General features: G+C 40.1%; 2 long non-coding RNA genes across 2 annotated transcripts; both read left to right on the top strand.

The window, feature by feature from the left end:
• The first annotated feature begins 9,467 nt into the window (after positions 1–9,467).
• Positions 9,468–27,678, top strand: LOC124282579. The gene is made up of 3 exons (XR_006900195.1): positions 9,468–9,578; positions 15,389–15,391; positions 27,668–27,678. It is a non-coding gene; the product is annotated as an uncharacterized LOC124282579 (long non-coding RNA).
• A 5,193-nt stretch (positions 27,679–32,871) lies between these two features.
• LOC124282578 lies at positions 32,872–106,610 on the top strand. The gene is made up of 2 exons (XR_006900194.1): positions 32,872–32,956; positions 106,334–106,610. It is a non-coding gene; the product is annotated as an uncharacterized LOC124282578 (long non-coding RNA).
• The last annotated feature ends 37,569 nt before the right edge of the window (positions 106,611–144,179 follow it).

The raw sequence follows: 144,179 nt of genomic DNA, 5'->3' as shown, positions 1-144,179 counted from the left end.
TAGCGATGCGGTCAATATATTTAGATACGTTGCCACGCATTCCATTCTTGCAATTGCATGAGCGTATCCAGAAACAACGTGTAAAGCGAACTGAAATGCTTCCAATGGGACAGTATGCTTTGATTTTAGAATACACGCCCACTTAAGTGATGTGCAAATTGGCTTGTGACAGTGATGTAAGGCAATGTTTTCGGAATGTGGCCGGAAAGTACTTTAGTCAGGCCTAATCACATCTGGATATCAGTCTTAGATCAAAAATAAGAAAGTAACTTTTTATTAATTCTCTCTCGTAAAATAACGTGTTTATCTTATGTCATGGCTTGAAAGTTGACGTTTTCAGCCATGACTGTGTGATTCATGAATATATTTACTTTGTCCCATCGCCGGAAGAGACAGTGTAGAATATTATGTTCGTGTCACGTTACATGTATATCTCATCGAGAAACCTGACTATTCATATTGGCATGTCACGATATTTTATTACTGTTTTCAGATGATGTGACCACAGAAATCTCGGACACGCCCTAGTCTATTTGCTGGACCCCACCCACGCTCGTGCTGTTACTGTGTATATACATGCTTGCCCGTAGCTTCAAAATCAGATTAGGAGTTACCACAATGTTTGTTTTGATGTTTTCACAAAATGTTTAAAATTTTCACATGAACATTTGTTCCATTTTCCCTCATATTTGTAGTTCAGTTCACTGAAAATCAGGTGGGCTGAAGTAGTGGTGCCTTGCCCGTCCTGTAACCTACGTCATCCACGTCGACGTGCACGTCAGAGGTAACTTCGCCATCTTCTCTGACACTACACGGCCTTAGAATGATACATGCTATGGTGGCGCTTGAAAGCAATCGCACAGCATGAAAAACACTCCAAGAATTCCGATCTGCTTTCATACATCGTCTCATCCACAATATTGAAAATGAATACATTAAGATATGTCAAATGGTCAAATGTAACATTTGGAAATGTCACTTTCTACAGATACCAGTACTTCGTGGCGGCTGAAGATAATAAGTACTATGGTGCTTCTTGTTTTGGGGTTTTCTTACGTTACTTACACGCAAAGGGCGGAAGTTAAATCTCACAAAAAAGCGATGTTAAGTGTCCCTGTAAACCTTATTTTAGACTTGTAAACACATTTGTGATCATCCTTTGTGAAGATTGTATACCTTTTCAAAACTGTAATGTTGGACCTACATTAAACATTTAATATATAATGTGAACGATAAATCGGATTTTGAGCATATAATGCACGGTGCAGCATGTGTAGTTTCAAAACTGGAGGAATACCTTCGTGGCTGTAGTCAGACGTGTGCCGTGACAACGTGGTTGTGATCGTCGTAGTCCTGCTGTAACGTCTTGGTTGTAATCGTTTTGCAGTGACATCGTTGTATTATTTCAATATATTGATCTTTTATGGTTTAACGCAACTTGCAAGGTCATCGGTTTTTACTCAGTGTGCATGACATGCTTTAATCATTCTACCTTATTAAAAGCGACAAAAAGCTTTATATTTGGTTGTACGAGACCTCCTTTTGTCCTGAAAGTTTATTAAATGACCATTGAAACTCTCGTGAAAATGAAGTGTGCACCTCCTCGTTCTCAAAAAGGTGTATCCGCCCCTGCTGGACCATGTGATTTCTCTGACTCCTTTGTGACCGACAGTGCCTTCGTGGTATTTGTTTCATATCCTTTTGTAATAAAGATGTTGTGAGATACAATACGGTCTTGGCTTGTTCAGTGGTGAAGGATGTTGTTGGTTGGTTGTTGTTTAACGCCGCACTCAGCAATATTCCAGCTATATCGAGTCTGGACCAGACAATCCAGTGATCAACATCATGAGCATCGATCTACGAAATAGGGATGGGATGACGTGTCAACCAAGTATATTCACTCCTGGACTCTGTGGAGAGACATACGTGGGCTGAGGGCATACCTGAAGAATATCCACTATTCCATTCTCTTGTGAAATCGTGCTTTGACAGCGGACACAACGTGGACCTGGTCAAGTTGATTATAAATTGATTCCAACATACTGCTAATGCTTCTTTGTTTCTGTTTTGTTTGCCTGTTAATCGTCGAATCTCGATCAGACAAACCAATGATGGATAAAATGAGCAACGTTGCACGCCGTCAGGGTACCCGCAGATTGCCAAATAGCCAGTAGAGTGTTTAGTCCAGGAGGAGGCAGCTGAAAAATTTCAAATCGTAGCCTCCCCAGTACTGATTTTGTTGACACTATTTTCAGTTAGTATGATGTCTTGGCCTCATGAAAAGGCCTGTAATACTCTTAGATTGTGGTATCAGGTTTTTACAGGCCATTATATGTGGTGGGGTCTGCGAGCATTTTCGTCACATTTGGTTTGCTGCCCGACGACACCTCAAAGTTTATCATTAATAGTTTTTTGACTATCAATCTGATCACTTACATTTTGACTTCTATGTACTGCTAAAGGATGTAGAAATTATTTGACATAATTTTGTTTTGAAAAAAAAATCAAAATGGCCGCCATTTTGGCCGCCATTTTGTTTTGTCGTGTTTTGCCTTCTCAGCACTTAAATTTACATACAAATGAACACCGAATGTTTCCATTTACATCCAAAGTTGATACTTTTGATGCTTTTTGACACTTGTTTCTCCTAGAGTGATGTCTTGGGCACACAACAAGTCATTTTGTATGGTCATATCGTAGTAAGTAAATGTTTTACAGCTTATTCTTTGAGACAGGGGTATTTTACCGATTCTCCGACTTTTCATGGAAATGTGTGAGGGTGATTTATTAATTGGCAGTTAACATTATTTTTGTTACTAAAACAAGTTGTTTTTGTTTTCTCTTTACTTCTAGAGTGACGGCATGTTATTAGGAATGTTTACATATTACCCAGAATTAAAATGGCCGCCAAAATGGCCGCCATTGTAGTTTAACTACATATACTTAGTGGAGGACTAAATTTGTACTGATATGAAATCCAAACAACTCATTTGGTGTCTAATGTTTAATACAGTATAGGAATAGAGCTAAATTTCAATGATATGGTCAATCAAAGCTTCACACTCCTAAAATATTTGATGAAATAACATTATCCAGAAGTGTTTGAAAAACTATGCTTCATGGCCGATAACTACTTCTAAGGTTTGGTTGTAGGTATTCAAATTGTTCTATCAGATAACTCTTAATCACATTTGATACATCCATAAGCTTGCAATTAACACTCATTTTCATTTTCTTTCATTTCATATGTTACTTCATGTCAGAATCGGACCTGTAAAGATCCGGGTTAGAATTGATCTTCAATAACCCATGCTTGTCGTAAGAAGCGACTAAGGGGATCTGGTTGTCAGGCTCGCCGACTGGGTTGACACATGTCATCGTATCCAAATTGCGCAGATTGATGTTCATGCTGTTGATCCCTGGATTGTCTGGTCCAGACACGATTATTTACAGACTGCCGCCATATTGCTGGAATATTACCGAGTGCGTAAAACTAAACTCACTCATGTCAGAATCGGAGTCATCTACTGGCAACAAGTCAAAGGTGTTTGGGCAACAATCATCTGCCATACAAATAGACATGCCTCTGTACACACCATAACATTCTTTCTGCTGGCATGCTGACTTTTTGCATTTACACAATGTCAGTTCAACCAATCCACGGGGAGCAGGATCTCTCGACATCATAATAGGGATAAGCAGACTATCACAAATGCTCCAAGCATGGTCAACTGGTGAAGGATAGTTCATGGTTGGTTGCAGAGACTGTTTCCAAACATGGACTTGGTAGTTTACTCGTTCAATGTGATGTTTTAGACTGTTGGATGTTGGTGGGAGGTTTTCATTCATTATTTTGTGTCATCTACAGACATCACTGGATTATTTGGTACATACATAGAACTCACAAACTGGCCACAAGATGTAATGAGTCTTTCTTGAACATCTAGATTGCCAATGTTTGTTGGTGATTTTCAGAGGACTTCTGTTAATTCCCCATGTGGAACGTTCTACACGTTTTAAAATGGGACGGAGTAATAACGTACTTAAAATGAGATTGCCATACTAAGAATGGAATTGCCATACTATGAACGGAATCGCGGCGCTTCAATCTTACTGGGTACGTGTGCGGACGTAGTGGTCCGGCATCAATTGCAATACGTTTGTACACAGTTTCCAACTGGTCCATTGGTTTGCAGAACTCTACTGAACTCTAGTTAGTCGCTATTCCATCAATTATGTTCAAAACAAAATGAATTGTTCTGAAGAAGCTTGTAGTACAATTTTTAACAGTTTGCAATGGGTTCTCATTACGTTCTACTCGTAGTACATATGTTTATGTAGTTCTCATGCAGTTCTTACTTTGTCAACTCTGTGTGCATTACGATATGACAAGGTAGGGTCTATATACATGCGTTTTAACATGGTCGTCATTTGGGATGGAGTTTCTATGAACAAGTTTGCAGCTGTCAAAATATTGAATGCTGGTTTCCTGCAATTTTATCGCAAGCAGGGCAAGAGTACAATGAGTTGGTAGAGCAAGAAAAAGGAAAAACAAGAACTTGTTTGGTGAGGAACTGGCTTAAACCTGAGAGGTAAATAGCTGTGGGACATTATCATCAACTGACGGAGGAGCTCCGCCTTGATGATCATGAGTCCTACAATTTCTTGAGAATCACCCCACCCATGTTTGATGAACTTCTTGAACGCATTAACCCTTTAAAATTAGATGTCCACCCTTCTTCTTCCTTGGAGGCATGGTGATGTCAATGTTTCCAGCTTGAAACTGAGAACGGAATAAGAATGGGCAGGGTTTTATACAAATCGAACCAGGAAGTGATTGCACGCACTAGAAACGGAGTGAGAAAGTAGTGAGAACGGGAAGAAGTGCCTGAAAATGAGTTGGTTTAGTTAAGAATGAGTTAGAACGGGGTTGTGCGTATTAAGAACGAGAGATAGTCACTTTATATCCGTTCTGAACAAGACCTAAGGACAGGACTGGACTGCTTGAAAACGTTGTCCACACGGGGTGAACAGGCAATTTTTACCCACTCTAAACGTAACACCAACTGTCTGGGGATGGGGTAAAGAGGAAACAGACGTATTGAGAACTGTTTATGATCAAACTAGCATTGTAATTTATACAAAAGTTACACGTTCTATCCAGTTCGAGCTCACTTTACAATTATTGTTTGGAAGAGTCAGGACATCCTAAGAACTACCTTGGTGTGACTACCAACAGGTAGCATGGCTGGATCAACAGAACACCATCGTTCGTTCATAAATGCTACAAGACTAGACTTGTTGACAGGACTGCTGATGTGTTTGTCCCATTGTCTTGGCAGTGGTTTGTTTTTGCCAACAATCTTGACTTCTAGCGCCGTTGGCGATCCTCTTTTGATTTGCTCCCCTGCTTTGATTGACTCTCGTCTGGCATACCTGTCCCAAACAACATCAACTCTAATGTAGTCAGTTTGATTCAGAATTGAAGTGAAGTTGTCCCAATGCATATCAGCCAAGTCTCCAAATGTGGAAGCAGTTCCCTTTCTGAACATTTGCAATTTTGCCATTCCATCAACTATATGAACTGGCAACATTCTCTCTTCTGCTAGTATAAGCAGCGAAGGACCAAAAACTTCCTTTTAAAGTTCATTTAACAAACCGCTTTTGATGTTCTTTCTTAATGTTCCATCTGAATGAGCCATTGTAAAATGAACACTAGAAATGTCCGTGTTCACATCAAGGTTGATTACAAATCCATTCAATTTTCCAATAGAATGATGTCTGCATCTTGTGAACATTGAAAGTGGAGTTGTTGTCCCAAAGGATATGATTCACAGCCTCTTGCATGTTAAACAGATTGGGGCAGAGCAAAGGGATAACTTCATAAGTAGTCGATTGAACTCTTCCAGGACAAACTTGTGGTCACCTTTACATCGACTGAACCTGAAAACCTTTTCTACATTGATTCCCAAAAAGGCTGTAAAGCCCAGGGATGAGAAGCTTCACGCAACAAATGGATGACAAGTTGGATATTCAAGAAACACTCATTACATCTTGTGGCCAGATTGTGAGTTCTATGTATGTACCAAATAATCCAGTGATGTCTGTAGATGACACAAGATATTGAATAAAAACCTCCCACCAACATCCAACAGTCTAAAACATCACATTGAACGAGTAAACTACCAAGTCCATGTTTGGAAACAGTCTCTGCAACCAATCATGAACATTCCTTCACCAGTTGACCATGGTTGGAGCATTTGTGATGGTCAGCTTATCCCTATTCTGATGTCGAGAGATCCTGCTCCCCGTGGATTGGTTGAACTGACATTGTGTAAATGCAAAAGGTATGCATGCCAGCAGAAAGAATGATATAGTGTGTACAGAGGCATGTCTTTTTGTATGGCAGATGATTGTTGCCCAAACACCTTTGACTTGTTGCCAGTAGATGACTCCGATTCTGACATGAGTGAGTGAGTGAGTTTAGTTTTACGCACTCGGTAATATTCCAGCTATATGGCGGCAGTCTGTAAATAATCGTGTCTGGACCAGACAATCCAGGGATCAACAGCATGAACATCAATCTGCGCAATTTGGATACGATGACATGTGTCAACCCAGTCGGCGAGCCTGACAACCAGATCCCCTTAGTCGCCTCTTACGACAAGCATGGGTTATTGAAGATCAATTTTACAGGTCCGATTCTGACATGAAGTAACATATGAAATGAAAGAAAATGAAAATGAGTGTTAATTGCAAGCTTATGGATGTATCAAATGTGATTAAGAGTTATCTGATAGAACAATTTGAATACCTACAACCAAACCTTAGACGTAGTTATCGGCCATGAAGCATAGTTTTTCAAACACTTCTGGATAATGTTATTTCATCAAATATTTTAGGAGTGTGAAGCTTTGATTGACCATATCATTGAAATTTAGCTCTATTCCTATACTGTATTAAACATTAGACACCAAATGAGTTGTTTGGATTTCATATCAGTACAAATTTAGTCCTCCACTAAGTATATGTAGTTAAACTACAATGGCGGCCATTTTTAATTCTGGGTAATATATAAAAATTCCTAATAATATGCCGTCACTCAAGAAGTAAAGAGAAAACAAAAACAACTTGTGTTAGTAACAAAAATATGTTAACTGCCATTAAATAAATCACCCTCACACATTTCCATGAAAAGTCGGAGAATCGGTAAAATACCCCTGTCTCAAAGAATAAGCTGTAAAACATTAACTTACTACGATATGACCATACAAAATGACTTGTTGTGTGCCCAAGACTTCACTCTAGGAGAAACAAGTGTCAAAAAACATCAAAAGTATCAACTTTGGATGTAAATGGAAACATTCGGTGTTCATTTGTATGTAAATTTAAGTGCTGAGAAGGCAAAACACGACAAAACAAAATGGCGGCCATTTTGATTTTTTTTTCAAAACAAAATTATGTCAAATAATTTCTACATCCTTTAGCAGTACATAGAAGTCAAAATGTAAGTGATCAGATTGATAGTCAAAAAACTATTAATGATAAACTTTGAGGTGTCGTCGGGCAGCAAACCAAATGTGACGAAAATGCTCGCAGACCCCCACCACATATAATGGCCTGTAAAAAAACCTGATACCACAATCTAAGAGTATTACAGGCTTTTTCATGAGGCCAAGACATCATACTAACTGAAAATAGTGTCAAACAAAATCAGTACTGGGGAGGCTACGAAATCCTATTTCTAGGCCCCTTTTGAGATTCTCCTCCTGAACTAGTTGGGGAGGTAGTCTAACTCGATGTTTGTGCCATCCTGTATTGGCGTCATAAATGATTTGAGAAAAGTTATAAAAGACCAACGCTACTAATTAACAAGTTTTATTTTGTTATTTAACGCTACACTCAGCAATATTCTTGCCACATGACAGCGGTCAGTAAATATTGAGTCAGGCCCAGTGTCTCGCATCATGAGCGTCAATACGATCGATAACGAGTGAAGTTAAAGAGCCCGACCACCCGATCCCGTTTGTCGCCTCTTACGACAAGCATGGGTTGCTGAAGATGAATCCTAACCCGTATCTTCAAGAGTATTGTTGAAACAATCTTTCAGATTGATATATATCTTTATTGATAATTTAAAACACTGTGACTATGCGGCGTAATAACTAATAAGTCTAACCATTCATCGCTAACCATTGGTTTCAATTCCTCCACCATGTCTGCAGAGTTCTGCCCTTTGGGTCCGCCAGAAATCTGTGATCATGATTTCGACCCCTGTTCGACCTCTTAGTAGGTTCATCAGCACCATTAACGTGTTTTAAAAATGAAATACACTTATTCCAAGACACCAGTGACTGAAGCTGGGATGCAGCTGCACGATCTCTTCTTATGTTCAGGACTTAACGTTGTCCACAACGATGACTGAATTGTAAATTGTCACAAGTTAGTCTGAACCTCTGGTTGGGTTTGTTATGTTTCCTAGTCAAACGTATTAATAGCGAATGTGACACTGCAGTACTCCGGAGCTCTAAATATACACGTGAGCAGTCATCAAGCACAACTCACTTTATATAAGTACGAACACGCTACATGGTTTATCATGGTTTATCATATTAAAATGGTAGAATTTACTAACAATCTGAGAGGATTAAACAAAAAAGTGATTATCAACAATGCCGGAAAGTATGGTTACCATGACAACGCTACCAATCTGATTGTATGAGCCACCATTGGTGACCACATGAGCCACTGGTGTAGTCACCCTTCGCACGTATAACATCTGCCAGTCTTATCCTTATGTTGTCAATCAAGCGTCGAATTCACAGCATATGAATCATCTGTCGTTCCTTTTGGAGTTCTTGCGTCAATTCATGCATCGAATTACTGCAACTTTTGGAACCGTAGTCCAATAAATCAATTTAAAAAACTGTATTGGACGTACCACCATTATAAAATTTATACCCCAATGTGCTTGGCGCCTTCGTGACAGGGACCAATTGACAGCTTTTGAAATACATGTATTGTGTGAAGCACGCGTTTGGTGGGATATTATCACATTTGCAGGCGCGTAGCAAGCCATTCTTTTTCGTGTAAGCCAGATAGGTTGCAAAGCTTTATATTTAGATAGTATTGAGGGCTTGCCCAACCTTTTTAGCAAAAATCATGTGTAAGCCTGGGCTTTTTTTATAGTGGTAGCTACACCCTTGACTTGGAGCAAAATGTATATCTTGGCCTTGTTTACAGGTGGTGCGCAATTAATGCCCACGTGTCTACTACATTGTATAGACGTACGTCATGTTTCTGTAATACATACATACGGAACACCGTACCACAGAGACCTTCAGGATTTACCTCCGTACAAAGGTTCTTGAAGCACCGGCCTTACTGTTGACGTGCCCGTCAATAATTCATATACCACACACATTGATCGCGAGAGGAGGAAACAAAGTTACCAGGATGTTGTTTATCTGGATGATAACAGTTACAGGCATGGTTCCTCACCAGATGATGGCTCTCACCGCGGTGGGTTATCTGGTTACGCTGCTGGTTTTGGTGCATGTACCACTAGTCGAAGGTAGGTATTCATTATATGACATATCTAGTTTCTTTATTTATCGGAGAGATTCGATTTAGACGTGAATTCACTTTAGCAAAATCCAAACTCATTTCCATTTTTTTTAACAGTCGATGAGGTAACGCGACGTTTTCTTGATGGTTTCTTATGTATGGTGTATAGAATTCAAAATATCTATCTATCGGTTGAATGTTTGAACCCATGTACCCGTGTAAAATATATTTCGGAGAAGAATTTATATGGGCTGATGCAGCCTGTTTGCAGACCCATTTTCTTTAACAGTCGATGAGGTAACGCGGCGTTTTCTTGATGGTTTCTTATGTATGGTGTATAGAATTCAAAATATCTATCTATCGGTTGAATGTTTAAGAAACCCATGTACCCGTGTAAAAATATATTTTGGAGAAAAGAATTTATATGGGCTGATGCAGCCCTGTTTGCAGACCCATTTTCTTTAACAGTCGATTAGGTAACGCGGCGTTTTTCTTGATGGTTTCTTATGTATGGTGTATAGAATTCAAAAATATCTATCTATCGGTTGAATGTTTAAACCCATGTACCCGTGTAAAATATATTTTTGGAGAAGAATTTATATGGGCTGATGCAGCCTGTTTGCAGACCCATTTTCTTTAACAGTCGATGAGGTAACGCGGCGTTTTACTTGATGGTTTCTTATGTATGGTGTATAGAATTCAAAATATCTATCTATCGGTTGAATGTTTAAACCCATGTACCCGTGTAAAATATATTTTGGAGAAGAGAATTTATATGGGCTGATGCAGCCTGTGTGCAGACCCATTTTCTTTAACAGTCGATGAGGTAACGCGGCGTTTTCTTGATGGTTTCTTATGTATGGTGTATAGAATTCAAAATATCTATCTATCGGTTGAATGTTTAAACCCATGTCGCCGTGTAAAATATATTTTGGAGAAGAATTTATATGGGCTGATGCAGCCTGTTTGCAGACCCATTTTCTTTAACAGTCGATGAGGTAACGCGGCGTTTTCTTGATGGTTTCTTATGTATGGTGTATAGAATTCAAAATATCTATCTATCTGTTGAATGTTTAAACCCATGTAAAATATAATCGAGATATGGTGCTTTTAGTGGACGTTGAAGTGTCTTGCAACAGCAGACTTGGACTCCCCTGCTTCCAAACGTTTAGTGGCTTTATTGTAGTTTAGTAGTACTCAATCTTGGCATATTATATCTTTGTTTACGTCGTAGTGAGCAATATTCCAGCAATATCACTTCGGGGGACACCAGAAATGGGCTTCACACATTATACCCATGTGGGGAATCGTACCCGGGTCTTCGGCGTGACGAGCGAACGCTTTAACCACTAGGCTACCCCACCGCCCCCGTTTACGTCGTAAATTTCATAATGAAATGAAGAATTTGGTTTGGCCTTTTATAGTCACTACTCATGGTTCCTACACATGGCGCGTGTATTCCGTGGAAAACTGTTTCTGCATGCACTATCCATGGATCGTTTTAAATCTCTTGTGACAAACGTTCACAAACCCATTTTGGGATGCGTACACAACAACCACGATATATTTAACGGGATTTAAACACAGGACTTGTCTTAATGACGACTGCTGTCAAAATATATCGAAATGAACTGCTTTTTGAAGAGGATATTGGCATGGTTCTGGGGTATTTCCGTCACCAGTTTTACTTTAGTTTGTCACAATAAACTATTTCCCGTCTGTAATACACCGTGAGTAAGGGGAAATCAATTCATTATCATGTAAATTAATGCGTTGCAAACAAAGGGTACATCTGTACGCCACTCCACTGCGATGCTACTGCGATGTTACCTAGTCTTCTGACAATAGCCGAGATTTCGATATGCATGGGCGCTGATTGTGTAACCAAGGCAATTGGTTTTTTTTCTTCTAGAAAACAATGAAATCACAAACGACGTTTTTGTGTGTAAGATCTTCTTTGTATGGCTATTTAACATGTTTTAAGACAATCACTTGAAGGTTTTCTTTCAAACCATTTCAATTTGCTATAAAAACTATATATTCATATGATATGAGTTCATCGTTTAAAGTACAGACACATCTGATGTTAGTATTGGCACATGTACGACTTCCACAGGGTATACGTTAACAGTAAAAGCAAAAGTTCCTACAAATGGTTCATTCAAGTAATATGGCTCAACCAAGTGTCCTGGTAATCGTGTTTAAGTTTAAGAACTTTGTTTGCCTTCACGGACTGAACGAAACACTTTCCTTGGCATTGTGAAGAGATAGTTCAACGCAACGCTCAGGTAAATGCGGTTTCTGGTTTGCTTTCATATCTACAACATTAATGACATTCGTGTGCTCAGCCTTTGTGAGCGTAGACTCAGGAACATCTAAAAGCTACAAGAAATTGAAGAAATCTTAACCAACTGGACGACGTGATGAGTATCCTTCCTGCCGAGTATACAGGATCACAGACAGGTTGTAAAACCATCAATCCCATCCTATTAAATTGATAATATATATCAACGTCACTGTACCGTATACACCACCAATCGGCCATGACATTCAGGGCCTATATTGAATATCACTGAATTATTCACTATTACTACGTACACGTGCTCTGTACATGTGCACAGCCACATTCATACATAGACATACACAAAGTAACATACAGTAACTAAACATGAGTATATACGTACAAATACACGTACACATTCTAAAGCATTAACACACACGCACGCACGCACACACACACAATATATATATATTGACGAACGTTGACCTTTATGACCCAACACTGCCGCTGTTACAGGTCATTGGCTCCCTCCCTCTGCAAGCATTCTGCGTTCTGCTGTTTATTTTGTTGACAGTTACATAGACAGATTCTTTAATGCAAATGCATAAAATCGGTGATTTACAATGTGATTAGGTTGTCTGACAAAACATCGACTTACACAGTTTGAGATCGATTGGGTCATTGGATGAAGAGATATTTACAAAAAACCGGGTCCACATGCATTTCATGCCAAACTATAGTTGATTATTAAATTTAAATTTAAATATATTTTGGCTTCTCGTGTACATATGGTGCAAGTATTCTCTACGTCGAAGTTTATACTTTTTCTAGAAAATTGCCTCTTTGGCAATTCTTATGTTTACATTAGGTTGTACATTGTCTGTCTTTTTGGGTATATCAACATATATTCTATCATGTCATAAACGTAATATAATCATCAGTCATATTTACTGACATTGGAAGACGAGACTGACGATCGTTGAGAATGATCACTTATGAAGTATCCTGCTTCTTTATATTTATCATGTGTGAGATTCATTCCTAAATATTTGAACATATTTTACACATTACTGCTCTAGAACAATGTCTACAAATTCTATTTGCTCAAGCAAAGCATGCAGCCATTAGGTCCCTTGTAGTTTTAAATAAATACCTGATTGATTTTTATGCATTTTATAGCTTTTTTGAAGAAGAACTGAGCATGCCGAGTGAAGTCCCCATTTATTTGCATCGTGGTTTGTCATTATGATGGCAAATAGTTTTGAATAAATCTCCTGGAGTGCATCCCACATCTAAGTGGCCAGTAATTATAGATACGTTGGGTGAGTTTGTATTGGAATAATGTGGTGTATTGATCACCATGGCTATCTGCCACGTCAACAACGACAAATACGACACATCCTCATCTACGTTGAAAGTGGTCGAGGTTTGCATAATCCGAGTATGTATTTTTGTGGGCCCATTACACTCCTTTCTTATACAAATACACTTACGACCGAAAAAGAAAGTTTGCCACTTTGCAAAGAAACTGCAAATATCTGGTTCAAACTAAATCAATGCAAAACACATCGTCCCATCACAACAATGTTCTATGCTGAAAATGATACACGTCCACAGAACGTTTCTATTTCTGCCGACTTCCGACAATGACGTCAGTAGTGACCCATGCCGCTGGGTATATGGCTAGTCGATAGACAATGGCTGGGCGACTCAGGCTCAAATAAAGTGAGGACCTACAGAGGGGATATAGGACTTATAGTGGACAGTTACTGACAGCACAACATCATCGTCAGAGATTGAGGTGGGCACCGGACAACACATCGTTGACAGCGACGTGACTGCCAGAGAGCCGTCTTTACTGATGAAAGTCTGTTTAGTCTGCTCCAGAGCTGATGGAAGACAGGGCCTTTACCCCGAAGATGAGAACGAGCGGTGGAATTTTGCGTTCAGGAGTCGTGTCGTATGATATAGGAGTGTGAGGTGTGAGGGTGGGGGTGGGGATGGGGTGGGGTGTTACTGTGCTTGTCTTACCAACTGACATACCATTTCTACCATAGCTGCCACGTGGTGTCCGTTATCAGCATGATAACAATTGACCCTTTACACGCTAAAATATGTCGTGTCATTGAACTTGAGCGAATGATAGATGTGTGCCTATTACCCATTAAGCCGAAACGTGTTTTGGTAACCCCTCCCAATTCGGGCAATTATCATGCCGATATCTGCTGATATATGACTGTCATTTTAAATGTTGGTTTCAATGCGTTTTTGATCTTTTCCAATACGACTTATACTAAATGCGTCTAACGTATGTGGCTTACGTAACTGGGGTAAAGTTTCTTTTGAGACGTCAGTTTATATGAATATTATTAACACTTGCAGGTTCGCGAATTCGTGTCTGGTATAAAAGATCAGGACCTACTTATGGAAGCGTAGTGAATTTTAGCAGTCGGAACAAAACAATATTCACGCTAAACGATATGGTTTCATCAAACATCGATGTTTGATGCGTCAGGATTATATATCATACATGAAAATACAGGAATAAATACCTACACAGATGTTGGTATCTTTCAGAAGTTGATGTAGGAGTACGATTAACGTTTCGGTGAGTATGATTTAAAGCCGATGAAGATATCTCATTTCGTGGATGTGAATTTCAAATGTGTAGATGGTGAAAGGTTTTTAGGGCATTGGTAGGAATAAGCACCCATACCTATGCCTATTTCACAACAAATCATCACGTTGAGGAAGTGCCCGTATGTTTCCGGGCTTTTTGAGGGAAGCAGGTTGGGGTAATGCTTGTAGCGTATTTTGTACTTGAAGCTTTAAGAAGAACTAAATTCATAATTGTCTTCCATTTTTTTAAGAAGTTTGGCGACAATGAAATTATTCATTTAGTTTGGATTAATCGCGTACCATGGTTTGATATATGTTTAAGTCATATTTTGTTGGATATATAGGTAGAATAAACTGATCCTCAAAGACTTGCGTGCGAGCGTAGGCGTCTAACACATGAAATGGCATGTCAGCTGTGACAACTTCGCTGTATACTGAAGAGTTCTTAAAGCTATGAATATTGTTACCTTGAGGAGTCAAATGTCTAACTGATTCGCTATATCCACCTGCGAAGTCAAATGTCTGACTGATTTGCTATAATCCACAGGTGAAAACCGAGTGCTCGGTGGGCGAGCGGTTTAAAGTGCTGGGCTAAAAATCAAGCCATCACGGCTGTACGCGGATCCAGTCCTCGCTTTTCTTTTTCAGAAACATTGTTTTTCTTCAAATTTTTATTCTGAGTAGTCGGTTACGTTTGTTGAGATAATCTTTCTTCTTGTCGTAAATAAGTTGACCTCGAACCACGTCCGCTCAGTGGGCTTTGCACAAAACATAATGGCATTTCACTCCAATACCGTATACCGAACACGTGTTGTTTACGAATCCCTTTCTGATAGAAATCATGTGTATTCCGCAGTACTCCGTCGTGTATTTCTTTGCCACAGGTCTCGGCTTTTCCAACGTAATTGCAAACATACGGAGTGGGTCTCATCTTTGTTATGTATGCACCTAGATATACATCAGTCTAATTGCTTATCTGTATGCACCTAGATTTTAGTTAGTCTTATTATTTGGCGATTAAGACTGTAGTGGCGAGGCCTAACACAATGAAGATCTGACTCAGGGAAAGTGCGTAATATTGCGATAGGTTGGGCTCAAACATAGGGGTTCCAATTGTTTTCCTGTAACAAAATAGTCGTGCATGGCATCGTTTAAGTCCATAAACGTTCTCATTGGACTTGGTCGTGAATAAAATCCATTCTTTGCATTCATTTTTTTAGCGGAGTCGGTTTGTGTGGCTTGTAATTTCTCCACGGCTAAATCATGACGCTTCCGTTCCGTTTCTATTTCGGCTGCATTGGATGTTCGTAATGTAGAAAAAAGGTAATTACTACCTGAAAAGGCAAGGGCGTTGACTACAGCCCCGCCGACCATCAAAGTAGTCATGGCCATTATATATTTTATAACGCTTATTACTTAAATATGTTTTCCGGAATGATGACTCGCTTGATGAGCGTATCTTTGGTGGCCATCGCTAGTCCCAAATCCAGGACCAGCATGCCCACCAGCATGCCCACGAAATTGTGTTTGGGAGTGGCTTGTTTGATGATAATTTTCCTTAATCGCGCACTGCTGATGGCTAAGCCAGTGACCACAAAGGAGTGATACGCGAACGCTTTTCCGTCAGTAGACTTGTTTATTACATAACGTGCAGGTTTACCTCTGATTGTTTTGTCGATGGTTCGACCACCACCATTGTCTTTTCATTTTGCTTCTTCGTTTTATATACCCATGCAGCCGCGGCGATACCCGTGAAAGTGGCTACCATGGTGTACGGGATCCATGGTCGGATCGGTTTATTATGATGCCTAGCTAACCTGCCTTTTTTTTTTCGGCGGCTACTTTTGTAGGTTTTTTTTGTTTCTTCGTGACAGTATCAGTATCGTCTGCCCCCGTGGTAACCGACGTCACGATGCATGTAAATTGTCATTTCCTCATACAGCCCACATTAAACTATTCCGTAGCACCCCAGTTCTTAGTTTGCAGTTGCTTCACTCGGCTAACATCACTGATGGAAACTTTGCCGAGTCTTGGTTCGAATCTCTTCTTTCATTCGGTGGTATTTTGCGATTTCCGACATCACCAACCGAAACTCTTCCTCAGAGATTTTGATATCGGTGATTGCTGTGGAAATATATGGAATCCTGGAAGGGACATTGTCGCGTTGTCGCACTGTCGCGTTGTCCCCTCTCAAATACAAGCAAAATGAGGCAAAATAAACCAAAACACGACATGGGACAACGCGACATTTCGCCCATTTGTCGCATTGTCGCTTTTTGAATAATTTTTTTTTTTTTATTCCTCCAAAGGGCGACACGTGACATAGCGACAATTTTCAAGGTCAAAATATGTCGTATTGTTGCCCTATGTAAAATGTGTAAAAACCGCCTAAACATTTACTAGAACTCGACACGCGACAATGCGACATTTTGATGAAATGTCGCGTTGTCGCATTGTCGCGCTTTGTTAAAATATTGAGTATATGTATTATAACATATGACTGAAACGCGACAATGCGACAAAATACATGTCGCATTGTTGTGTTGTCACCCTTTTCTATTACCGGCGCGCATGTGTACTAAGTCAATTAGTCTATGCATGCGCAGAAAATGTTATACTCTATTTCAGACTTCACTGGTCTTTTGTTACCTCCAATGGTTTTTACAATGAAGTAGTGCTTGTAATGGCAATGGAGGCTGCTTTTCTTGAACTTAATGGAAATCTTTCATTGTTGCCTTATTATTTTATATATTGTAAATGTGTTTAGCCAATCAAGTGTGTTTTAGCAGCCAGACAAATTATTAGCGCTACTATTCATTGTAATGACAGCACACGGTGGCCCTGTCATTCAAGGCGAGGCAATTTGCTATGCAGGGTTGTGTCTCTTAGTCACACTAGATAACTATGATCACAGGTTCGAATCCCAGGACCATACACATTCATCACTTTGAACATTTCACCCATATCAAGCTGACAGGTTGTGAAAAAAATGAAATATTGTTAGAATTCAGGCCACATCGGCATAAACATCAGGTGAAATCCTCGAATGGGTCACTATGTTCGACATAGTTCGGCTCCTGACAGAGTTTCTTGGTACAGTCCTGTCCGACGCTGATGAATTTGTCCGACATCTGCCTCTGTTCAGCCAGCAGTGGATGGATACCAGGTAGAATGAGATGGTAATATCACTTAACCAATCAGCACCTCAAAGACAGTTTATGTCGGCTTTGAACGTGATATTCTTCTTGGGAAAACATCATACAAATGGACTGTTATTATTATGATATTAGAAACGATGAAATTGCTTGGCAGAGTTGTGTACCCTTGGAGTGCCAAAAACCAACCCTCCCTCCCTTACTCACTCCTCTCGCTCCGCGCCTCTCCACTGCACTCCGCTCCGCCCCGCTCCGCTCTTCTCCACCCTGCTCCTAAACGCTCCACTCGTCTCCGCTCCTCTCCTCTCCACTCCACTCTTCACTCACTCACTCACTCATTCACTCAAGGTTTAGGGAACTTGGTAAATTAGCAAGGTATTTCATTACAATAATGTGTTGTGATGTCTGTTTTTCAATTCTGTTTGAATCCTATATTATTAATCCTGCACATGTCATGATTCACAATATATCGATTATTTTCTCATACGATACTATACCCAGCGAAATGGCCAGTTTCAATACATCCATTCCATTAACCAAGAACTTTTAACCCACAGACTTCACGGCCACATTTATTATTACTCATAGTTCAATCCCCGGGTATCTTAGCCCTTTAAAAACATCTAAACATAATCACCCTTGTAATAGTTTTGAAATTCCGTGGTAACTAATAAAATGGGACACATGACAATGCGACAACGCGACATTTTGATGAAATGTCGCGTTGTCGCATTGTCGCATGTCGTGCTTTGTTAAAATATTAATAATAATAATGTCCACTTGTATGGCGCCGTTTCCACACACTAGTGTATGCTCATGGCACCCCGTGTGTAAAGCTAAAAATCTGCAGCAATTGTACAAGTCAGTCATTCGTAATATTTCCTGAAAAGATTGGTCTTCAATGAAGATTTGAATAAGTCAAGAGATTTTGCTGTTTTGATGGTTATGGGAAGACTGTTCCACAGTGAAGGAGCAGCATAGCTGAATGATCTGTGACCATAGTTCTTGAGATTGACGGGGTGTTGTTAGGAGGAACTGTTGGTGTGATCTCAGCTGTCGTGGGGGTGTGTACACTGAGATGAGTTCAGAGAGGTACTGAGGCGTTAGGTCATGTAGACACTGGAACGACATATTGAGTATAGTATGTTTTATAACGTATTTGACTAAAATGCGACACGCAACAATGCGACAATGTGACATTTTGATGAAATGTCGCATTGTCGCACATCGCGCTTTGTTAAAATATTGAGTATAGTATGTATTATAACGTATTTGACTCAAACGTGACATGAGAAAACGCGACATTTTGTCGCATTGTCGCGTGTCGCGCTTTGTTAAAATATTGAGTATAGTATGTTTTATAACGTATTGATTGACTAAAACGCAACGACGCGATAATGCGACAACGCCGACATTTCATCAAAATGTCGTGTTGTCGCATTGTCGCGTGTCGCGCTTTGTTAAAATATTGACTATAGTATGTATTATAACCACAGGGGTTCGAATCACTGTTTGACCGCTCTTCGATAAACATCGACAGTTTCCGTGGATGTTTTAATGACTCAGAAACAGAAAACGGCTCAGCCTGGTTCCCAGGGTGTGCTGCCCTAATGCTTCGACGCTGAAAAAGCCATTTATTATCTAATTCTTTTCTAATGTATTATGAGGAAATAATTGATAAAGTTCAAACCATTGTTTTTTAACTGCGGGTGTGTTTGTAAAATTGTCGGCTCTCAGTAACATAATACAGAAAAATATATTCCTTATCTTGAGTTACTTTGGTACATATAATTTGTAATAAAATTAAACGGATCCATCCATGTACACACTTTTTTTTCCAAGAATGTTTTCTGAATCGGTTTTGCAAAACAACATGAAAAGGTTGTACCAATATTATTCAGAAATGTTTATGATCAAAATAAACATAGGGAATCAAATGATCTGTGCATAAAAACACACACAATTATACTGCTGAATACAATGAATTTGGCACACTATTTTACTAAAATGAATATATAAAAGTACACAGTATGATCAGTATGCTAATACACTACCATAAAAATACATACATTGCCTTGAAAGTACATATATTTGAAGTTTAACTTTTAAGACAGATGTACATTCTGCTATATGTGAGTTTTACCAATGAAACTTGTCCTGAGTACTGTAGTTTTTATGGCTTGAAGCCAGTATCAGTGTATACATTTGGTATACATGTATATTGATCATTTTGAGCATGATAACCCTGGTGATATTAGAATAGATCTGATACATGTTAATAATCATATAATTTGATATCAGCAATTATTCAGCAGTTAACCAGTTTGATTAAATTCTGCAATGGAGTCTTTTTGCATTACTTTATTATACTTTAGGGCTGTGCATACAAACATAGTTCAACAGTGATTTTACTTAGAATTTTGGAGAATGACAGTGCTCTGAATTTGTTAGCCAGTTCACTATTGATATTTAAAAAAAATTGAAATTGTATGGTTTGTATCTAGAAATTGTGTCTTTTTATAGAAATCTGGGTATTATGTTAACACCTAGACTTATTTGGACTAAAGCACTAACTACTCTTGGTGTAGAGATTGAAAAGGCTATTATGACATTGTACAGATATTAAAAGAAAGTTGGAAATATACCATGTCCAGATTTATTTAAGATATTTAGGGCTCCTTGCCTCTAGGCAGGAGACCTATTGTAATCATTCAGATTATTAGGGCTCCTTGCTGCAAAGCATGAGACCTATTATAATCGTTAATGTTTTTATTATTATTACTATTTATTATTCCGCCGTATTTTGCACCAGCCCTACAAAGAACACCAGTGGACAGAATCGCTTGAGAAAGGTCACCTAGATGCCCATCGAGGTGTAGATATTCCCCATTAAAATCTCAATGCCCTAGGCCCAATAGCAAAGGGCAGATAATTCAAAATAATTTTAAAATTTCGATTTCAAAAGCAAGTACAGTCAAATCCCGATGAGTCGAATCTCTGGGGACCAAGTAATAGATTCGACTTATCGATGTATTCGAGACATAGGTATGTCTATGAGGTAGAAAAAAAGATGATCCAGTCCTAATTCCTCCGCCTAAGCATTTGTTTACCTAATGATTTCCCTATCACTAATAGGGGCACCTTATCAGTTCCAGTCTGATTAGCACAGACAGTGATTTCCGTAAAATCACTAATCTGCCTTTTGAACCCCCCCGCCAAAGGCGGAAAGGTGTGAGCTGCGCTGGTTTGTTAATTGGATCAGTTTGCTACACCAATCAACTTCTCATTGACTGACTTCAGCTTATGTATACAAGATTGCTGTTGTTTGAATCTCATGGGACCAAATTTTCTTCTCGAGTCATCGTGTGTATTTATGAGTCGAATTCGAGTAACCGGTATTCAAATGATGACAATTATAACAGGGAATGGTCGGGACCGACAGGTACTTCGAGTTATGTGTAATATTCGAGACACCGGCATTCGACTCATCGGGATTTGACTGTATGTGCAAAACTACGGATCTAGTAAGTGCCAAAGTTCTTGAGCAGATGCGTAATCAAAATGCCTACAATTTTGCCTGGACAGGTCAAGTCGCTAAAATGTACCGTTCGGAAGTTATTTTTGTTTAACTGATGTCCAGTAACCATTGTGCAAATTCTGCACAAAAAGTGCCAGGATGATAGACGAAGTCTTGGTGCTTCCTGAACACTAATTGTTTTTACCGTAGACTGAAGAACAACTGAGATACCGCCTTTTAAAGAGGGAACTATTTCTTCTCAAGAACTTCTTAAAAGGAACATGACCCCCGCGACCCCGGCTGCATTTCAACGATTCGCTCCCGTGTCAAAAACGTGTTCTGGATGCGTTTGGGGCGATTTCTAGCCCTCAAATACAATTCAAACACCTGTAGCTCTGAAACCAACCGTCCGATTTCAACCAAAATGTACCTGTACAAGTGGGCTATTAGTGTCGATTGTAACTACCGATTGCAGTAATGTATCTACAAAAACAACAGAGGGACAAGTGAAATTATATTTTCCACATTTTAGTTGCTATCTTCATCGGTTCTCTAGAGAACACAATGAAAGTTAGCCGTATGTATCGCAAACGTTAACTGATCAGTTTCTGTTCTTCGGTGCATGTGAAAAGTATCACCATTTGGTACATATCTTCTTCATGATTGTTAGAGGTAATTAAGATAGCTGTTTGAACAAAGGGTTCTTCTGTTTTGAGTGATTACAGACACAATAGGCTAGATAGAACTAAAGCCAAGGAGCCTACATCGTTGCTTGCAACTATATTTGATGCTATGATTGTTCCTATGGTGTGTTATGGTGCAAAGGTATATGCGACAATGCATATTTCATCAAAATGTCGCATTGTCGCGTGTCGCATTTTAGTCAATACGGTATAATACATACTATACTGAATATTTTAACAAAGCGTGACGCGCGACAATGCGACAACGCCGACATTTCATCAAAATGTCGTGGTTGTCGCGATTGTCGCTGTCGCCAGATTAGTCAATACGCTATAATACTTACTATACTCAATATTTTAACAGAGCGCGACGCGTGACAACGCAACATTTCATCAAATGTCGCATTCTCGCGTGTCGCGTTTTAGTCAATACGTTATAATACATACCATAGTCAATATTTTAACAAAGCGCGACACGCGACAGCGCGACATTTCATCAAACTGTCGCGTTGTCGCATTGTCGTGTGTCGCATTTTATTAGTTACGGCGGTTTATGTAAACTATCACAAGCATGATTACTTTTTGATGTTTGGAGCAGAGTGAGTGAGCGGGGAGTGGAGTGGATTGGAGTGAGTGAGTGGAGTGAGGGAGGGAGCAAGCGAGTGAGGGTTGATTTCTGGCACTCCAAGGGTACGCAACTCTGCCAAGCGATTTCACCGGTTTTAATATCATATCCTGGCACCCTTAGGTAAAGAAGGGAAGGCATTCATCAGCGATTCATCGGCCTTTATAAGCAAGTTGAAAGAAGATCAACTTTCCGGTATCATGGTCAGCTATGATGTAGTTGACCTTTTCACTAACATCCCTTTGCAAGAAACCCTGAAAATTCTCCGGAACAAGCTCCAGACTCGAATCAAAGAACTTGATACCAGTCTCACGATATATAGCATCATTAACCTCGCTACAACCTGTTTTGATTTCTCTTATTTCACATTTAATGACAAGATATATAGACAGATACATGGCCTACCTATGGGCTCACCATTGTCACCGCTTATCACTGAAATATATATGACCTCCTTTGAAGAATCTGCTCTCTCCACAGCACCCTTTCAACCTTTGTGCTGGTATCGCAAAGTAGATGATACGTTCACAACCATAGACAAGCAAGATGATCCAGCAAAGCTACTGCAGCACCTCAACAACCAGCATCCGAGGATAAAGTTCACAATGGAGACTGAGCAGAACCGACAACTTCCTTTCGTAGATGTTGCCCTCCAATCTACAGACAAAGGTCTCGTCACTTCTGTGTACAGGAAGCCATCTCACACGGATCAGTATATCAATTACAACTCCTGTCACCACCCACAGATCAAACAAGCAATTATTGCTACTCTCACTAGAAGAGCCAAGTCGATGTGTCACCCAGATAATTTAAACAGTGAAATTGATTACCTCAAGAGAACCTTTACTGTCCTCAATGGCTACCCAGCCCGTCTTGTCTCCAGGACTATCACCAAAACGCTTGAATCATCAGAACTGCACCTCAAGCCTGAACCATCCCCAATCAGGATCACCATACCCTACGTGGGACCAGTCAGCCATCAGATAGCCCAACTAATCAAGAGCAAAGCGGGCTTTGATGTAACTTTCTCTCGCGGTACAACAATTAAGACACTCCTCCAGGCAAATGGAAAAGGATCTAGCAATGGAAACCCCAACCCTAGAGGATGTGTATACCAAATACCATGCAGCTGTGGCGATCAATATATTGGCGAGACTCTCAGGCCCATTAACACCCGGGTTGCTGAACACAAGTCGTCAGTATGCAAACAAAATGATAAGTCAGCTATATCGGAGCACAAGGCAAATAAGCCAAGTCATGTAATCATGTGGAATGACATCAGGGTGCTTTCGAGAAATAACAACGACTGGCGTCGGAGAAAACTCCAGGAGGCTGTGGAGATAAGGAGACATAAACCAACAATGAATCGTGATCAAGGTGTATACCTGCCAAGTGCATGGGACCTCTTGATTAACTTTTGATGAACTTTAGATAAAAGAAAAACAAGTCTACTATTCTTTTTGGAAAGCCTGCTATCAAGTAACTTTTGTGTAATTAGCAGTTGTTGTGTATTGACAATTCAACTTTCAACTCTATTATTTAGCATGAATTTTCATCATTATGTAATTAACTCTTCAAACTCACTTATACAGTACTCTCCCTAGTGTACTGTGATGTCACTTGCATTGTGACGTCAGAACTCAGTTATGACGTCATAGTGATGATGTCATAGTCCTAACTGCCAGTTCACCTGATGAAGGGACCTGGAATGGTCTCGAAAAGTCCTGAGAGAAATTAAAAAGAAGTTTAATCCATAAAAATATCTTGTTCAAAATTGCCTCTGTTCACCCAGCAGAAAATGGGTACCCAGTTGGATAAAGTCATGTGACTATAACTTTCTAGTGCCTAACGGGCAGCTTGGGTTATCTGGGGTAATAATAATCAGATTCTGACTACAGCATCCAGTGAACAACTAGTCAGATGGATACTAGGTGCTATATAAATGAAGTATTATTATTATGTTTTACAGATTAAGATAAAAATGCAGCAGAGAGGGTTCGGGTGATCCTGGCACAGTCAGGCTGGTAAGGCTCATCATCAGCTCAGGGCCCATACCCTCTCTACATGCAGCCCAGACAGCAAATGGGACTTCTCCCAGGAATCGCTGCCTAGTCGAACCCACCAAAAACTTTCCGGAGAATATGAAGACTCCCCAACACTGCAGCCTTTTGCATGACCCAAAGTGACAGAAGGGCTGTGCTCCCAGTGGAGAACCCGGGCACTCTCCAGATCTGTGCCAAGAGATCAGGAAGTACCAAACCAAGGGCACCTAGAACAATAGGGAGTCTGACGACAGTGTACTTAGGGTGCAAGCCACACATTTCCGCAGGTCCGCATATTTAGTATGCTTTTCCTGAATCTTGCCAATCACATTGCTGTCAAAAGGGACAGAAAATTCAATGATATAAATGAATTCATTGGCTTTATTAAAAAGGACAAGATCAGGTTTGTTGGCTGGAATTCTTCTCAGGCTGTATATGGGCCTATTCCACAGAAGTTTGAAAGCAACATTTTCCATCGATCTCATTGCATCCAATTCGTTTGGATGAATTAAAACTAGAATGCTGTAGTAGTAAATCCAAACTTACCACGAAGACCACTAAAAAGATGCAAACAGTGTGGACCGAGTGCCGTGTAACAGCAAGTGCATTAAATCAAGACGAGTTGAGAGATGTGCCTCAAGAAGCGTCGGATGGACTCAACGACGTGTTGTCCACGATCAACGATAGTGGATTAGAAATACCGGAGCTGAATTATGGCATTCGGGAACTGCGAGGGTTAGAGAAGGTTATGCAAACCATGCGCGGATCACTCATGAATAACATCACTAAAAAAAACAACACTCTCGACAATCGTATAGATTACGAGAAAACAAAACTCGAACAAGATCATCCGGCATCACATCGAAGAAAGATTACGTAACTTACAAGATGAAATATTGTCCTGATTAGAAGCGGCTTCCACCAACTGAGAAGCACTTCAATCCCAAATCAGTCGAGTGAGTTTTGAACAAAGACACCATGTTGGCCGAAATGCTTAAAACGTTATTCCGAGAACAGGGAATCACCATAGCTAGCATTTTAACTGTGCTGGGGTTCATCATATTGACTTTAACCGTTTCTCTTATGGGCGGTGGTGGTACCACTACGAGTCGAGCACCAAATGACAAGGGCGGTGTGAAAGAATGGATAAAACAACATTTAAAATCCCTGGGGAAGCCCTAGCAAAACTGTCCTGGAGAGCCCTGGAAGCCCTTCTGGGTATCCTTGGTAGCATCATTTCCTGGTTGTTAGGATTCTTATCAAAAACAGTCACGTGACTTAGTCAAAACTTGTGGGCATTCGTTGTCGCCGTGGCCGGTCTATTGTACGTCGCCGCTAAAGAATTTTTAACCAAATAAGACAAAATCAGACCACAATCCCGGGGTTATTCGAATCCATTAACGAATGGCGAATCCGTTCAACTGCTTCATGCAATGCTTCCGCGATATCATGTATTACCTGCAATGGTCGAATATCAATAGCAATAAAGACAACAACAGGTTATTCATCAAAGGAATATGCCACACGATATCCGACGGTTATTATATTATTGTTTGTATGTTGAATGACGAAATTTTAAAACCCATTGGAGCCTGTCTCAAACTAAACGAGTCTGATGGAATGCTGATATTAACCACTGGGGAAGATCCCATAAGATTCGGTAAGCCCTTCGCAAAAACTCTGGTTTATGCTGAATGAAATACAACCTCACTCCACCGTATCGGGGATTGAAATTACCGGACATCATTCTCAGTCTAATTCACCAGGCTGGTATAAATACCTTATGATGACCCGACCTGAAAGTTTCTGCTCATTGCCCCCGCATGGTGCAGATGATTCAGAAGTTCCGGATTTCATTTAAATGAAATCAAATGGTTTCTTACTGATTAATCTTGTCACTTCGTTATTTAATGCTGACACAACTGGGGATAAACGTGTCACCCATTCTGTCGATCATTTAAAGGTCACATGCAACGTAAAACACAACTTTGCAGATTCTGATACCTTTTCGGTATGGACTTACGGAAACAAATCATCAAAAATGCAAATTCAACTTGTAAAGTTGAAAAATAACTCGATGAAAAAACACCACACGAAATCTTAGTTCAAACGATTCATTAACTTTCCCCCAGAGCTTGGGGGAATTGAAGTAGTTTCAACAGCTGGGCTGCGCTCATAGCACATGTGCAGTGAAATAGGTTCGCAGAGCTTGGAAGCGGGTTGTCCGGTGAATATTTGGTGAAGGCTTTGGTGTGAGCTATTTTTCTAATGTTTTGTTGATATTTCACAGGTGCGATCTTTTTATATGTTATTACAGTAGATTACCGATTTAACTGTTTATATAATTTCATTTGTCTATTTCACCAAACGTTCTTCTTACCGAGTCACTTTCTCAGTTCGATACTTACAAGCAATGTCATTATTTAGCGTAGACAGAATTACTAACTGTGATATAGATATGTCGTTGTCACCGACAAAACTCAAAGTCTGTTTTATTGGCACCTATGTGTCTGCCTGCCCGTCTGCTAATGACAATATTCAATACACAATTTCAATCACTGACCACATGCAATTTGAACTTAACACCTATCAGGCTATACACCATAAACAAAACGCATTGAAACGATATAATTTTGTTTTTATGTTTTTTCATAACCAGCAATGTATATTATATGTCATGAATAAGTGATAATTGTGTTTTAATTATGTTTGATTTTTTGGTTGCATGTGACCTTTAACGGGCTTTACCATCTCCTGCCCACATAATACTGATATCCAAACAAGCAATGCTCGATTAAATCTCTTGACAATAGCTTGGCTACGATGAGTGCCCGCTATTCTGCGCCTGACATTGACCTTGTGCTTTGCAAGCAGCTGCGACACAGATCCCATGAACTCGCATCCAGGGTCGACATGTAATTCTTTGGGCCACTTCAAAGGACTTCATTTGTATATATGCGCCAGTGCATTAGCCACTGAAGTTGAATCTTTAGCCACATCCACTACGGACAAAGGATATTTATGCGTTTTACGTCTTACCTTATTGTGTGGAAGAAACAAGAGGTCGGCCTGATGTTCCTGATTAGTCGTTGAAATATCAAACTTCCCCCTGGGTATATATTGTGGAGCTGGTAAATATATTTGCCATATTGCTTGTTTCTTTAACCAATCCTTATAGCAGCATCTTCGGATACGTTAGCCACTGCAGCTAGCTTTTTGTATTACTCCTTTCCCTTTCCAATATCCCTGTGGGCTGTTGTAAATCTTATCCATGATTAATAAATAATAATATTTACCTTTAATACATCTTCATATTGGTGAGACATCAAATTATTTGATCTGTTTTTATGGGGACTATGGGAGCAAAATTGAGGAAAAAGGGCTTGATAATGGGGGTTGGTCTCATATCTCCATTGTGTATACTACTGGGTTAAATCTATGTGATATGATATGCCTAACACAGCTTTTCTAGCCTAAGAAACTGCACTTTGGGTATGCTTATCCCAAAAAATTAATACCCAAATACCTATAAGTATGGCTCACACTTGAGACATTTCCCTCCATAATGCCATTTTTCATTTCTCAAGAGAACCGCCGTATAGCTGGAATATTGCAGACTGTGGCGTAAATCTAAACTCACTCTCAAGGGAATACCCCTGTTCTTGAAAACAACCCCTTTAGTCTCATCCTAATTAACTGGTACTGCAATATGAATGTATATTCTTTTCTAAAATGCATATTCCTTTCTACGGACCAAAGATCAGATATCTTAATGACATCATTGGCAAACAATAATATAAACAGTCAGACATATCTGAATACATATTATTAGACTAACACATGAATATACTTGATTGTATATAGCTTGTACATTTTTGGAGAAAACCCTTTCCTCATCAAGACCATCCATAATTTCGACCTATTGACAAGATAAAAAGCTTTTGAAAAATCTAAAAATAGAGCATAAACCTTTCCCCTTTTCTTTGATAAATACTGTTGAATCACTAATTGTAAAATAAATATATTGTCAATGTCCGGGTATCCCTGAAAAAAATGGTCTGTGATTCCACAAGTTTATCATTGGCATTAGTCATGAATGTAAGATATCTCTTTAAAATGGACACATATATTTACTAAAAATGCTTAAAATTGTAAATCCTCAGAAATTATTAGGAGAATGAATATCCCCCTTTAATGCAAGGGAACAATAATTCCCACCAACCATGCTTTTGGGAAGTATGCAGAATCAAATATGGCATGGAATAATATTACCAAATAAGGCAGTAACAAATCAAAGGAACTGCAGAAGAACTCCACAATTAACTTGTCAATACCTACTGATTTTTACATTTCAAACCCTTAGCTGCATCTTCAACTTCATCTTCCATAATTGGAGAATCAAGGATAAACTGAGTCATATCATCAAAACCTTTGTCGATCTAATCTTTCATCGGAACTAAATCATCATTCGTGTTTAATATATTTAAAAAGTTATACCACTGTGTTATGGATATATTGGGTCAACTTGATGAACTTGTGAAAGTCTTTTGAAAACAGTCCAAAACATTTTACTTTTTTGTAAATTAACAAAGTGTCACAAGAACTAACATTATGGTTTAACTTCTGATCTCTCAACACTGATGTATACTTATTTCTTGCCTGTATGTATCTCTGGAATGAAACTGGATCCTTATGAGACCTGAAGACAGACAAGAGCCTATTTCTTTCACAGCTATAATATTCACATTCTTTATCAAACCAGACCTGCAATGTTTTCTGAAAAGTATTACTGGCTCGTTTCATACTGTTTGCAGCATTACAGATGGCATTAGTAAACTGTGACTGCTTTATCAATATCTGAAAGCATTAATTCTGAAAAGGAGTTGAAAATCCCAAACAATCGTCAGAAAGTAAGTTGCTTCTGAATAAGTCTCATTTGCTTACATCCCACACATAACGGTATTCACAAAGGTCATGTGCTTCATGAGACTCAGGGTCAGCTGGTCCAATGACTGTAATCAACACACAAGCGCAAGGTGGTTGGACTCTGACCTGCTTTCAATGTCAAAGCGTTGACAGAGTGAAATCAGCACTCCAGAGGACAACACATAGTCAATGGCACTTGCTCCAGAGGCACCAATAAAAGTAAAGTCACCAATTCTTGAGTCAGTACCACACCGGCCATTATCTATAGACAAGTTAAAAGCTGAGCAGAAATTAAGTAACTGGGTTCCTGTTTTGTTTAGTATTTTGTCACATGAGCAATGCTTCAGATTAAGCTTATCAAATAGATATCTAAAGTAATTCAAATCCAGTCTCTCTGCCATTTGTGCATTTAGGGCCTCAACATCTAACTTCAAAATTTGTTGTTCATATTTGATGACATCGATGTCCAGTCCAATTCCATTCACACATGAATACAGCTTATGGGTTGTCACATTTGATGTCCTTCATATCCTTTGACAGTTTGTTCTTTATTGTACGAAGTTCATTCTTGAACACATAAAATTCAGTTTAATCTAAACTTCTCGGCCCTGGATAAGTTTCTACATCTCCACAAAGTAAAAGTTGGTAGGTAGTTCTGCTTACACATACAATGCTTGATAAAACCAGTGTAGTGACCTCAAACCGGTAGCCCACATGCACTTGAGAGAACCATGTCATTTACTGGATGTAGGGACCAATATGGTTGACTTGACAAGTGCCTCATGGATGGCTAAATATACTAATTTGCATCCTCCAGAGAGCCAGCAAGATGCCAAGTTTACTGTGAGGATATTCACTATGCCTTAAGGAACCAATGTGAACACGTTTGGTATCTTCTGACTGCTTTTGTAATCCTTTCAAATAAAACTTTAGCAGAGCTTGCAGCAAGTCGACTGACCACAAATCCCGATAGGTGATGTTAATTGTATAGACACAGCAATTAACTTCATGTAACGGACAGTCCATAGAAAGTTTTAAAGAAATAGATTCATTAAGTAAATAATTTTCATTTTGGGGAAAGACTGTTTAGTTGTTGAACTGGCCACCATTTTTCTAAAGGTAAATCGCATATTTCCCCATAAATGAAAACAGGATTTTCAGAAAGATCAGAGGAAGAAGAAGAAATGGGTCTGCCTCTCTGCTCATGTAAAGGTTCCTGATGAGCTCCGGTTTTGCGTTCAACTGGCTCACAGTGCATGTGAATTTTAAGGTGACAGAGAACCCAGGCACTCTCCTGATCTGCATTAAGAGATCAGGAGGTACTACACCAAGGGTACTGAGAACAATGAGGTAACTGATGACTGTGTACTTGGGATGAAAGCAAGACGTTTCAGAGGCAAGGTCCGCATATTTAGCATACTTTTTCTGAATCTTACCAATCATACTGCTGTCAAAAGGGACAGAAGATTCAATGATATAAATAAATTAATTGGCATATTCAAAAAGGACAATATCAGGTTTGTTGGCAGGAATTCTTTTTAGGCTGTATATGGCCCTATTCCAAAGCAGTTTAAAAGCATGATGTTCCATGATACCCTGGACATGTTCAGGGTCATACCATGCATGGACCTCAGAGTCAAAGCCAATGGCATGGCGAAGACAGTAGTAGAAGCAATGAGCCATGCCATCATGTCTTTTAAGATATGCTGTTTCTGCCAAGGAAGGGGATCCACTGACAAAGTGATGGGCACAGTCTCTGTAAATTCATTGCAAAGTTGACATTTCATATTGATATTTTGTTTAAGAATCACATTTTGGCAGCAAAAAGGAAGCCCTCAGTTTCACATTTAAGACCGGCTGACTTCATCATCATATTATGTTTTACAGATTAAGATAAAAAAAGCAGAGAGGGTTCGGGTGATCCTGGCACAGTCTGGTAAGGCTCATGATCAGCTCAGGGCCCTTGCCCCCTCTACACGCAGCCCAGACAGCGAGTGGGACTTCTCCCAGGAAACGCTACCTAGTGAAACTCTTCAAGAACTTTCAGGAGAATGTGAAGGCTCCCCAACACTGCAACTTCTGCGTTACCCAGAGTGTCAGAAGGGCTGTGCTCCCGATGGAGAACCTGGGCACTCTCCTGATCTGCACCAAGAGATCAGGAGGTACCAAACCAAGGGCACCGAGAACAATAGGGAGCCTGATGACAGTGTATTGGGATGCAAGCGAGACATTTCAAAGGAGAGGTCCACATATTTAGTATGCTTTTCCTGAATCTTGCCAATCACGTTGCTGTCAAAAGGGACAGAAAATTCAATGATATAAATAAATTCATTGGCTTTATCAAAAAGGACAAGATCAGGTTTGTTGGCTGGAATTCTTCTCAGGCTGTATATGGCCCTATTCCACAGAAGTTTGAAAGCATGATTTTCCATGATGCCCTGGACATGTTCAGGGTCATACCATGGATGGACCTCGGAGTCAAAGCCGCAGGCAGTAGTAGACGGTAGTGGAAGCAACGAGCCATGCCATCATGTCTTTCAAGATATGCTGTTGGTGCCGCTGACAAGGTGTTGGACAGTCTCTGTAATGTCACTGCAAAGTCGACATTTCATATTATTAGTATAATTATTAGAGCTGTGCAGTATAACCGGTTTACCGGTATTTACCAGTTTAGATTTGAAAACGATACATATTGCGATACGCTGATTGGAACCGGTATTTTGACATGCAATCGGGAAAACTTCGTAACACTCAGAAATCTTAAAATATTTCCTTTTTTCACACTGGAAGTCAAGTTAAGTTCAGTTTCAAGTTGTGTTCTTAATTTATGTTCAAGTGTTTCGCAATGTTTTGAATCTGAATGTTTTAAATATTTACATATTTAATTAATGACTAGTGATATCTGACATGTCCTGTCTAAAATCTCAGGTCTTTTTTCGAGAGTGGAGAAACTAGTTCAAACTGATGTTCAATTGTTCTTTTCCTTGTTTCTCCCAATTGTGCAGATTGATGCTCATGATGTTGATAACTGGATTGTCTGGTCCAGACTCAATTATTTACAGACCGCCGCCATATAGCTGGAATATTGCTGAGTTCAGAGTAAATCTAAACTCACTCACTCACTCACTTTTCCTTGTTTCATTTGTGCCAAATATTATTTTCCTTTTTTATTTTGTCATGGTTAAAAGTTTTTATTAAAGATTAATCAAGCATAGTGATTTTATCGTGTTTTTACTTAATAAACCAAGCATTAACTTGATTATAAGTAAAAAAAATTTGTTAAAAAGAACTTCTTGCAATATATTGCAATACATATCTCAATATATGCTTTCGCATCGCAATATGACAGCAGAGAGGTCGGGTGGTTTATTATTATTATTATTATTATTATTATTCAGTATATGTATGCTCTCTTACTATGTACCATTTAATCCTTTCTATTTATCTATTTTTTGCAGATAGAACAGACAAAATACCTATGAATTCCATCAAAACTATAGTTTGTGAACCTTTAGATGGTCATGAAGAATATCACATGATGGTATGTATACTTCAAAGTGACAATATGTTCTTAAAATGGAGATCTTCGATCTATAAGTTGTCGTTCCACCATTATCCCCTGCTATGTTATACAGGGGATACAATAATCAATATGTCTCTCTGTCTGTTATCATTTTTTTTTTATGTTTACATAAACTGATTGGTATTCTTTTATCAAACTTTGCACACACAAAAAAACAGGTTGTCAGCTGGTACCTTATGTTATTTGAAAATTATTTTTTTTAATGTTTGATGGTAACAAATTTGACTTAGACTCTGGTCATAATAGGGTGTGTTTCCAGATCACATCTCTAAAACTAAGAGATATTCTTTCATGAAACTGTGAACACAAACCAGGTTGTCAGTATGCTGTTCAGGGATTTTTAGAATTTTTTTCTTTTCGTAGCACTAAGTTTGATTCAGTTCCTAGATATGTATTTTTCTGGAGCATATTATACTGTTCACACTTTGCTTAGGATCAAAACATGGATTCAACAGAAAACTGTATGTGGTGGTGTGGTCAGATTTGGTTTAAATATCTAAGCTTATTGTAAGCATGGATCCTAGGTTTCAGCTTGTCATTTCAACTTGTCTAACCTATACCTGCTATTCACAAGTGTTGTGTACTTGTCAATGACTCGTTCCATGATTTGCAAAATGGTTGATTGGTGCCATGAAAAACATTTTTATAGTTACTTGTGTATCAAGTTCATAAGGTTAGATAAAGTGAGTGTTTGCCTAAAGAAGGGTTACCATATTACTATTTATCCAGTTTTAAATGGATACAATTGCAAATTATAAATCTACGTTTAAGTAAAGTTGTGAATTTTTGTGATCGTTAGGTGAGGTGAGGTGAAATTGGCCCGGTGAATTAAGCCCGACAGCCACTTCACTACTCAACACCTGGAACCCCTTGCCGATCGCCCTGCTCGCTGTTGCGAAGCTAATTAGTGCTATTCACACCTGATTTCCCTGGCAGGTTTCGGGGATGACAGCAAACTGTCTAGTCGTACAAACAAGCTGTGATTGTTTAATTGTGTTGTAAAGATACAAGTTAAAAGAAAGCATGTGTGAGTATCCAAAGGGTTCCGACTAGCACCTTTACCTGACAGGTAGATGGAATTTACCTGCCAGTTATCCCACACCTGGGAGGGCGTTTCTTACCGGAACTACGGTATACCCTCGTACTTCGGTCCTGACGATAAGGGATGTGCGAGAGGTACCGTGTCAGTACCCGAGGGCCCTTTGGACCTTTACCGTAGTTCCTCCAGCAACCACAAGACGATAATCTTCGTTCCACAGTTTTATTAACACTGTGTTGCTGGTCCAACCTACTCTATTTGTCACATAATTAGAAGACTTCAGCTGGGAAGCTTCAGTCTCAGTCGAAATGCTGGTGCTTTGAGTTTGTTTCTTAGTACGAAAGTTAGTGACAGTGAGAGGAGAGCTGATGCGCCCTAGACCCCAGGCTTGGGGTTCCTAGGAGCACACTCGTTCTCGGCTTCAAGTCTCGCACCACTCTCCCGTCTCTGAGCTTTGCTCCAGCTTAAACCTGGGTTCCTACGTCACAGCCAACACCCTTTTTCATTTTTTCTATTGGTCAATAACCCATAACCTGACTATCTATTACTCTCCCCCACCTATATTTCGTACCCCCACTACCATATTTGCAAGACCGTGAGGTGTATTCCAGGAATATCAGAGTTTCTCTCCCCTAACCATATATGACTCGTATAGTACCAAGATCTGGTAGCAAGGTCCCGGACACGCCGCTCAATCTTGATAGTCTAACAAGTTTTCCCTACCTAAGCTATGAGTCACCTTGCCCCCATCAGCTTTAACGACCTACTTTCATGTTTATTACCTCCGCTACTGACTTCCTACCTTACAACGTTATTAATCACTTCACATCTTAAATATATTATTAAATCCTCTCATAATTTGTATCTTATCACCTCTTAATCACTGTTATTAATAATGTCAATTGTATATCTATTATTGCAGCAAGTACCATAATCTTATGCCTATAATATGAGTACATATCATGCATTGCAACGTTTTATGTAATTTTATTGCGAGTTTCTCATGTAGACCTTTGACGGCTTGTACATTTATATTTTATCAACATATGTATGCATTCTTTGTATATAAGAGATGAGACATACATAAACAAATTCTCTCTCCCATATCATTGTGTGAGGTTTAATTTTACAAAACATCTATGACAATGACATACTGTAATTTACTTACATGCTTTATGATCTTCTACAATATTAGCGTTTTTGCCGATACATTTCTAGTGTAAACTGTATATTTCAAGAAAAGTACTATTACGCTAGTCTCTGACTAACAAAGAGCACATTCATAACTTTGTTCCATCTAGATTTAATGCAAAAACATACGTTATCATACGAACATACATATAAAAATTGTATAATACAGATTCCTTGTATAGACATGAAACAAAGAGTCATGTGTTAGGGCGTCATCAAATTTCCCCAATAGAACGTGCGGTATCCCAATTGTTCAATATAGTGGCTGATCATTTGTTGTCTATGACCAATCGTATCATGAGATACCTGTCACAGAGGAAGGGACAGGTGATGGGGCGTGGGCGAAATTTCTGAAGACCACGTTTGGTCACTCAACAGCTGGATAGAGATTGATTTTTGGCTATGCTGTTGACCAGTCGATATGCTGGGTTTCGGCTTTATCAACTCAAGCTATCATGTAACAGTTTGTGTATTGTAAACAGACGTGTACATAATCGTAATGATCTATGAAATATACACATAAGACAAATAGGAGTAGATAGATCTGAGAGATCGAAAACACATTTTAATGTTTTTGATAAGTAAACAAAGTGATTGAAATCCAACCATTGAGTAGAGATAGTATTTATTTTCATATACATTTTGTGCACACAACTAGTACATAAAACATAATGGTTTGCTGTACATGTAAATATAATTTTCACCTTGATACGAATGAATTTCCAAATTAAAGTACACATATTATAGAATTTAAAAAGTGACACAATACTGAATTATTATAATGTATAAACTTGCAGTTTAATGCCCCCAAATATTTATGAAGATGGGTGTGCCTATATTTATACTGAATGTAAACGAGATTCATAAGATTACAGATGTGCTTGTATGCATAAACATTAGAGAGAGGGGCGTGACTCCATAAAGCAAGTTGTCCAATGATATAACATCGCATCTGTTTATTTTACACTTGTCACAGGACAAACCTTTCAACAAGGGCGTAACTACACATGCATTCTACCGGAGGCTGTTATTTCAAGGTCGAAAGAGGTGTTCGCTTATCTCATTACTGTGATCTGATTGAATGATTATGCGCGTGTATATAGTTACCGTAACTGATATACTATCCAGCTTTTATTGACGATGGATCAATAGAGACTGTGTTCATTGATACACGTGATAATTACACCGGATTTGATAATTACAGAGATCAAATACAAATGTTTTACACAATGCTCATGTAAATTGCATAGAAAACTGACAATTCAAATCAACATGTAACTTTCAACAGCGTGAACATAAATGCTTGAAATACCTTTGTATGGTTTACATGTAATAACTCACTCACTCACTTCTGGCTATGTATAAGAATCTTTTGATTTACCAACTTACTGTGTTTTGTAACAAACGTAGTAAAAGATTTCATTGTTGTAATAACACTGACATGTATATATATTCGATGCAAAGGCGCGACTTATCACTTTATATTAGGTAACATTATCAACTTTAGATTATGGAAAATAACTAGTTACAATTCAGTAAGCTTCAAATTAGTAAGTTAAATTATGTCTAATCTATTCGAGCTTGGATGTATAATTATTTGTGTTTATACATTATGTTTTATTATATGAAACATGACAACGTAATAATACCTGAAAAGTAAATTCAAACTATTCTATTGTGTTTGAATTCTTTGTATGTCCATGAAATTTCGTATATTGTTACCTATTTATTAGGAAGTTGAAGAAAATATAATCTTCAGTAACCTTTAAACCATTACATCTAATTCAATCAATGTGCAAAAGAAGTTTTTTAGTATCCATTATCAACGAAGAGTACCAGACACTTACCTCTGTAAAAACATCATAATCCCCTTTCTCGCCGACATGTGTTCATTTGCCAAGCGCTGTATAAGCCTAAGATAGTGATTAGCAATTGCTATCAAAACACTTTAAATACTTCTTCTGATTGACACTAAAGGTAGCATCTCTTGTAAGAAAAGCTAATATTTGCTCAGTACTACTAAATTGGTTAAAATAATAGGTACAGTGCGTCTCTCGCTGTGAGGAGCTGATTAATTTGCCCCATATATGCGGCTCTCGGCCTTAATGAGTTAACGTCGTGCTTGAGAATTTATATGCGTGTGTATGTGTATGTGCGGCTGCTTGTATGAGCCCAGACTGAAGCTGGTTTTATAGTGCTAGCCCACTGAGATACCATGCCGCAGTGAAGCATGAATACCCCACTCAGACACATTATACTGACTCCGAGCCGACCAGTCCTTGATGTACCCATTAATGCCGAGCCCCAGGCAGGGACCAACATGTACCATATTTTAACGAGTTTTGGTATGACGCCTTAGGGATTGAACCCACAACCTTCCGCTCTCGAGGCGGATGCTCTAACCACTACACCACGGAGGCGGGCTTGTGATCCTTAGCAAAGTGTGAGTAGTATAATATTTTCATGCACTACACACTCCCAAGGATGAAATTGCAAACTGTTGCTTTTATTTCTTGACAGAATTTAAATACTTCTCATGAATACACCCCTCAAACACTTGATTGTTTTATTCCTAAACCTTATTTCTGAGTCCACAAGTTTACAAATTAAAAATAAAATTAAAGTACGATTACAGTAATAACTGTTTGGAATGTGTTTATCTGTCAACCTTTGACTCTCTTTGTTCGAGATACCTGCCTTTTTTATCAAAAAGGTCAGGAGAAGAAAATGCAGAAACAATCTGAGGACACTATGGTGATATTTGACCTAATATCTCAACCTTAACTCAAGATAATGTGTTGGAAACCATGACTCTACACCTCAAGCAATGACACCATGGATCTGAAGTCACAGTCCAGGTGGCTGTCAGCCACCATAACTTTGCCTGAGGAGTATCCTGTGCATGCATGTTCTTCATAGAACAGAAGCAGCAAGGTTATTGGATGCTTTCTACACATTGCATGACCCACAGAGGCCCCAATGCAGACAAAAAAGGAATTTTAGAATACTCAAACTTTCTTCTATATTTCTTTGCCAATTTATGCTCGGTACATCAAGACAATCTCAACTTCAACCCAAGTACTTTCAGAAGAACATTCGGTCCATATTTATTACAACTTCAGGACAAGTTTGTCCACCACTGCTATCAGGATGTATGGACTCGGATCCTGGACTATCAGCACACTCCTCAAACTGTCATTGATTGGATGTCACTGGTAGGGGCCCTTACTTCAATGCAGGATCTAACATCAGGAGGTCGTCTGCACCTCAGATGTACCCAATCATCATCAAGAGACACAGCTGGACTCTACCTTCATGACAGTATTCAAACACCTGAGATGGAGCCTGTCCAACAGCATCATTCATGAGACTCCAATCCAGATGCAACATCCAGATCATCATCTCTTCACAGATACCTCCCTCACAGGATAAGGAGCCCATCAGGCGGACACAACCACTTCAGGAATTTAGATGCACCTGTGTACATGGACTTTCTGGAGATGAGAGCCGTCATACCTTACTCCTCATTGCTATGAACTCTACAGTTGTGGCCTATATCAACAGGCTTGGAGGATCACACTCTCAGGAACTGATGATGCTCATGAGACTTTGTGAAAAATATCCACAACCAGACACAATCCAGGGAAATTGCTTGCCCATGCTCAATCTCGTCAAGACAAGATTCTCAGGACAGAATAGATTCTTCATCCGGAAGCATTTGGTCTGATAGCTCTCCCCTGGCCCCTGGAACAGCCTCACATAGACTTGTTTGCTAAACTCAATAATCAGCTGCAAACATGTCAGTCCAATCCCGATCCTCATGCATTCGCAGTACATGCCATGTTATCTTCATTTGAAAACATGATAGCCAAACTTTTTCGACCAACAATGATAATCCCCCAGGTTCTGATGAAATCGAGGAATCACAGAATGACACTTGACCTAGTGGCACCAGCATGGCCCACAGGCCATGGTTTCCAGATCTACTGTCACTCCTGGTGGACCAACTGCTTTGACTGACCTTCAGGCCTAAGCTACCCTATGTAAATGCACAACTATACTAGATTTGACACTTTTTCTTGGATTTGATACCATTGGAGCGGAAAACTACCTGCACAAGCAGAGACACCTTTCAGTAACCTGAGATTGGTTGTAGTGAACTCATGTGTATGTCTCACTGCATAACTTGAGTTTAAGGCAACAAATTGTAGACTAAAGTTATTCTTGGTAATCAGATTAATCAAGGATAAATCCCGTTTTCATTGATGGATTGGAAGTTAGGTCATGATGACATCATGGTGATGTTATCAGATGTACTGTTAACAGGAATTGATGTAAGAAAACTACTATAATGTATATTTTTCCTTATCCTGACTCATGCTTAATTGCTTGTCTTCTTCCTCTTGCGAACTATAGTGGAACACTTGAATCCCCTTTTTGAAGCTCCCTTAAAAAAAATGGACGTAAAATCACTCACCCCAGTTGCCTCCCTTGCATCCATCTTTTGGCGCGAAAAGGTCACATGATTGGGCATGCTTGCCCACTCTCTCCTTCTTCGCCCTAGTAGACGGTTGTGAGAGCGGTTGGGTCCCCTATACGGCATATATCCTTTGAATCTTTAGGCTTTTATACTAAATTAGCTGTATAAGGGCTTTATCAAGGATTTACCAACAATATGGTTTGAAATTAATTCTAAATTTGTCCGTTTTTCACGTTGTTGACAACATGTCTCAACTTGTTTACATTCTATGAAGACTTGCATTTCTTGCAGGTTTCAATTGTCCGCTGCTGATCCGTATTTACTATGTCCTAACTGCACTTCTATATGTTCTTCCAGCCTCAGCTGTAATATTTGTCAGCATTTATCTCAAATTGAATTTTCTAATTATTTATATTCTGTTCATAGATGTGCCAAGGACAAATTGAGATGGCAGTTATTAGTCATGTCTCAACAGGGTGAATGCACTAATAACCGTGGGTTGTTGTCTGTTGAGGTACATCATTCCAGTGTGCTGCCGGGGACGTCTGCTGAGCAGAGAATTGAGAGTTCCGGCCTTAGGAAAAGATCATCTTCGACTCAACAATCCTCGTCGTAGTCTAAGAAAACCAGGACACAGTCTGCTGCGAAGACTAAGACGTCTTCAGACAAGTCTACAATCAAGTCGTCTATGGGGGCAGCGAAGAAGTCAAGATCCTTTGCCGCTGATATCAACCCATCGGATGAAGCAGACGTGTATGATGAGCCGCCGATCCTCATCCCTGAAGTACCGGCGCGGAAGAAGACTAGATCTTCTTCTACACTGACGTCTGCAACTATATCTACGCAGTCAGACGGCCTATCTGCGCAGACTGCAACTACCAGAGAGGACAGGCAGTCCTTAGATGACACCTCAACCTTATCAGATGCGGCGTTATCTGTACAGCAACAGCAGTTATCAGCGCAGAACTTCAACCCGGGCATCTTTATGCAGCAGTTTACCCAGCAGATGATGGACCTGATGGAACGTAGGTTCGCTCAGGAGAAGTCTACAGAGAAGCAGACGAATCTGCAAGGAGGACGAACATCGTCTACACCTCAACGGGATGAAGTATGCAACCTACTTGAAGATAACGTTCGTGAAGGGAACGCCCAGGAGGACAACAATGATCGTACGAATCTCGCGAAGGCATTCACAGGAGGACCACTGGTGAAGGCACTCTTGGAACCAACAACCAAGATAGAACATCTGCTACAGACGAGGAGTATTCGCAAAGGCATCGCAGATCATCTTCATCCTCGGACTCAGACAAACACCAGAGGTCTACGCGTTCACCACGCAGAAGAGATACGCCTTCACGAAGGCATTCAACAGAGACAGGTCACCATCGCGCAGGTCCTTGGCAAGATCTTCATGGTCATCACCACGCAGATATAGATCACCTAGTCAACTCCTATTAGGCATTCACGAATGCCTACACGCAGGCCTACACATAGATCTCCACCTAGAGATCAGGACCAACAGCAACGACCTTCGGGAACGAGACACATCGAAACCGGAGGATGATGGAGGAGTTATCTTCTCAGATACAGAGATCAAATCATGGATGGCTAATGGTCTGGAGCTTGCATCACCCTCTAACGGGAATAATGAAGCCTACACGTACATAATGTCTAACAACAATTGTGACACGCTAACGCTTCCACCCTTAGAGCCAGTACTAGAAGTCCCAGATAACCTCAGCTCAGCCTTCAGGAAGGCAACGAAGTATCAGAGTCAAAGCATTCCACCGTTTAATGCTAAGAGATTTTCACTACACAATATGGAACCCTTCATGAAGGCCCCAGAAGTAGATGAAAACTATAAACTCATCAATGACGCTCGCGTCAGGACTTATAAAGTGGAGGACAAGAAGCTAGCGCAACTAGACACTACCACTAGACGTACCTTCTTCGGACTAGCCAGGTCAAGGGCCATCAACGAAACACTAATTGCAAAGTTTGCAAACTCTACATCTGAAGAAGATCGGATGATCTACTCAGCTTTATTAACCCAAAAGAAAGACCAACAGTTCATGTCAGAACACCTACCATCTACATTGGCGGGATTAACACTGCTACGCAGACAAGGTCTACTATCAACTTGTAAATGGAGTGAGAAGTTTACCAAGCCACTATTCAGAGCTCCATGGGCAGCAACGAATATCTTCGCAGGAGAAACTGCGGACGTGGCTCAAGAAGTTACGAAGGAGTCCAGGGAAGTGATGATGATCAAGTCCATCGATACACTGGCCACCGTTATCAGACAGACGTCACAGCGCTACTCTGGCAAATCTAAGTTTGCAGGGATACAGAGAGCTAGAGACAAGAAATACGGCACTTCCAAAGGATACAAGGATTCCTTTTGTCGCCCCACCGGAGCTCCTAGAGGTAACCCCGGGAGAGGCAGAGGATTCAGAGGTGCCAGGAACTTTAGACATTGATGGACAGCGTTGGAACGACTGGAGTCTTCCACCCCCAACCGTTCCCATACAACCCTCACCAGTGGGTGGACGCCTTCAACTGTACTGGAAGAATTGGTGAATTCTACAAGACGATTATGTATCCCAGATACTGCACAGAGGTTACAAGATAGAACTGCAAGCAAGAACAAGAACTCCTCAGATGTACAACTATGCTACCGATCAGAAGGAGAAACTACTCGATGCCATTACGACTCTACTCGACAAGAAGGCAATCGAAGAAATACAAATCATCACACCAGGTTTCTACTCCCAGATTTTTCTGGTCCCAAAGAAAAACTCAAAAGAAAAGTTCCGACTGATTTACAACATGAAAAAGTTCAACCAGGATTATCTAAAAAGGCCCGCAAGATTCAAAATGGTACATCTTCCACAACTCAGGCAGATTATCCGTCCATCAGATTATCTAGCCAGCTTAGATCTGCAGGATGCATATCTTCACATCCCAATACATCAGGACTCAAGGAAGTACCTACGATTCCTGTTCAACGGACGCCACTACCAGTGGAAGGTACTACCGTTTGGAATATCGTCGGCCCTCTGGTTGTTTACTCAAGTGACAAAGCCCATCATCAGTTACCTACATCATCAAGGTCTACGCAGTGCGTTTTACCTCGACGACGGGATTCAAGCTCATCAAGATCCCAATCTACTCAGACGACAACTGACGTTTACGATCAAGCTACTAACTCAACTAGGATGGTTAGTAAATCATCTCAATTGGAATTAGAGCCTACACAGGATCTACAATTCCTAGGAATACGAATCGTCACTTCAACGAATCGTCTATTAGTCCCAGAGGATCGTTGGATCAAGATACAACAGATGATATCACAAATACTACTCTCTCCGTTACCACTACAAGATTGGCAGAGTCTACTCGGTCTCCTCACTAGTGGTGATCCGATTAATTGAAATAATCGAAGATTGGTCGCAGTGACTAAACGACCAAGCAATCGATCACATTTTCTCCTATTCGAACACAAACAATTCTGGAACACTTGTTTTCATCAACAATATTTTTCACAAGGTTGGTTTTGTCTGTTACATTTCATAAGCATTATAAGCTTGTTCCAAGTCATGATTGAATTTATCTTAAAGACACCAAGAAATTTATGTTCCTAACATACTAGTCATCCTTTAGAGATGTGAACTTTTGCCCAAACTCCCCAAAATAACTACATGTGTTTTTTCCTTATTTTTTTGTGCATTAACAAATTTCATAAATGACGCTAACCAATTATTTTCGATGATTGATCGGTGGTAATGAAGCAATCATCAATTATGAGATTTTAACCAATTCCCAACACTACTCCTCACGTCAGCGCAAGATATGACACGCAGAGGCAGATTACTCTTGCGCCCACTACAAGTGTTTGTCAACGATCATCTAGACAGTCTGGATCCAGTCGTCCTACCGAACGAGCTGAAACCATACCTATTATGGTGGACACAGAAGTCAAATGTCTGCGCAGGAACCTACTTAGCAGAGCCGGGATCCAACACACATCTCTACGCAGATGCGTCCCACCAAGGATGGGGAGCTCACTTAAACAACAAAGTGGCATCGGGAAAATGGTCGAATCAGGAGCAGAAGCTACACATCAACATGCTAGAGTTGAAAGCAGTCATAAACGCCTTACTACACTGGTCCAGCATACTAAGGAACGCTCAACTGATGATCCATACGGACAACTCCACAGTGGCGTTCTACATCAACAAACAAGGGTCAACAAGGTCAAGAAGCATGTTGGACCTCAGCTTTCAACTATTCAGCATAGTAGACAACCTGAACATCGACATAAAAGTGTCACACATTCCCGGAGCCAGAAATGTGATAGCAGACGCCCTATCCCGTCCTATGAAGCCGTCATCAACGGAATGGATGCTACACCCAGAGGCATTCAAGGACATCATTCGGACAATAGGATCCCCACTGGTAGATTTGTTTGCAACCAAGTTCAACAAACAACTACCAACATTCGTCTCTCTGGTCCCAGATCCTCAACCATGGGCAACGGACGCCTTGAGCATATTGTGGGAAGGACTAAACGCTTACGCGTTCCCTTCACCGGCACTAATACCGAAGGTATTACAGAAAATCAAAATGACGAACAAGTTACAACTGATTTTGGTCGCGCCTTACTGGCCAGCGAGAGAGTGGTTCCCCAACCTCATACAAGACATAGGAAAGCCATTCCTACAACTTTCAAAGTGGCCAAATCTACTGATTCATCCACACACCAAGCAAGCACACAGAAACCCAACAATGTTTCAACTACACGCATGGAGCGTATCACGACGTGCTTGAGGAAAAGAGGATATTCCACCAGAGCAGCCAAAGCAGTAACTTTAGCCCTACGCAGATCAACACGTAACTTGTATGACGACAAGTGGCAAAGTTTTGAGAAATACGCTCGGAATAAAGGCTTCACTGCAATCGAAGCAACACATCCTCAAGTGGCGGAATACCTTTGTCATCTTTGACAGACAAAACGATTGAAGGGATCTACACTCTCTACATACCTAGCGGCCTTGAGCTCAGTTATCACGATGAAGACGGGTATAAAACTGACAAAAGTACCAGAGATACTGGCACTACTACGCTCATTCAAGTTAGAAGACCAACAATAGAAAAATTCAAGGCGCCTGCTTGGGATCTCAACGTAGTTCTACAACATCTTACCAGCGAAGATTACGAACCACTAGAAAGGACATCATATGAGAAATTAACTCATAAAACGCTGTTCCTCGTAGCCTTAGCTACAGCGGCAAGGATGTCGGAAATTCATGCTCTAGACTTTGAACGAACAAGATTCGACACGCATCGTGACACAGTGCATCTGGGACTAAGATGGGATTTTATAGCAAAGAATCAACTGCCAGGTCAGACAATTCCATATCCCAGGACTTTCGTCGATATTAGGACCACAGGATATGCAAGACCTATCCTTATATCCAGTCAGAGCATTGAAAATATATCTACAGAGGTCTAAATTGAGGAGACGAAAATTCAAGCGCCTTTTCATCCCTCTATCTACGGAGACACCTACAGAAGTCTCACGTACGACCATATCAATATGGATGAGAGCCGTCATATTGAGAGCCTATAAAGCAGCAGGACTTGATCCTCCATGAGCCTCCAATCCTCACGAAGTCAGAGCACTGGCATCCACGCTAGCTCTGCACGGAAACTGCTCCATATCAACAATAACGGAGGGTTGCTACTGGAGGTCGGAGACAGTGTTTGCCAACCACTACCTCAGAGACATGGCTGCAGAGGACATCTCCGGCATGCACCAGTTTGGGCCACTTGTTGTAGCACAACAATTGACGGTACCTCAAAGGCGCTGAGATAAATCTCACCCTTTTGTCACGTGACTTGTAAAAGCCAACACTCAACAGAGTACGGTTTTACAGTCCATGCGCACGTCTAGGACAGGCTAGCATGAGTGATAGACCCGGTACTTGTAAGGACTTACTTGTACATGAAGCAGGGTCACTTCTCCAATTGATGCATGCATCAAGAGATGAAGTCGTATAAAATCCACACAAAATGTCAGGAGAAGATTCCAGGATAAATCTGACAAGCTGTGGTCCCCAACATTCATCAGAGGAAGCTGGAAGAAAGGACAAATGCCACTAGAAGTTCCCAAGGGGGTATAAGGACGTAAATCAGCAGAGAATCCAGAGTGGCTTGACCCACCACCATTTCCGACGGATTCTACAAGCAATTAAGCATGAGTCAGGATAAGGAAAAATATGTAATTTTCTGACTAAAATTGATATTTTATACTTATCCTAACTCATGAGGTTAGCCCTCCCAACCTCCCCTCATGGCACTCTGGATTTCCCTTCAAATCCAAGTGTCAGGGCTCGAAATAACGGAGAGAGTGAGCAAGTATGGCCGATCATGTGACCTTTTCGCGCCAAAAGATGGATGCAAGGGAGGCAACTGGGGTGAGTGATTTTACGTCCACTTTTTTGACGGGAGCTTCAAAAGGGGATTCAAGTGCTCCACTATAGTTCGCAAGAGGAAGAAGACAACCAAATAAGCATGAGTCAGGATAAGTATAAAATATCAATTTTAGTCAGAAAATTACATGTTATCAACAAGAAGAATTCAAAGTGTTGTCACAACATCTGAATGCAGGGATATTTGTCTTAACAGATGGCAGTCTCTTTTGTTTATGGTTGTCTTCCTTACTTGAGTTGAGAGCCCATCCAGCCATGTGGGATTTGGCAATCAAGTGTTGGAAGGATGTATTGAGAATTTGGTACTTTGTCAACAATGGTAATGATTCTTTGAATACTATCTCTAACACTTGAGGATTAGGCAAACACATCCATACCCCAATCCTGCAAAGATAGGTAACTCCTGTCGATAGCATTTGGGGGACCCCAAAGAAGAAAAAGTTTAATTATTTTTTTCCTTTGTAAACCTGTGGACTGAGAAACAAACTTCAGCCATATAAGGCAATCAAATGTTGGAGGTAGTATTCTTAGAATTATCATCATAGTTGGTAATGTACAATATTGTGTAACAGCCACTATTATATCTTTACTGGACCTGGATAATAATACAAACGTCTGAATCCCAATTTCATGATCATGTTTTGATAGCTCAATAACCACTCTTGGAAAGACATTTTAATTTTCTCAGCAAGTTTGACAGATCACTCCTCCAGGACTTATTCTATTTAAAGCATGATTAAACTTAATAAATATGATCTCCAGGGTGGGGATTTGATTGCAACATAACGTAAATCATGAAATTAATGACTTATGTAAATTCATTAATTCACAGTCAAACATACTTCACTAAATATGCTCTTTACAAAAAAGGACTTTACAAATTTCCAAAACATGATTATCCAGAAAGTGGGCTATTAAAGCTACTTGGTCAAAGTAAAATGTCAGTATCTGGTGTGACCACCATGAGCATTGATAACAGCTTGGCAGCGGTGACCCATAGAAGAAAGGAGATGCCGAATGCTGTCTTGAGGAATGTTTTGATACTCTTGCTGAAGTGTTGTGTGCAGTTCTTTTACTGTCTGAGGTGGTGGATTATGCTGGCACAAGCTTAGATCAAGAGTATCCCATAGATGTTCAGTGGGGGACAAAGGTAACACCTGAACACTGTTTTGTTGGAGGAAGTCCTGTCAAACATGTGCAACGTGAGGTCGAGCATTGTCATGCTCCAAAGATCAACCGTTGACGTTGATGAAGGGAATGACGTGACATTGAACTGGTCTTCTGGCAAAAGTCTGGCTTCCCATAGCCAATTGTGCACTGTCTGGTTGGAAATTCGGTGCAGTCCAGGGATTTGAATTGTTGTGGATGATGTGGCCGTTGTTTTGAACGAAGATGTCTGAACTGGATGTAGCAATCATTCATGTAGGGTATATTTTTGCGATTCACTACAGACATGAGAGTAACATTACATTTTTGTTCAACATTTCTTTTTTCAAACGTTTTGTCGTCAGCAACCATTCCCCCACATGTGTTGGTTTCAGCATGGATTGGTTTGTGTCAAATATTTTCCTAAACTTCTAATTTTTCCTATGTATAATTTCTGTGTTTTTTTTTTAGAGTATATATGTGAGACACCCTACTGAGTATTTGACATCTGACAGTGAATAGAATTCACAAGGAGTGCCCTCTTCAGTTCTTGTATTGTCATGTGCTTTTGTATGTTTTGTCTACTTAAACTAATTCAAAACTATTGTGTAAATGTTTTGTGTTTATTAAAAGTGTTTTCGGCATCGGGAAAATTAGTAATATCAAACAGAGTTTAGTGCATTTTGATGGCAAAAACACATATTAAACATGTAGCATTGTATTTATGTGAGCTACTAATAGTCACATATATACACCTGGAAAAAAGTATCGCAACACCAGAATCAACTGGCAAAATATAACATATTGTTACACAGACTGATGCACGGTTCATAGATATGATATTGTTGGTGTATATGGCTCATCCTACATGATTACAATGGATGTTCGTGCTGCAGCTGCATCCTGTTGAATATGTGCACTCTTGTTGTTCTGAAAAGCAAGTTTGCGCCATTAATCATTGCAACGTGTTATCATCACACCAAAGCACTGAAGCGGACAATAACTGGTGAAATGGGTCCCCCTCAGTTGTCAAGTGCTAAAAGATGGCAGATAATTGGCATGAGAAATGCTGGAATGTCTTTGAGACCGATTGCTATCCAAGTTGGTCATCATCCTTCCACAATCAGTAGGTTGGTACGAAAACATCAGCAAACAGCAAATGTTAGGGACAGGCACCGCTCAGTTAGACCCCGGTGCACATCTGTCAAGAGAAGATGCAGTTCGGATGAGAGATGTACGCCGTAATCCATTTGCTACAAGTACGGTGTTGAAAACTTTCCCACAGGACGGTCAGAAACTGGTTGAAAGCTGCGGGATATAGTGATAGACGACCAATAAGACTACTCCTGTTAACAGATGGACACAAAGACGCACGTTTAGCTTGGTGTAGAGCACGTCGTGGCTGGAACCTGGCATCCTGGAGGAAGGTTCACTGGTCTGATGAAAGTTGTTTTGTTCTGTACACGGTCGATGGCAGAGCATGTGTATGGCGTCGTAGAAACATGGATTACTTACACCAGAAAGCAATCATAAACGTTACCATGGCCAGCACGAAGTCCAGATCTCAATCCAATTGAGCATGTTTGGGACATTTTAGGACGCCGTGTGTGTGAGAGGGTTCCACCAGTACAGAATCTTGCAGACTTAGACTACCTCGAAGACAGATACAGCGTCTGGTGCATTCTGTGAGAGAGCGTCTTCAATCGGTCATCCTGGTGGGAGGTGGATACACTCGATACTGACATTATCACCTGTTTTGGTCAATTTCTTTCGTGTCCTAGGATGAGATATGCATTACACGTGTGTGAACCCACGTACTGTCTTACTAATCCCATACATTTCCAGTGTACGTTTTACCGGAATTTACACCAGTATTTGTAACAGTAATTAAATCATTGAAGTGACAATCAACTGGGCATTAATGTCGTCATTTTCTATTCAAATACACACTCTTTTAACAATGCATTACCATTTGCATCAATTTGTGGCATTGTGTTTCCTTACTATTCAGTGAAATGTCATTGTTCATGACAAAAGAAGCTGTTGCAATACTTTTTTCCAGGTGTATATTTAAAACTATAACTCACATTACCCACTTGTTTTTTATGCGCTCTTTACGCTAGTCAATCTACATGAAAAATTATCTAACTTCAAACTAATTGCAACAGAAATCATTTATGTGTTTCTGTCACTAATGGGGTGTTCTTTATGTCACACAAAAAATCAGATGCTGGGGGGGAGTCATTTTTTCAAGGCCAAACGTCAAAAGTCGAGATATCAAGCAAACAGTGACTTGCATGTCACAAACTTAGGAACACAACAACAAGAGTGACATTTGATGTTTTATTTGCACATAATGCAAATTGGAAAAGTTCAAATGATCACTATGTTTGACAGTTAATAAACCTCAATGCCTATATTTTGACAAATAACATATATTAACGCTATATTGGGGGCAAACTTATCTTTTATTAAAACGACATTCACATAGTTACAGATCGTTTCCACATAGTCGGTGAACATAGCTTGTCACAAAGAGAGATTTCCTGTGCTACATTTATGACATTACATTAAATTCAAAATATGTCATGTATATTTTCAAACATAAATACCCCAAATGAAATGTTCAGCAGTACATCATTAGAAATTTTGATTAAAACTTTTACGCATACTGATTAACTACACTACTCATACAAATGAACATGTCAAGCGCCCCTTCCCCATCGGGCTGTGAAGTAGTATGGAAATGATATTAGGAATGGTATTATTAATAAACGATTGTTTAAATTGCTACTTCAACGGAGTTTGTTTCATCCACACAAGGTTTCAATTTGTCTTTTTGAGATTAAAAGACAATATACAAATATATAGTTACAATTATCACACTCCGATTTTTTTGTTCATTAGGATGCTTCCTATTGCTTGTTATTGTTTTGGAACTGTTAGTTGAACTTATTGCTACTACTTTTCAACACTGAATTTGAATTATCAGTGGCTTGACATGAGTTAAAGCAACTGTTTCCTTTGCACTCACTGCACACAATGGAACAACCTAAACCATGTTTTCGACAAGTGCACTTTCATCACAAGTCTCACAAAGGAGGAGAGTAACTTTATTGCTACATTGGAATACAGAGCAAAAACTGATCCTGTACTTGCAGAGCATCTCAAATGTAGAGATCCCAGGGTAAGATACTTGTCTCCCCGCATACAAAATGAAATCATTGAGCTTGTGGCTAGTCAGATCCGTGAAGATCTTGTCAAGTATTGCAACAAAGCTCCCTGCTTCACACTCATTGCAGATGATGCATCAACAATGGAACAGGTTGCTATTTGTATGAGGTTCATACATTCTCAACCTGAAGGTAAGCTTGAGGTCAGGTAAGATTTGCTTGGCTTTCCCAAGGCTGAAAGCACAACTGGAGAGGCTTTGACGCAGAACTTCCTTACAGCTTTAGAAAGCTTTGGCATTGACATGAACATAAATGAAAGGCCAGGGTTACGACGGCATGTCCAACATACAGTGTTCAAGCAGTGTTCAAGCCCGGAGCTATATATTTGCATTGCCATGCCCATTGTCTCAATCTGGCAATTGTTCATGTGTCATCAGAACAGTTAGTACGCAGTATGATGAGTACTTTGCAAGAAATTAGCTTTGCCTTTTCATATTCTGCCAAGCGCATGGGCCAGTTCAAAGAGAGCGTCAGTTCAAACTCGAATGACATGAAGCAGAAGGAGAAGTTGCGAACCCTCTGTGAGCCAGGATGGTCTGCACAAGCTGATGCCTTGTTCACGTTCTTGAGTTGCTTTGACGTTGTTAACCTCAAAGACATGGGAGATGACAAACCATGAAGCCATCACAACAACATTCTCAGGTTTGACTTTACCATAAGTGTTGTGACAGCTGAACGTGTTCTCCAGTCCACAGTTGTTCTTTCCAAGTTTCTGCAAAAGAAGTCTGTTGATTTTGTGGAAGAAGCAAAAGTTGTCAAAACTGTGCTCAGAGGTGAAGGTAATGACGATGAAGTATGGACAGAGCTTTTCCAGAAAGCTGTGGAAGTCGGCCAAAAGTATGACGTTGATACAAAAAACCCTCGGTTAGCTGGATGACAGTGGCATAGCGTCAACGTTCCGGCTGAGACACCCAAAGTCTACTACAAGAGGGCACAATACCTGCCTCTTGTGGATCACCTGCTTTCGGAAATACAAAACCGACTGGTCGCTCCAGAGGGTGCTTCCTTGCACATCTTTCCTTGTCTTATCCCTTCAAGCCTACATGCCCTGACTGCAGATGTACAGCATGAGATCCTGGAACATTATACTGCTGAACTGCCATATCATCAAGCAGCAGAAAATGAAATACAGAGATGGGTAACTAAGTGGAGCAAAATAGCCAGAAACCATTCTGGAAACGCTGGAAGGTATTAATCAAGATGTCAACCCTAACATGTCTACACACTATGTTAGCCATCCTGCTGATAATGCCTGTCATAACTGCAACTGCTGAACTGCTCGTGTCAAGACCTATTTGCGTTTGTCAATGGGACAGGATCAGTTCAGCAGCCTCTGTTTGATCCATGGACACAAGGACTTCCCAGTCAGAGTCGACGAGGTCATTGCCAAACTTGCTGCAAAGAAAATTCATTAAGAACGAAAACAAAACTTTTGACAGGGGTAGAGGCATTCAAAAAAGTCACCTTCCATGATTAAAAGTGAACACAAAATTTGTAAAATCGCATTAACAACACAAAATGACGTACTCGTATTTCCGCCTATTACGGAAACACCCGACAATTAATGAGCAGAGGTGGTATCACTTGACATGACGTCATATCTGCCTGTTGCTGATGGCTTTCTCTTTGATTTTACGTCACAACTGAAAGGTCACATGCAACGTAACACACAACTTTGCAGATTCTGATACCTTTCGGTATGGACTTACAGAAACAAATCATCAAAAATGCAAATTCAACTTATAAAGTTGAAAAATAACTCGATGAAAAAACCCTCGTGAAATCGTAGTTCAAACGATTCGCCAATTTTCCCCCGCGCTTGGGGGAATTCAAGTGGTTTCAACATCTGGGCTGGGCTCATAGCACATGCGCAGTGAAATAGGTTCGAGCAGCTTGGAAGCGGGTTGTCCGGTGAATACTCGGTGAAGGCTTTGGTGTGAGCTATTTTTCTAATGTTTTGTTGATATTTCACAGGCGTGAGCTTTTTATATGTTATGACAGTGGATTAACTGTTTATATAATTTCATTTGTCTATTTCACCACACGTTCTTCTTATCGAGTCACTTTCTCAGTTCGATACTTAAAAGCAATGTCATTATTTAGCGTTGACAGAATTTTTAACGGTGATATAGATATGTCGTTGTCACAGACAAAACTCAATGTCTGTTTTATTGACACCTATGTGTCTGCCTGCCTGTCTGCTAATGACAATATTCAATACACAACTGCGATCACTGACCTCATGCAATTTGAACTTAACACCAATCAGGCTATACACCATAAACAAAATGCATTGATTTATGGCCCGAGTTTGGTCTCTGTCACATTATGTAATTACACAGACAGGCAGGTGTGATACTTGTACACATGACATGTTATGATGTCTGTTGATTGCAAAATGTTATACACAAAAAATGAGCATGTATTTACAAAACCCAACACCTCTATATACAATTATACACACACACAATGAGCCGTGAGGGAATCGGCAAAAGAACCAGCCAATGAACGGCTTCGTTACACTTGAGTGCACACCCACCCGCTCTATGAACTACAAGAGTCCTGGTCAGCATTGTCGCATTGGTTGATGTTTCTGACAATCATCTTCTATATTTTGTACATATTGGTTTCGTTTCATCTACTTTATTGAACTCTAATTTTCCCGCCCAAAATCATAATGTCACAAGCATGTGTCTGCACATGTCAGCAATGTCAATAATTCATGGATCTCCATTTTCTATGTGCCTCCTGCCTCACGGGTCCTCCCTGCTCTTTTTTTAATGGATTTTCATTGTGTCAAGAACTTTCTAAGATGATTGGATTAATTGGACAATAGGGCATAATTTTCATCCCTTAAGGAGGACATTCATTCGTCCATAGATATATGCTTTGCAAATTCGATTAGAAACGAGGCTAAAATTTAAAATCTAATAACCAGTCAGCCATGAGCTGTACAGACTCAAGAGACAACGGTCTGGAGTCTATACCCGTAGGTCGTTGCGGTGCTCTACTCAGGAAAGCTGAGTATCACCTACGAACTGAAGCTGATGAGCAATCCCCACGGAGGGAGAAGCTTAAGGTTTCGAGCGGGAGGAATTATGTCGACGACTTTGGCTTTAGGCAGGATTTGCCCATGGCGCAAGCCTCACAGGCCCTGCCTTCAGTCCCTGGGTTTCACCTGGCAACGGCTACAACCAAATAAAAAGCCCTCTCGGCCAGCCACCCTTTCCCGCACAGGCGGATTGCAGCAGCACGAGCATAATGGGCTGATCCCGTAAACTGCTTGCAGCCAACACGTATGGGATCGTCCCAGTCAACCGTAATGGCTACAGGAGACACGAGCTTCACAGCTGTCCACCAGCAGATGACTACTGCAGCCATGGGTAGATCGGTGGGATGGCATAACGGGATTTGTCTCGGATCAGATTGAAACGGATGGACGGGTCTATGTCAACTATGTTAATGAGGTCAACCAACGGCAGCTTTTGCCCATGTCACAAGCCGCACGGGGTCGTGCCATCAGTCCGGGGGGGTTCAACCACTTTCGATTGTGTTTGACCCTACTATCAGTAAGCCCGCTTGGCCAGCAATCGTTTGTCCGCATGGTGGGGTCAGAGCCACAAAAGCAAAGCAAAAGCCCAACGGCATTGACCGTGGTCGGGTAATGCCCATGGGGTCGTAAGCCATAGAAACTACGGCTGACATATTCCGTAGAATGACGTATTCCATTGCCTGGGGATGATGGAATCATCAAACATTGGAAAGAGACACAATTTCTTCCGTTTTCCAAGTAAACTTACTTCTGGGTTGTGTTAGCCTTTTCCTCCGTCACTTGGTGATGTGTTACAGACTCCCTTAGATAACAAATTTAATAACAAAAGGAAGTAATCCTTACCTAGATTATACCTGGTCCTGTTCGATTACCTCCCTTGATTCGCTCTTCTACTCGTAATAACCAATACATGTCATATTTTCCCTCTTAGTGTAGGACCTGTAAACATACAGTGGGGAGGTAAGGAAATGACATTTCGGGTGAGTGTAACGTGTACAACCCAGAGGTAAGTTTACTAATAATTACAGACAATATACTTGATTGTTCGTAATTATAGGCGTAAACATTCCCTCTGGGTTGTGTTAGCCAGAATCCCACATAAGGAAGGCGGGTTGTTCCAGTGTACACATTTCAGAGACAATATTTACCTCTATTAATGTAGTCACAATTCTGTATAATTGACCATGATACTTAATATGGTAACAATTCATTTATGTAGCTTAGGTATTTTATGAAATATAATATATTTAATGATACCTAAGTGCAACTTTCCACCACTAAAAAAGGTTTCCTTTGTGAGATAGGATGATTATAAGGAATGATGGAGACAAGCAGAATACTGTTAGTTATGTGGAATAAAGAATTATAGTATTTTATGGCGTTATTTCCGGTTACATGACGTCACTTCCAGTTACATGACGTCACTTCCGGTTACATGTGGTTAGATAGCTAACTTGAAATTCGCATAATCATTCTCCCACCATTAATGAAGAGTGTATATAAATTATAAGAGGAAAGACCTTGATCCATCACCTGGGAAAGAAAGTGTTAGTACTGGACTCCTTCACCAGATCAGTGATGTTCCACAACTGTCTCACCTCATAATCCCAACGGATTCCAGCATAAGTTGCTTCATGCTGAACTTGTGGAGATTCCAGTACAAACTCACGCGTGCGTGAGTCCATCCAAAGCTGGCGTAATATCCCTTAGGTACGTCGTAATAAAAGTATTTGGTGATTTCCATTGGCAGGAGGCCACAACGTGCTCAATGGAAGTCGAAGTCCAAGCTGATAGAGAGGAGGCTAGTTCTCTGATTTTGTGCGGCAAAAAGCGTACGTTAAGGTAATCCTGGTTGCAACCTTGATAGGCAATCGACATCATTATGCGAAGCCATGCAGATAAGGTGTTTTTAGATAGTTCCGACGTGATGTCTTGTTTACAAGGAAGAAACAGACAACGACGCTTATGTTGAAAGGAGTCCGTACGATTTGTGTACCAACGGAGTGCCCTGATTGGACACAATAAACGAGATCTATCTGACCGAGATGAGTGAGGTAAAGCTGGGATAACATAAGACCTGGCACCCAATGGTCCATGTGCCATAGACTGATTCTTGGCGATAAATTCTGGAAGTGTATGGCAAGATACGCTGGAATAGTGCTCTGCAAAATGAAGAGAGGAGAAGACGATGGCATGTTACTCAGAGACGCGGGCAGCCGTGGCAAAAGCTAGTAAGAAGGCAGTCTTCAGTGTCATATACATGATAGGCACTGAAGCTAAAGGTTCAAAGGGTGCTTTAAGGAGAGCTTGCAACACGAGACATAGATCCCACTTAGGGAAGATAGATGATGATGATAAGTCTTTGAGCTGGAAGGAACGGATCAAACGATGCAAGGAAATCTCTGAGCCGACTTGTAGTCCTTGGAGATTGCAAACTGAAGCAATAGCAGAACGATATCCTTCAATAGTACCAGCTTTGAGCTTTCTCTGTGGGCGCAAATAAAATAGGAATTCCGCTATCATGGGAATAGTTATAGGCTGTCCCAGGAGGTGTCGCTGAGTCTTCCACTGGGTGAATAGTTTCCATCCCGTGTCATAAAGTAAGGCTGTGGACGGGCGGATGGCCTGTATGGCGTCAGATGTAAATCCTTGTTTGTGTAGGGAAGAGTGGATAGTCTCCACACGCGAAGGTTCAGAGCTGTGATGTTCGGGTGGAGCACTGACGACTCTGGTTGAGCCAGAAGATTGTCCCAGAAAGGTAGAACTAGAGGTTTGTCAGTCAGAAGTTCCTGGAAACCACGGTCTGGTTGGCCACTCAGGCGCCACTAGGTAGAGAACACACTGATGTTGTAGTAGCTTGGCTAGTACATCCAGGATTACCTTGAAAGGGGGAAAGCATAAGCTATCATGTTGTCCCATGACACTGACAGAGCGTCTACGGCCCAAGCGGACGGGTCTGGTAGTTTGGCATTTCGACGTGTTGCAAACAGGTCGATGCACAGTGTTTCCCACCTCTGTTGAATCATGCGGAAAGCTTCTCTGTGAAGAGTCCACACTATCGGTAGAAGTTGCCCTTTCCGTGAAAGTGAATCCGCCAGTAGATTCATCCTCCCGGGAATGTGTCTGGCTTTGATGGCGCAATTGTGTAGATCCACTAGTTGCTACAGTTTCCGCGTGAGATCCATGACGAGGGAAGAATGAGTTCCCCCCTGCTTGTTGATATAAGCCACAACAGTGGAGTTGTCTGTGGCTATCATGACAGACTTGTGATATAGATGATGCCACCACAGGTTCCATGCGCGGAGAACTGCCAGGAATTCCAAGACGTTGATGTGATAAGTGGATTCCAATGGTGTCCAAATCCCTTGAGCTTGCAGTTGGTCCATGTGGGCACCCCACCCAGTTGGCGATGCGTCTGTGTAAATTATCAAATCCGGTTCTGGTATGCGAAAAGGAGCCATGGAAAAGGAGCGCTGTGGAGAACATTGTGTTCCTGCGTCCACCATACAAGTTCGCGTCTGACGACAAGAGGAGGAACCACATCCAGATCCAGATCTGTCGATCTGCACTGATTTATCCAACACTGAGTGTGACGAAGATGTAAGCGGTCGGGAGACGTAAAATCCTGCATGGACGTGAGGGAACCAACTAACGACATCCAAGTTCGGAGAGACACTAGTGGAGTGTCGATGAGGAGGAATATACGATTCCTGACTGTGCTCCAACGATCGCGATCGGGAAATATATGGCATGTCCTGGCATCGAGTATGGCCCCTAGGAATTTGATGCGTGGAGCAGGAACAAGTTCGGACTTGACTGGATGTATGAGAAACCCGAGATGTGTGAACACATGGATGATAAAGTTGGTGTGAGGGATGAGATTCCAAGTACAAATGTGGTTGGCCAGAAAGTCGTCTAGGTATCCGTGAATGGCAATGTGACTGAGATGAAGAAAATTGAGGACAGGATTACAACAGTAAAGAGCCATGGGGCTATGGAGATCCCGAAAGGTAGCACTTGAAACTGAAAATGTTGTCCGTTGACGGCGAAACGTAGATATTTCTGGGATTGTGGATGGATTGCGATATGTAGGTTGGCATTTTTCAGATCCAGACTAGTGAATTTCGTGTCTGGACGAATAAGTTTGCAGACATTCCGGCTTGACTCCATTGTAAATTTCGGTGGCCGGCGGAGGAACTGTTTGTTTAAGATCTTTAAGTCTATGATCATTCTCATCTCCGGTGTATCCTTCTTGGGCACTAGAAAGACCGGGGAGTAAAATCCTGGAGTGCAGTCGTGAGGGGATAGCCCGACAATCGCCTGTTTGAGAAGTAATTGCTGAATTGACGTGGATGCCGCTGATAGGCGTGGGCCCGTAAGGAAAAATCGACGCCCTATCGGATGAACTGTTAATGGTGGGAGACGATCAAATTGGATTCTGAATTACCGATAATATCCATGGATCGTCTGTGAGTTGAGTCCAGTTTGGGTAATACTGAGAGAGACGGCGGTGTTAGCACTGGTTGTTGAAAGTCCATAATCAATCTCAAGTCCGTGGGCATTTCCAAGTCGAAAGGAACTGAGGGTTGTGGTGTGTGAATGGGCAAGTCATCGTCTACGCGTGAATGAGCGGGAGGCTCGAAAGGAACGAGGACCCCTTTTCCGAGATGGTGGCAAACCCCGCTGGTTCGTAGGTCGTGGTGGTTCAGACTGAGAATGGGCTCTATCAAAGGCTGATCGTTGATAAAGCTGTGGAGGGGGAGGGCGGGAGACAGACGAGCCTCTTCTTCCACGTGTGAGTGAACAAGATGGTCAAGCTTGGGCTAAGAGAGCAGAAGCCAGCTGTTGATTAAGATTTCGTGAGACTTGAGTGTCCTGAGAGGAGATAGCTTGAGCACACTTGCCATTAAAGAGGGATGAGGCTTCAACAGGCTGTTGATACAATTCATCTTTGGCCGAATCAGGGATGTTCTTAACACCATAGAGCATATTTAAGCGTTCCAAGGTAGTTAACCGACCTATAATATTCACTTGCGTGGTAGTAACGTCTGCCACAGCTTGATAAATCACATCTAGAAAGGAGTGTGCCAATGCAGATTCTTGTGCCGACATGGCCACAATTGTATCAGGTTTAATTCATCAAAGACTAGAGGGAGCAGTTGTTGTACCCCAGAGGCAAACCAATTGATATAAGAGAGTATATCAACTGAAGATCGTGCCGAGTTATCCATATCTTTTGACTCCCTGTGTGATACTAGTATCTTGGAAGAAGTGATGGGAGGGACACGTGGATCCAAGGAAACAAAATCTTTGTCCAAGTCCGGACTAGAAGCCGGGAACAAGCGGTCATGTATGCCATTCGATTGTTTAAGTTGAGTTTTGGGTAATGATTGCGGAGGAGCAAGCTTGGACATTGACTCATTAACGGACGACAAAGCTGACCAAACGACTGTGGAGTGTGGTAATGTGAGCCGAGGTAATCTTTGTGGAGCCAGTAATCCCGAAGAACCTAGTTCCACTGGAAGATCCGTGGCCACGGCCGTGGACGGGGGAGGCACGGTGCACGGCTTTAGTTCATGCAGTAAGGCAATCTTTCCCGAGTATGCCCAACCAGGAGAAAAATCCGGTGAGTCTGTATCCATAGACGGGACTGTTAATATGCCCTCATGCATGGCAACCTGTGTGTCCGTAAGAGGATAAATGCCTTGATGATCTGGTCCCGTAATATCCGAAAAAATAGGAATATTTGGGAGATTGTTAATGTCAATATGATCACCACCGGCTGGCGTAATCATAGCCGTGGAGTCCGATGGCAACGTAGTTACTGTTGGTTGAGAAGCCGTTGAAGCCGTAAGGGTACTATCCAAACCCGGACCCACGGAGGTTGGCGCCGTGGCCTTGTCCGGGACGGTGGATTTATTAGCCAGCTGGGACTGGGACAACGCCGTAGCTGTCACCAATTCCTCAGACTGAGCTGGAGGATCCGTGGAATTGTCCGTGACAAACCGACAGTTCTCTCTCATTTGTAGTTCCCGACTAGAAACGGATGGCTGCTCAACCCGAGAAGCGGCTATTGAGCGTTTCAAGTCCTTAATCTTACTAAAACTCCTTTGTTCAAGATCCTTGAGCGCCAAACCAAATGAAGCTTTCAAATCCTCCTTAAGAGACACAAGCATTGACGATAGAGAATGTAAGTCTAAAGTTTGTGGAGGAGCAGTGTGTTCGGGGGTAGCAGGCTTACTGCACTTTGCCTTCTTAGCGATATCAGATGATGAAGATTTACGTTTCTTAGCCCGTATTCTAGCGTCATTCATATGAATCCAATCCGTTTCGGATAAATCTTGGCACATCAAACAGCGGGAAGATAATGAACATGGAGGATCCGTAGAACAAGTTAAGCATAACGAGTGAGGGTCTTTATCAGATTGGAACCGCTGACAGCCAACACACTTCTTTTGAGACATGGTATCAAACAACCCTAGCCATGCGCACAAGTATCAAAAATGGCGGGAAAAACTTGAGCAAGTCACTATAAAGTATTTCACACAAATTAAAGTCAAAAGTTAAGAAATACGATGGTATAATACCGAATGCGACAATACTAACCAATTGAGTAGCTGTAGAAGGTCGAACTTGTACACATAAGGTTGAAATCCAAGGAAGTCAATAACACGTCCTCACGTGGTGAGTACAGAGGAAAATATGACACGTATTGGTTATTACGAGCAGAAGAGCGAGGTAATCGAGGGACCAGAAGAGGGAGGTAATCGAGCGGGACCAGGTATAATCTAGGTAAGGATTACTTCCCTTTGTTATTAAATGTTTTATCTAAGGGAGTCTGTAACACATCACCAAGTGACGGAGGAAAAGGCTAACACAACCCAGAAGGAATGTTTATGCCTATAATTATTCCGAGTTGGGCACATATGAAAGAGACATGCACACATGGGGTATGAAAATCCAACAACTAGGCTGAAGATGGAATAAGTACCCATGAGATTCATTTATACTCCATCATTCCCTGTTACCACTTATTGTCAGTGGTACTTTTAACATAAAATCAAGTCCGATTGCCAGTCGAATTGCCCCAGCTACAAAATGTCCGTGCAAATATGGTCAAATTGCCCCAGGGGGTAGTCAAAATGCCCCAATTTACTTAAAATGATTAAATGTAGGCCATAAATGCATATTCTTTTTTTTTTATTTGGGGTAGGAGGGTGGGGATGGGTTATTACATTGCCAAACTTATACATAAATTAAACAAATTTAGGATTCGAAATTATAAACAAATAGTCCAAAATAACGCATAAAATCGTGTTTTTTATAAGGCATATTTCACGGCACTCTTAACATTTTACCTACACATGATAATTGGCTTAGACACACCCTTGATAACTTTGTAAACTTCAGTTCCTTAAAATATTTCCATAAATAAATTCACATGAGCAACTTATGACTTCAAGGTCATTATATCATAAAATAACATTGAAACATAATTTTATCTATCACATTTAGGTTTCAAGAAGTTATCAAAATGTTCAAGGTTTAAGTATTGCTATTGTAGGCATGTTTTCCCAAACTGCATTTAGCAGGGTGACAAATTAACCAAAGTTCCTCTTACCAAATAAATAAAGGCCTGTGCCCTGTTTCACAAAGCTCTCGTAGTGCTACGACTGTCATAAGTCAATGTTACAATATAGGAAGTACGAATGCTACGATATAAGTTACGAGATCTTAGGCTTATGAGAGCTTTGTGAAACAGGGCCCAGCTCTTTATGCTGACCATGGTCGGGTAATGCCCAAAGGGTCGTAAGCCATAGAAGCTCTGGCAAGAGCCATAGTTTAGAGTTTATACCCGTAGCAGTTGAGATTATAGTCTATACATGGGAAGCCGAGTATAAACCAAGGAGTGAGTGAGTTAATTTTTATGCCTCACTCAGCAGAATTCCAGCTTTATGGCGGTGGTCTGTAATTAATCGAGTCTGGACCAGACAATCCAGTGTTCAACAACATGAGCATCGATCTAAGCAATTGGGATGCGATGACTTATTGTGTTAACCAAGTCAGCAAGCCTGACCACCGGCTCCCATTAGTCGCCTTTTACGTCAAGCAGAAGGAACTCCTAAGACATCTCTTCCCCATTCATCACTTGTGAAATGAGTTTCTCACTTCTCAACTCTCGGAAGATATCTACCATCAGTGGGATAAATATGAGGGAGTCAGCATTGGAATCTACCTACGGCCACAGCTTCAAAACAACCCGGTACAGTTGTTTAAAGTATTCTGTATCACATACAAGAATTTAAATGGCATGGCACCAGAATATCTAAGTGAATTGCTAACCCCTTCAACCACCCAGACAACTGTGATCTGGAAGTAAATCTTATTGAATAATTCTTCTTATGGACTGCCATGGCCTCTTATGGAGAGCATTCCTCAGTGGTTGCATGCCATCACTGTGGCTACATCAGTTGTAAATTAAGAAAAGTTTCATATGTTGGCAAAATAGGCGCAAGAAACAAACGTCTCCTGGCGTTCTTTGTTACCGTCAGGAGACGATTGCTTCTCTGCCGGTTTTGCCAACATGTGAAACTTGTATTAAAATACCACTGATATAGCTACAAGATAACTTGTAGTGGCAAAGGGAACAGGTCAAAGGGCCACATGATAAAAGGGCACCAAAGCGGAAAAGTCAAAAGGGCCGCAAGAAAGTCCAAAGGGCTGCAAACCCCTAGTCAAAAAGGCTGTAGCAAAAAGTCAAAAGGGCCCCATATATAAAAAATATTCTAAGATGCTTCTGTGAAAGATCAAAGGTGCCAACAGTACTTTATCAGATAACATTACATTACATCACAATGTATTGGCGTCCCTGCGCCATTCTAGTCTGCCCCCTCGTAATAGAACACTTTTGCATTACGTCACAATGTAACAGACGTCACGATGCATGTCACTCAGCTAACATCACTGGTCGAAACGTTACGTTTATGTTTTCCAACTGGTAAAATGTCTCAGTTTGACTCACAATTATACAGCGACATGGTAACGTTCGCAATGTTTACATTCCCACAATGCAATCGTGGAAGGTCACTTGACTAGTCAGCTTCATCTGGAGGTACTGATCTAAACTTACGTTGGTAGTAGAAATGCGACATTCATATTGACCCATATGGTTTACGTTAATCACAGATGTAATCAAAATAATTTAGAGAAGATATTTAACCCGAATGTAAAACGCCATCAAACTGTTTATCATTTGTCTTTTCTGGTAACATTCGTCTTAACGTAGGGGGCAGACACATCAATAGAACAGCGCGTCAGTTAGCCCTGTACGAGGATTCTTAATTTAGGTCACCGACACCATCGTTTGTTTTCTTTCTTAGATTAATCGTAATTATCCTTAGAAAGTATTAACTTTGGCATCTTAGAAAAGAAATACAGTTTGCTCTACCACCATGTATAGTGTAATAAAGCACACTTTCGCTGTGAACTATTATAACATTAAAGCACTCAGATGCAAGCGTCTTCGTGCTTTAACTATAATAGTTCAGGGCAAAAGTGTGCTCAATTACACTATACATGGTGGTAGAGAGAACTGTATTTCTTAAATAACATCTTTTCTTAGAAGTGTATTATGGTAAAAGGTTATACATCTATACAATTTATACTTTATACATACTAGTTCAGTTTTTAAAAAGATATTTTTTCAATATTTGAAAGATTATGATGCCAAAGAATAGTGTACTGAACATAATGGAATAATTCAGCTTGAGCATCTAATTGTTGAACACCTTGAATGTTTTACTTCAGATCCAGTTATATTGATTGGTGGTGATTTTAATGCAAGATCGGGTGATTTACAGGAGAGTATTCCTGATTTTGATGACAGTTCAAGCAGTGATTTTGATTTTGTTAAAGCATTTGTTACTCAACAACAGACAATATTTTTGCATTAAATGTTCTTATTCAAAAACATTTAACTAAATGGAAAGGTAGATTCTATATTTCCGTAAAGTCTTCAATTCTATTGCAGTAGGGTAGCCTAGTGGTTAAGGCGTTGGCTCGTCACGTCGAAGACCCAGGTTCGATTCCCCACATGGGTACAATGTGTGAAGCCCATTTCTGGTGTCCCCCCTGCCGTGATATTGCTGAAATATTGCTAAAAGCGACGGAAAACTCAACTCACTCACTCACTCAATTCTAGTGATAGAATTTTTTTAATTATATCACAAAATAAGACAGGGTTATCAGGAAACATTTTGAGTGCTTTATGGGCTACTTATTAAAGAGAAAAAAATATAGTAAAGTCTAATGATTCTTTCTCTGAGGTATTTGAACCATCCATGGGACTATGTCATTGAGTTTTCGAACACTTCACAGACTTTACTGCTATAGTAGAGGGAAGTGATATCAAAAAACATGTCTGTCCAGGATTTTAAAGTCACATATTGACACTGAGTCAACTCAACTGAGACATGTATTTCAATTGCAAGGTTAATTAACATTGAAAACAATACTCTAAAATATTCTGACAGTATTCGCTGAAGAGTAAAGAAATCTTTGGGATAAGTGACAGCTTACATGATTGTCAAAACACAAATGTGGCACCAAAGGGATATATTGTGTATTTGTATTTTTGTGTGGTATGTTAGTTTCTTACAGGTGTGTTGTGGTACTATTGTTAAATGAATTTCTCAGCCAAAGTATTTGTCATAATCATCAATGATAAGTGTTTAGTACTTAGATGAAATACATAAACATCACATACATCTATTCTTCGTCATCATTTTTTGTCAAATATTGCAAAAATATCTTATTAATAACTGAACAAGTATGTATAAAGTATATGTTGTATAGATGTATAACCTTTTACTATAATACGCTTTTGAAAAAACATGTTATGATTTTTTTTTTTATGCGGCTCTTTTGACTATTGGATACGGCCCTTTTGACTTTTTGATATATCCCCTTTGACTAGGGGTTTGCGGCCCTTTTTACTTTCTTGCGGCCCATTTGAATTTTCCATTTTCAGGCCATTTTGTCATGCAGCCCTTTTTGACTAGGACCCATGGCAAATTGAGCCAAACATTGATATTACGAGTATACTCGGGTGGCAGTCAGCGTGTTAAAACGCATCTCTTTTCACTGTACTATTAACTCAAACATTACTTTGTAGCGCTTAAAAACCACTTTGTGGTTCGATTTCGTGATATATAAACTTTTCAGTTTTATTATTATTACTATTACTGAATTAGAAACTCCACAGCTATTTAAAGGCCACGGTTCAAAATCAATCCGCTGACCTACAAGGTGGGGGCAGTTCAGGTAGCACATGTATATGGTCCAGTAATCGGACCAGGTCACAGTCAGGTGAATGAACCAGATAACAGGGATGGCACGTGCGATACTTGCCAGAATGCACAGTCAGCTGAGCGCTCCAAGGGAGGCATGGGGGATATACCATTAGGTTGAAAACAAGACCGATATCCAGTTACTGAAAACAGCCAAGTGAGTTTATTCAAATTGACTCTATTTACCCAGCAGGGTAAATGGGTACCTGCTGGGATAAGTCATGTGACTATTCAACTTTCTACCACCTCTTGGCAGCATGGGTTATCCGGGGTAATAAAAGGTAACATGTCAACACTTTGAGCATGTGCTTTTTACATGGAAAAGGCATGTTATAGGGCACATTTATTATTACTATCAAGCGCCTATTATCCCTCTGTATTCTAACGGATCTTGGAAGGTGTATTCAGTCGTTAGTTGGGTTTTTTCATCACCCTCATCTCCCTGAAACACGCTAGTGGCGTCTGCCGTTTGGTCTACCTACTTCTACTATGCTTAACGACCATGTGTTAAGTTCGGCCCCGTCTTGTATATCACAATATATGCAAGGTGCGTGCAAGTTAGTGTGTGCAAAGGGAGCCAGAAACCAGCTTAAGAACCAGCTTAGACCATTTGTAAGTTAAAATATAACGAATTATTTCATTGGCTGATAAATATTATATACTGTGGACTGAATGAAGGTGATTGGCTGAGAGCTAATACATTCAAAATGGGCGCTGTATACATCGTGTTGTTAGTTTGTCAAGTGTTACAGACGAAAATAAAGTTTAATCACGGGTTTAATCAACGACGCTTTATTAAGTGATACTTTTCTATGATGGTAGGTTTCTTTAGAAATATGACGCGCCATTGGGGATGTGCTCTAAGAATTTTACGCACCATGTGGGAAATTATTCCGTGATTTCGCAAGTCTGCATTTACTGCACATCGCGGCTAGACAATTCAATCCCAATATTGCCAATACTAAGACTTAGCATCCTCGGCTTGGGGTATCAATAGACATTCCCATGTCAACCTTGATAGGATGGGTTTCCCCCGCCAGTGCTTCAAATTGATAGGGATTTCTCACACCTAGACTCGAAATTATCCCAAACTTTCATTCACACTTCATGTGACTCATAGGGAGATTTAGGATTTAGATCATGCATACTAGATCGTTATCTTTTCATACGTCATTTGCTTTGTCTTGGGAATCGGGTAGCTTCCTCACCCAAGTTTTGAGGATTATATGGGAATTAATCAAGATACCATGGTGGTCATGTCAGCCCACGAGGGGCGTTTGCACACTCCTTTTTGGACGTCGTTTTCAGGTGGTTTTCCGATGCCAATCACACTCAAGTGATTGTGTTAGACCATTTGACAACCATAGAACAATCTCACCTCTTGGAGATAAGAATCTTCCAGGACAATCCTATGGAGAATTGTTTCAACAATCCCTGGATACTATTCATTGTTTTTCATTCAATTTTTTACATTGAGGGGAATTAAGATTCATGGCTATCTCAACGATTTCTTAGCGGATTTCTACTTTATCTTAGCGACGTCAAGAAACTGAAACACAGTAATATAGTTGGCTACAGATCAGCTATTACTTCTGTTTGAGATATAAAAGCACTAGCAGTGGTTCTAACAGTTGCTCTACAAGCTGATTTGATCGTTCCAGCTCAGGATTTTTTCGTCTCCTACAATCTTCCTTAAGTTGGCTTTATGTCTAATACTGCAGTCTTTCCAGAAGTCTCCTTCCAAACCTAGACAGGAAACTTCATTGATATTTTTCTCCTAAAAAGATGGGTTTTCTACTTGCAATTGCTATGGCTTCCAGTTCAAGAATATCAGAATTACTTGCCATAGACTTTAGTCAATCATCTTTACTGAAGGATATAGGCGGGTGTCATGTAGAACTTTACCAGCATTTTCTTGCCAAGAATCAGGCTTCTGCTAGCGGTAACTTCTTTGAGAGGCATTTAGAAGTTGGAGCAGTGATGATGATGAGATTTGAGGTTTAACGTCGGCTTCTGGATATAAACACGGGGTAGGTGGGAGATAATATAATAATTAATAAGTTTATAATAAGGAATAAACCACCATACCCAAAAAAATGTAAATGCTGGGGCATTTGGTGGAATTTGGAATAAAAACGTTTAAAACAGATAAAAAGAAATAAAATAATGGAAAGCCGAGTTTATGAAGGGAGTGGAGAAATAAAAAGGAGTAATGATTGTTAATAGGTTACGAGATAGGATTAAATTAAACGATAGATAGTGTAAAAGGGGGCCTAGAATGTGAGTGGGGGGATTGGGGTTGGGGGGTAAGTTATAAACGCGTATAGCATAGGGGGGCATAGAATGTAAATGCAGTTAAGCTGCATAAGTTTAATAATGGGGCTATATAAAGAAGGAAAAAGGGGTTAAGTTGGGGGTGAGGGGGGAGCGTGGAAGGCAGTGAGGCAGGGGCCGAAGCAGAGAGGCGAGCGCTGGTAGTGAGCTGGCTGTATAGAGTGGCCTTGACCTTGCCAGTGAGGGCTTGCGACAGGTTGTTTACATTAACGAGAGGGGAGAGCGAGCGTGCCGTGTGCAGAGTATGGATAATTGAGTTTGAGCGGCGGGTCTGAAAGTGTGGGCTTATGTGTTATGTTTAGGACATACAATGGATAACTGAGTGTTGAACACCTGATCTGAATGTAACAGTAGGTTGGAGGTAAGAGAGGTGGATGTAATTTATATGGCAGGTTCTAAATCCTTTGTAGTAAGTTTGAGTTTTGAAGGTAGGCCGCTAGGGATTTGAAAATGATGGGGTGTGTGTGTGGATTTAGGAGTAGTGGGATGTTGTTGTGATGTTTAGGGGGAATGCTGTTGTGTAGTTGCTTGATATTTGGTTGTTGTAGTTTGTAGTGAATGAGTATGTGGTTTATGTCTTCTTGAGTATTGCAATGTGTACATAGGCCATCTGTATGTCTATTTTGTTTATAAAGTGTGTGATTTAGGTTTGTGATGCCTGTGATAAGTCTGTTTATAGCCGTGTCAATGTTTTTAATGTTTGAGTATACAGGAATTTTCCTTATTGGTGATTTTATTATAGATGTGACCCATGTTGATTTGTTTGTGTTGATGTTGTGATGGAAGCTGGTGTGTAGTATGTTTGATTTGAAAAGTTGCTTCATTTCTGTCTTGGATGTGTGAAAGCGTATATTTGGTGATGTGTGGGTTGTTGCTAGTTTGGCTGCTGTATCAGCTGTGTCATTTCCTGGTATGTTTGAATGGCTGGGGATCCAGGTGAATGTTATATTTTTGGAGATTTGGAGTGCTTGTTTGGTATTTGCCTAATGGAGTTGAGTGAATCGGAGAGAATTAGGAAGTTAGTTTGGGGGAGAGTGGGAATTAAGTGCAGTGCAGTGCAGTGAAAATAGCTGTTAGTTCTGCAGTATTTATTGTGGTGTGGTTTGTATAGTGGAGGTTGGTTGTAATAGGTTTTTTACGTTGGACATGTATGCCTATACCAGTGTTTTTGTTTGGGTTGATTGAAGCGTCTGTGTATATATGGCTGTGGGTGGGGTAGCTGTTGTTGATGTAGTTGTTTGTGATGTTTGTTATAGTGGATTTATTGGTGTCTTTTGGTAGCTGGTGGAGGATGTTATCTAGGGAAGTGTCTGTGATGGGTGGGGGTTTGTCGTGAATGTAGCTTGTAATGGGAGGTGTATGTTGTATGTCGTTTAGTTGTTGTGAGTGTAGCAGCTTGTAGAGGTGGGTGATGCATGAGGCTCTTAAAGGGTTGAGTTTGAATTTTTTAAGTGTTGATTTCTTTATGTTGTTGTATTTGTGTGTGACGAGTTTAAATAGTGGATTGTGTTGGGCCCCAGCCCAGTAAGTGAGTGTTGTCTGATTAATTCTGTGTGTGACTGAAGTGGTGCCTGAGAGTAGAAGGAGTGTGTTTAGGGAGGTACCACTCCTCATGCCTAGGGCTAGTTTTAGGGCTTTGTATTGTATAGAGTTTAATTTTTGGAGGTTGCAAGAGGAGAGGGAGTAGAGGACCAGGGCGGTGAAATAAGCGTTTTATATATGTTGATAACTGTGTGTTTGTCGGCACCCCAGTTTGTGCCTCTCATTAAGTTGAGATCTTTTTGACAAGAGTTGACCAAGTTATGAATGTGGGGTGTCCATGGCATATGTTGGTCAAAAGTTACTCCTAAGAATTTGGCTTCCTTTTTTAATTCAAGTTTTTGAATATTTAAGTGCAGTTTGGGTGTGTAATTTTGCATTCGTTGAGTTTTGAAGAGTATGCCCACGGGTTTTTTAACATTTATGAGGAACCCCCATTGTTGGGCCCAATTTTGAATGTGGTTAAGTATTCTTTGACATTTAATAGAGACTTGTTTAATAGAGGTCGAAGAGGTCCAGAAGGGAATATCGTCTGCAAATTTAGCTTTGGAAATTTCCGGCCATTTTTCTGGGAATATATCATTAATCATGAAGTTAAAAAGTGTTGGAGATAATATGCTGCCCTGGGGGGTCCCATTTTCTAGGTCCTCTAGGTCCGAGAGGGTGTTGTGAGATTTGAGGATTATGAGTCTATTGTTAAGGAAAGAGTGGATGAAATTTAAAATTCTGCTGTGTATGGTATTTTCTTTTAGCTTTTGTAAGAGGCCATTGTGCCAAACCATGTCAACTGCCTTACTAAAGTCAATGAAAATGGCCGTAGTGTATTGTTTTTGTGCATGGGCTACTTTGATGTCTTGTTCTAAATGTAAAATGTGGTCCAAAGTTTGCCGGTTTTGAGTAAAGCCACTCTGGTCCTCCTTTATTAGTTTTTTTGAATAAATAAGATGTTTGAGCCTGTTGTTAATGATACTTTCTAGGGTTTTACATAAATGGGAAGTGAGGGAAATGGGACAATAAGAGTCAGGCTCATTGCTGGGTTTCCCTGGTTTGATGATTGGTACCACCCTGGCTGTTTTCCATGTGTTTGGTATAGTACCTGAGGTCCAGATAAGATTAAAGAGAGTAAGTGTTAGGTTTTGCATGTTGGGTGTGAGTTTATTGAGTATAGTGTATGTAATGGTATCTCGACCCGGGGCTGAGGCTGTCTGTTTGTTTCTGAGTGCAGATTGGAGTTTGTGTATGTGTATGTTTATGATTTTGTTTATTGGTAAGTCTGTATGGGGTGGTTGTGGGGTGTGTTTTTTTATGGTGTTTTGGAAGGAGGGTGGGTAGTTGGTGGACCTGCTTACAGCCGAAAGGTGGGCAGCAAATGCATTAGCTCTGTCTTTGTTTGTGGCTAAGTCCGGAAAGTTTGGAGAAATGTTTTTTTGGGAGATGCCCTTAATGGCCTTAAATGTATTCCACATGGTTCTGGAGTTTCGATTTGTTAGCCTAAGGGTAGAACAAAACATTCCAATAGTCATTTTTTGCTGCCTGATTAATGTCTTGGTTTTGTTTCTTAGTTGTTTTGCTAAATGTAATTTGGAACGATCCCTTTTTGATTAAGGGCCCTTTTTCTTGCCTTTCTGACAGTAATGATTTCTGTGCTCCACCAGGGGACTTTTTTGTGCAGGGTTGTATCGAAAAGTGGGAATGCATTTTTCTGAGATGTCTAGTATGGTGTTAGTGAGATTTCTGTTGAAAGTGTTGATGTCTATGTTGAAGATGGCTGTGGTGTCTATTTGTTTACATAAGGTGGTGAATTTGTTCCAATTTGCTTTTTTAATTAATGTTGAATCTTGTTTCTGTGGGTGTTGGAGCAGTAAGGAAGGATAACAATATATGGATGAACAATTTCTTTATTGCTTTGAGAGCGACGTTTCGGTGTAGGTTCTAACACCGTTATCAAGCAAGTGATGAACAGCATAAGGATGAAGGAGCATATATACAAGTTAGACCAGATGTTTATACAGATACAATGTACTAATATAGTAGATTACACATAAAAGTTGCAATTACTGATAATGGTCATATACCTATTACAATATACTCATTGTGATACCTGTAACTTAAACTGCATCAATTCCATTAAAAACGCAATTTGACATTCATGCTTTCTTTACTCACACTAATTTCAACATATATAAACCTAACTGGCAGATATGTGTTAAGTGAACATCTGTGAATAATGTCATCTAAAAATGTCCATTCAACAACAACATCAGCTGTTGGATGGTCTGCAGACTCTGATGGTCTGTTGTCTGATCATGACACTACCCCCTCCAAAACGATCAAGTTCAAGGACACAGTTTGGCGCAAGTCTTTCTCCTTTACGTCGATAAATCTGTTGACGTCCATCTGCAAAGGATAAGTTAAACCTGGATTCATCTGAAAAAATGACATCTGGCCATGTCCTGTTGCCAAGATTGGCCCCATTTGCTGCCCATCGCTGTCTGGCAAGTCTGTGGCGATGCAATAAGGTTGGATGACAGTATGGGTGACGACACTCGATGTTGAAGGCAGCAAGGCGTCCTTGCACCTTTTGGGCGCTGAAATGACGTTGACTTGTCCCAATTGTCCTCCTTGCCTAATCGGGGCCGTGGGGTAGCCTAGTGGTTAACGCGTTGGCTCGTCACGCCGAAGACCCGAGTTCGATTCCCCACATGGGCACAATGTGTTAAGCCCATTTCTGGTGTCCCCCGCCGTGATATTGCTGGAATATTGCTAAAAGCGGCGTAAAACTAAACTCAGTCAGTCAGTCCTTGCCTAATCATCAGCTGTTTGGAACCGATTTCGCAAGTGTGAAACTCGGATATTGCGGTTTTGTCGAGCTGTTATCACAGGTTGTGCACCAGGTCGTGGACGATCAGCAACACTTCCAGTAGCCCGAAAACGAGTCGACTTACAGTGGATGGATGCACATTAATGTGCCTGGCAATCATCACATCTGAAGCACATTGGCTGACCATACCGATAAATCTGATTCCTTTCGTCTTGTGTCAAGTGTGGCATTTTCTCAAAGTGATTGAGTTCCACAATTCCTTGTGCTTTTACAGGGCCTGGGTGCAGGTAATGCATATGCACAACGTGTTTCATGAATGTGGTTGTGTTTACGAGAAATGTCAAAGGTTCAGTTTTAAGTATCAAAGTTCATGAGCGGGGAATGCTCCGGGACTCGAACTTGAAATGGACCAGAATAACAGCCTTTTATCCCTACATCCTCTGTATCGCAGGAAAAAGTCTTCAATAGAACTTTTGTAAGTTTCAGGACAACAAATACCAATTGCGTTTTTAATGGCTTACAGTATATTTAAGGCGACTCTCTTGTGCAGCTGTGTGTGGTAGACACTAAAATGTGCTGATGTTAGTAAAGAAGAAAACGTACAAGGAATAGCTTGCGCTCTGAGTAAAGAACAAAAGATCACCCTGTTCTCCCACAATAGAGCCAAGGTCAAGCTTGGGGACAAATACCAAACATACTCAAATGAAAACCTAATCCAATAAAACTACCACAACCAAACAGTTTAAAGATGATACCATATTTACACAAATAAATAAAATAAAATGCAAAATATGACACTGCCACACACTTCCCCCCTACGACAAATGACGTCCTCGTCATCACATCTTGGCCACAAGATCTACAAGAACATCCGATGCCTTATCACATTTACTGGCTACCACTTCTGTAGCTGTGAGGGAACTAATGTAGTCTGCCCTTGAAATCCAGTTGGTGTTGTCGTTACTGCCATCACATATTTGCCACTAGTCTGCCACGATGGTTTCTGCCGTTCCCTCTGTGACCTCCTTAGTGGTGGGGTAGGTAGCATTCTCCGCCAAGGTCTATCTTCAGGTGTGGTTCTTGTTGGTGGTGGCTCAGGAGTTTCTACTTCCGTCTGCACATCCTCTTGTGCAGAAGCATGAGCATCCTCTGGTAACAAATTGACAGGTGATACAGATGATCCCGGAACTTCAGCTTCTATCTGCATGTTTTCTGGTACAGAAACTGCTTCATCGCCTGGGATATCTCCATTTTCATCGATGTCAACATCTGTGGCTCTCTCTGGCTCTTCATCTCTGTGATCCTCATGCAGAGCGACATCTGTCACAACTTCAGCCTCACTCTCAGGTGGCCTATCAGCCAGTACACCAGCTGAAACTGAGGGTTCTGATGAGGTCACGGGCACAAAACAAATATCATCTTTTGAATCATTCTCTTGATTCTGACACAAATCCTCCTGTTCCTGGGCTGATGATCCAGAAGGAGCAATTGGCGTCTTGGATTTCAAAGGCCTTGCAATCAGGATGGGTACATCTGGGACTGGTTGTGGCAGAGATCCTATGGAAAGTAGTAAATTTCTGTGGAGGGTCCTCCGTTTCCTGTCGTCTCTCTCCTTTCCTACTACAAACACAGGTATCGCAGGATCAAGCTGATGAAGAATTACATGCATCCTTTTCCCACTTGTCAGCAATCTTGTGTTTCCCATCAAATGCAACGATCTTAACAAGCACCCTATCTCCAATGTCCAACATGGCAGCTCTGGCTTTGATGTCATAGTCAGCCTTCTGTCTTGCTTGAGATTTGGTGGCAGCTTCAGCAGCGAGTTCATTTGCCTGTTTCAGTCGATCTTTCAGGGACTTAGTGTATTCCAACAGAGACTTGGCCTTGCTTGGTTCAATATCTAGTCCGAATGCTAAGTCTACAGGAAGTCTTGGCTGTCTTCCGAACATAAGAAAGAACAGTGAATATCCTGTTGGGTCGTGCCTTATAGAGTTGTAGGCATGCACGAGAGGACCAACATGGCTCTTCCAGTCCTTCTTTTTACTAGCATCCAAGGTTCCAAGCATGTTCAGTAGCGTCCTGTTGAACCTCTCACACTGTCCATTTCCCATAGCATGCTAAGGAGTAGTCCTGGACTGATCAATCTGTGTGAGATTAAACAACTCCTTCATAAGATTTCCCTGAAAGTTTGCTCCTTAGTCAGAGTGGATCCTTTTGGGTAATCCGTAATTGAAAAATACCTCAGCTGTTGTTTGAGCTGTCATGTTTTTGGTGGGATAAGCCTGGGCGTAGCGGGTGAAATGATCTGTGACCACTAGTATGTACTGTTGTCCTCCCTTAGATGGTTCCAGTGTAAGGAAGTCCATGCAGACCAGTTCCAAGGGCTGTGTGGTCTTGATGCTTACGAGTGGTGCCTTTACTGTGGTTCCGTTTTTCCTCCTGATACATCTGTCACTCTGGCTGACATGATTCTCAATGTCCTTTGTCATTCCCAGCCAAAAGAAACTGTCTCGTATTAGTGAATTGGTCCTGTCACGTTCTGGATGTCCAACCTGATTGTGAAGGCAGCGCCGCTCGGACTGACGACATCTACTTGGCAGGACAACTTGTTCGCATGTTTCACCATCAACAGATGTTACTCTATATAGGACTCCACTTTTCAGTTTGAGACTTGGAAAGGTCTTCAGGAGACCACTCATCTCAGGATCTGCTAAGCAGTCACTTGCTCTGGGCTTGGTTCCATTCCTCAGATGGGCCATGATACCATCCAACACTGGGTCTCTGGCTTGTGCTCTTCTCCAATCACGGGCTTTGACATCACACTTATCATCACTGATGTTCATCTCTGGCTCTTGAAGGATATCAGATGAAACAGATACACTCTCTACTAGGCTAGGGGTTGATGTCATGTTGCATATGGCGCTAATAGAATCTGATGAAATCTGTCTGGCAGTCGACTGATCTTGGGGTCGTGACAATATGTCAGCATCAGCATTGTTCTTCCCAGGCTGGTATGATATGGTGAAGTCATAGGCAGAGAGTGCTGCAAGCCATCTATGTCCTGTTGCATCCAACTTCGCACTTGTGAGTACATAGGTGAGAGGGTTGTTATCCGTAAGTACTGTGAATTCATGTACGTAAAGGTAATCGTGGAACTTGTCAGTGATAGCCCATTTCAAACACAAAAATTCTAACTTGTGAGCAGAGTAGTTCCTTTCGGACTTATTGAGACTCCGGCTAGCATATGCAATAACTTGCTGGTGACCGTCATGCTCCTGGTACAACACAGCTCCGAGACCATGTGTGCTGGCATCTGTGTGCATTCAAAAGGATGTGAATAATCCACAAATCCAAGAACGGGTGGTGATATAAGTCTGTTCTTTAGTTCCTGGAATGCTTTCTCTTGGTTGGGTCCCCAAGTCCACTGTAGAGGTGTCTGATCTTGTCGTGTTCTACGTTTCTTGCCTTTTGTCTTAGGCATCAGCTCCACGAGGGGTTTAGCGATCGTAGAAACATCCTGGAAAATTTCCTATAGTATCCTGCAAAGCTGAGGAATTTCCGAACTTCTTCAGGACTTGTCGTTGTAGGCCAGTCTCTAATTTTGTTGATCTTTTCAGGGTCAGCCTCTATTCCATTCTCAGAAACGATGTAGCCAACATACTTGACTTTATTCTTGAAAAACTTGCATTTCTTTGGAGCCAACTTCAAACCACATTCTCTGAGATGTTGAAATACAAGTTCAAGGCGTTCAAGATGTTCTTCGTAGGTCTTGGAGAAGATTATGAGGTCATCAATATAAAGTAAGCGTATCTTAGTGGTCCAACGGTGAACGTTGTTCGTTGTGATCTTCCTGGAGTTCGACTTGATGATATCCTGATTTCATGTCGAGAACGGAGAAGTATTTATTTCCACCAAGACAATCCAACATTTCTTCAACTCGAGGGAGTGCGTAGGAGTCCTTAAGAGTGCGATTGTTCAGTTGGCGATAATCTACACACATCCTATTTTTTCCGTTAGATTTGCATACGCATACCAGTACAACATTGGATGACCATGGGCTGTGGGACAGCTGACAACAGTTGTTGAAGATGACTGTGCACTTCTTCATACATGGCAGGAGGTATTCTTCGATGACGTTGCTTGAATGGTATGTCCTTGGTTAAGTCGATGTGATGTCTTACAGCTGTACTGTGACCTAAGTCATCATCCCTTGGAAAAGATCTCCTTGAACTTGAGGATGAACTTGAGTTCAGTTCCTCCTGAGATATAGCTTTCTGTTCAACATCAACTTGTTCCAGCAAGCGTTGATTGACTCCAATGGCATCAATCCTTTGAATGTAATGGGTTAGAGTTTGCATAACAGTGCTCTTGGATGTACAACAACTGTCTGAGTGGTGACATTAGCGACATGAACATTAACTTCGCCAGGATGTTCACAGTTGTAGTCCACAATGGTGGGCGCAATGTCAAGGTCACTTGGAATTGCAGCGTTGTCAGTCAGTTGAATCAGTGCACATACTTTAGGGTAGTTGACACTCTTCACAACATGGCCTCTGATGACAACTTGACTATTGTCATGGATAATCACATTTCCGTGTTCAGCGCTTTTCACAAGTCCAAGTTTCCATCCATTCCTTATCAGCTCTTTCTCCCTCAACACTATACTGTGGAAAGCCAATTCACCCAAGGTGTATACAGTGCAGCCTTTTGTAGAAACTTGACACCATGTGTGTTCTTGCATCCTTCTAATAGGTGACATAGGATGTTGGTTCCAAGTAACGCTGGCACTTTAGAGCTGTACTGGGTGTCTGTTGATACGAGAAACAAAGATGAAACAGGTTTAGCAGATGATATTCCTGATGTTTCTAGCTTGACATCCACATATCCAGTATAGGGTATTGACTCTCCTCCAGCACATTCAATGTTCAAGATGTTATCAAGTAACTCCAATGGTACATGTCTAAGGTGTGAATCATAGAAGGACTGAGATATTAAAGAAAGCTCCCATGTGCATGCGTCAAATATGTAAGGCCGTGACATTTGGCTCTCCACAAAATATGAAATAGGAAGAAAACAAACAAGAGTTGTAGCATGAAAGTGGTATGTATGCATTCGTGACATTATGCTGCATACATATTTGCATGAACCTTGTGTTGTAGAACTGAATCTTTTGTAATAATTTGGAAAAACTGTGTCTCAATGAAGATAAACACTGAAAGTGTTTACATCGCCCATTGTTCAAAGCGCTTGGGTTCTGATTGACACAACAATGAGTGAGAGTGGAGACAATGAAGAGAGTCAGTACTATACACAAGGTGTGTGTGAGACTGACACAAGCATATACAATGAACTTGATAAACTAGGTCAACTTGATCGAGCATCATTTGAAGAAGAATTAGTACAGTTATATAAAAATGAAGAAGATGAACTGAATAGAATCCGTTTCAGTATATATGAAACTGCAAAAGACAGATGTGAAAATGTACCCTATGGATACATTTCAAAACGTGTTCAAAGAGGCCACTCCGAGAAGACTATCATCGAAAAGAATGTATCAGATGTATACATACTGTATAGCTTCATCAACGGTGCAGTCTCCGCCGAGGTGCTACAGAAGGAAGTTCTAAGCAAGCAAAAGAATAGGAACACAGAAGAAAATCAACACAGAGAAGAGGATGGAGAGGAGGATATCATGAAGTCGTTCAAAATGACAGATGCCATCGGATTCATAGTGTCAAAGGTAATGGAACTAAATGATAGAATGAAACAGAACTCTTAACGATATTGACATGAAGACTGATAGTTTACATAAGAAGTTTGACGATGATATGAGGAGAGTAAATTGTGCTGCAGAAGAATGAAACAAAGACTTGGAAAAGGCTGAAAGGGAAATAGAGAGAACACATATTGTGGAAATGAAACTAAGAGGTGATATACAAATACTAGTAGCACAGTGAAGAGAAAAGGACAAACAAATTGCACTTCTGAGGGATGAAATGAAATCACAGGCAGTATAGAAAACAAAGTAGACAACATCAACTTTCAATTTAGAGACATGAACTCAATGACAAAATCGGACATGCAACTTCTACACACAGATAAAGAAAGTGAAAATACAGAGATAACATTTGCTGATGTTCTGAAAATGCCAGTTAAGTCTCCAAAACCTACGGACAACACTTATGTATCACCTGAAATCACCATCCTGACTTATTCAAACACCCCTGAAGAAGACTCTACACCTATGAACACGAAAGCTGTGAAAAACGATATAATAATAATAGCGGAGAACACAATATACATACTGAGAAAGGTCAGGAATCTAGACATGTACGATTTGATAAGGAACTAAAGAGGGCCTTCCAGGGAACCTCCCCCAAAGTTAGACGCAAGAGGTATGTTCTATCAAGTGTAAGCGCAGACAAACCATTTGAAATTGTTCAGGATGCTATAATAGCTTATGCTAAGAAGCACGATGTTCATATCTGATCATCATTCCTTCTTAAAAAGTGAAAGGGATACAACTGTACATACACTATGATTACGTGTTTGTCCCTGAGGATCTGAAATCCTTAAATCAGAAATATGTGACATTATCCCCTACGAAGTATCTGACCACTACCCCATACTAGGAAATTCTTTCATCACGGGACAGAAACACTCAAATGGGGATTAGCTAATCAAATGGAACTTGATATGTATAGGACAGAAGTAGATCTTTTACTAGGGAGCAATTTACCTAAGCCTGATGATATCGACAGAGACACTATAGAAAGCTACTGTGATCTCATAACCAGCTCTCTGCACAATGCTGCAGCACAGTATATACCACAAGGCCTATTCCAACCACACCTCAAACCCTACTGGAAAGGTTCGAACCTTGACTTCTATCATTTCCATATGCGAGAAGCGAAACGAGAATGGAATGTAAATGGAAAACCAAGGGACAAAAGTGATCCATCGTATTGTGAATACAAAAAGAGAAAAAGTGAATTTTGGAGAGTTCACAGACTAGCTGAAAAACAATTGGAAAAAAGAAAAATATATTGACATTACAGACAGACAAACATATTTATTTGTATATGTGGCCCTGAGGCCAATAGTACATGTGTACAATAATAGCAGTGCATTTATGCGTAACCTGTAAATACGCGAGTTATAGGAACATCAATAAATCCATAAACACCCATTCACAATTTACATTTTTTCTCTCAACATAAGTATGTGGTACAACACAAGGGCTAGCTTAAACAACAAGTCAATGTTTTCTGTGCGAAGAATTTATGTCTCGACGGTTGGTTATAGAAAAAATAAGGCAAATATGTTTCTCTTATTTCTAAATATTTCGGGCATACAAGTAATACATGGTACTCATCTTCTTGCGATAAATTGCAGAATGGACATTGGATATCAATTGCATTTGAAGTTTTGGCAAATCGCGCCGCTTGGACTTTGAAGTTGTAAGCGTTACATCTAAATTTAGTAAGCGTACGCTTAAGTTGTGGTGATTTAATCTTTGAAAGGTAAATTTCTGTATTAATACAATATTTATATTCTGAATAAAAATTGACACAGGTTGATGACGTTATTTCATTATACCAGTCCTGTTGATAAATGTCTTTGCATCTCTGCTTGAATAATTTGATGAAATATTGTGTATTACTTACATTTTGGGCGATCCATACATTTCCAAAGCCATGACTGAAAAGAATAGTTCTAACGAATGAAACCCAATTAATATCTCCGGTATCATCTAGTGTTTTAAGCATTTCATAACTACATCTTGAATATCGTGAAATTGGTTGTCTCATCAATCTTAACCAATATGAAATAACCCGACATCGGGCGTTAATAAACAGTGGAAAACGTCCACATTCAGTTAAAATAACTTTGTTCGCAGTTCTGTAGCCAACACGCAACAAGAACTTACAGAACTTTGAATGTACCTTTTCAATATTCTTGTTTATGTTAATGCCCCATATTTCAGAGCCGTATTTTTCCATCAAACAGTTTAAATGATGCATGGATCGGTAATTCTTTATATTTGCATATGAATTTCTTTATGACATGTAGGGCTCGTTCAGCTTGCATAGATAATGTTTCACAGGCTCTGGAGAATATATTTCTACACGAAAATATAATACCTAAATATTTGTAATATGACACCACCTCCAATTTTTGGCCATTAAGGAACCATTTTTCACTTTTAGAGATTTTACCCCCATTAAAAACCATTACTTTAGTTTTACTAATATTTATCTGAAGACCCCATTTCAAACAATATTCATTTAGAGTATCTATCATTACAAATGCTAGCGAGGTGGATATAGACGATTTCTATAGAACTGTAAGGCTACAACGTAGACAGAAGGTGTCAATCACAAAGTTAGAGTACGACGGACAAACAGCAGATACACCCTCATCAATGTGTGGACTATGGGCCGACTACTATGCTAACCTATTATCTCCCTTGAAGAGACCTGAATTTGACAAAAACTTCCAAGATGAAATAGATAATGGAAAAGAACAGATAACAGCAAGGAATAAATGGGAGAGTGACCCTATACTACAAGAAAACTTTACATGTCAAGTGATAAATGATGTAGTTAGACAGTTGAAATAAAGAAATGCACCATTCCCAGACTGCATAACAAATGAACATAATACAAATGGGGGGATACTCTTCCTCAAACATCTCACAAATTTATTCAACATGATAAGACTGCTTTGCTTAACTCCAAACTGCTTCAGGACTGGTACAATCATTACCTCTTTATAAAGGCAACAATAAAGTGAAGTCCGACCATTCGAATGACAGAGGAATAACTTTGACATCAGCATTATCAAAAATATTCGAGAAGGTACTTTTGAATCGCATTTAAAACTATCTGAAGAGTGTCCATTTGGATTTTCCACATAGACTTCAATGAGGTTTTCGAAAAGGATACGGCGCTGCAGTGTCAACCTTCATCGTGAGAGAAATAATCTCCCAGTATACACAGAGAGGATCAATTGTATGTACTGCATTTCTTGACAATGGGAAAGCATTTGACCGCATTTGGCATAATGGTCTACTAGTGAAACTGTTTGATCTTGGAATATAAGGCCGTGCCTGGCACCTTGTGAACCACAGCTATGAACACTGACGTGCATATATACTCCATAACGGATGTACGAGCCGGACGTTCAACATAAAGCAAGGTGTAGGACAAGGGAGAGTACTTTCTGCCTTCATGTTCCTTGTCTACATTAATTACCTCATCACGCAGCTGGATATGCTATCAATAGGCCTCGTCATTGGACATGAACATATCCCAAGCATTCTACTAGCAGACAACACAACACTACTCAGTCCTCAGCCAAACGGACTACAGGCCATGCTGACCACTCTGCAATCGTACGCTATTAAATGGCACCTTACGTGCAATGCAGATAAAAGCTGTGTGATGATATTCAAAGGTAGTCATTCGGACAAACATCATGGAAACAGAATATAGCATCATGGAGCGAGTTCAACGGTTATTTGCTCTTATTACTCAAAACTTCCATAAATGGTTATCAACTTTAGCAACTGTGCAAAGCTTGGGCCTCTGGCCCCGGGATCATGAAAAAATCTTAAGTCTAAAATTTGCTTAGCACAAAAAAATCTTAAGTCTAAAAAATTTTGCTTAGCTAAGATATTAGATAAGACTGAATCATGAAACTCTCTCAGCCAAATCTTAGCTAAGACTAAGACTAAGACAGTTACCATGGTAATTTTAGAATGATGCAATCATGTCCGGTCACTCTTAATTAATTGAGGAGAATAGTATAGTAGCAGGCACCTACTGAAATGTTCCAAACAAGTCAACTGATGCTTCAATCCCTTTAATAGTGTCTTTATGGTTGGGATGTTTTCGAAAATACACTAACACGAACGCATAAGTGCGCTCTCTGCCATATTGCATTGGATAGTGTTTACAAAATCATGCTTGAGACGCTTATTACACGTATATTTTATATTCAACTGCGACAAATGCATCACTGAATTCCTCATACATTTTAGTACAAAATAAGAAATGGTCTTTGTCACTAAAACCAAGTGTCTAGGTGATATGAAGCGAAAGATATTGGGCGTAATAACTAACGCTCTGCGCAAGACAACACTTGTTGAAATGTAAACAAAGAAAAATTCAGACTTCACACTGTTTACCATTTTCTCAAATTTCAGACACCCATTCGTCTATTCGTAGCATGCATGGAAATAGTATTGTAGCAAGAAATAGCAAATTCAAAATAGATACAATACAGTAATTTGATATGCTTATACGAAATTGTCAAAGTTTTTTGTGCAGCGTGACGCCATGACTGATGGAAAACCTCGCAGAACGACAATGGTAATGATCGGCATATCTGTCTCTTCTCTTACTGGGGCGGTGGGGTAGCCTAGTGGTTGAAGCGTTGGCTCGTCACGCCGAAGACCCGGGTTCGAATCCCCACATGGGTACAATGTGTGAAGCCCATTTCTGGTGTTTCCCGCCGTGATGTTGATGGAATATTGCTAAAATATTGCTGAGTAAAACCAAACTCAGTCAGTCAGTCTTCTCTTACTTGAAACAAATAACATATACCATATAACAATACGCAGATAGACAGATTCATTCTGATTACTTACATCACACATTTATGTACAAACGATCCCTGAATCAAGGGAAAGGTCCTTGCAAAATCCTGTGTACCAATGTCAGCGAAGCCGCCATTTTGTAGTGATGTCATACGTCAACATTGTTACAAGTACATATTTGGCAATTTCTTTGAGGTGAAGGTCGGTTGAAAAAGCGTAAACACAGTCGCCATGTCCCACCGATTACATTTTCAGTGTTATAATGTATATTTTGTGTATTATTCAGACATTTTTTCATGAAACTAATTTCATTATCTACATTTAGCCTTGTTCTATATCATATCCATGGATATAGGGTATACGGTTTTTATTTTTTTAAGGTTTTTGTTTGTTTAAATAATATTTACATAAGAAATTGACATACTGAGTGTAGTACACCATATTTTAAACCCTTAAGCAAGTACTAGAACAAACGTAGGCATAACTGCAACATGTACTTTAGTTCCTATCATGTGCAATATTCGCCATTCGGACCAATATTACAGTTTCATGTGAACATGTTAATGAACAGCAATTTAAATTAACCTTACAAGTAAAACTGACAATATTAATGAAAATGATTTAGATATTTTATGAAATGTATATGCACACATATTTAAAGGAATTGTCTTGTTCATTGAATTTGGTTATTTCGATTGATTGACAAAACAGTGATGTATAATGATTGGTCAGGTGCGCGTTTGTCAAAAACAGTTTACGATTCAGTTTCATTGTTTTCGATAATATAATCAATTCATATTCGAAAAAAAATATTGTAATGACAGGATATCAAACTGTAACTATATTTCTACGAAAATTGTAAAGAAAATATAGACCATGTCATGTCTTACATTGGACAAACTTTACATCATTATTCTGATAGTTCCATACAAAAAGAGCTATGTTTTTGCATCTTTCATTGTATAATTATGAAGAGAAATAGCCACGTAGTCATAAACAAAGAAAAGTCTTATCCTAAAAAAACTACATTCAGGTCTTGCGAAATATTCTTTTTCATTTATGTTAAATTGATGCCAAACAGGTGCGCGTGTTGTTCATATTAAGTTACACACTCAAACCGGATCTATTCAGGACATTATTTAAATGGTAAAATCAGTCATTTTAAGTTCTGTCGAAAGAGTTTTAAATTCTGACATAGAAATCGAAACCTTTTGTACAATTCATGGAAATTAGGTGAAATATATACTAATCAGCATACCAATGTCATCTTTTCCAACGTCGCACAATGCATAAAACAAGCAATGACGTCAACTAAAATGTTGTAATCTTTTCAGTAATTTCATTACATTTGAAGATATGGCTAGTACTAGGTTAATAATGATGCAAAATTAGTCAAAATACATCTACACAAACAAGAGAATATGTGAATCAAACAACTAATTTATATATCGGATAGGGCCATCCAAATCGCTATGACATGCTTTCTCATGCGGTACATTGTCATCTTTTTATAAATTATGAAACTACCAAACCATATCCGCTCACATTGGGGAACTTTGTACTGAATAGTTTGGTTCACGGTGAACAAAACATAACGAAAATATAGCGTCCATATCCACAACAAATTCTCTCCAATATCTGAGTTACATTGACCTAGTGTGAAGCATAGCATAGTCATGCCCCCTTTATCTTTATACGTGCATGAACTCTCTGTCGTCGTTTGACGTCATACAAGAAAAGCCAATTTCGACATTTATTGGGAGTCATTTTTAATGTTGAGCGTAAAACGTTTTGCATAAGCAAATAAACCCATTTCATATATATACTTATGTCGTTCAGATATCAGGCTGTATTATCTTCGCTCATACCGGTGCATGATCAAAAGCGGAGAAATTTACTGTATTTTAGCGCATAACAAAATTGTGGACATCATTTAGCAGTGTCTCAAACCGCTGGGGTATTTGCATTTATATTTATACCAACGGATAGGAAATTTAATATTCTACATTTCTGTGTAAATTTATAGCCATACGCTGATCTAGGACCACGCGAGCGCAAATCTCGCACAATGTTCTCTTTTCAAAACTTAAGAAAATGTGCACCTGAAGAAAAAAATTGGCACCAAAAAGGGCTTAAGACTGGTAGGTAGCAGTCTCAGGATTTAAGACAAAAAATTATCTCAGTCTTATCTTTTAAGACTAAAAAATGTACATGATCCCCGATTTAAGACAATTTTTGGGACTTAAGACCAAAATGACAGATTTAAGCAATTTTTCGACTTAAGCCTCTTTCATGACCCCGGGGCCTGGTCAATGCATGGAACCATCAACAGACTCAAGCTCATCTGCTATTCGGCAGGCTATGCCAAGCAGATAATGGAAGCACCCACAAAAGAGTACTCCTGTATAGAATAGGACAGTTTATTACTGGTAACATGTGTGATGTGTGGTTAACCCATGATCTTCTGAAAATTGTTCAAAAGTACGATCTCTGGTCGCATGTGAGTGAATTTATGAAGACTGGTAATTTTCCATGCAAACTGGAATGGAGTAGAACAATAAATAGAAAAGTAGCTGATGCAGAATATTATGACTGGCAAATGGCACTCACTCAGACACCAGAAATGAGCCATTTTGCCAACATTCACGGTGCTCTAGCCCCACATAGACTGTGGGGAATGTGTGAACTGTACCCAATTTCAACCAGACCTGTGTACAGTCAAGTTAAACTTGGTGTATTACCTGTTGTAGGTGGGATGTGCATACTCTGTGACACCGAGTGTGATGATATCGTGAAACACCAACTCTTACACTGCTGCAGTTCATTCTCTAAGCGTAATGCACTTAGTGAACGTTTGTTTGACAATATGACCATTGAAAGCTATATACAATTCGAGGATTGTGATGATAATGAACTCAAGTTCAGGGATAGGGATAGAAGTTCCTCCAAATGACAAGCCCATTGTGAAACATCCTCATCATCATTCTGTCTAGCGCTAAAAAACTCGGCCATCTTTGATTCCCTCCTCTCAACAACTCCAAAGACAATATTGAATTTCCTCAGCAGTGATGTAATGCTGGTTACAGGTCTCATGTTGACGGTGATCTTAGCAGCTTCTCCCTTCAAAGATTCCTTGATGGCCTGCTCCTTAATATCCTGAGAATAAGATTTGGATTCCATCAGTCTATCAACTATCTATCTCCAGACATCATATGGGGTGTCCTTTCCTGTTCTGTGGCCACTGAATGGAGGAATCCTGGGGAACCTATGATGATCCATAGTGCTACTAGCCTGAGCCTCAGTTCCTGATGCAGAAGAGCCTAAATCTGGCGTCGATTCACTCTTGATATACATAACATTCTGAAGCCAAGCCTGAAAATCCTCCTGAGAGTTGGCCTTGGGTTTCTCTTTCCCTCGCCTAAATGCTTCCAAAATGTTAGCAATTTCCTCCCCCTGTGTAAAGTCCATGTCTGTGCAATGTGCCTATGCTAAGTGCAACTAAACTTACCAGTCGAGTCCGTCAAACAAAGAAGGAAAGAAAGGAAGACAACACAAACTACTTATACCTACACAGAGACTTATATAAAAAGTTTAACACCTAATTATAGCTAAGTTTAAACTTACACTCTTTTATTATACAGTCAGTCACAACAGGCACACACAGTATGGTAAGATAATACAGTAATCAACTAAGGCATGATATATAAAAAGTAGCACTAAGGTGATCACCAACTAAATGAGGGTACCCAAAGTAACTATGGTAACTAACTAAAGGCAACTAACTAAACTAAATTGACTAAATTGAATTAACTAACTAAACTAAACTATGACATGTCAAGTTTTATTTCACATGTGAAAAACTAATAAAGATGTGTAATCATATCTTAGTTATAAATGCAACTAAGACATGATAAGTGCTTACAGTATAAGGGGCGATGTATCATGGAAAAGTTATCTAGCTAGTAGAATGCTGAGAGTGGTAAAAATGGTAATAGTTCAGATATTAAATCTGTGGAAGCTGGCGTGCCCCAAGGTTCGTTTTAGGACCGCTTCTGTATTAATGACATTGTGGATGGTATAGATAGCAACATCCGCCTTTTTGCAGATGATACGTCGATATATGTTATAATAGATGATCATTTTACAGCAGCCACAATTATAAACCATGTTTTGGCAAATTTGTTAGATTGGGCTAAAACAAATAAATGGCAAGTTAGTTTTAATCCTAGTAAGACTGAGAGTATAACATTCACTCAAAAAACCCAAAACTATGTCAGACCGAACTAATATCAATGAATGGTGAAACCATTAACTCATTCAGGCTGAGAAACGCATATATGGGGCAAATTAATCAGCTCCTCACAGCGAGTGACGTGTTTATGGGGCCGGTAATTAGCGGTATCTCACAGCGAGAGCCACATATATTCGTCAACAGAAAGCACCTCTTATTCAGCGAGAGACGCACATGTGTGTCATACTTTTAAGAATCGCACTGTACCTATTATTTCAACCAATTTAGTAGTACTGAGCAAATATTAGCTTTTCTTACGAGAGATGCTATCTTTAGTGTCAATCAGAAGAAGTATTTAAAGTGTTTTGATAGCAATTGCTAATCATTATCATAGGCTTATACAGCGTTTGGCAAATGAACACATGTCGGCAAGAAGGGGATTATGATGTTTTTACAGAGGTAAGTGTCTGGCACTCTTCGTTGATAATGGATACTAAAATACTTCATATGCACATTGATTGAATAAGACGTAATGGTTTAGAGGTTACTGAAGATTATATTTTCTTCAACTTCCAAATAAATAGGAAACAATATACAAAATTTCAAGGACATACAAAGAATTCAAACACAATAGAATAGTTTGAATTTACTTTTTAGGTATTATTACGTTGTCATGTTTCATATAATAAAACATAATGTATAGACACAAATAATTATACATCCAAGCTCAAATAGATTAGACATAATTTAACTTACTAATTTAAAGCTTACTGAATTTTAACTAGTTATGTTCCATAATCTAAAGTTGATAATGTTACCTAATCGAATATAAAGTGATAAGTCGAGCCTTTGCATCGAATATATATACATGTCAGTGTTGTTACAACAATGAAATCTTTTACTACGTTTGTTTGTTAAAAAACACAGTAAGTTGGTAATTCAAAAAATTCTTAGTCATAGACAGAAGCAATATCATAAGTTATTACATGTAAATGATACAAAGGTATTTCAAGCATTTTTGTTCACGCTGTTGAAAGTTTCATGTTGATTTGGATTATCAGTTTTCTATGCAATTTACATGAGCATTGTGTAAAACATGTGTATTTGATCTCTGTAATTATCAAATCCGGTGTAATTATCACGTGTATCAATGAACTCAGTCTCTATTGATCCATTGTAAATAAAAGCTGGATCGTATATCAGTTACGGTATCGATACACATGCGTATAATCATTCAATCAGATTACAGTATTGAGATAATTGAAGACCTATTTCGACCTTGAAATAACAGTCTTTGGTAGAATGCATGTGTAGTTACGCCCTTGTTTCAATTCAATTCAAAGTTTATTCTCATGAGTCATATACATGACATAGAGTAAAACAAATACATGTGCAAATCAATGAAACAAATACATATTACGTTAACGGAGCCTACGCAAGCCCCATTTCACAAAAAGAGCAAGTTTAACAAGTATTGGTTTGTATGTGATAGACATAAGTGAAATATATTTATCCACAGTGGGATGTTTACAAAAATATGGAGGGAGATATTTGTTTCGTAATTCGTTTAACTCATTGCATTCTAACATAAAGTGAAATTCATCCCCAATTTTACTCTTGCATGATGTACACAATCTATTTTCTTTATCAATTTTATGCCATCTAGCAGTTTCAATAGGGAGTTTGTGGTTACAAGTTCTAAGTTTTGTAGTATAAATACGTAAATCTAAAGGAAGTTGTAACAAATAAGTTTCAATATAAAGATTATCCTTAAACATATTGTAATATAGGCCTTTCGATGATTGTGATTTACTTTCTCTCCAAGTTTGTAGAAACTGATCAACGAGTACAGTTTTAACATTATTTACCAGCCAATGGGTATACATGCTAACATTTGGGTACTATGAAATTCTTGTAATTGCCAAATGTAGCTAAAGCCTGTATTCTCTAAGACAGATTTTACTTCCGCTATTAGCGGATATTTAGCATTTGCCTGAGAATTGTGCAAATTGAACATTAATTTATACATTACTTTTGATAGTTTACCATGAGATAATAATAATTTACACCAATATGATAACATTCTCAATTTGATAGAAATACTAAGTGGATATCTTCCAAGTTCACCGAAAACCATAAAGTCTGGGGTTGTTGTTTTTACCTTCAATATGTATTTACAAAATTTCAAATGAATACGTTCTAATTGAATAGTGTTTTCGTAGCCCCACACCTCAGCACCATACAATAAAATAGGCTTAACAAGTTGATCAAAAAGTTAAAGTTGGTAGTCGACCGGTATATCTAACAAGCAAATGTTTCTAAATATAGCAAACATTGCACGAGAAGATTGGTCAGAGAGACTTTTAATGGCTTTACAAAAGCGGCCAGTGCTTGTGAATAGTACACCAAGATAAACATAATGTTTTTCTACCTCTAAAACAGTATTCTGCAGAAGAAATAATGTACTAAGTTTACTGCTTCTTTTGGAAAAAAATCAAAACTTTAGTTTTAGAAATGTTTACTGTTAGTTTCCATCGTGTACAGTAAACATCAAAAGCTTCCAAACAAAGTTTCAAATCAGAAGGAGATTCAGATAAAAGTACTGTATCATCAGCATAAAGAATTACCAGTAGCTTAATGTTGAAAGGTTTGTCCCGTGACAAGTGTAAAATAAACAGATGCGATGTTATATCATTGGACAACCTGCTTTATGGAGTCACGTCCCTCTTTGTAATGTTTATGCATGCATGCACATCTGTAATCTTATGAACCTCGTTTACATTCAGTATAAATATAGGCACGCCCATCTTCATAAATATTTGGGGGTATTAAACTGCAAGTTTATACATTATAATAATTCGGTATCGTGTCACTTTTTGAATTCTATAATACGTTGTACTTTAGTTTGGATATTCATTCATATCAAGGTGAAGATTATATTTACATGTCCAGCAAACCATTATGTTTTATGTACTAGCTGTGTGCATAAAATGTGTATGAAAATAAATACTATCTCTACTCAATGGTTGGATTTCAATCACTTGTTTTACTTATCGAAAAACACTAAAATGTGTTTTCGATCTCTCAGATCTATCTACTCCTATTTGTCTTATGTGTATATTTCATAGATCGTTACGATTATGTATGTTTACAATACACAAACTGTTTCATGATAGTTGAGTTGTTACAGCCAAAACCCAGCATACAGACTGGTCAACGGCATAGCCAATAATCAATCTCTATCCAGACCAAACGTGGTCTTCAGAAATTTCGCCCACACGCCCCATCACCTGTCCCTTCCTCTGTGACAGGTATCTCATGATACGATTGGTCATAGACAACAAATGATCAGCCACTATATTGAACAATTGGGATACCGCACGTTCTATTGGGGAAATTTGATGACGCCCTAACACATGACTCTTTGTTTTATGTCTATACAAGGAATCTGTATTATACAATTTTTATATGAATGTTCGTATGATAACGTATGTTTTTGCATTAAATCTAGATGAAACAAAGTTATGAATGTGCTCGTTGTTAGTCCCAGACTAGCGTAATAGTATTTTCATTGAAATATTCAGTATACACTAAACATGTATCGGCAAAAACGCTAATATCGTAGAAGATTATAAAGCATGTATGTAAATTACAGTATGTCATTGTCATAGATGTTTTGTAAAATTAAAACTCACAAAATGATATTAAAGAAAGAATTTATAAATATGTTTATGTATGTCTCATCTCTTACATACAAAGAATGCATACATATGTTTGGGATCGAGCCCACCTGTGACCGGGTGTAAAAAAACTTGGAGTCAACTTTGTGTGCAGACTCTTTCAGTGTTGTCACAACCCATAGTGTACAGTACGCAACCCTGTGCACTTAAAAGAACCCACGAATCTATTGGTAGATGACCAGATGGTGGCCACATTAATACGTGCAAACACCTAGTTGCTGGTACAGCAACGTGCAGTAAACTTGGACAAAGTGCTGTGACTTTGTGTCCCAGTACACCCAGCTGTGAATGCGTACCTCGTAAGGATTGGAAACCCACATAAACTCGGTGCGCCTAAAATACATTAAATATGATGTGCCGTTGTGATGGACATCCAATGATCTAGGGAAAACAAAGCAGTTGTACTAGATATCGTGTGTGCGTGCGCGCGTGCGCGCGTGCGTGCGCGCGTGTGAAATATAAATGTACACGGCGCCAAAGGTCAACAAAGGAAACTTGCAATAAAATTACATAAAACGTTGCAATACATGATATGTATTCACACCTGCTTTCTTTAAACTTGTATCTTTATGACACAATTAAACAATCACAGCTTGTTTGTACGACTAGACAGTTTCCTGTCATCCCCGAAACCTGCCAGGGAAATCAGGTGTGATTAGCACTAATTAGCTCACAACAGTGAGCGGGGCAATCAGCGAGGGGTTCCAGGTGTTTAGTAGTAAAGTGTCTCTCAGACGTAATGAGTTAAAGAAGTTGAAAACCATAAAGACCTTGATATTACACTGCAAAGTGATTATTCTTGGAAAGTTCATGTAGGTGACATGATATAAAGAACAATATTCCCGTGATCAATTGTCTGAGAAGTTTGAAATACTGTTTACCTTGGAAAACGCTAAATAATTTATGTAATTTCTTTATCTTACCACTTTTTGATTACTGCTGTCATATATGGGATAATTGTACGATTGAACAGGTGACTTACTGGAAAATTTACATTAGACGCTTTTAAAACTACAGCGCGCCGTGACAAAAGTATTCGCTGAAAAACAAGATGGCGGACGCAAACAAAGTACCGTCGCAAAATTTCAAACAGGATTTACAGGAAAATGAAGAGTAAAATTACCTCAGTATTTTGTCAGATGACCTTTGCTACGTATGCAAGTCAGTATCCGGACTGGTAGTGAGCTTGTACGTACGAATTACGCACATATTCCACACTAAGGTTTGTCCATATGTCATGAACCGCTGTGAAAAGTTCATCCGGGGTGTTGATGTGTTTAGCTTGAATTTCAAGTGATCTTTTCATCCAATGCCAAACACTTTCAATAATGTTCATGTCTGGAGACTGAGCTGGTCATGTGATATATTTAATGTCAATGCCACGTTTGTAATCCTCCAAAATCCTTGCCCGATGTACAGGTGCATTGTCATCTTGAAAAAACGGTATGGTTTATCCACGAAATGATGGGCTAAAACTGGCCACAGGTTGTCATCAAAAATGTTTCTGTACTTTATATATGTTTCCATCAACTTTACAAATAGTTCCTATATCAAACTGGATGGTTTTGTCCGATGACAATCTGAGACTCATCACTGAAGATTATCTGATTCCACTGACCATTCACAGTCCATCTTCTATGGTCTAAACACCATGACAGCCTCTTTCTCTGGTTCACTTCCCTGATACGCATCCTCTTCTGAATAACACATCGAAAAACTGTTATTTTTGTGCAATGTCCGCTGATCTGTCCATGCATGAACCATAACATCTCTAAGTTATGTTCTTCAAAACACTTCCACGGTTTTTGTGAACAGTACGAAGTAATGACTTTCTACCTCTCTCAGTGATCTTGGAGGGTCACCCACTTCTGCGTCTTTTTTCAACACTTCCCGTTTTCAAATATTTTTTTCCATATGTAAGAACATGTAGTTTCAGGAACCTCTAACAGTCTCGACATCTATACAAATCGTTTTCCTTTGAGTTTTAACTCCACAACTATTGATTTCACATCATCTGTCAGGTCTGTCGACCTACGGCCCATGTTTACATTCATCCGTCTGCGATGGCGACACGAGAGCAGACGACAAAATTATGACGTCACAGCTCACATATTTTTTGGGGGTGCCCGATTTTTCGGCCTACTTTCTGAAAAATTCAAGATGGTGTCCAAGATGGCTGCCAAAAATCAAGGATTTCCAAGTTTAACACTATATGACTTTTCCCCACTGGATTTTAGCAGAAAACATTGCACAGTGCTAGGCAACATCATGATAAAACATATTTTTGGGGTGTGCTCGAGTTTTTTGGGCCCATATTCCGAAATATCCAAGATGGAGTCCAAGATGGCCACCTAAAATCAAGGATTTCCAATTCTAACACTACATGACTTTTCCCTGCTGGAATAAATTAAGCAGAAAACCTTACACAGTGCTAGGGAATATCATGATAAATCATATATTTGGGGTGTGGCCAATTTTTGGGCCTATGAAGTTTTACCTTTTCCTAATGACACCCACAGCTGAACAGACTTTAGTTCAACCAGTTTGGACAACAACATTTGTGTCGACAGTGCTAACCATGATGTTTGTAGCACCTTTGTGAAAATCATCTTTGACATGAAGGCCGATTCTGGTATCCGCCTCTTTCTGATCAGTGCACTGCATATCCTCTTCACTTCCTACTGTCACCACTGACTCCACAGCTGTTATGAACACCACCTTTCCTGGTTGGTAAGAGCTGTTAGCCACACAATCTGTTAAAAATACAAAGAGTTCTTCTTTGATTCTTTCTGAAAAGAAGCAAAGATCATAGGTAGTCTAGAATGATGGGAAACATTTCTTCCACTGCCTTTTCTTCGCTTTTCTCGTGTTGTCTCGAACAGAGTCATACAGGTGATGCAAGACAATCTAAGAGCTCTGATTTGCAGTTTTGCAACTGAAGTTTTCCATGAACTGATATGGATGGTGGCCACCATCATGAGAAAAGAATTGGTTTAAATCAGATTGACGTACCTGACAATCAATGAACATCTGACTGAAGAGACTGTAGTCATTTTTCAGGTCATTCTTTTGCTGTTTGATTTAGACTGAGGTTTTGTTTGTGGTCGCTTGAAAAAAGGGAGGTGATTTTTCTTGATGGGGCTGTGAACTGACTCTGTAATTTCCACAAAAACATCCTTTACAAACTTCTCATATTTGTCTTTTGCTGTTTTCTCCATTGATTTACCAACACGTTGATGCTCATGGGTCATCAGTTCACGAGAAGCAACTGTGCCACATAGTCTTAAATGTCTGCTGTGTAGCAAAATGTTGTTCATTGCTTCTTCTATCCACCTTGTCATCTTGCTTCTGAAACTCTTGCAGAATTCTTGCGTGTTCTGATTCTGTTAATCCAACTGCACCACCTGATTGTTTTACAACTTTGCTGTTTTGTTCATGAGCTTGATGCAAAAGCTTGGCAGAAAATGTGTTTGAATTCTTTGGGAAAACCCAACCTCTCTGAAGGGACTCTCTTCTGTCAACAGGAAGAGCTTTCATATCTCTGATGTGAACTGACTGCCTGCATGCCTAGTTGGTGTGATCAAGAGCAAAGAACCAAGGGACAAGTTGTTCCATTACCTGGATTTGCAGAGACATGTTTCTTTCGCGATGGGACCTCGCAAAGATTGGTATCATTGTGTCGAGATGAAGAAGCAAATCCCAGTATTTGAATGTTGGACTCTTTTCCTGATATCCAGTTTGTCCAGCCAGTCTTCAAATGATTGTTGAACATGCAGTTCCAGTGAGGACATATAAGCATCTCTTTGAAGCTTTGATAGTGATATGGCAGCTATTTGATGAGCATGTCTTTGTAACATGAGATGCCAAAATGAAAGATTCAGCTGTTCCACTTAAGGCAATAGCCGCTTCTGTTAGTGCTGAAGACCACCCAGAGTCTTCCAACAAGTCTCCAACCATTTTCCATAAGGCTATTTCAATGTGAAGACCCCCAAGTATGATAGTGTACACGTCTTCACCAAACACATTTGGCCATCTCCATTGAACATATTTTGCTAGCGTAAAACGTGGTTGGTCTACAGCCATGACTGGGATTTGTCCTGGATTGCAGTGTTCTGTGACTGTCTTGATGATAGACATACCATGCCTAACCATGGCAAGACTTCCTGCTTTGTCCTTAAAGAGAGGAGGGAGAGAACGTATTCCTGCTGCAACCTGTTCCTGGGATTGACAAGAAGCATGAAATGCACCAGGCAATAAACTCATCCTTTTCCAAATGTTCTTTAGCAAGAAGACCAATGCAGTGCTTGATCCAAGATTCTTCTTTAGCTTTGGTGATCTTGTCCCCGACTTGATGATGCGTGTGAGTTCCAGGCACATTAACTCTCTCCACATTGCAGGCTACTGCAGGAACTATACAGTAACTGCCTGGAAGTGTAGGTTTGGAAGAGCTTGAAATAGTGTCTATTGAAATGGGTTTTTCACTGGTACCATTATCAACATTATCAAATGTGGCTGCAAGTCTCAACTTCTATGCACATCGCTCTGTAACTGCAAATGGAACTGTTTAAGGAGACTTCAGAATCACAGAGATCGATGTTTGACAAAATGATGTCACATGACTGATCAAAACAGTAACTCTTTCATTAATTGGATGATGAATCGTATATTTTTTACTAGACATAAATCTTGTTTGTTATATTTCTTGAAGGTATTAGAAATAGCCTTTTGAACGGCAAATATATCACACATATTGCAACAAATGAAAATTTTTATAGTCGGCGACCATTCTGGGTGAACTTCAGCACTCTTTGATTTTTGGTGGCCATCTTGGATTTTGGGGGAAATAGGCACACAAAATCGGGCACACCTCCAAAATACGTTTCATCACATTGTCCCCTAGCACTGTGTAAGATTTTTTGCTATAATCCAGTGGGGGAAAGTCACGTAGTGTTAGAATTGGAGATCCTTGATTTCTGGTGCCATCCTGGACGCCATCTTGGATTTTTCGGAAAATGGTAAATAATGCTTTTCATCACTATGAGTCTGCACAATGTGGTCCCTAGTTCGACCAGAGAGGGTTTGTACTTTGTTATCAACATGTCGTGCTACTGTTTCTCTTCAGTTTTGTAAATAAAGTATTCATAGCGTCACATTCAACGTTAATATATCGTGGTGATTTAAAACGTTGATCACTCTCTGTGAATTGCATATCTGAGTGGTCATTTTGTCTTTGACCATGAAGTGATGTCTGCAAACTCAATCCACTGATTAGGGCGGGGATTTCTGTTTCAAGTCCACAGGAGGCGACTTCTTGAGACTTACAAGAACAAAGACGGACGCAAGTTTGTACCTTAATTTAAGCTTTATGTTTTGTTAAATGATGTAAAATGTTTGGAATTGCATGGAATAGTTTGAAATGCATGGAAATGATAAAACTGCAAAATGATAAAATCTTTCTGATATACAATTCACAGTTGAAATTATAAGCAAGCCGAGTCGTGTTTCCTTCTCTGATGAGAACGCAATGTTGCCCGATTTTTAAACTTCTTTTTACATGGCATACACTCAAAGGTTGGAATTTTCAGAAGGTTTGGTATCACAGAGATATCTGAAAGAAATATATTCATTTGATAACTTCATAAAAGTATGACGAAACTAGAAGATCTTCGCCTGAGAACATGACAATACATATCATGGTGTGAAGGGGTGGCATACAAACATATAAACTAGGAAGAATATGCCTGAGGACACAGATGATGAGAGGACTGACACATCTGTCTCAGGAATCTGTGAATACAAGTTTGAGCAATTACAAAAAGGGTAATTTTTCGAAGTCAAAGTAGAAATTACCACTTAGAGATGCGATTCACGGAGAATGAACAAAGTTTTTGCCAACTTTTGAAATCACTTTTGAATGTCACGCTGTGAATACTTTATTTACAGAACTGAAGAGAAACAGTAGCACAACATGTTGACAACAAAGTACAAACCCTCTCTGGTCAAACGAGGACCACATTGTGCATAATTGCAAGCCTGACACTGAGAAGTATGAACATAGGTTTGAAGCTTACTACAATAAGGGGTTGATGCTCTACATCCTGATATCAAATTTTCAAGACTCATAGTGACGAAAAACATTATTTACCAAAGCCTGTTCGTCTCACTGCGACGCCATCTTTGACGATTTGTATGCCGTTTTGGGATGCTATGAATGCTGTTTTGAGATGCTATGACTGCCATTTTGTATGCTCGGTGACCGTTCTCGAGCGATTTTGCAGCTGATATGCGAGTTTTGTTTCCATTTTAAAAGATTAGTTTTCCATTACAGATGCGTTTGTTTCAGTATTAGAGGATATTGTTGCAGTTTTGGAAGTTTATTTTCCTATTTTGGTGATTTTTTGTTCTGTTTTGGTGTACATGAGTTCAGTTTTGAGGATTTGTTCACCGTTTGTATGGTAAGCCTGTACATGACTGACATTTCTTAGTGTTCACCAATTTCTTCTGAAATGTGCTCACCAATTTATTCAGACTTGTGGTCAATGTGTCACCAGACTTACCTATTATCATTTGTTATGAAATGTGCTCACCAATTTATTGTCACCAGACTTACTTTTTATATTATAATAATAATAATAATAATAATAATAATATGTGTATTTATAATGCGCTGAATTCCACACATAAGGCATGCTCAAAGAGCTACATATTTACAAATATTTACAAAACAAAGGTTATGCAAGAACGAGGGTGAAATTTTTGGAAAGTTAAGTTATATACTGAAAGCCATTAAAAATGCAATTTGACATTCATACTTTCTTTACTCACACTAATTTCAACATATATAAACCTAACTGGCAGATATGTGTTAAGTGAACATCTGTGAATAATTTCATCTGAAAATGTCCAGTCAACAACAACATCAGTGAGGCAACAACGACATCACAAAAAGGAGGGGTCACTTCCAGTCAATATCGTGTGTGTGTCCACTGTGCGCTGCAAGACATGCTCGCAGTCGTTGGGGCATTGAAAGACACACATTTCTCAGGAACAGCTGTTGGATGGTCTGCAGCCTCTGATGGTCTGTGGTCTGATCATGACAACCCCCCCTCCAAAACACAGTTTGGCGCAAGTCTTTCTCCTTTACGTCGATAAATCTGTTGAAGTCCATCTGCAAAGGATAAGTTAAACCTGGATTCATCTGAAAAAATGACATCTGGCCATGTCCTGTTGCCAAGATTGGCCCCATTTGCTGCCCATCGCTGTCTGGCAAGTCTGTGGCGATGCAATAAGGTTGGACCACGGTATGGGTGACGACACTGGATATTGAAGGCAGAAAGGCATCCTTGCACCTTTTGGGCGCTGAAATGACGTTGACTTGTCCCAATTGTCCTTCTTGCCTAATCATCAGCTGTTTGGAACCGATTTCGCAAGTGTGAAACTCGGATATTGCGGTTTTGTCGAGCTGTTATCACAGGTGGTGCACCAGGTTGTGGATGATCAGCAACACTTCCGGTAGCCCGAAAACGTTGTCTGAGTCGACTTACAGTGGATGGATGCACATTAATGTGCCTGGCAATCATCACATCTGAAGCACATTGGCTGACCATACCGATAACCTGATTCCTTTCGTCTTGTGTCAAGTGTGGCATTTTCTCAAAGTGACTGAGTTTCACAATTCCTTGTGCTTATACAGGGCCTGGATGCAGGTAATGCATGTGCACAACGTGTTTCATGAATGTGGTTATGTTTACGAGAAATGTCAAAGGTTCAGTTTTAAGTATCAAAGTTCATGTGCGGGGAATGCTCCGGGACTCGAACTTGAAATGGACCAGAATAACAGCCTTTTATCCCTACATCCTCTGTATTGCAGGAAAAAATGTTCAATAGAACTTTTGTAAGTTTCAGGACAACAAATACCAATTGCGTTTTTAATGGCTTTCATAGATCTTTTCAGAAAATATTACAATCTATACAGATTGTAATATTTTCTGAAAAGATCTATTTATATAGCACTGAATTCCAGCTAGGCTGCTCACATGTGCTTTGTTTTCCCCTCAATCATAGGATGTCAATCTCAAAAACACATCGTATTATCAATCTCAACTCCCTGGGGTAGCATGCAACTCTTGCTGCCACTAGGCGCACCGAGTTAATGTGGCTTTCCCATCCTTCCACCTTGAAACAGACTATAACTAATCCCTCTATTGTTCTACGGGTGACTGCATTTTGTTGTTTTAAGAAAGTGGGCACAGTGGGGGTACACCGCCAGCACCACAATTATGACCTACAACCAAACTGGCATATTTTTGTTGTTGATTAATGCTTACAAGACTGAAAAGGGTGAAACTGTTGGTGAACATCACAGTATTCTCAGTGAACAACTACATGGTAAGCCTTTGGAGATTTCAGGGGATAGCAAACTTTGTCATTGAAAATATGACATTTGAGATACATAATCACAAGATATGTTGATTCTTTTTTTAATCGAGTCACTGTTCTGTTAATCATTGTTTTATACTCAGATATAAAGATTACTGTATGTATATTCTTGTAATCTAAGCTGGAAACAAGCAGTCACCTGTTGTTAAAAAATACTCCATAATATAATCTCAAAGAAATTTGATACAATGATAGCTTGAAACTGTTTCACAAAACAATGTCTAAGTAAATAACCCCCTGATTTGCTATTGCCAGATAATTATAACATATGGAACAATTTGATCAGTCATCACTTAGGCCTCCTGCATTTGTGCTACAGCAGGGACGGACAGGTAGTTCCATGGTTAAAGCGTTTGCTTGTCACGCCGAAGACCCTGGTTCGATTCCCCACATGGGAACAATGTGTAAAGCCCATTTCTGGTGTCCCCCACAGTGATATTGCTGGAATATTGCTAAAAGCAGCATAAAACTAAACTCACTCACTCACTCTTGCTACAGCAAATGACTGAACAAAATGCAAATTTTGTAATTACAATCAACAGAAATTATATGCATGATATCAGGCAGTTACCTTGTCCGAGGGATTTATCCCTCAATATACACACAAAAGAACAATATGCCATATGTCATGTACAAAGAAACCTATTGGATGTGATGTGTATATTGTAACCCATGTTCATCTCTCAACTGCTCATGTAAGTTTGTTTAGTATCATGTTTCATTGTTAGCTAATACAGCACTCAGCAGTGTGCGTAAATAGTTTCCAAATTTTGCAAGCTAGTCGGCCTAGCTATGCCTGAAAGTTACAAGCCCACAAAATAATTCACTAGCCCGTAATTTGAATGTAGACACAGGTTTCATCATTAAGCTGCTAATATGATGAACATTTTTATCAGGCCATAATCTTGCATGATTTAAAAGTGTATTATAACTTAACAAGTCAGAGAGAGTGATATATTTACAAAATGACCCCCATGAAAATTCACCAGCCAGTCCTGCCAGCAACTGTGGAGATTTACTGGCTCGAGTGGATTTTCACTAGCCACAGGCTAGTGGCTATTTTGCACACTGCACTCATGACATCCATATCTATGATGTTCAAGGTTCAATGATAAATCAAACAATGCACTTTGAGCTAATCCTTTGAACTAAGTATATTGTTTTTACATAGGTGCCTAGATATAGGTGTATTTTGTCTGCTTCATATACATATGTACATGTACCTTTGCAAATCCACAGTGATCAATTAGTAAACATATTATCAGTTAATGGTTTAAACATATTTTTAATCATGAAAATGAACTTGGATTGGTGAACAAGCTTTACAGCTTATACTAATACCGCTCCCATACAACATATAATACCAAAATAAAAGAAGCATGTGTCGTCATTGATATTGACTATCATATAAATAATATATGTATACATATTACATCAAATACAAATACAACTATAATCTAAGTAAACATAAATAGAGAGGTATTGTTTAGTGTGTCTGACGAACCATTTGTAGAAATATAGAACAATTATGAGAAGGTTATTGTTAAGTTAAGTTGATCATTTTTCTGTGAAAATTTAAAGCATTGTGTCTTGATGATAAAATCGTCAACGGATTTGACTATTTTCTGGTTTTCACAGTAAGTACTTTGTTTCTGTTCATAATGGTATCCAGGTTATAACCAGTAGTATAAAAATACATATTAGTTCTTATCTGAATATAGTTACCACAAGTAAAAAAAATAGTGAAAGGCGTTTTCACTCTGATATCCACAAGAGCAACATGGACTGTATATTAAATGCCTGATATACTTATCAGCGTTTAGGTCGCTACAACCGAGCCTGAGGCAGCAGTGAACGATTTGACAAAATCAAGTGCCATAAGTAAGGTCAAAATAAATCATATTTTCTGTTTTTGTAATTAGGTTTTTAAATTCAGAGAGACTCTTTGGAATTTAGTAGAGCATTCCATAAATTTATTGCGTCTGGTAAAAAGGATTTGGCGTAAGAAGCAGTTCGACTGTAAATTCCTTGTATTTCAGAGCTGTTTCTTAAATTATAACTTGTAGTTCCGGAAGCGGAGTTTGGGATCAAATCACAAAGAAAGTTGGGGAATTGGTTATTGGACATTTTAAAGAAAAAGGTTAATTTTTGACAGTACCTTCTATCTTTCAAGGAATGAAATTTAGTTTCAATATAAAGTTTGTTATAACTTGTGCCAAGAAAAACAGCACCATATATAGTTCTCAAAGCATCAAGATGTAAGTTTTCTAATATACATGATTACTCAGATGTACAATTATCTCAAATGTGCAAGCAATAGTCAAATGTTGGCAAGATATGAGACCTATACATAATATCCAAGGTTTTACGCGATAATCGGTATTTAAAACTCCTCAAACAACTGATCATGGGGCGAACTTTACTTACAATATGATTGGTGTGGTCATTCCATGTACAGTCACTTTGGAGTGTTAAAGATCACATATATTCTAGGGGGGTACAAATACATAAATCACTAACTGGCATCGCTATAAATTAAACCCCGTCATTAAAACTACTCACTTCGATCTTTACTCAACTTAAATCGACCTTTTTGACAACTGTGCACAATTCTCACCCGCGAACGAAATTTCAACCAATCAGAGCGGGGGCGTCTCTGTGACGTCATATGAGGAATAGATATGAGGGCCAATGCAGAATTCATCTACATTTCTGGGGGTAAATTATCTTGTTTACAGGTTTGTATAAACCTGAAATCGTGACAACTGTTGTGGAAAATGAAAGCTATATGTTCTCACAATCTACAGTCATATAATTTTGTCTCCTGCTTTGCCTAGTTTGCGAGTTACAACTTGTTTTCATAGACGATTCTGTCAAAATCGCTTGGTGTCGTTAGGCCTTATATAATGACTGATCCAAATTGATTCCATTTCTGTGTTTTTTTTACCTCGATATTTGATAATGTCATGTAAAACTATGACGTCTACTATGTATGATATTAAAAATTGGCATTTGATTTATTTGAATCGGTAAACTAAACAACCCTATTTTGCCATTGCTAGAAGAATCTGAAATTTTACTTAGGTAAATAGGTACATACAGTTTTAACACACAGAAAATGCTTACATGCATTACATGTATTTCTTATGCAACAATGAAGTTCTGTTTGTATTCTCAAAACAGTGTCGGCCTATAAGTTTTCACATGCAATACAGCAATTAATACTCCCTCATTGTAACCCGTGTTAGGTGGTATAAACCTACACATGTTATTTGTCATCATTCACTTGATGGTCAGTTAATGAATTTATAACAGGTATAATTAGTGGTAACACCACTTAGATTACCCGACAAAGGTTCCCATTTGGCATTTCTTGTGTCTGGAGTAAATATTCAACATTATAAACATCGATCAAAGGATTAACCGATAGCATGCTGGTTGATTAATTACTTTTATCTTACACAGGGAATTGTCAAAAGGTAGTGTTTATGTATGTAGATTTACTAATCTATACTGAATACACTCTGTCGTGTCTGTGTCTCCGTAAAAACAACGTCCTTCCTTCAAAGGATTAACCGCCAATACATTGATTGATTGCTTATTATTGGCTAACTAAATAACCGTTTTTAAGAATGGCGGACATTATGCAATCAGTTGCCAGGTGTGCTATCTTGGGTGACCAATGAGACTATACACCAATGTGACATACCTGAAACGATATATCACTTTTTCGTATATTAGACTGTTTAAAGACACATCACTTGGAAGAGCTGCAGATGAATGGCATATCACTCGTTTTTGTGGATATTGATGGATACATTCCTCGAACAAGGTAATAGCCTGACATTGTTCCTATAAATTTAATCTGTTTTAATTTTAATATTTGCATTTTGTTTTTATTCATTTGTCGTAGCATTAAACAGAATCGTTGTTTTCAACGTGAAGTGTAATGAGACATACACTAGGGCATGTGTGCGAATTATGATTCACATTGGCAAACTATAATATGTCTAGATATTACAGTCCTGTTATAAATGCACTATAAGTATCAGCAGATCGTCTGCTTTTTATTTAGTTTCAAAATGCATACAAGTATGATAATAAACTAATTAGGATTATAAGACCAAATATAAAGACGTACATTGACTAGTATCTACATACTGGTGAGTGGACGTTAACCACATGAATGTAGCAAGAAATTTATCGCGCAGTATTGTCACTTCGACCTCCCACCTCGCTTCCATGGAAGAAATCGTTATGTTATAAGTTGTGTCACGCAAAATGCTTTTGGTTATGATTCAAATACATATTTAACTACGAGTAGAAAGTAGTTTTGATCTTCTAACTTGATGAAAACAAACCATCATCTCATTAATTCTAACAGACTTTAGCCCGTGACTTCATTTTCAAAAATGGCGGGGCCCTGTCGCGAAAATCCGCCAGTCTGAGTATATATGCTATTTAAGTTTGTTTTCACAGAGTTACAAAATCAAAACTACTTTCTACTGGTAGTAAAATATGTATTTGATTGATGGCCAATAGGATTTTGCATGACATACTAGTAGGGTATAACATAACAATTTCTCTCGTGGAAGCGAGGTGGGTGTCAATATAATACTACTTACAGTATTATTGTTACTTCGACCACAACCATGCTTCTGAGGAAGAAATCGTTATGTTACAAGTTGTGTCATGGAAAATCTTTATGGTCATCAATCATATACATATTTTATTACAACTAGTAAGTAGTTTTGATTCTTTAACTTCCGTGAAGCGATCTGAACACAAGTAAGATATCGTTTCAGGCTTCCACAACGGTCGCTTCGTACTCACAAACATAACCCATTAAGCACCAACTGCGGGGTCCTGTTGAAATCTGTGCATGGTGACACCATCGCCCGACCCCTAGGAGCAATTGACGACAACGCAACGATTCGGCATGTCTTCGTTGATGTCGAGAAATCATCAAAATGACGAGCTTGCTACACACTTTCTATACAACTAACTGAAAATCCTTCCTCATATGATGTCACTGCAGTGCTCTGGCGACAGAGTTACGTAACCTGTCTGTGGTTTCGTTGGCGGGTGAGAGTGAAGCAGGCGACATTTTGGCAACTTTTAATCGCTCGGTACTAATTAACTACAAGTTTTTAAAGAATGAATTTGGTGTTCCACATAAGACTGACCACAAATCTTTCATATGTAATAGTTAAAAGAGTTATAAAAAAACAAAGTTTATTTGTTCTTTAATCTTAAGTGTTTATGGATTTTAACTTCTTTTATGATTGTTCTGTCCATGAGTAGGAGACCGCCTCCGTGGTGTAGTGATCAGAGTGTCCGCCCGGTTGGCATTAATGGGTACAACAAGGACTGGTCGGCTTTGAGTCAGTATATTGTGTCTGAGTGGGGTATTCATGCTTCACTGCGGCATGGTATCTCAGTGGGCTAGCACTATAAAATCAGCTTCAGTCTGGGCTAGTACAAGCAGCCGCACCTACACCTACACACGCATGCACGTCGTCCTATGAGCAAAATATTCTCCAGCGCGACGTTAAACCCAGTTTCACCTCACCTCACCATGAGTAAGTTCGGTGTTAGAGACTTTTTTGCTTTACGTGAGAACTGAGAAGTTTTGGTTTTATTTGGGTGAAATGTAACCTGCCACTTACAGGCCCATTGTGATATTTTAATTAGATTGTTGTTAAGACAGGTAGCAGCAACTGATGGATCTTCTATGATAACATATAATGAAGTGTCATCCGCAAAGAGATGAATATTACTGTCAATATCACATATATCATTAATGTATATTAGAAAAAGAAGTGGTCCAAGGGCTGAGCCCTGAGGTACTCTAGCTAGTTTTCTTGTCTGCCCATTAATTGCTACCCGTTGTACTCTATTTTCCAAATAACTTTCAAACCATTTTAAAAGTTTTCAGTTAATAAATAATTCCTCTATGCCAGTTAATCTTTTGATGGATGTTTTTTGCAGCTCCAGGGACCATTCTTCTCTAACTGCACTCTTACGTACATATTACATAACATGTAATACAATCACCACATCAGACCTGGATTTATAAGCCAAGCTTAGATTAAAATATAGCTGCAAGCAGCAATATCTGCCTCCACGGTCCTTTTTGGCTTTATCCCCCAAAGTACTAGATTAGCCATCAAGGACTTCCTGAATTTGCCTTTTTTACTTTTTTACCAGTTTTGCAATCCAAAGATTATTGTTTCAATAGTCAGAAATACTTGTGCCGTGGTACAACAGGGAATCTGTAAAAAAGAAGCGAAAAACCTTTTATCACATCCAATAGAATTCTCTAGCAGAGTCAGTTGTACAATTCCGACCAGACATTCCAGTGACAGACCATTTGATATTGTTCCAGAGCATGTGTCTATAAATCACTATCAAATAGTGTACTCTGGTTTGGACAATGACACTTGTGGTTTTGGAAACAGATGCTGACATTATTAGAACTTCTAAGAAAAGTATGACGGCAGTATGTTTCATTGCAACTTAGTCACTTGTATTAAATGATTGAGATCGTCCAAAACAGAGCCCGAACATGTTTTTGACACACAAGTGGCTTGCTGAAATACAGCTGGGATCGCGACCACAGTTACCCCCCTTAAATTTTACCATGACCCGGAAGGGAAAATAGGAGAATATAGTGACTTGTATAAATGGGCTGTTCTGAGTTTTTGGTGCAATCAACTTCAGCACTATGGGCACCTTGGTGATTATTTGCAAGCAATTCTGAGCACTGGTTTAGGAGCCATGTTTGGTACAAAATACAGCAGAATAATAAATAAAAATAATCTGAACGATAACAATAAGTCTCCCTGCCTGGAGGCATGGAGCCATAATAATTAAACCAGATAGAAGAAATGCCAAATCCAAACCACTGATATATTTTTTATCTTTGACATCCTCAGAGGCAAGGGTCATCTTTACTGAGTTATTTTGCATAGTATTTGTCAGTTAATCAGAGTGTTTTCCACCACTAACTAATACTTCAAATAATGTCATTTACTGAGTATCAAGTGAATGAAAACAAAAACAGGTGTGGCTTATACATAAAACATGGATGACAAGGAGGGAGTAGTAATTGTTGTATTGTATCCAATGTGCTTGGAAAATAAGAGTTGTTATTGTTTTGAGGTTTATTAACTGACATTCGTTGTTGCAAAAATAACATGTACACATAAAAGTTTTATACTGCTCCATACTTGTACATTTACATTTACAGAAGCATACAATTTCACATGCTAAAATGTTTCAATAAGCATCATCTGTGAGAATTCAAGGGTTTCCTTTGTTTGTTAACAAGGGCCTGCCTTACTGGTTTGAAACCCAGTTTGTTGAGTTGTCAGAATTATATTTGCATCTGGTAATTATGCAGGATGATAATAAAAAAGACCACTGAGACTTGGAGTGTTGTTTCTCGTTATGTGTTGTTTTTATCATTTTCTTGCTGCTGTCGTCAACATATCAAGAGGTGGCTACACACCAGTGGCAGGGTGTTTTGAGCACTGAATTAATTCATTTGCAGATTATTTTCAGCCATAAAGACATAAATGAAGCATTTCCCTATCTCTTTGTGCAGCATTATCTTACTGTTGCACTATGTCTATGTTTGCAGGGTATCCAGTTAGGACCTACAGAGGCATCCCGGTATTGGGTGTATTGGGTGCCAGCACAGTTTGTGGAAGCCATCAAAGATGCAGTGTTGGGGAAGTGGCAGTACTTTTAGCATAGAAGATAAGGCATGTCTCACCACAAACTTGCATCAGATGTGCTTGGTCATCATGCATAGCATGGTGTGTGTTACTTGAACACTATCAACTATTTCTGGCAATCTGTGTTATCTGAATTTTTGATGAAGGATATGTTTCTGCTAATAAAAGCCTATGTATACATTTTTGTTTTTCTGTGAATAGATAAGTCTCACAATGCACTTAAAACCCATTTGACAGTGTGTCACTTGCTGCGCATATGTAGACAAATTTATTCCACAGCATGTGAAAGGAGCCTGACCCATGGCTGGTGATAAATTGCATTGTGATGACTTTGAATTCTTGTACATCCTGTGTACCAATAAAAGAAAATATTCCCTTTTGACTACCATTCACAATGGTTCTTGCTTACGTAAAAGAATCAGATGCAGGTCTTCACTTAACTACTTCAGAGAGGTAGAAAAGCTAAAAATTGTCCACTCCAATAGCAACGCATGGGTCAACTACAAAGTTAAATAGGTAAGAGGGTTTGTTCTGAGAAATCGAGATTGATAATTGCAACCGTGTTCCTTGAGGGAAATGAGCAGCTTGGAAGAGAAAGACCTGGTTATCCTGCACAGCCAACATGAAGTGATCAAGATTTCCCTGGCAAGACCCTGAGGAATACTTCAGTAGGTAAGATTCTTGCAATTGTGTAGTTTGTTCCAACAAAAGCAAAAAACGCACTGAAGACCACCTTCATTTGTAAGAGTTGGATTTACCATTCATGATAGAATAAAGTGATATCCATTTCTCCATGATTATCTTATAAGTATAGCCAACAAGATTTCTGTATTTAAGCCCATATAGCCAACAGGATTTCTGTATTTAAGCCCATATAGCCAACAGGATTTCTGTATTTAAGCCCATATAGCCAACAGGATTTATGTATTTAAGCCCATATAGCCAACAGGATTTATGTATTTAAGCCCATATAGCCAACAGGATTTATGTATTTAAGCCCAGTGGTAATTAAAGGGGCGCTGATACAGAGCAATATATGTTTTGGACCAACAGTCTTAATTATGTTGACCAGCTGCCAGGTGGTTAGTCCCTGCTCCCTCGAACGTGACGAACACTGGGACTGAGCAGCTGTCAGAATTTCTTCAACCTATACAATGAGACAATAAGAATGGTGGATGCCCATCAGATGCCCCGATAGTTCTAGTCTGACTGTAATAGAATATCCCAGCAGTGTAAGCTTTTTTGGCTTTTCTGACGCATGGATGGTATGGGGACTGATCCACGTCGATCCTATTTCTGTGTTTCTTACCTTGACATTTTATCATGTCATGTAACAATATTATGTCCATTGACCTATGATATTAAAAACGCACATTTGATTTATTTGAATCTGTAAAGTAAATCAACCCCGCTTTGCCACTGCTAGAAAAATCTAAAAATTTGCTTAGGAGGTATATAAAGTTGTTAACTTTAGTACACAGCAAATGCTTACCAGTATATTATTTCTTATGCAACAATGAAGTTCCAATTCATATCCTCAAAACAACTTTTTTTAGGCAATTACAATTGCATACTATTACTACACCCTTGTTGTAAAAAACATGTTTGGTGGTATAAACCTGCACCAGTTTAATTGTCATCATTCACTTGAAGGTCAGTTATTGAATATATAACGAGTACAATTAGTGGTAACCCCACTCAGATAACAATTCAAAGGGTCCCATTTAGCATTTCTCATGTCATTATAAATTAAGGTCTGATGTGGCAAATATAATATGTTATGAGCATGGATGTGCAGCAAGAGGAATTATCATCTGTTAAAAAAACCCAAAAACATCAATCAAAGGATAAACCAATAACACACTGATTGATCAATAACTCTATTATCTTGTACAGCGGATTTGTCAAAAGGTAGTGTTTATGTATGTAAATTTACTAACATACTGAATACACATACATTCTATTATACTGTGCACCCGTGAAGGTCCGGGTTAGAATGAACCTTCAAGTGAATGTTGTCCTGGATCTTTGTACAGATGTAAAATTACACAGAAATGTAGAATATTACATTTCCTATCTGATGGTATAGATTCAAGTTCAAATACTTAAGCTGTTTAAAAAATACGAACTGCTAAATGCTGTTCAAAATTTTGTTGTGCATTAAAAAACAGTTAATTTCTCTAATTTTTATCGGTGACTAACGGGATCGGGTGGTCAGGCTCGCTGACTTCGTTGACACATGTCATTGGTTCCCAATTGTGCAGATCGATGCTCATGCTGTTGATCACTGGATTGTCTGGTCCAGATTCGATTATTTACAGACCGCTGCCATATAGCTGGAATATTGCTGAGTGCGGCGTCAAACTAAACTCACTCACTCACTATTGTACTGTGACCATGTAAAAGAAGAGTAATTTCTTCACAGGATTAACCGACAATATGTTGATTGATTGCACATTGTTGTCTAGCTAAATTATTTTTTTGAAGAATGGTGGACACCATGTAAATAGTTGTCAGGTGTGCTATCTTGGGTGGCCAAAGAGACTGTATACCACTGTGAAAACCCTGAAACAAAGTCACATGACCAGTTGAGAAACAAGATCACATGTCACTCTATCATGTTGTCCCTATTGTGACGTCATAATATATATGTAATGACGTCATACTGTAACTGCTACAATCTCCCTGAAGAGTAAAAAACAAAACATGTTGGAGAAAAAGGCATTCTGTTTTATTTATCTATGTAATATTTATGATATAATTCACTTAGTCTTAGGCAATCTATAAAATGTCTAGATATTAAAGTCATATTTTATATTCACTAAAAACAGTGTGTACAAAAAAGTATCAAGTTTGAAAGTGCATAAACATTTGATAATAAATGAATTATGCTAGGATTATAAGGCAAAAATATACCGAAAGGCAAAGAAAGTCGTAATATTGGAAATGACCTTTAAGTATCAATGGAGTATTTGAACCTATTTTTTTTTAAATATACACCGGAAGTCAAGTTTGAGGAAAACATAAATCTTGAATGTATTGCCCAATAAAGTATTGTTTGAGATTGAGGTTTGAATTGTTTTTGTTTGTGGAAAGGGAAAAGTTCGCACAAACACAACATTGAAATCGAGATGCATGTGCATCGTGCATGCATTTATGCATAAAGTGCCGGCTTGAATGGCAATCGTTCACTTGTTATTCCCCGCCACTCGAAGCGGGGGATATAGTATTAGGCTCCGTCTGTACGTACGAATTGGAATATCTTAAGAACCGTTGACTGGATTCTTTTCATATTTGGTACCTAGGTTCATCACAGTAAAAAGAAGGTGCCAGTCAGGTTTGGTGACCTTGACCTTCATTTCAAGGTCACAAGGGGACTTTAACGTTTTACGTGCACGTTAAGCTATCTCAAGAACCATTCACTGGTTTTCTTCATATTAAGTACCAAGCTTTATCTAGGGAAGGCGCAGGGCCCAGTCGATTTTGGTGACCTTCACATAATTTTCAAGGTCATGGCGACACTTTGAATATTTCAGCATGTAAACCTGCATGTTAAGCTGCATGTTAAGCTATCTCAAGAACCCTTCACTGGATTTTGTTCATATTTAATACCAAGCTTTATCTAGGGAAGGCGCAGGGCCCAGTCAATTTTGGTTACCTTCACATAATTTTCACTGTCATGGCGACACTTTGAAAATGTCAGCATGTAAACCTGCATGTTAAGCTACCTCAAGAACCGTTCACTGGATTTTCTTCATATTTAACACCAAGCCTTATCTAGGGAAGGAGCAGGGCCCATTCAATTTTGGTGACCTTCACTTAATTTTCAAGGCCACAGAAACACTTTGAAGATTTCAGCATATTAACCTACATGTTATGCTTGTCAGCGCAATACCTCAAGAGCCATTCACTGGAGTTTCTTCTTATTTGACACCAAGCTTCATCCAGGGAAGGCGCAGGGCTCAGTCGATTTTGGTGACCTTCACTTAATTTTCAAGGTCACAGAGACACTTTGAAGATTTCAGCATGTTAAATTGCATGTTAAGATAGTCATCAAGATATCGCAAAAACTATTCAGTGGATTTTCTTCATATTTGTCACCAAGCTTCATCTAGGGAAGGCCCAGGGCCCAGTCAATTTTGGTGACCTTCACATAATTTTAAGGGTCACGACGACACTTTGAAGATTTCAGCATGTTAACCTGAATTGTCAGCAAGATATTTTAAGAACGGTTCACTGGATTTTCTTCATAGACGTTCAAAACCTCCCTTGAATGTTTTTCAATAAGCAATTTCTTTAGTACTAGTTTTGCATATTTCATACACTATGACATTCATGTCAAGGTCAAAGTCATTGTTGAAAATATGTGTGTGTTTGAACAACTAAACAGCAAGGTATCAAGAGAGGTTGACTGGTCATGTTTTTGTTGACATTTAAATTCATCTTAAACTTTCATTACTTTATAAGTTTGATTTGATAATTTGCGGCGGGGGATTATGTCACCTTAGTGACAATGCTTGTTTTCTGAACACAGCAGCTATGGCTAGGTAACGAGAGGTGTTGATGGACCATATGACAGTCCTGGCGACGTGTTGTTACACGAGGTCGACCACTATGTGGACGGTCGTCAGTGCTGTTGGTGGCGTATCGCTGTCTAAGACGTTCTATCGTTCGTACGCTGCAATTGAAGTCATTAGCAATGACTCGAGCATGTTGACCAGCGTCTAGACATCCAATGGCTTGTTGTCGTTGATCTCTCGTTCACCTAGCCATAGCTGCTGTGTTCAGAAAACAAGTGAACGATTGCCATTCATATTTCAGTAGATTATACTTTCGTGCAGTACTTAACAGAGTGTTGCAAATACTGCATGAATAAATATATAAATGAACAGTGAGTGATAACAATACACAGAACAGCGTTTTCATTGATGAATTACAAGTGTTGTAACATAATCTTCCAATTAATAATAGTCTACACTTGTCAATGTATCCAACCATTTTCAAGAGACCTACATTGGCACATACAGAATCTGTTGACATGTGTCTGTTGAACCCTTCAATGTATGTGTCTGCTGAACCTTTGAATGCATTGAGCAAACTATCACTGGGTATTTTCCACCAAATCAATGTCTTTACCATATGGTTTCACAGCCACAGAAACTTTAAGGTAGAACCATTCTTTTCCATATATTAACACATGTAACTGGATGTAAATCAGTACTGTTAAGACCCAATGTGCGTAGGGAATTAATGGTTTGCCTGGCTTTTTGACAGTTAGCAAAAACTATCTTTAGCGAACACAGATCTGATGAGAGTAAAATACCACCATATTTTACTGTTGAACTGTTAATAATAGAGGTGTTGCAAAAGGCGAATGAGACCTTGTTGTTTCCCTTTCCGAAAAAAGTACAACAGTGCTTTTAGATGCATTGTATGTTAAGCGCCATCGGGTAGCATATTCTGAAACAATGTTTAGTGAATTCTGCAGCCCAGACGGAGGAGTACGTTACAGTGTGGTATCATCGGCTTACAGGACTGATGGCACATCAATACCATATACACATATACCATTGTTGCTATGTCTTAATTCAGTTAGTAAATCATTAATAAAGACAAGGAAGAACCACGAAGACATGACTCTACCATTCATAGTGGAATGAGGGGATTCCATACAACCATACCATACATTCCATACCCACTTGACTCCAGAGACAGGTCAGATACTTGACATGAAAATACACCACTTAAATGCATACAACCGCATACAAATCAAGTATTCAATTCTCAAGACACTCCAATATTCAACAACTTGGTTCATTCCATCCATTTTTTACTGCAGGGCTGCTTTAAGGGTCGTCGAGGGTGGCCATTGGTTGTTAATGGCGACATGCACGCCATCCAAGGATATCCCAGATAATTATGTTCGAAAAGGTCTGGACTTTAGTGCTCGGCATCGTAAGGTGGTTCTGTTCTTTTGCTGAAAGTACTCCATTACAATATGTGCCCTGTGTGCTCTTGTTTTGTCATCCTGAAACACAAAACAACATCTGTCTTAATGGGTTCCCAAGGTCTGCGATATGGGTTTAACAAATATTGTCATATCAAAACCATATTTTCTTGTGTTTAATATGAAAATGGATCAGGCGACGACAGACAATCAACGCCGGGGACAATAAGACCTTTACTGAGGACCTCAACACTTTCTACAGCCACTTTGATTGTCACGATTTTACCAATGAGAGAGCTCAAGTCAGTGAAGCCGTACAGGATAGTGAAAGTCGTATCCATATATTAGAAGCTGACGTCATTCAAAGCTTCTCCAGAATTAACATCAGGAAAGCAAATGACCTGACAACCTTGACGGCATTGTGTTGAAGGAGTGCAGAATTCAACTGTGTACAGCTGAGGAAATCTAGACTTGCCACATTTTCTAGACTTGCGTTGGCTTTCTTGGATATATTTGCTTCAGGGTCTGTACGACAGACTAAGTTTTCACTAGATAGTTTCAATTCTCAGTGAATACACTCGTTTTTTCCTTCGGTCTGGAAAACATCAGAAATTGTACCAGTTCCTAAAAAGACAACCTAAAGAACTCAACCACTACAGGCCAGTTACTCTCACATCTATAGCAATGAAATGAAGTCACTGGAACACATCTTGCTGGGACATCTCCGACAGGAAGTTGCCGACATACTGGACCCACTTCAGTTCGCCTGCAGATCAAGGAGAGGAGTTGTTGATGCAACACTGTCACTCCTTAATAATGTCTATAAACATCTAGGGACACGTAAGTCATACACCAGGATCCTCTTTGTTGACTTTTCATCTGCATTCAACACCATATGATAAAGAAACTGTTAGACATGGGCGATAACTCATACGTCATCAAGTGGATCGAAAACTTTCTTGTGGATAGACAGCAGTACGTGAAAGTAAACGGGGCTGTATCAAGTAAACGGACTACCAACACTGGTGCACCACAAGGCTGTGTAATATCTCCTGTTCGTTTCACCCTCTACACTAATGATTGACCAAGCTCGAATTCAACCAGTTCAACTGTAAAGTTCGCAGATGATGCAGCAATTGTCAGTAAACTGAACGACACTGATTCTGAAGAACTGTATAAAGAGGACACTAAACATTTCACGACTTGGTGTGCAGAAAACCACTTACTCTTAAATGTCACAAAAACAAAGGAACTGATAATTGACTTTCGGAGTAAGCCCACAGAAATGCTTCCAGTGATCAATGGTGAATGTGATGAGACAGTGTCGGAGTATAAGTATCTGGGAACCTTCATTGCCACTAAGCTGAAGTGGAACTCTAACACAACAAGTGTCAGCAACGTCTTCGTCTCATGCGTAAACTGAGATCTTTTGATGTTAACCCATCTGTGATGTCATCATTTTATGCAGCATTTATTCAAAGTATTTTAACATTTTCTCGGGTCGCTCTCAGTTCATCTCATATCTAAAATAGACAAAATTGTTAACACTGCAAGTAAAATCGCTGGAGTCAGAGTTGAATGTTTATCATCAATATATGAGAGGCAAATCGTGAATCAAGCTGTCAAAATTATATCTGACCCAAGTCACTACTTAAATTCGGAATACAACCTCCTCCCTTCAGACCGCTGCTACAAAGTTCCAATTGTGAAAACTAAGAGAGCCTGTACATCTTTTATTCCAAGTACCATATCTCTTTTAAACAAATGTGAAGATACTTAAATCAATGATTCTTTTTCATATAGTCCTCCTTGGGGTACATATAAGCATTTAAATGTCCATTTAAAAATCCCTATGACAGTTGTAACAATATTTGAATACAATATTTACAAAACAAAAAACTACGCTCTTGTCTTGTGAGACCACCTCTACAGGGCCCAACGGACCTATACAGCCAAGAGCAGGTAACTCTAGTATGAGATACTTCAGAAAATTAAATGAAGATAAAATAGCAAAAGAAAACTTCACTATTGAATATCTACATATTGTTAAAACAAAATAAATGCATTTGTGAAAGGTCTCACACTATTCAAATTGTACCATTATTAATTTTAAAATTGTACTGCCTAAAAATAACTGCTGAAAATCTGATTTCTGTGGGATTAAACATTTTTGGCAGGATTTAAAAAAATATTCATTACAGATATTTGCTGTGTTTACTTTACATTAGTTCAGAAGAAATTAAGATTGAAAAAAAAGAAATCCCATTTTATATAAATATAAAAAGGATAAATTACAACAACAACAAAATAACAAGGCTTTGAATACTGCTAATATACATCTACAAATGTTTATTAAATTGTTTGAAAAAATTATGTATATTACTGAAGATTTCAGCATAGGGTCTTTGACACATGTAATTTGCCTGTGGGAAAGTAGTATATGACGCTTCATCTAGCAGGCGATGTAGTGAACTAATTTTTTATAATAATACATTATTTTTCTATTATTTTGATTTTATCAAGTGAGCAGATCATATTATTATGTTTCTCACTTTCAAATAGCATCAACAAGATCATGCTTAGTTAAACAGTTCCAACTTGATTGAAAAAATTGACATCACATGTATATGTAGTCTATTGCACATAGGACAGCCCTTGCATTTTATCATGCTAGAATTATACCTAAAGAAGATTTTTTCTTCATATAATATCCCCACGTTACCTCTTTTCGAGCGTCACCTCATTTCGAGCCGCCAATATACACGTGTGGATTTATTTGATGACGTCATCCAGGTAGCCACTTCAAAGCGGAACGCAGGTTACGAATTGTCAGCTTGTCTAGGACGTAATCATGTGGCGTGTGAAGCTGCAGGTGGTAAGTTAGATAAAAAAACGTAAACCCATGACAAAAAGTCACTATTTTGCCTACTGCATATTTTTTTTAAAGTTTAAAGCTGCATTTCTTGCACTGAAAACATTTCACATCACTTCGAAGTTATGCCGTCTGCAGAATGTAAACTTCCGGCCAGGATCACATGACTTACATCATGTGGCTTGCTATTTTTAACTTGCATCGCGATCGAAGCTAGTAGGGGCGTCTTATAAGTGTTGTAACCAATTTTTCGGGTGTATTGCAGAATTCAAGACCCTCGTCATTATAGGGTTTATGACCCAGAGGCTATGACCAGGGCATATTTAGCCGTTGTGGAAGACAATATGCCTGTCAAAACTGCAGCTAGGAAGTTTTCTGTACCTGAGACGACTCTCAGAGATCGTGCTAGGGGAAGGATCCATCCAGAAACTCTTAAGTCAGGGACTGAACCAATTCTTAGTTTAGAAGAGGAGTCTAGACTTGTTGAACATCTAAAGTTCATGAGTAGTGTGGGGAATGCGGATACACCAGGGTGGAGGTCACTACACTGGCATCTCAGTATGCTGTTCAACTGGGAAAACGAAATAAAGATAATCCCTTTTCTCTCCATTGGTATTATGGATTTATGAAGCGATGGCCTTCTCTCAAGCTGGACAACCCACGCCCTCTCGAAGTTTTCAGAGCAAAGGCGGCGTCGCGAGGAAGCAGTTTCCAAATATTTCGTCGAACCGGGCCGTGCTAGAGAAGCACGATTTATTTGACAAGCCACAATTCATCTATAATGTTGATGAAAAAGGGTTGATTGAGAACCATACTCCTCCTAAAGTGGTATCTTCTTCTGAATATCGATGTGTGGCGGTTACTACACCAAGATCATCAACAACAACTTTAATTGGTTGTGGGAGCGCTCTCGGACAACAAATCCCTCCTTACGCCAGTATTTAAGGGACAGTGTCTGCGTTCGGACATTCTATCTGAATGTACCCCAGGTACAAATGCCACAACTAGTGATTCAGGGTGGTCAAATATGGAAATATTTTCCACTTATTTGAATGATCACTTCCTGAAATACGCTCAGAGGTCAGATCCGTCACAGCCGATTCTCCTTCTTACTGACGGGCACCGCTCTCATGTTTCTCTCCCCATCATTGACTGGGCCATATCTCGGAACATTGTTTTGATGGTACTGCCAGCTCACACTTCTCATGTTTTACAACCACTTGGCGTTGGTTGTTTCAAGGGCCACTAGAAAGGATCTACAATTCCATTAAGCTGCATTATATGAGAGAACAAGTCACCACCAACATAGATAGGAACGCTTATGTGTGCTGTTGCTTGTAAAGCATACACGTCGGCTCTTTCTCCAAGAAACTTGATGTCCTCGTTTGAGAAATGTGGAATATTTCCATTTGACGATTCTGTCGTGTCTGCGGAAGCCTTGAGACCTTCTACAGTTTTATTACATCCGAGGAAAACCCATGAAGCCGGCGACTCACTTTTTAGACAGAAGGAAGGCGCTCTGCACAAAATTAAGTCTGCACCAACACTGAAGCGGAAAGTCCTCAGCTCTATCGTCAGTGGTAAAGCCATCACAGAAGAAAATACAGTGTTCAAAATTCAAGAACACACTCAGAAACAGCCAGTCAAGAAGAGGAAGCAACAGTCTGCACAGAAGAAAAAAGTATCACAAGTTCGTTCAACTCTCTGCCAAACCAAGCACGTCTGGGTTGTCTCACGTACCAGAGGATGTCGCAAGTGACAGCGGTACAGACACGGACACTGAGGGTGATGACAAAGTGTGTTGTGTTTGCAAATTGTTTCAACCGAAAGAACTGCAAAATTGTGTCTCGATTGTATTCACAAAGTGGGCTCAGTGTACGCACCCGAGTTGTGATCACTGGGTACATCTCAAATACTGTACGCAGGTGCGCGTTGTGAGATCAACAGCTGAATTCTGGTGTCCGTGTCATTCGGAAAATTCAGAAGAATAGAGCCTGTTTGTCGACTGAAGTGACAACTGTACATAAGTTATAATATTTAATTTCCTAGTTCCAAAAACTCATCGTGTCATAGCATACATGTACGCTTACTGCAGTGAGACGACAATTTGCCAGAACTAACAGTGAAATCATATTCATGATCGAGTCACTGTGCTATATTGTACGGAAGCGTCCTAGTGCCACAGTCAGAATTTTTTTTATCTCCTAATTAGGTGATCCTATCTCCTAATTAGGACTTAATATCTCCTAATTAGGACTTAGCTATCTCCTAATTAGGTGATACTATCTCCTAATTAGGACTTAATATCTCCTAATTAGGACTTAGCTATCTCCTAATTAGGTGATACTATCTCCTAATTAGGACTTAATATCTCCTAATTAGGACATAGCTATCTCCTAATTAGGTGATACTATCGCCTAATTAGGACTTAGTATCTCCTAATTAGGACATAGCTATCTCCTAATTAGGACTTAATATCTCCTAATTAGGACTTAATATCTCCTAATTAGGACTTAATGATCTTATAAATAAAGTCAACCAGTAGTCATTCACTTCTTCTGTTTGGGTTTAGCATCTTGGATGAAGTCATGGATGAAAGCATATGCATTTGTTTCATGTTGGGCATGCACTATTCTGAAATTGTGTCTTGTTTGGCCCATGTAAATGGCATCATTATCAGCATGAAGACTTTGAAAAGGAAATCAAAACGACTGAAACTGTGTAGGCGAAGGCATACTAGTGAAAGAGGTAGAAGAGGTAGCAGAATCAGTGATTACACAGTGCCATTTAGAAAGTGGTCAGATGTAACCTTAGTTATATATGGGATTACACTTTCTTAGTAAAGTACAAATTCTAGTTCTTTTGTCGGGTTGAGTCCCATCCGGGTTTCGAACCCACACCCTCAGAGTCAGGCACCTAATCGCCAGCGGTGGCTGGAAGTCGCGGTGGGTGAGCCGGCTGACTTTGTGTGCTGGCGATCGGATGGCTGGCGATTGGATGCCATCCCTGATGGGACCCAACCCAACAAAAGTACTAGAATTGTACTTTACTAAGAAAGTGTAATCCCAAATATAACATATGTTATAGAAGAATCAGGACAAATATGTGGTTACAAGCTTATGCATCTGAAATGCATACAAGTCACGGTGCGTCTTTTGCTGCATTTAGTAGTGGTAGAAATAAGAGTACCAGAACACCCAACGCCAATGACGTCACCTGTTCATTATTATTTATCCACAGTATCGCATAATCCATATAATCTATGAGATCAACAGTCACATTTTTTCAGATCGTCATGTAAGCATGCCTTGTCATATAAACACAGTCCTTACTGTCCTACGAATCTGTAACAGGCTACATTCATACGTCTTCCCAACTGAACAGAAGGCTGTCCCAGGTTTATACATAGTTTTATATATAGTGTAATGTCTGTCCACTTGTATCCAATAATATATTTCGAGTCTTAGCCTGTGCATACACGCCTGGCTATGTACAACAGACGTGACCTGTATAACTAGGTCAGTGGGTTAGTAGGCCTACCTTTCAAATCGTCTTGCACAAATATATTGTAAACCATGTTTATAAAAACAAACAAAACGTTATCACTAAGTTTTACAGTCATTTTTACACGTGCAATCACAACAATTAATTTAACAGTAGTTCCATTAGCATTTCCCATATTACCCCATTTTATGCACTGATATTTGGTCGTCTCCCTTCAATGATAAGCGATATCTTCCCGAAGATGGTGCAACCAGTCTGGCCTATGGCCATTGGAGAATCAGAGAAGAGCCAATGAATGGAGGTATAATTAGCCCAGAACCTTGTTGTTCTGTCACTGACCTTTTGAGGAGAAACATCAAGATGGATATCTGTTTTTTGTGTGGAAATACTTATACATGGTCTTATGATTTGAAGACTGACTGACTGACTGAGTTTGGTTTTACACCGCTTTTAGCAATATTCCAGCAACATCGTGGCGGGGGACACCAGAAATGGGCTTCACACATTGTACCCATGTGGGGATTCGAACCCGGGTCTTTGGAGTGACGAGCCAACGCTTTAACCACTAGGCTAACCCACCGCCCCTATAATTTGAAGATACACATGAGAGTCAAACATTCTGATGAATGCCAAAATGTGGTTCCACTGACGCTGACGACGACGCAGACGCAGCCGCAGCAGCAGCAGACACAGCACCACCACCACTACCACCACACACACACACACAAATACATACCACCACACCACCACACCACCACCACCATCACCATCACCATCTCCCACCACCACACACCACCACACACCACCATCACCACCACATACCACCAGACACCACCACATGGTAGAGAGATGTGTAAAGTGTATTTGTATATTTCAAGAGACATCTGTATATAGATTGTAAGGGTGGCTTGGGGAGGCTCTGCTACCCATGTCCATTCTGCATGCACGGGGATATTAAATATTGTGTATAGAAGTTGTATGTTGTCATTGTTTATTTCGCTCTATAAAGTTGCATTTGTGCAGGCATGTGTCATTACACAAACGGACTACTTGAGTTTTTTTCAACTTGGTGTCGGCCATGCTATACAGGAAACAAGGGGGATTCATTTGTGTGGTAGCCTCTCACATTCAGGGAGGCTACCCAATCTCTATGGTAGTACATGCAGTTGGGTGTTCTTGTACTCTCATTTCTGCCACAACTAAATGCAGCAAATGAAGCACCATGTCTTGACTGATAATGAATCCCTCTTGTATGCATTTCAGATACATAAGCTTGTAAGCACACATTTGTCCTGATTCTTCTACCTCTTTCACTACGGTCCCTGGCCGTGATATTGCTGGAAGCGGCGTAAAACCATACTCACTCACTCACTTTCACTACGAACATAGCAACTTCTGCAATATCACTATTATGTCTTCGCCTAAACAGATTCAGTCGTTTTGATTTTCCTTTTCAAAGTCTTCATGCTGATAATGATGCCATTTACATGGGCCAAACAAGACACAATTTCAGAATAGTGCATGCCCAACATGAAACAAATGCATATGCTTTCATCCATGACTTCATCCAAGATGCTAAACCCAAACAGAAGTGAATGACTACTGGTTGACTTTATTTATAAGATCATTAAGTCCTAATTAGGAGATACTAAGTCCTAATTAGGAGATACTAAGTCCTAATTAGGAGATAGTATTACCTAATTAGGAGATAGTATCACCTAATTAGGAGATAGCTATGTCCTAATTAGGAGATATTAAGTCCTAATTAGGAGATAGTATCACCTAATTAGGAGATAGCTAAGTCCTAATTAGGAGATACTAAGTCCTAATTAGGAGATAGTATCACCTAATTAGGAGATAGTATCACCTAATTAGGAGATAGCTATGTCCTAATTAGGAGATATTAAGTCCTAATTAGGAGATAGTATCACAATTTAAAGACTTAAACTCGTTTGGAACATTTTGGATGACTGTGAATTCATAAGACCGCTTCAAGTTTTGAGATCACCCCGCGCTGGCTGACACTGTGTTGAATACGTCAACAATATTGAGGGGCTCGAAAAGAGGTGACGTCACAAAAACATGGCGATCAACTAGGTCACTTCGAACTTCGAGGTATGTTCTGCTGCAAACAAACGACGCATCTCCTTAGCTAAGAAAATTTAACAGCACAATAAATGTAAGATAACTATTATTGATATATCCCAAAGCAATTCTCATGATTGTCATTATTTGTCTTAGGGGCTCGAAAACACCGTACGCGAGGATATAATAAATGTGTCCACACAGTTTATAGTTACCTGTAATGCAGCTTTCAGTTGAAGACATTTCCTTTGAAAATCACATTGGCATTAAATGCACTTGATGCACTTGAGTGGTGAGGTAGCACCTGGGGGCTGACATCTTTGTTGTGACTAAGCTGGTTCCCGGCTCCCTTTGCGCGCGCTAACGTTCGACAAAGCTGTATTGCGATATGCGAGACGGGGCCCAGCTTATGTTGTGACTGGAAACGGTACTAGTTGCCTAACAACTACATACAGGTCAAACATACACACGGAGCTCAAGTAACAATTTTTAATGAGAAATTTAACATATTTCCCCAAGGTTGATTTTGGTTGGGTTTTTATTACAGACACACAGGATCATGATAATCTATTTTGTCAACAAATTGGCTTGCTATCGCAAATGTCTAGGTTAACTAAAAAACAGGGATTTTCTACTGGCCTATTAGCATAACATCACTCATACTCCGGCACAGCACAACTACGCTCTTGTCTTCGTGGCCCCACGGACCTCTACAGCCAAGAGCAGGTAACTTTCCCCCACTCCGGGGCAGTGATTACTTAGCATAGCATCACTCACACTCCGGCACAGCGATGACTTAACATAACATCACTGCCACAGGCTGATTTGCATATCACGTGACCGGACTTTTCTCTTGTTTGTAAACAAACGCGCATATTCATAATAAGAAGAGACTGGCCTTACGGAAGTTTTTCGGTGCGCACTTTACAATGTTTTACATTGTTACATATATATTCTGCGACAGTAACATTTATGACAGTACATATTTAGATATCAAACTGGTTGCATCGTTTAATCCCTGTCGGTTTCGATGACAGCACGTGGAGCCGTACAACCTACGTAAACAAAGGATCGCTACGCAAATCGAAATAGTGTTACATGTTTTAGGATATTTTCTCAGTGAAACTAAGCCAATCTATCAAAGATGTTTAATTAGATGTTTAGGCTCGTCAAAAATAAAAGAGTTAAGAAATATGTACATTATATTGAATGGACGGTGCAAGATGTAACGAATCGTCACATTTTTGTGGCCTGTGGTACTCTGGGTAGGAGATTGTCACTTTCCATGCTGTCGTTTCACTGACTTAGGCGTGGTTTCCAGTTCGACTTGAGAGTTGGTTTTGAGAATTCCCTGCTAAAGATGAGTGGTTCCAAAACAGCTACTGTATGTATGGTTCTCTTCTTACCCTGCATTGGCGATTTAGAGTTTGTTTCTGAAATGTTTTCATTCATCTTTTATTGTAACATTGTACCCGTCCCCGTCGGCTTGCCATGTGCTTGTCAAGATGGCGGATGGGTACCTTCGCTATGCTCACCTTTTCATTGTATCCTTTTTGGGTTATTCAGTGTATAATGTAGTTATAGTGTCTAAATTATGTTTTGAAATTAGCACGTTAGGGCGTGTTTTCCGCAGCTACCTTTTTTCTTATATACGATTTTTGTCGTATTATGGTGGTATATTGCGGCATATCAGAGACCATATAATAGAGGGCCCTCTATTATATGGTCTCTGGGCATATCCAGCATTTTTGTTGCTGGTACTCAACTTTATGCTTGTTCATCTTTCACATGTATGAGTTAGTTACATTAGCATTAGTTTTTATCGCCCATGCGTGTATTTTATGTATATGTTATTAGGGCAGGTTGTTGCAAGTTTTTTTCACTTTTTGCAGTTTAAAACCTGCGTCTCGTGCCTTGCATCTATCCCCGTGAAAGACAATCACGAGGTGTGTTTGCGTTGCCTTACGGAGGGTACACACGACGAGAAGGGTTGTCCAGCGTGCGAACGTTTTTCCCACAAGACTATTAAAGGTCACATAAACCCTAGGGGGTACAAATACATAAATCACTAACTGGCATCGTTATAAATGAAACCCCGTCATTAAAACTACTCATTTCGACCTTTAATTGACTTAAATCGACCTTTTTGACAACAGTGCACAATTCTCACCCGCGAACGAAATTTCAACCAATCAGAGCGGCGCGCCTCTGTGACGTCATATGAGGAATAGCTTTGAGATCCGATGCAGAATTCATCTGCATTTTAGGGGGGTAAATTATCGTGTTTACAGGCTTGTATAAACCTGAAATCGTGACAATTGTTGTGGAAAATGAAAGCTATATGTTCTCACAATCTACTGTCATTTAATTTTGTCTCCTGCTTTGCCTAGTTTCTGAGTTACAACTTGTTTTCATAGACGATTCTGTCAAAATCGATTGGTGTCGTTAGGCCCTATTTGTATAATGACTGATCCAAATTGATCCCATTTCTGTGTTGTTTTACCTCGATATTTAATCATGTCATGTAAAAATCTCTTTGTATTCTCAAAACAGTGTCGGCCCATAAGTTTTCACATGCAATATAGGAATTAATACTCCCTCGTTGTAACCCGTGTTAGGTGGTATAAACCTACACATGTTATTTGTCATCATTCACTTGATGGTCAGTTAATGAATTTATAACAGGTATAATTAGTGGTAACACACTTAGATTACCCGACAAAGGTTCCCATTTGGCATTTCTTGTGTCTGGAGTAAATATTCAACATTATAAACATCGATCAAAGGATTAACCGATAACACGCTGATTGATTAATTACTTTTATCTTACACAGCGGAATTGTCAAAAGGTAGTGTTTATGTATGTAGATTTACTAATCTATACTGAATACACTCTGTCGTGTCGGTGTCTGCGTAAAAACAACGTCCTTCTTTCAAAGGATTAACCGGCAATACATTGATTGATTGCCCATTATTGGCTAACTAAATTACTGTTTTTAAAGAAAGGCGGACATTATGCAATTAGTTGCCAGGTGTGCTATCTTGGGTGACCAATGAGACTATACACCAATACCTGAAAAGATTTATCACTTTTTCGTATATTAAACTGTTAAAAGACACATCATTTGGAACAGTTTTGTGGATATTGATGGATACATTCCTCGAACAAGGTAATGGCCTGATATTGTTCCTATAACTTTAATCTGTTTTAATTTTAATATTTGCATTTTGTTTTTATTCATTTGTCATAGCATTCAACAGAATCATTGTTTTCGCCGTGAAGTGTAATGAGACAGACAACATGCACTAGGGGTGTGTGTGCGAATTATGATTCACATTGGCAAACTATAAAATGTCTAGATATTACAGTTCTGTTATAAATTCACTATAAGTATCAGCAGATCGTCTGCTTTTTATTTAGTTTCAAAATGCATACAAGTATGATAATAAACTAATTAGGATTATAAGACCAAATATAAAGACGCACATTGACTAGTATCTACATACTGGTGAGTGGACATTAACCATGGGAATGTAGCAAGAAATTTATCGCGCAGTATTGTGACTTCGACCCCCACCTCGCTTCCGTGGAAGAAATCGTTATGTTATAAGTTGTGTCATGCAAAATCCGTTTGGTTATGATTCCAATACATATTTAACAACGAGTAGAAAGTAGTCTTGATTTTCTAACTTGAAGAAAACAAACTATAATCTCATTAATTCTAACAGATGTTTTTAGTTTTAAAAATGGCGGCGCCCTGTCGGGAACATCCGCCAGTCTGAGGATAAATGGTATTTAGGTTTGTTTTCACCGAGTTACAAAATCAAAACTACTTTCTACTGGTAGTAAAATATGTATTTTATTGATGGCCAATAGGATTTTGCATGACGTAGCGTATATCATAACAATTTCTCTCGTGGCAGCGAGGTGGGTGTCAATATAATACTACTTACAATATTATTGTTACTTCGACCACAACCTCACTTCCGAGGAAGAAATCGTTATGTTACAAGTTGTGTCATAGAAAATCTTTATGGTCATCAATCATATGCATATTTTACTACAACTAGTAAGTAGTTTTGATTCTTTAACTTCCGTGAAGCGATCTGAACACAAGTAAGATATCGTTTCAGGCTTCCACAACGCTCGCTTCGCACTCACAAACATAACCCATTTAGCACGAACTGCGGGGTCCTGTGGAAATCTGTGCATGGGGACACCATCGCCCGACCCCTAGGAGCAACTGACGACAAAGCAACGATTCGGCATGTTGTCGTTGATGTCGAGAAACCATCAAAATGATGAGCGTGCTACACATTTTCTATACAACTAACTGAAAATCGTTCCTCATATGACGTCACTGCAGTGCTCTGGCGACAGAGTTACGTAACCTGTCTGTGGTTTCGTTGGCGGGCGAGAGGGAAGCAGGCGACTTTTTGGCCACTTTTAATCGCTCGGTATTAATTAACCACAAGTGTTTAAAGAATAAATTTGGTGTTCCGCATAAGACTAACCACAAATCTTTCATATGTAATGGTTAAAAGAGTAACAAAAAACAAAGTTTAGTGGTTCTTTAAGTCTCGAAGGGTGGATTCGCTGTAATACAGCAACTTGATCAGGACGGGGGGTGATATCTGGGCCCAGGATTCCCCTTCCAAGCGTTAGCATAAAAAGAAGGGGTCTTCAGGAGCTGCCTCCTCTACAGAGTCAGCTCCTAGAAAAGCTAAGGTCGTCAAGGAGACCTCTACTACCCCTACCTCTACTCCTGTATCTGCCTCCCCTACACCTACTGTTACATCAGCACCTGAAGTCACTTTTAATAACTTATCAACTTTATTTCAGAAACAGATGTCGTCTGTGAAATCCTTGATTGACACAGCGCTAGCTGGGTTCCGCATGGAGCTCAGCACGCCTGTCGTCAGGGATAGATCGGTCAGCTCTCGGGGGGGGGGGTTGGATGTGGCCTGAGTTTAGGTTCGGGGATCGCTCCTCCCTCTGGGCGGCTTGATCCGAGCTTGGGCTCTGGAGATAGCTTGCCTAGGGCACCTTGTGGCGACCTATCTTCGGGCTCAGGTTCGTTACAGGCGCCTGGCGCTGGCGATTCAGGTCTTGACCTGTCTTTGCCTGGTGCCCCGACTGGCAAAGACTGTGTGCAGTCTTGGTTGCCCGGGAAGCCTGTAGGGGCAGGTTTTTCTCGGGCGCCCCGGCGTGGTTTCCACTAGGGGACAAGGCGACCCGAGCCTTTAGGCTCCACTTGATCTTCTGAGCCCTTCGTGTTCGGCATCTGTTATGCCCCCGGCGACCTCTCTTGATTATGAGAGTACGGGAGCCGAGGAATGTGTAGATGTCGACATGGAGGAGGAGGGAGAGAGAGGAGTCGGAAGTTGGGGTTCCGTACTCCTTTCGGGTCGTCCCTGCGGCAAGCTTGCGATCGTATTGCGGAAGTGCTACCCCAGGTGCAGACGTCTGATCCCGAGGAATTTAGACTCCCGGGGGAGGCTTTTGCGCCTAGCCGGGTCACCGAGGTGCGTTTGCCTATTATGCCATCACTGGTGAGTGAGGTAGTGAATCCCCTCTCAGTTCAAACGTACGCTTCCCTCAGTCTCAGGCTTATGGTCGGAGCAAGAAGTCAGCCTGCACATCAATGTGTTAAAATTGAGAGCAGTCCGTCAGGTGTTCGAGAGCTTTCTAGAATTTGTCCGTGGCCGAGTGATCCGTCTAGAAATGGACAATCAGACGGCCATGACTTACATTTTAAAGCAAGGCGGCACAGTGTCCCCGTCACTTCTTCAGGAGGCATGGCAGTTTCTTCTGTGGTGCGACCAGTTCAACATTCGGGTTTTGCCTGTTTATCTCCCGGGGGTAGACAACATTCGTGCAGATGCTCTCTCACGGCGTATACTAGCCCCACACGAGTGGATGCTCGACCGGGAGATATTCGGTATCATCTCCCAGTTGTACGGGTCATTCCAGGTGGATCTGTTTGCGTCTGGGTGACGAATCAGATTCCTGTGTTTTGTTCTCGGATTCCGGATCCAAGAGCGATAGCCAACGACGCCTTTCAGCTAGATTGGATGGACAGGGTACTGTGGGCGTTCCAACCAATACCGCTGATTACCAAGGTCCTGTCTCAGCTAGCCGCTCGACTACTTGTGCTCCTTGCACCCCTTTGGTCGGCTCAAAGCTGGTTTCCGGTAATCCTCAGGTTTCTGGCTCAGCCTCCTGTACTATTACCTTTTCGACCGGACCTTTTATCCCAGAACGGAGCGCCCCACCCGAATCCCAGGATTCAGTGGGTGGTTTGGCCGCTGTCCGGAATCACCTCCGAGCGAGAGGAATTCCTGCACCAGTTGCAGACATAATTCTGGCTTCACGGAGGGATTCGACAAACGTTCAGTATGAGGATAGATGGGCCTGTTATGCGCGCTGGTGTGTCAACAGGGGGATTCTTGATCCCTTTTCTGCAGATTTGGTCTCTGTGTTAGAATTCTTCCACCCAAACAAGGGTCTGCGGACATGATTTCGGCACCACATTCGGCGAGCTTGTCGATGATGTGTGTCAGGATAGGCCGTATGGCGGGACATCATGGTCTGATCCTGTGATGACGTAAACGTTGACGAACTGTGTTGGGGTGGATACGGCGAAGTCCTGGGATGGTTCGGGCAGTCACCACTGCAGTCTGAAACCTGTGGCTAAGATGGGTCACCCTTATCCATCTGTCCTGTCTTGGCATTGTTACACGTGGACATCCAGAACGTGTCCGATCAATGACGTCATTTGTGTTCTGGTAGCGTCTCACTAGTGCAGAAATGGTGTTACGGTGGCAGTGGAAATGTGCAGCCACTTGTCGTTGAGACATTCCCCCACGGACTATCCCAATGGCCTCATGACGTTGTGCAGACGTGAGCCTTGGCATGCTATGCGTTTCAATAGCCGTTTAAGGATCGCAAGGGCAGGGGTTGAGCTTTCCAAAGTGACGGTATTGTGTGGCATTCATTTTCTTTCCCGGATTGCACGTGCAACAACGTATTGCACGTCTCAAGGACTAACCCACTGACGTCATGGAACTTGGCACGTGCATACATGTTGGATACATGTCACTAATCTCTGAGTTTAAATCCTTATGTGTCTACACAGGTTTGATAAATTTTAATTTTTAAATTTTTCTATGCACAGTTTCTTTATGTGCCTAGTATATGTACCCGAAGGAGGACTATATGAAAAAGAATCGAACTAACCTGTAGAGGTTTCAGATTCTTTGAATATCGTCCTCCTTGGGGTACAGCCACCCACCTCCCCACATTCTGTCTGATTTGTTCAGCATGGAAAGTGAGGTACGAGGTTATAGGCTAGAGTTACCTGCTCTTGGCTGTAGGGGTCCGTGGGGCCCTGTAGAGGTGGTCTCACAAGACAAGAGCGTAGTTTTTTGTTTTGTAAATATTGTATTCAAATATTGTTACAACTGTCGTAGGGATTTTTAAATGGACATTTAAATGCTTATATGTACCCTAAGGAGGACTATATGAAAAAGAATCTGAAACCTCTACAGGTTAGTTCGAATTTATGTAAATATGTTTTGTATCTCTCTGATGTGTCAGTAGCTCTGCTGATGTAACACAAATTCCTGAAAAGGCATTAAAGTATTATTCTATTCTATTCTATATGGCAGACACTTCCAATACTGATGAAACCAGCTTTCGCCAAGTCTTGGTGATGAACTCTTGCAGTCGACTGTTAATGGTTATTACAATGCCTTAAGGATTATAATTTTTTTTAGGTTACTCCTATTAGCCCCGAAGTTTGAGGTAGATACTAAATAGATACTGTGAGATACTCTTGTACTCTGAACCCCCAAGCATTGTCGACAATAGCGGGTCGCTGTGGTGGTATCGACATTATTTGCAATGAATTAGATCTAGTAAACTATAGCTCACGATCAAAACTTTCTACAAAGACTACTAAGTAAGGTTCTTAAACAGTGCTGGTTCATCTAGGTGGAGCAACGGATGGAACAGATGAAAATATTTTGAGAGACGTTCCACAACACACTAAAGAAGCTTCTATTGGACTAGAGGAAATATTGGTTTCGTGAATTACATCGTGCGAAGTATGCGGCAAAGGCGTGAAATGCCATTATCACCCTGTTGCAAGGCCCTCGGAGCGGACGTGGTACGAGGCCATGTCATCTACTTGACGAAAATGGACTATCTCAACGAACACAACCGACTGCTCAGAATAAATTCTTTTTTAAAAGCAAAATGAACAACCTATTAGAGATCTGACTTCGCACATGACTACAGCAAAAAACCTATTAGAGATTTGACTTCGCATCTGAATATAATTATTTTTCATTCAGAAAAAAGTTTTCACACATTGATATAGCAACGATGATTACCGTTCGAGAACTGAAAAGGATTGCCAAAAAATGCTGAGTGATCGGTAACTCCCGTTTGAGGAAACCTCTGCTGTTGAAATTGCTCGGCATCGTCGACGAACGACGACAACCCACGGTGAAACAGCTCAAACTCCAAGCGAAGGAACATGGGCTCAGAGATTATTCGCGCAAGAGAAAAGCCGAGCTAGTCGAACTGCTGGAGGAACACAAACCCGTCGAACTATGGTTCACACGGACGAAGCATGCCGTCGGTGAAAATGTCGCTGGACAAACAGCAGACGGATGGCACCACCGAGCACATCCAGTCCTACTTCAGAGGCAGACAAGAAGTCGCGACTCAACCCGAGTCCGTCAATGCGTCCATCGACGCATCGTTTGCAAAAATACGAGAATCCCTGGAACACTACACGCACATGGTTTCGGGTTGGGTTGTGGACAGGATCGACACGGTCTATCTGGACATAGCGAACTACATGCCGTTCAAAGTTGGAATGTACCTAGACTTGCCACCTTACTACAAAAATAAAAAGGCCATTACTAACATTAAAAATAAAGACAATGCTTGTGCAGTATATTCGATGAGAGCTGCCAAATTTCCAGTAGCTATTAATAGGAACAGACCTTCTAGCTATACCGAAGACTACAGGTTTAACTGGGATGGCTTAGTTAAACCCACACCCATCTCCTTCTGGACCCTATTTGAAAAACTAAACCAGTTAGCCATCAACGTCTTCGGCCATGAAGGCAATACAACCATCGTGCACCGAATCAGCTCCATCCGCAATGATGTGCACCGAGTCAATTAATTTATAACCGGAAAAGAGGGTATGTATCACTATACACGTATTGAAAGTCTGAGCAGACTGTTGTACGATCAATCGAAACACGGCGGGAAAAAACACTTCTGCGAAAGGTGCCTGCATGGCTTCACGCGAGACGAACTGCTGGAATCCCACCGGGAGGATTGCCGAGGCGTGGGACAGACGGACGTCCGAATCGACATGCCCGAAGAAAATGACAACGTCTTGAAATTAGTCAACCACAATCATCAAATGCCCGTGCCTTACGTCATCTACGCTGACTTCGAAGCCCTCGTCAGAAACCGTCGACACCGTCGCTCCGTCCCTGGGAAAAAGTTTCACGCATAAAACACAAGAACACAAAGCCTGTGGGTTCGGTTACGTGGTCGTTCGATTTGACGTGGAAACAAACGCTCCCGTGGTCTACCGAGGTCCCGACGTGGCCGAATGATTTCTCACGTGTTTGCAAAACGAAGAGAAAATCATCAGAAAACAGTTGTATACCATCGTCTCCATGCACATGACCCAAGACGACTGGTGAACTCATAAGAAAGCTAAGAATTGCCCCGTGTGCCACGAACCCCTGAACGGGGTTGTCGTGAGAGGTCACTGCCACATCACTGGCAAGTACAGAGGTGCAGCTCACAACGCGTGCAACTTGAAGCTCAAAATCAATCCCAAAACCATCAAAATCCCTGCCGTGTTTCACAATCTTCGCGGTTACGATTCTTACCTGATCATGCAGGCCATCGCGAAGGTCAATGGCAACATAACGTGCATCCCAAACAACATGGAAAAATACATCTCATTCTCGTTAGACAGTCTGAGATTTATCGATAGCATTCAGTTCCTACTGTTGTCTCTAGACAGTCTTGTGAACGCCAACGACCCGGACGACTTCGACATCACCAATCGATACACCGACGCCGAGACTCGACCTCTGCTGCTGAGGAAGGGCATCTACCCCTACGAGTACATGGACGATTGGCGATTACCTCCCATCGACGTCTTTTACGCACGCCCTCAACGTGTGGGACAAACCGAGCTGCAAGAATCTGGGTGATTACCACGAAATGTACTTGAAAACCGACGTGCTGCTGCTGGCTGACGTTCTCGAGATATTCAGAAAAACGTGCTCGAAACAGTAAGGCCTGGACCCCGTGTGGTATTTCTCATCCCCCGGTCTCTCTCTCTTGGGACGCCTTGTTGAAAAAGACCGGCATGGAGCTGAAACTACTGACGGAGAGACTGTTCGTGGGCAAAGGCTTGTAGGCAGGATTTCCATGACCTCCAAACGATACGCCAAAGCCAACAACAAGTACGTTCCCGGTCACGACCCCGGCAAACCGACCAAACACATACTCTATCTCGACGCCAACAACCTGTACGTCTGGGCCATGAGTAAGTATCTCCCCACCGGGGGATTCGAATGGGTCTCCTCGCCCGAGATGATTGCCGTGAATAGCATCGCACCGGATTCGAACAAAGGATACGTACTCGAAGTGGACTTGGACTATCCCGCAGAACTACACGAATCCCACAACAGCTATCCGCTAGCTCTCGAAAGATTGACGATGAATGTCTGAATATCAACGAAACTTGCTGGGAAACAAAAAGCCGGCTAACGTCGAAAAACTCGTACCGAACTTGATGAACAAGACAAAATACATCGTTCACTAGCGCAACCTGCAGCTGTACTTGTCCCTGGGAATGAAGCTCATGAAAATGCACAGGGCGCTCGAGTTCGGTCAAAGTCTGTGGATGGAGCCCTACATCAGAATGAACACGGATTTACGAAAGCTGGCCACCAGCGATTTTGAGAAAAACTTGTACAAACTCATGAACAACTCGGTGTTCGATAAAACGATGGAGAATTTGAGAAACAACGTGAAGCTAGTCAGATCCAGCGAGGAAGAAAAACTCATAGCCAGCCCGTCGTTCAACCGAAGCAAAATATTCAACAACGACTTGGCAGCGCTACACATGAACAAAAGCCACATCAAATTCAACCGGCCCGTTTACGTGGGGATGACTTATCCAAACACTTGATGTACAATTTCTACTACAACAAGCTGAAGAAACAGTATGGCGACAAGTGCAAAGTGCTGTAGACGTACACGGATTCCCTGCTGATGGAAATTCGCACCGAGGACGTGTACGAGGACATGGCTGTTAATAGCCATTTGTACGACACCAGCGACTACCCTAAAGATCACCCTATGCACAGCCAAGTCAACAAAAGAGTGTTCGGCAAGACGAATGCGCTGGCACGCCGATCGCTGAGTACGTCGGCTTGAGACCCAAGATGTATTCCATCAAGAAAGCAGATGACAGGCGTGAAAAAACGTGGTGAAAAAACACATCAAGCTCGCCAGATTCAAAGAAGCCCTGTTCAAGAATAAAACATTCAAACACCAGATGAACATGCTGAGAAGCGACGGACACAGGATATACAGACTGAGAATCAACATGACGTCGCTGTATCCCATGGACACGAAACGATGGATCGTCATCGACGGAGTCACCACTTACGCGTACGGACACACGCACATATTAAATAATTAAAACGCACGCAATACATACATCATGGAGAAAATTTATTACAGCCCACGCGGGTACTGGAAAGGCGCAGACACCATCCCGAAACTCGCCAAAGCCACTAGAATCTCAGAAGACGTCGACAAAGCTTGGCTTAAAAAGCAAGCCATCTGGCAAGTTTACCTGCCGGCGCCTCAGTACATCCCGAGAAGAAAATTCGACATTTTGACGCCGAATCGCGTTCACCGAGCCGACCTCCTGTTTCTACCTCACGACAGGGTGAGGCATAAAACCTACAAGTACTCCCTGACAGTCGTCGACGTCGCCAGTTGCTACAAGGAAGCTGAACCGTTGATGACCAATGATTTGAACGAAGTCGCCAAAGCCTTAGAACGCATATACAAACGTCTCTGCAGCGCTAACTCTGGCTCGTCGTCAAGGCCTCCTCGCTTCCTGCAGTTGGGGTGAGCAGTTTACAGCTCCACTCTACACAGCCCCGTGGTCTACGCCATCCATCTTCGACGGAGGAATAGATAAAGTCTCTAAGGAAGTCACCAAGGATTCTAGAGAACTCCTTATGATAAAGTCGATGGACACGCTAGCCAGCGTCATCAGGCAGACTTCACAGAGATATTCAGGGAAATCTAAATTCACTGGCTTACACAAAGCACGGGATAGGAAGATGGCCAGCTCCAGGGGAAAAGATTCTTTTCGTCGCCCATATGGGAACTACAGAGGAGGATCAGGAAGAGGCAGGGCACCCAGGGGTTCCCGCAACTATAAATGATGAAAGACAGGTTCGGAACGACTGGAGTCTTCGGCCCCAGCTGACAGTCAACCCTCACAAGTTCGACTTCCAGGCGCAACAACTACCAAAGTTAAGAGAGGCTGCTACATCTCTCCTAACCAAGCAGGCCATAGAAGTACTAGATCAAGTAAACATCGAACCAGGCTTCTACTCCCCAGTTTTCCTAGTGCCCAAGAAAAACTCCAAGGAGAAATACAGACTCATTTACAACATGAGCACATTCAACAGAGATTATCTACGCAAACCGCCAACGTTTCGCATGATACATCTACCTCAACTACAGCACCTAATTCGTCCCATGGACTACATGGCCAGTATAGATCTGCAGGATGCTTATCTACACATCCCGATACATCCCGAATCCAGGAAATACCTACGGTTTACACTAGACGGGCTGCATTATCAATGGAAAGTACTCCCATTTGGAATATCATCGGTCCCCAGGTTATTCACAAGAGTAACGAAACCTATCGTCACCTACCTACATCGTCTAGGGCTACGCAGTGCGTTCTACCTCGACGACGGGATACAAGTAGATCAAGATCCACAGCGTCTCAAACTACAGTTAAACTTCATCATCAAGGTACTGACACAGCTAGGATGGTTAGTAAATCAACTCAAGTCGGACCTAGAACCTACGCAAGATCTGCAATTTCTAGGCATTCGATTTATCACGACACTGAACCGTATAGTTGTACCAGAAGACCGATGGCTCAAGATCCAACAGACCATCCCACAAGCCTTACTCTCTCCGCTACCACTACGATAATGGCAGAGTCTGTTGGGTCTCCTCACGTCAGCCCAAGACATGACAGTCAGAGGCAGACTACAGTTAAGTCCGTTACAGGTCTTCATCAACGCTCATCTCGATGACCTACAGCCATTCAGTCTACCGAAACACCTCAGACCTCATCTACTATGGTGGACCAGGAGGTCGAATGTCTGCGAAGGCATTTATTTAACAGAGCCGGAATTCAAAACCCATCTCTATGTAGACGCGTTGCTCCAAGGTTGGGGAGCTCATCCACATAAACATGCTAGAGATGAAAGCAGTAATCAACGCCATACTACATTGGAGCACCATTCTACAGAAGGCGCATCTGATGATTCACACCGACAACTCAACAGTGGCGTTTTATGTAAACAAACAAGGCTCAACGAGATCACTGAACCTATTGACTTTATGCTTTCAACTGTTCGATCTAATCGACGATCTCAACTTACATGTCAGAGCATGTCACATTCCCGGAGCCAAGAATGTACTAGCAGACGCACTCTCTCGGCCACACCTACCGTCACCGACAGAATGGATGCTCCATACAGAAATCTTGGCACAGATTATCAAGAAAATAGGAGTTCCGCTAGTAGAACTTTTTGCCACTCGCTTCAACAATCAGCTAACAACATTCGTATCACCAGTCCCGGATCCACAAGCGTGGGCAACGGACGCACTAAGCATATCCTGGGAAGGCCTCAACGCGTACACGTTTCCGCGGCCAGCGTTAATCCCACAAGTGTTACAGAAAATCAGACAAACACAGAGCCTCCAACTGATTTTGGTCGCGCCCTACTGGCCAGCGAGAACGTGGTTTCCCATTCTAATTCAAGAAATCGGACAACCAACACTAGAGCTACCAAAGCGCTCGAATCTACTAATACATCCTCACACCAAACAAGTGCACGGAAACCCAGAAGCATTCCAACTTCACGTATGGACTGTATTAAAGTGTGTCTAAACAAGAGAGGTTATTCAGCCAGAGCGGTGAAAGCAGTCACGCTTGCTTTACGCTATTCTACACGCAACTTGTACGACGACAACTGGCACAGTTTTGAAACTTACGCAGCAAAAAAGGGATTTACAGCGAGAAATGCTACACATCCACAAGTGGCTGACTATCTGTGTTACCTACGACAAAATAAACATTTAAAAGGCTCGACATTATCAACATATCTTGCCGCGCTTAGTTCTGTGATAACTATGAGAACGGGTGTTAAGTTAACCAAGACGCCAGAGTTACTGGCCTTACTACGTGCATTGCGATTGGAGGATCAGAAACAGAAATTCCGCGCTCCAGCTTGGGATCTAAATATAGTGCTCCAACACCTCACAAGTGAGGCTTATGAACCACTGGAATCAACAACCTTTGAATTTCTCTCACAGAAAACATTGTTCCTGTTATCCTTAGCAATGGCAGCCAGGATGTCAGAAATTCATGCACTAGATTATGAGAGAATACGTTTTGACGACAATCAAAACATAGTGCACATGGGACTATGATGGGATTTCATCGCCAAGAATCAATTGCCAGGTCAACCAGACAGATTATTCCATGTTCCTGCACTCTCCTCAATTCTCGGATCTCAAGATACGCTTGACCTATCTCTATGCCCAGTCAGAGCTCTCAAAATCTATCTACTACGATCCAAACGAGGCGACGACATCTCAAGCGATTATTCATCCCTCTATCGACAGCAACTCAGACTGAAGTCTCTCGTACCACCATATCGATATGGATAAGAACTGTCATACTTCAGACAAAATAAACATTTAAAAGGCTCGACATTATCAACATATCTTGCCGCGCTTAGTTCTGTGATAACTATGAGAACGGGTGTTAAGATAACCAAGAAGCCAGAGTTACTGGCCTTACTACGTGCATTCCGATTGGAGGATCAGAAACAGAAATTCCGCGCTCCAGCTTGGGATCTAAATATAGTGCTCCAACACCTCACAAGTGAGGCTTATGAACCACTGGAATCAACAACCTTTGAATTTCTCTCACAGAAAACATTGTTCCTGTTATCCTTAGCAACGGCAGCCAGGATGTCAGAAATTCACGCACTAGATTATGAGAGAATACGTTTTGACGACAATCAAAACATAGTGCACATGGGACTATGATGGGATTTCATCGCCAAGAATCAATTGCCAGGTCAACCAGACAGATTATTCCATGTTCCTGCACTCTCCTCAATTCTCGGATCTCAAGATACGCTTGACCTATCTCTATGCCCAGTCAGAGCTCTCAAAATCTATCTACTACGATCCAAACGAGGCGACGACATCTCAAGCGATTATTCATCCCTCTATCGACAGCGACTCAAACTGAAGTCTCTCGTACCACCATATCGATATGGATAAGAACTGTCATACTTCGCGCCTACAAGGCTGCAGGACTCGACCCTCCAAGAGCATCTAATCCACATGAGATCAGAGCACTGGCTTCCACACTCGCTCTACACGGTAATTGCTCATTAAATACCATTATGGAGGGCTGCTTTTGGAAATCCGACATGGTGTTTGCTAATCACTATCTGAGAGATATCACCACCGAGGACGTCTCAGGTATTCACCATTTCGGTCCCATGGTCCTCGCACAGCAGTTGACAGTCCCTCGTAGATGATGAGACATAGTCTCACGAGATTATTATGTATATATCATACCAGTATCATCTAGCTTATAACTCTACGTAGTTTTAGGTCTATTTATATACATATCTAAAGTCTAGTTAGTCTTAAGCCCAGTACTGATGTTTATGTACAGTTGGGTAGCTTCTCCATTTTGGAGTCGCTTTTATACCATTTTTGCTATTTTCATAGTATATAATTATTGTAGTACCCCATCTATGGCAGCTGGTAAAACTTATGGTTTATAGTAGCAGGAATTATCCTAATTCAGTGCCATTATGAAGTTCCCGTAGGGGGTTATTACTCATATATATATATAAATCACTAATTATTTAAATCCAAAGTATTCTGGGTTTTTTCCCACCTCCGTTTCCGTAGGATTCTACAAGCAAAAGAGCATGAGTCAGGATAAGGAAAAATATGTAATTTTCTGAATAAAATTGATATTTTATACTTATCCTGACTCATGAGGTAAGCCCTCCCATCCTCCCCACATAACACTTTGGATTTCCCTGTAAATTCAAGTGTTGGGCTCGCTATATCAGGAGAGAGTGAAGCATGACGCCAGAGGGTGGCGCCTCCTTTCCCGCGCAAATGGAAGAGGAAATGGAAGAAGCAAAAGAGCATGAGTATAAAATATCAATTTTATTCAGAAAATTACATTTTTGTTAAGTTTTGAATTGTTTTTGACTGAAAGAGTCTCGAACCAGCACTGAGAAGAAAAAGTGAGTATACTCTGAATAAAAGTGGTATAAAACAACATCATAACAGATTGGGAACTGTTAAAAGATCGCAGTTTGCGCATTGGATGGAGGCGTTGTTGACATTTACTATACAGGGCATCTGTGTTGGTGTTCCACGTTAACCTGCTATCAATAAAAGTTCCAAGGTACTTGTACTCAGTGACTGTCTCAATTGGTTCATCATTAATGAACAAAGGTGGTACTGTTGGGGAATTAGTTCTGAAATCAATACAGAGTTCTTTTGTCTTTTCACATTTAAAATCAAATGATTCTCTGTACACCATGATGTGAAATTCTTTACATTATCTCTGTATCGTCGTTCTGATTCATAATCATACATCTGACCAACAACGGCTGCATCATCAGCAAATTTCACATTTATACAGTAATTTTCTACGCTAGTGCAGTCATTGGTGTATAGAGTGAACAGAACTGGTGACATAACACAACCTTGCGGTGCTCCTGTATTGATAACCTTCATATCCGTTAACTTTCACACACTGAAATCTTGCATGGATGAAATCTCTGATCCATCGAATCAGTTGTGAATTCACTCACATAGTTTGCAGCTTTCTTACCATGATGTGGGGTTGGATCGTGTTGATGGCTGAAGAGAAGTCAACGAACAGTTTTCTAATGTAGGTCTTTGGGGTCTCGAGATGCTTGTATACGTTGTTGAGAACAGAGTGTGGCGTCAACAACTCCGCGTTTGGATCTGTATGCGAACTGTAGAGGGTCTAGTTGATGGTTTACATCAGAAACTTCAAAACGATGCGCTCTAGACACTTCATAGCAATGGAGGTTAATGCCACTGGCCGATAATCATTCAGTTCTTGTGGCTTGCTCTTCTTTGGAATAGGTATGATCTCTGACGTTTTCCAAATATTTGGAATGGAGTGACTGTCCAGTGATTGTTGGTATAGGCATGTGAACTCTGAAGCCAGCTGTATTCCCCACTCCTTGAGTACAATACCATCCAGTTTGTCTGGTCCCTAAGCCTTCCTGATGTTGATACGTGCGAAGCTCTGTAGGACGTCATCTTCGTTGATGGTTACGGAAGTGTCCGAATTTTCGATGTTATGGTATATGTTCTCTCTCTCTTGACTGAAATCATGACAGTCAAAACGACAATAAAATGATTCAATTCTTCTGCAAAGGCTTTGTTGGCTGTTGTAATAATGTCCTCACAATGCTTTGTATTGCCAGTCATTGTCTTGATCCCCTGCCACGCTTGTTTCAGATTGCACTGCTTTCCTTTGTATTCGGCTTTACATTGTCTTCAAATTGATTTCTATCTGTGTTAGCTTAAGTTGAGTAATATCATTTTACATGAAGGCTCGCTTTTTGTAATTAAGCAAGGATTTGAAGTCTTTAGTAGAAAGATCTGTCCTAAACTCACTTCATGAAAATTATAGATGCTACAATGAAATAACATATAAGTCTATGGAAATGACGTCAAGTGTCCGAATACTTTTTGCACGGGTCTGTACCCGATTTTTTTTTAGGTGACAATACAAGTTGAATATGCGAATCTGAACGTACAGTATGTACATCCTATTAAGGCAACTTTATTGCTAAATAATGCAGATCATGAAAAATAATGTAATTATAGCCCTCGTTGATGAAACTGGAAGCACATTTTCTATAGGTCAACTGTCAAATATTTTGTGAAAAAAAATTGGAAATATATACAATATGTTAATATCGTTCCATAGGACCCCAACTCATACATTCATAAGTAGGATATGTACCTATCTGTATAAGATATGTCGACATTCTGGCTACTTCTCAAGGACTTTCCCGCATTCCCCCGCGCTATAAACGAGAATCGTAATGGTGGATCGAAAATATGATGGTCGGAAACGGAAGACAATAGGATCGAGGCAAAATATGCAAGAGTTGGTAAAGGACCACTCGTATTTTTGGGCTAGCGGTGAGTGATGATGATTTTTATGGAGAAGCAAATACAATGTGAATTCCCCCACCCCCAATTATGTACAAAGTAAGTGGACCCCCCATGCCTATCATGTACAAAATCAATTTACACCCCCACCCCCCATTCCATAATTATAAGCATGATTATTAAATATTTTCATGTACAAAATTGGCGACCCCCTTAGTGAATGTACTGTATACAAAATTGATGACACCGCTCACCTCTCCAAAACAAAATGGGTGACCCCCCTATCATCGATATCATCACACCATCATCATATTAATGCAACGTTGCTTTAATTCATTCAAACTTTTTTAATTTAAATTTGTAATCTAAATGCATATTTCTTTTTATTAAATCATATGGTAGCTTCCCTGAGGGCTTATAGTATTATTGAGAAATGCATTATGTATTTCAGAGAAGTGTTGTGTGATATTGTGCCTTTAAAACACCCTTAGCAAAGAAGACTGTAACAATGTGACCATAAACTATACTCAATTAAGTTGTAGTCTGAATTAATTATGATATTTTGAATGTCTTCCTAAATATGTGCAAGCAATAGGTTCAAGTGGCTTTGCTACAAGGAGTAGTATATACAATAGTGGTACGAGATCAATTCCAACAAAAGACTATGAAATAAAGCTTTTGTTCAGGCCCTTATCTCTCCGCTATTGTATATACCACTGTTTGAACCCCCAGTTAACTTCCTGGTCGCAATTATTAGATTTTGTGTTAGTGAGCAATTCATCGGTCTGAAATGAAGTCAAACAGACAAGTCACCAAAGAAGATTACTATGCTGATTCTGTTGTAGAAGTCAAATAGACTTGGACTTTGTCAATTTCACTCTTCAGAGCCCTGTATCTATACAACATGGTTGGCATATAGCAGTGTTGTACACTCCCCAAAATTTCGGCCAGACAACTGGAAAGTTACCAGTCCAGAATTTTCAGGATTAAGATAAAATATAAAGGAGGTAAATAGGAGGAGGGAACTGTTTAATGTCAGGTTATTGTCACAATAACACGTTTTTAAATGTTTTTAGTCATTATATACATTACAAAATACGCTGATTCAACAGCCAGACCATCGGGCGTGCAACTTTTTAAAAATGACCGTCCGGTCGCAAAACAGACCGTCCCGGACAGTCGGGCAGGCGGGAGTTTGCAACGCTGCATATAGACTCCAGATAGGTACAAGGTGGGGAAGTCTTCAAGTTTTAACTCAATTCCTATTATGCATGAACTGTTTATAGTATATTTGACATTTGGCATGAATGACAATTTCAGCACAATAGCAACTCCTCCTTTTCCACAATACAGATTATGGGCGATGACAGACTGAGACTTCACAAATGCGGTGTAGCTTGGGTGAATGGTATCAATAAAACTATTCTGTTATGAATGTTATGTCCACATTGTTTTTATCAACAATTTCACATAAGGATGGTTCTGAGGACATTATTCCCTTAACATTCGAAGTAAGAGGTTTAAGTCATGTTGCAGAAGGAAAGGATGATCAATATGGATGGGAGAGTTTGTGGAAATTACAATTGTCATGATAAAGAATGCCCTGTACAATTTAGACGTGTGAAGACTTATGAGTCCCAATCTCTGGATTTCTTGTCCAGTGTTGTTCTCTCTGTCTCAGCCATCTGTGACAATAAACACCAGCTGACCAGTTTATATCATTCTTTAGTTGGTCACATTTCACACTGTGGTGCATCAGGAAATTTGCCCTGGGTCACTCTCAAACCTTTCAGCATGATTTTGTGTTTATCCAGGAAGTTCATTATGGTTGGTCTTGTAGATTTTTAGGATATTCCTCCAATGTAGTATAAGCATATATTTTATTTGTAAGATTCTTTCAAACAGGTGTTCTGAATGGTTGCTTTTGTTGTTTGAACTTTTGTCTGTTGGCTCTGAATTGACTGTCACAAAGTATGTTTACTATTCAATTTGTATGGCTACTTGTGTCACAGGTGAGACGTATTTCTGTCTGCCTGTTTGCTGTCTTCTGGTTGTCGGTGTTTGTGGTTGACTGCAGTGTATTTCAACAGACTCCTGGAGAAGTGAAATATCATTGTAACTTTGATGATGTGGAAATTCAGTTTGGAGTTGTTGTTGGTTGGGACTTCAATTCAACATTCATTGTGTTTTTGTTCAGGCTGGCTTGGAAGAAGTTATAGCTGGCCTAAACTGTTCTGCTGCTTTCTCTGTTACAGAGGTGATATGTTCGCATTTTAGTTTCCTGTTGTGTAGCATAAGGCACATGTCTTTTAGTTGCTCACATACAAATTCAGCAACTTGCTTGATAATCATTGTAGATACTTGTTCGCTTGTCATGCCGAAGGCCAAGGTTCGATTCCCCACATGGGTACAATGTGTGAACCCCATTCCTGGTGTTCCCTACTAAGCTGTTGCTGGAATATTGCTAAAAGTGACGTATAACCATACTCTGTCTATGGTCTTCATAGAGTGTATCCAGTCTCTGTTAAAGTTCAGTTATGTCTGACAGAGCCTATGAGACTGATAATTGATCAACAATACATGGGTTAATTGTTGTTAATGCTTGTGTTATCACGCTCTTGGTTTTGAGTGTACTTTGTTGTAAGCTTGGTCAATTTCTGTTTCTTTTGCATTTGTTAAAGGTCACATGCAACCAAAAAATCAAATATAATTAAAACACAATTATCACTTATTCATGACATATGATATACATTGCTGGTTATGAAAAAACATATAAACAAACTTATAAGCGTACAATCACAAATAAAAAGTGCAATATTGTGTACTTGGGTTTACTTCCCAAGAAACGAAGCAGCCGGGATACCAAACCCAGTCAGAGTGGGTGTGCACTCAAGTGTAACGGCTTGTTCATTTGCAGATGCCCTCACGGCTCATTGTGTGTGTATATATAGAGATGTTGGGTTTGTAAATACATGCTAATTTTTTGTGTATAACATTTTGCAATCAACAGACATCATGTCATGTGTTCAAGTATCACACCTGCCTGTCTGTGTAATTACATAATGTGACAGAGACCGAACTCGGGCCATAAATCAATGCGTCTTGTTTATGGTGTATAGCCTGATTGGTGTTAAGTTCAAATTGCATGTGGTCAGTGATCGCAGTTGTGTATTGAATACTGTCATTAGCAGACAGGCAGGCAGACACACAGGGGTCAATAAAACAAGACATTGAGTTTTGTCTGTGACAACGACATATCTATATCACAGTTAGAAATTCTGTCAACGCTAAATAATGACATTGCTTTTAAGTATCGAATTGAGAAAGTGACTCGGTAAGAAGAACGTGTGGTGAAATAGAAAAATGAAATTATATAAACAGTTTATTTACTGTGAACATATAAAAAGCTCTCGCCTGTGAGATATCAACAAAACATTAGGAAAATAGCTCACACCAAAGCCTTCACCGAGTATTCACCGGACCGCCCGCTTCCAAGTTGCGCGAACCTATTTCACTGCGCATGTGCTATGAGCGCAGCCCAGCTGTTGAAACCAGTTTTTTCCCCGAAAAGTCTGGGGAAAATTAGTGAATCGTTTGAACTCCGATTTCGTGCAGGTTTTTTCATCGCGTTATTTTTCAACTTTATAAGTTGAATTTGCTTTTTTGATGATTTGTTTCTGTAAGTCCATACCGAAAGGTATCAGAATCTGCAAAGTTGTGTTTTACGTTGCATGTGACCTTTAAGGCAGATGTGCTTTTATCTGTATTTTTTCTAGTGTACAGTTGACTGTGTGGACAGCTTTCATTATCCTTGGCTCTTGTAGATAATGCTTGTCTGAACAGCTTGATAATTTCATCCGAAAGATGTGTCAAATGAAGTAGTGTCTGTACATAAATATCTTTAGGTACATTTTTCAGTTCAGAATCAAGATCTTTTTGTGAGTACAATATCTAGGTTAGCTGAACACAATTACTCACTTACCTGTCACTCCCACAATGAGGATTCAAGTGATGATAAATACATTGTTTATTATCACTTTCATGGTTAGCTACTGTCATCCCAGCAATATGTGTATTGCAGTCAGTCTCTTCTCCATTTTCTAGTCAATGAATGATATAATCATTATTTCTTGACTAGAGCACAGTCTGTTTGACATGTTTCACATCAGCCATCATGTAGATGATATTGAAACATTTTACTTTAATCATTTCCATCCAGAGGCCATTTCTCTAAACTGTATCAAATACTTTACTAAGAGATACTGACAAAAATCTCAATTAAGGCTTTTAGAACAGGGAAGGTTATCAATTGTAGAATAAGATCATGATTTATAAACATATGCTCTGCTATCATATCGCATGGTCTGGTCCATATTAAATTGCTTACAATCAACAGCTCTCATACTGCTGAAACAAATACTTACCCGTGATATGGTCAGAATTGTACAACTGACTCTGCCTTTTTGCAAAAAATTCTTACAGATGTGGAAAGGGGTTTCTATTTATCCAAAATTGGTAAAACCATACTCACACTCACTCACTATTTCATTATAGTGCTGAAGTTTCCAGTTAGCAACTTAGCTGTTATGCTTTATTTACCAAATGATGTCCTTCAACTTGGTTATCTTAGCAACAGTGACCCTCAGTCTGGTTTGGTCATTGTGAGGTCCTTCCACCATGTCTATGTTCTTGGCGATACCTAACTTTTCTCTATGAAAAGTATCCAACTTGGTTCAGTCTTCA

The sequence above is a fragment of the Haliotis rubra genome, unplaced genomic scaffold (genome assembly GCF_003918875.1).
Source record: "Haliotis rubra isolate DU_JTF1 unplaced genomic scaffold, ASM391887v1 Scf30, whole genome shotgun sequence".
NCBI classification, from domain to species: Eukaryota; Metazoa; Mollusca; class Gastropoda; order Lepetellida; family Haliotidae; genus Haliotis; species Haliotis rubra.
This window is presented reverse-complemented; position numbering and strand designations above follow the sequence as displayed.